Here is a 121,896-nt window from a genome sequence, read left to right on the forward strand (position 1 = left end):
CCAGCTTTCAATTTCTTTGATTTATGTGAATCTTCCTAACACACACATTCCTCCACACTGCAATATTGATGTTCAGCTGTGGACTGAGAATACCAAATCCCATGAAACAGTCATCTGGATGGGATTCTATGTGTTATTACAATCATTCCTTCAGTGTACATACTGTTTTTACTGATAGACGCATAATGCTCCTGTCCTGCACATTGGTAAAGCATGCTCAATAGTTTACAGTAATGATCTTGCATGGTTCCCATTCATTTCAATGGGCTCTTGCTGATTGTGTTCTGTGTTTTCAAGCATAGTATGGAACTTGTAAGGGACGCGGGTGGTGCTGTGGGTTAAACCACAGAGCCTAGGACTTGCCGATCAGAAGGTCAGCGGTTCGAATCCCCGCGACGGGGTGAGCTCCCATTGCTCGGTCCCTGCTCCTGCCAACCTAGCAGTTCGAAAGCACGTCAAAGTGCAAGTAGATAAATAGGTACCACTCCAGCAGGAAGGTAAACAGCGTTTCCGTGTGCTGCTCTGGTTCGCCAGAAGCGGCTTATTCATGCTGGCCACATGACCTGGAAGTTGTATGCCGGCTCCCTCGGCCAATAAAGCGAGATGAGCGCCGCAACCCCAGAGTCAGTCATGAGACAGTCAAATCCGCCATGATAAAGTGGGCGCAGGATTTGGGGCATAACATTATGTTTGAAGACTGGGAAAGGTTATGGAACACCGGAATGAAATTTACGGCATGTAGTGCCTTGAAGGAAAACATTATGAAAATGATATACCGGTGGTACATGACCCCAGTCAAGCTTGCTAAGATATATCACCTGTCTGATAATAAATGCTGGAAATGTAAAGAGGCGGAAGGGACATTCTTTCACCTCTGGTGGACCTGCCCGAAAGTGAAGGCCTTCTGGGAAATGATTCATAATGAACTAAAAAAGGTACTGAGATTTACCTTACCTAAGAAACCAGAGGCCTTCCTTCTGGGCATGGTGGACCGGAGAGTGTTTAAGAAGGACAGAACTTTTTTTATGTATGCTACTACAGAAGCAAGGATTCTGATTGCAAAATATTGGAAGACACAAGATTTACCCACACTGGAGGAATGGCACACGCAGTTGATGGACTATATGGAACTGGCCGAAATGACTGGCAGAATCCGAGACTTGGGAGAAGAAACATTCGAGGAGGATTGGAGAAAGTTTAAAGACTATTTGCAAAAACATTATAAGTTGTATGAATGTTAAAAAACGCACCCTCTAGGAAATTCTAGTTTCAGTAATGTTAAATTAAAGAAATGGAAATTAAGGCACAAGGAGTCAGAGATAGAATAATGAAACAACTTTATTGTGTTAAAATGAAGATGTACATGATTTGGGTTATATTACATTTGAAATTGGGTAACATGATAAAAAAGAAGATATAATAAGTATTGAAACAAGTTAACAAATTGCAGACGTTATGCATCACAGAGAATGCAGGGTTGGGAGGACGTGGGGAAGTCCAACAGATTTGGAAAAAGGAGTAAGAAAAATTTGTAACCTTCTTTATTTTTGCAATACGTTTTTTATTCTTTTTTCTGTATTATATAAAACTAATAAAAAAATATTATAAAAAAAAAAACAGAGTCAGTCATGACTGGACCTAATGGTCAGGGGTCCCTTTACCTTTACCTTTTATGGAACTTGTAGGAGATACTGGGAGATGGGGGTGGAGGTGCTTACCTGACCTCCTGACAGGTGAATCACTGCTACTTACAGGTGTGTGTGTGTGTTGGTGTGGGAAGGGATTGCAGTGCAAATGCACAAGCCAAGCAAATTTGGTGCTCCTGCTAGTAAGTTTGCACCATGCTGCCCTCCCTACTGCCTTCCCCTCCTGGGATGCAGGAGAGACTCTCAGGCTTGAAGGTGAGGTAAGTGCCTTCATGCCACCATGCAATCCATTGTTGTATAATAAGGCTGTGATATTTTTACACCAGATGTCATCTATGGGTGTGAGGAGCTCTAGCCAATGGAAAAAATGGGGTGTTCCCCCCTCTCTCCAGTACTGCATTATAATGAGACATTACAGAACATCTAAGAGTTCCTTTTCATCTCTTTTTATAGTTCTCATTCAGCTTGGTTTCCTAGTAATATAATTAGAAGCTGCTGAATGGAAGGGGGAAGCTTTAAAAGGGGATAATTTTCTAAATTTTGAGAGAAAAAGAACGATCTTTTCACAGAATTTAGAAAATTGTCGCTTTCAAAAGGTGGGTTATAAAACTGCTTTGATTGACTGACAGTCCTGAATTGTGTGATGTGGTCTTTGTGAACTTTATACTTGAAAAGGCTGCTGTGAACTTGAAACAATGACTATTTCTCAGAATCTTAAGCAGGTTTTCTCCCACCCAGGGGCGTAGCTAGCTGCTCCAGCACCCGGAGTGGCGGGGGCGGGGCGAGCTGCCCATGGGGGAGGCACAGAGAGTTGCCTGTGGGGGTGGCACATTGATCCGGCCACGGGGGCAGCATGGTGATCCATGCATGGGGGCGCACTGATGATCCGTGCATGGAGGCACCCTGGCGATCTGCGCACTAGAGTGCCATGGCGATCTACCCAGGGTGGTAGCGCAGCGAGCTACCCACAGAGCCCACCTGGCAGGTGCAAACCCCACGCTGCCATTTCGGGCAGCACAGGGCCTGAGCCACAGCTTCACTCCCAGGAGAGACATGTGGCTCTTGCGCGCTGCAGGCCAGGCCCTGCGGCAAGTCCCGCCCCCCACGGTGTGCCATTTTGCCACCCCTTCAGGGATGACACACGGGGTGGACTGCACCCCCACACCCCCATTCCTATGCCCCTGCTCCCACCCATGTTTCTTTCCAGGAGATAAATAATTTGCAAGTAAACATATTATTGTATGATTTGACCACTCCCCATATCCCATAATGTTAAATAACATTAAAAGGTCATTTGATGCTTCTGATTTCCTGAAAACCTTCACCTGGAGACATTAAGTGCTTCACAGAGAGATGATTTGGGCTAATTCCAGTGGCCTTTTACAGTCAATGTCATCAGATATAAAGCTTGTATATATGTGTCACGTGTACAGTTCCAGCCTCCTTGGTCCAAAGGTCTCAGGATGAGTAGCAACACTAGAGTCATGCGTCCCAGAGGTTTTTAGCCTTTTTGGTTCCATGGCTCCCTTGACCTTCTCCCAGACATTCTCTCTGTGGCACCCCTGTGGGGCTCAGAAGCCCAGTTATGTCACCCCTTACCTGCAGAGCTGGTAGCCCCTCACCCTTTCCTTGAGAAGGATTCTCTCAGCCTCTCTTCTCCCCTCTCCTTGGAAGTGCTCTGGGCAGCCGTAGCTACCACCCCTGGTCTTTGAGCTGCCACCCCTACCCTAAAGAGAGCTGCCTCCTCACACTGCCCCACAGGGGCCTGGGAAGCACCCCCTGGCCAGCCCCAGAGGCACCATTCACCTGGGGAGCTTGTAGCGAGGGCTGCTGCAACAAACAGCTGTGCAAGCCTTTGGGAGCCAGAGACATGAGAGGGCATTAGAGGAGGGAGGGAAGGAAAGAGGGACAGCACCTGTGACCATCATTCAAGGCACCCAGATACCCAGTGTGGTGTAGTGGTTAAGAGCGGTAGACTCGTAATCTGGTGAACCGGGTTCACGTCCCCGCTCTTCCACATGCAGCTGCTGGGTGAGCTTGAGCTAGTCACACTTCTTTGAAGTCTCTCAGCCCCAATCACCTCACAGAGTGTCTGTTGTGGGGGAGGAAGGGAAAGGAGAATGTTAGCCGCTTTGAGACTCCTTAAATGTAAAGGGACCCCTGATCATTAGGTCCCGTCGTGGCTGACGCTGGGGTTGCAGCACTCATCTCGCTTTACTGGCCGAGGGAGCCAGCGTACAGCTTCCGGGTCATGTGGCCAGCATGACTAAGCCGCTTCTGGCGAACCAGAGCAGCGCACAGAAATGCTGTTTACCTTCCCACTGGGGCAGTACCTATTTATCTACTTGCACTTTGTGCTTTCGAACTGCTAGGTGGGCAGGAGCAGGGACTGAGCAATGGGAGCTCACCCCATTGCGGGGATTCGAACCGCCAACCTTCTGATTGGCAAGTGCTAGTCTCTATTGTTTAGACCACAGTGCCACCTGCGTCCCTTCTTGAGACTCCTTAGGGTAGTGATAAAGCGGGATATCAAATCCTAACTCTCCTCCTCCTCCTCCTCCTCCTCCTCTTCTTCTTCTTCTTCACAACACACTGGTTGAAAACCACTAATGTATTATGCACAAAGTTTGTACAACAGAGAACATTACATGTGTGGCACAAGTGTGACATGATGTTTGCGAACAGGTGAGATACATTACTAATAAGGTACAGTTCCATGAGAGGACCATACCACATCAATATATTTACACTGGAATTAGCTGATATCTGCTATTTACATCTAACTCATGCCAGGTGTATAATGCTCCCTGGTGTGTGACCTTTTTATAAGCCACATGATTGAAGTATTGTTACCCTTGGCACTATGGCTGAGATGAGCTAGAAAACTCAAATAAATCAACAAACAAAAGCACCCAAGTAGAATATCAGACCTCTTGGAACCCAATGAAGTGGCTTCAACTATCACAACTGAAAATCCAAGAGAAAGTCTATTAAAAACACTGGAAATAATTCACAATTATGGTAATGTAGTGGGTTTCAAACTAAATAATACCAAAACAAATCTTTTGGTCAAAAACCTCACAGCCCAAGAAAAAGATGGACTAGAAATACAAAGAAATTTGAAAATCTATTGAAAGGTGAAATATCTCGGAATTTGGATAACAGCAAAAAATATTTATCTATATCAAGACAATTATATTAAGACCTGGTCTGAAATTAACAGAAATCTGGAGATCTGAGTAGTTTGAAATTACCCCTATGGGGGCAGGTATCAATGATTAAAATGAATGCCCTGCCAAAAATGCTCTTCCTTTTCCGATTCATCCCAATCTACGTAATTGGCAAAAGGACATATCCAAATTTATCTGGCAAGGACAAAGGCCTAGAATAGAACACACTTTGTTAATTGACATTAAAGAGGGGGGCGGGATTCAGACTACCAGATCTAAAACTTTACTATGCAGCAGCCTGTTTCACATGGATTAGGGAGTGGTGTTTACTCCAGAATACGGATTTGCTGGACATACCTCAATTATGAGAAGACTATGATACATAAGGGCTTCCTTAACCATATTGTAAGAAAAGCGTTATACATGATATGGGTTAAATATAAAGAATTAATTGAACCAAAAACACTGTGGTGAATATCCCCTTTGGAAGCAAAGGCAGTTAAGAAAAAGAATATGAAGGACGCACATGGAGCGGTGAGGGAGGAAGGGGACACCCACCTAGCCAGCCAGATCAGCCGAATCAACCCTGGCTATCAATGATCAAAGAATATGAGAGGAGGCTGGTTGATGTATAAATCACTGTTGAAAGAGGAAGGGAATCAATTAAAGTTAAAGAACTATGAGGATATTAAAGAACATCTCGCAGGATGGCTACAATACCATCAACTTAATGAGACCTTTAAAGAAGATTTTAAAAAATGGCTTTGCCACAGAGCCCTCAAAACTGGAAAGAGATTTGCTAAATAACAAAACCAAGCTACTTTCCAAAATTTACCAAGGTAAAATCAGTAATGATTAAGTGGGCCTAGGACTTTGGACACAGCATTCCGATGAGTGACTGGGAGAAGAACCTTTGGAAAGTAAATATGATATTTACTGCCTGTTATGCCATCAAGGAAAACCTAATGAAGATGCAGTATAGATGGTATTTCACACCGTCAGAGTTATCTAAGATGTACAAAAATATTTCAAACAAATGTTGGCAGTGCGGGGAATATGAAGGCAACATTCTCCACATGTGGTGGACATGGACATGTAAAAAAAATCAAAGAGTTTTGGAATGTTATATATGACGAACTGATTTTTTTTAAAAAAAAACATTTCCCAAAAAACTGAAGGCCTTTTTACTTAGAATCGTAGGCAGAGAGATACCAAAAAACCTAAAATATTTTTTTTTTGTATGCAACTGCGGCTACAAGAATTCTGATTGCAATGAACTGTAAGGGGGAGAGGGTTTCTACAAAAACAGATTGGCAGAATAAATTATTAGAGTTTGCTGAAATGGCTCATATGTCAAATAGGCTGAGAGGCAATATAAATAAAAAATTATTCAAAAATGGGACATGTTTAAGAAATATTTAATGAAATACAGTGGTGTGGCGTCTATGGTAGCTTTTGAAGGATTTCTGTGTATATGAATAATAAAAAGTCAAAAGGGTGCAAAACTTGTAAGAAATTATGAGATCTTATAAATAGAATAAAGTAATAGTTATTTGTATAATTGGAAAATAGAAATGGTAAATACATTGGGGGTGTCGGGAAGTTGTACATAGTCAAGTATGACTGTATGGTGAATTGTATTGTATACGAATGAATTGACTTTTATTTGTAATTTTTTGAAATACCATGTATAAGAATGTTTTGTTATCAATTAAATTCAAGCAAAAAAGAAAAAAAAAGAATGTGGCTTCAACTAAATGAAGTTAAAGGAGTTCAAGGTCACCAATATCCAGATAACTTCTTATTGCTTTGCTTATCCAAACTCATTTCTTTTTAGGAGCTTTGATTCTGTGTACATACTGTTCATCAATGAAATCCTAAAGATTTTATTGTCCCTGCAAATGGGACATGGAACCATATGGCTTCTAACTTAATGCTCCAAGCCACGCTCCATCAACCAAGCATTAATGGCTTCAAAGTTTGCCAAAAGTTTAATTTAGGTCAGTCTGTTCCAGTTGTGTTAATATACCTGAAAAATTCACCTCAGTGACATTGTGAAAGATTCAGCTCCAGTGGCATTTAGAAAATAAAAAATACCGTACCTTAAATAATAGCTGCTTCAGATTCATTCTTAGGTCATTATGTCACTGAAATTTCCTGCTCCAATTATAGCCTTATAATTATAGCCTGATAATATATGCTTACCATATATTCATTATTTTAAAATTCTCATTCAAATTATTAAAGTTCTAGTTCTTGAAGGCATCTAACATGACAGAGATATATGCAATGTTTAATGAGGCCTGTTTAGCTTGTCACTAGATAAGGTAAAGACTCCTCCTTTAGCTAGTCCATAACTATGGTATTCTTATACCTTATCTGAAACTACATCCCCAGTGAATGTAGTGGGTCTTGGAAGTGGCTTACAGATAGACCTCTTATGGAGTGGCTTACAGATTGTTTCAAACAAGACAGTCCTTGTCCCCAGGCTTACAACTGAAAAACACAAAATACAAATGGAGAACGGGCCAAGAAGGGGAGGAAATAAGCAACACAAGCTGGGATCGGGAGAAATCTGGTTCAGTTTCCATTGGAAGGAAGCCCACTAAGGGACTTCCACTAACACAATGGGGATTCCCCCCTCTCTTAGACTAGTGACCCCTTTCCTGAGTTCAGACATTTCTTGGGGTCCTGATTTCAAGGTCATTCAGATCCAGCTACTGGAGCTCATCAAGATCTGACCATCTCCCCCATGACATCTCCATGTAACTCATGCCATAGGCAGATGAGCCCAAAGCTGCTGATCTCTTAGCTGTGTTTTTCTTTCCCTCCTCTACCACAGGCTGATGGAATAGCTGTTGCCAGGTGACAGTTGGTGAAGAGAGGAGCCTGGATTCTGTTACTTCAGTTTCTGTTGCTTCAGTTTCTTAATCACTTCAGTGTTACAGCTTAATACTTTGGTTCTTTGGTACTTTGGTACTATCTGTCACTTGCCCAACCTTTTAACAATGACACTCCTGAGGTACTTCAAATCATGGAACAGACCCAGGGGATCACTACACCCCTCTTAACTGGTTTGGGGGTCTTCTCTATCTAGAAGAACAGTCTTCTCCTGACAGGAATGAGATGCAAGTAGATGGCATCCTCACACCTTCTACTTCTCCTTGCTCAAACTTGGCCCTCCAATTAACTCTTGTTTCAATACTCTCACAGTTCACTACACATTGTCCTCCCTACCTAAGCTCAGAGACTCCTTTCTCTAGCTTTAGATATTCTCCTCAGAATGGATGCTATACACACAAAACCAATTCCGTAACTCTCCTTCCCGAAACCATCTGTCCCCCTCAAACTCACTTAGACACTGCTCCTTTTATTCTCTCTCCCAAAGGGCTGGCTCCATCCCAACCTGTGATGAACTGTCTTGGTAGCCAATCAGAGAGAGGTTCCAGCCCTTTGGTGGAATTTTGAGGTACTACATCACCAGACTCTGGTGTGGCTCAGCTATTCATCAGAAATACACAATACATCTAGGATGTTTGTGGACTGCATCGAAAAATAAATATTCAGTCTCCACTGGTTCTAAATTAATATGTTGTATGTATGCAACCCATGCCTTTTGAACTGTGGTATTTGCAATGGCTCTGTGGCATAGCAGAATTAGTCTTGTAATATATCCAGGAGGAAGAAGAACCTGCTAAAAGCCTGGCAAGCTACCGAGTCACCATTTATAAAATGCAGGAAATTGTTGAAGCCTAACTTCCTCTAAGGAAGCAGTTTCAAGAGTAGGTCCTGTGCCCTATGCATGGATGCAGTACAGCCGACGATGGAGCCGGTGGATGACAGGGACTAGTAGGAGCTGTCTGGGCATAGCATGATATACTGCTGCTATTAAATATATTAATGCACTCTCCATCTGAGGAGCATAATAAAAAAGTTAATAAGAGCCGTACTTCTCTGGTCTCTTTTTCTTTAAAATCCAGCAAGCAACAATGCAGTTATTATTAAGCAGCTCTGCTGGGCCACACCAGAGACACTGATGGGATTACTACAAACATAGCAACATTGTCAGGGACGCGGGTGGCACTGTGGGTTAAACCACAGAGCCTAGGGCTTGCCGATCAGAAGGTCGGTGGTTTGAATCCCCGCGACGGGGTGAGCTCCCATTGCTCGGTCCCTGCTCCTGCCAACCTAGCAGTTCAAAAGCACGTCAAAGTGCAAGTAGATAAATAGGTACCGCTCCGGCGGGAAGGTAAACAGCGTTTCTGTGTGCTGCTCTGGTTCGCCAGAAGCGGCTTAGTCATGCTGGCCACATGACCCGGAAGCTGTATGCCAGCTCCCTTGGCCAGTAAAGCGAGATGAGCGCCACAACTCCAGAGTTGGCCACAACTGGACCTTTACCTTTTAGCAACATTGACAGTGACTGCAGCAGTCCTGGATGTATGGTCTCATTCAAGAACATGAGAACATGGTTCATCTAGCTCAGTATTGTCAGCAGCGACAGGTAGCAACTTCCCAGGGTTTCAGGCAGGGAAACTCTCCCAGCCCTCCCTGGAGATGCCAGGGTTTGAATCTAGGACTTTATGCATGGAAAGCAGATGTTCTACCTGAGCTATGGCCCTTCTAGTGCAACACTGTTAGAGCAGTGTGGCAGCTTGGGGCACAATGAAGGAGCAGTAGATGATCCTGTGAGACCTTTACCAATCCAAGAAGCTGTCTTCAGGAACTCTGTCTCCACACAGTTGACAATTCACTGAGCAAGAGAGGGAGTCTATCTGCTCACTCTGCCCCCAGGCCCTCTCTGATGCTTTCCATGCATTGAGTGAAGGCCCGGTGGTTGTGGTGAAACCTGAAGAATGTGTCTGCTTCCATGAGATCAACCCTCAAGCAGTGGCGTAGCATGGAGGGCTTGGTCCAGGGCATTTTTTTCTTTTAGGGGGCACGACCAGTGCTATGGCCCAATACTGCCAGCTGGCCATAGCTCCACTCCTGGATCAAGCCTGACCTGGGGGCGGAGAGAGGGGTGGTGGTAGCGTTGTCACCTCTCCCCTCCCCTGGGCTCCAGCACCTTTCAAAGCTGTGCAGGGCTTCCAGAGCAGCCTGAATGTATCTCTGAAGCAGCGGTGAGGGCTAGACTGGTGTGGCAAACAGGTCTTTGGTCAGCCAATGTGAGAACAGGATGCTGGACTAAATTAGCCTTTGACTTCCTCTATGTTCTTGGGAAGTGTGTGTGTGTTCACAACTAGAGCTACAACCCTATGCCGCAGAGTAAGTCTTATTGAACTCAATGGGGTTTACTTCTGAGTAGACATGTCCAAGTGTCCCTATTTTCCAGGGGCAGTCCCAGATTTACAGAAGCTGTCCCAGTTTCAGATTTATACCCTCCAACATTACTCTGATGAAAATAGGGACGTCTCATTCCATAACAATAATTTACTATTTATACCCCACACATATGACTGAGTTGCCTAAGCCACTCTGGGTGGTTTCCAACATACATAAAAAATCAAACATTTAAAAAACTTCACTATAAATAGCTGCCTTCAGATGTCTTCTAAAGGTTGTGTAGTTACTTATCTCCTTGGCTCAGGGGTTGGGCAACTCCATACCCGCCATTGTTTCTCTGATGGAGATAGGGATGTGCTAATGAAAAGTGGGACATTTCAGGATCAAATCAGAAACCCTGAATGGCTTCAGTAAATCTGAGACTGTCCCTAGAAAATAGGGGCACTTCGAGTGTCTACAAAAGGAGCTCCACAATATCCCAGGGGAGGCTAATGCACAACTTCACAGCCCCTTTGAACAGAGTTTGCCTTTTCACACATAACATGTGCAGTGGAAGAAGAAGAAGAGGAGTTTGGATTTGATAGCCCGCCTTTCACTCCCCTTGAAGAGTCTCAAAGCGGCTAACAATCTCCTTTCCCTTCCTCCCCCACAACAAACACTCTGTGAGGTGAGTGAGGCTGAGAGACTTCAGAGAAGTGTGACTGGCCCAAGGTCACCCAGCAGCTGCATGTGGAGGAGCGGGGAAGCGAACCCGGTCCACCAGATTACGAGTCCACTGCTCTTAACCACTACATCACCACAGTGGGCATGGGGCACACCAGACAGTTGAGAAAGCTCTCAAGAATAGAATGGGATAGGGCAAAGGTAAGAAACCCTTTACAGCCTGAGGGCTGCTTTCACTCCTGAGGGCCACAGGTCTGAGGGGTGTGGGGCCAGAGGCAAAAGTCTTTTATCTCTCTGAACAAGCAAGAGGTATGGTTGGAGATCAAGCACACATTCTGGCCAGGCCAAAGCACTCCAGGTGTGGGGCCAGATAGAGAGGGCCACATTCTGGCCCCCGGGTCTCAGGTTCTCTAGTCCAGGATTACAGTGGATAATTGTCTGTAATCCTATCCACCAGAGCCTGGACTTGCTGTATTCAAGCAATTATTTCAGTTCAGTTCAGTTCTATCTGGGCATTAGAACAAATTTCTCTTAAATGGAAGAATGCCTCCTTGCTTTGATGATTAAATAACCTTTATATTGTTGTTGTTATTATTATTATTATTATTATTATTATTATTATTATTATTATTCACTCCAGCTACTCAGGGCTTACGATCTCATTAGCAATTGGTATTTGATAAGTGTGGTGGCTATCAACAGCCTCTAAATTAAAACATTTCAGAAGAAGAACATCTTGTTAGGCAGTTCTCTTTTAATCAAAAGCAAAACAATTTCTCCTTCCATTCTTTACCATTTACCTTCTGGTTTATTGGTTAATGTTTAATGCTCAGATGAAAACTTAATGATCTCAGAATGTCATGTAGTGTGCTGTCCTGATATGCTCCCAGCCGGGTTCCTTCTGTCTGCCATGTGAAATTCCTGAGCAAAGGTTGATACCTTAAAATCTCTCCCTCGGCCATTGTTCAAAACTCCTCAGAGTGACTGGACAATAAATTTTGGAAGCCAATGTCTACCTGAATGAAAGTCATAATGATCAGTTGTTTCCGTGACCATAAGAGAAGATTGCTCAATAAAATGTTTCCCTTAATTCAACTTGTGGGGTGGGGTGGTTGGTATTTTTTTTAAAGAATCATTTGGCACTATAATTTTTATTGTCATCTGAGAAATCTGTCCCACTCCAGATCCTTTAATTGTTGTTAAAATGATGATGATAATTTGACTTAAATCCTGCCCTTTCTCCTGAAGGAGCCCTGGGTGGGAGATGCAACAAAAATTCTCAAAACTGTTTAAAACTTTTTCTCAACCAGTGATTGTCAAGAACATTGTCTTTTAGCCATCAAATGCTGGTGTAATAAAGAATATATGCCTTGATTTCAATAAATCAATAAACCAAACACTTCCTTCTCATTTCTGGAGCAGGTACCCCCCCCCCCCCCGGTTCAGACAAGAAAGCATACAAATGAGAATTGTTGTACGTAACATTGATGTAATCAAACAATCACATAATGCAAGGTCTGCTCCTGCGGACCTCACATTTGTTCCACTAAAGGAGACTACAGATGCCTTTACGACAGAAACTCTTTTTGGACAGCTTGAGCAAATGGGACTACCAGTTGAGAATCTGTGTGGTCAAGGTTATGATAATAGGAGTAACATGAAAGGCGAAGAAAACAGAGTACAGTGGTATCTCGGGTTACATATGCTTCAGGTTCCATTCGCTTCAGATTACAGACTCCACTAACCCAGAAATAGTATCTCAGGTTAAGAACTTTGCTTCAGGATGAGAACAGAAATCATGCTCTGGCGGTGCGACGGCAGCGGGAGGTGCCATTAGCTAACCTGTGGTTAAGAACAGTTTCAGATTAAGAATGGACCTCCGGAACGAATTAAGTTCCTAACCCGAGGTACCACTGTACAAAGAGAATCCTGGACATAAACCACATAGCTTTTTGTGCATTTCAGTGTACACTCTTTAAACTTGATAGTCAATGATGCTGCCAAGTATTGTCTGGAAGCAACTAGGTTTTCAGTTTGGCTCAACAGATCTATCATGATAATTTCTCTCTATAATTATTTCTCTGCATCCACTCAGCATTGGCAAATTCTAATTAGCCATGTATCAGACTTAGGCATGATTGTTAAACCCTTGAACGAAACAAGATGGGAGGCTTGGATCAATGCTTTGAAACCACTGAGATGTCATTTTGATGGTATGATGCTTTAATAGACACCATTGATGACACCAGCTGAAAAGGTTTATCTGGATATGTATGCTTTCCAGATTGAAGCTAAGGTACTTGCTAATACAATTTGTAAGTTCAGAATTGTGGTATCCATTGTTACACGGCACAACATCCTTGTCAATCATACAAGAAAGCTACTACAAAATAAGGAAGGGTTGTGAGGATGAACTGTGGAGGAGGAGAACTATGCACACCATATTGAATTCCTTGGAATAAAAGGTGCTATTAAAATCTACTAATACTAATACTAAATTCAGCTACAACCCTATTGCAAGTGACAAAGAAATAGCTTGTGGGCTGCAAATGTGATAAGGGTTTTCAACAAGTTTTGATAGTTGCTACTGAGATTGCAAAGGAGCTAGAAATACTACCAGACTTTGAGAAAGAAGAAATTAGAAAAAGGAGAACAAAATAGAAGTTTGAGTATGAGGCCCAAGAAGAGGTACTGCAAAATCCAAAACAGAAATTCAAAGTAGATTTCTAATATGCTGTCTTAGACATGGCCTTTCAATCTGTTGAAGACTAACAGCTACAACAATATTTGGCTTTCTTTGGTTGGTATACAGTATCAACCAAAAATCTACTGAAGAAAGTCCTGCAAAAATTTGGAAAAATCATTGATGCGCAATGGAAACAAAGATACTGATGCTGGAGTTGTGTGCTGTTAACTTGTGAGTTGAGGACCCGCCACCCGCTTGAGGATAAATAAGACACATGTATTTTAGGTTATGAAGGGACGTGGGTGGCGTGGTGGGTTAAACCACAGAGCCTAGGACTTGCCGATCGAAAGGTTGGTGGTTCGAATCCCCACGACGGGGTGAGCTCCCGTTGCTCGGTCCCTGCTCCTGCCAACCTAGCAATTCAAAAGCACGTCAAAATGCAAGTAGATAAATAGGCACTGCTCTGGCGCGAAGGTAAACAGCGTTTCTGTGCGCTGCTCTGGTTCACCAGAAGCGGCTTAGTCATGCTGGCCACATGATCCGGAAGCTGTACGCCAGCTCCCTCGGCCAATAAAGCGAGATGAGCGCCGCAACCCCAGAGTCGGCCATGACTGGACCTAATGTTCAGGGGTCCCTTTACCTTTACCTATTTTAGATTAATGGGCTAAATAAGGCCACAACTTTGTTGGTTACAGCATGTGAGAGGTATTGGCTTAGGCACTGGATCAAACAATCTATATATGACCCCACCCCGTGCAGCGGTGAGTCATTTGAAGGTTAACACCCAGCGGGAGGAACTTGTTGATGCAAATACAACTGGAAGCTTCCCCTGATGTCACCGGGGGTCGTGCCATGGCCCTAGCCACCAGCAGGACATTGGACAGGATCCACGACCGCCGGATTCCTTTAATGGAATACCCAACAAGGGGAGGGGTAGGTGATGGCCACAACCAGCCCTCCAACACACAACACATATTCCAATGCCTAACCAATACCTGGAAAGTTGTGACAATTTGCTATAAGGTAGGCAAAGGCACTAGGCAGGAGAGTGAGGACACGGGCCTGCTATGGCTGCTTGAATGTGGCTTGACCCTGCCCCCAAGCCAACCCTATTGGCTGGCCTGATGGGTGGGGCACGGCAGCCGGGACAGTGATGTAGGGGGCTGAATATGCCCCCCTGTTGACGCGGGACCAGCTCCTGCTCACAACACCTCCCCTCTGGAGGAGGAGAGGCCTTGTAGCAATAGCTCAAAGACTTCCAAAGTCTATTCCACCACAAGGAGTGCTTCTCTTTATATCCCTGGATAAACAAAAAACTCCTGGATAATGTGGCCAATGTTTCTGTTGCGCTGGTGGCATGTGATGGACACAGTTTCTCTCTTTCTGTTTTTTTAATTTTTTTTATTCAAAGTTATAACAAAACATATTTTCCAAAAACATATCCTTATTCCCTCCCCATTTTCCCTCCCCCCTCCCCCCACAAAACCCATCCCCCACCCCACCCCCCGACTTCCCTCAGTTCCAGTCTTTGGTTTCTCCAATAATGCTATTTTCTGCATGTTACAGAGTTGTATAGATCCTCCAACTGTTTAGCTAATTAATATCAGTAAAAAAAAAAATTAAATTGTGGATGTTTATTCAAAACCTGCCAAGGAGTCCAGTTCGCTTTGTTGCGTCTTCAAATACTTTGTGAAAGGTTCCCATTCATCCTTAAAGTCACAGTTATCCTTGTCCCGTAGCTTATGAGTCAATTTTGCCAGTTCTGCATAATCCATCAATTTTTCTTGCCATAATTCTTTAGTTGGGATCGGACACAGTTTCTCAAAGCTCAAACTTCTCAAAACTTGCATACGCTTGACAATGTTACAAAAGAGACTTGTTGGCTTGGCGGTTATATCAACTGAACATGCCCAAGCATCAGCACTAGGGCTGTGCGATAAATCACCATATGATTGACTACCATATTCAATCAGTCAACCTTTTTATTCGACCGTCAGTCAGAAAAAAACAAAAACAAATACATTTGTCAATACACAGTTAAAACATCCAGGAAGATTTTAGAGTTTAGGCAACACTAAAAGGGCTAAACAGATAGCCCCATGTCAATACAGTCAATTATGGTCTTGCGACGCTTAAAGGCTAAAAAAAGAAATTTGGCCACCAAGAAAGGTATAGCTCTAGTGACATTATTCAGCAAGTGTAAGACCTGGTTTTCTCCGGGTAGGAAGCTAAGTTGACATAGGAGTGGGTCTATAAAGTTTTGTCTAAGCTCTGCATAAGAAGTCAAGAGAATGTGTTCGGTGGACTCAACCACACCGATAGCACAATGACAGGTTCTCTGGGCGTATGGTACTCCCCTGTACCTTCCCCACAATATCACAGAGTCAAGGACTACCATATTGAAGTGACATCGTGATAAGTGATAACAAGGCAATATGCCAGTGAACAAAAGGTGGAGACTTAACAGCTTCCCAGGGGGTAGCTCAGCTAAATGGATACTTTGCAGATACGTTGCAGGCAGCATTTTAGCTTTCCCTCCTCCCTCCTAACCAATAAGAAATGACTGTAAGCCCACACACAAACCAGCAAACTCTTTCAGCTTTACTGGTATCTTTCCACTTAGGTAAAGGGACCCCTGACCATTAGGTCCAGCCATGGATGACTCTGGGGTTGTGGTGCTCATCTCGCTTTACTGGCCGAGGGAGCTGGTGTTTGTCTGCAGACAGCTTCCAGGTCATGTGTCCAGCATGACTAAGCCGCTTCTGGTGAACCAGAGCAGCACACAGAAACACTGTTTACCTCCCACTGGAGTGGTACCTATTTATCTACTTGCACTTTGATGTGCTTTTGAACTGCTTGGTTGTCAGGAGCAGGAACTGAGCAACGGGAGCTCACCCTGTCGCGGGGATTCGAACCACTGACCTTCTGATCAGCAAGCCCTAGGCTCTGTGGTTTAGACCACAGCACCACCCATGTCCCTATTTTTCTACTTAGAGCTCAGCTAATTTTGCAGAGCCTGCTAACAATCCAGGAGGGACCACCCACGGCTGGACAATCAAAGAGGCAAAGAAAACAAAGAATCAGAAAGCCCTTCTTGCTTCCCTCAGCAGTGGAAAAAAAGATGGGGAAGAGTTTTAAATTTTAATTTTAATTTTAATTTTAATTTTAATTTTAATTTTAATTTTAATTTTAATTTTAATTTTAATTTTAATTTTAATTTTAATTTTAATTTTAATTTTAATTTTATGTTGTGGGTTGCCCCTAAATAGCTTCCCTCCTTATTAAAAAAAAAGTGTTTTTTTTAGTTTTTTTAAATTTTTGCTTGCTTGCCGTCCCTCCCCCCCCTTTGATAAAAAGGGAGAGATTGGTGGGATGAGGGCTTTTTGGGTTGGGTTCTGTTCTGGGGTGGGGAATGGAGAGGAGAAGATTTAGCTGGCTGCCTTATGCGGAAATGGGAGGTTGGGTACTGTGTGAGAATGATGCAGCGGGTGTTTTTTAGTAAGCAGTGAAAGTGTGATGGCCTGGGAATCCGATTCAGAGGCTGAACCGGAGGAATCCCAGCCTGAACAGTAGTCCCTGCCTCCAGGGCCGCTGAGCTGGGGCAGGGCCTTGATTCTGAAGCGCCTACACCTGTGCCAGATCCTCAAGAGCAGGCACCAGGTGAATCCACTCTGGCTCCGGAGGTGGTTGAGGACTCAGTGCCTACAGGTGAGTCTCCCCCTGGGCCCAGTAACCCTTCAGCCTCTCCTGAACCGCAGAGGCTCAGGGCAGAGAGGCGAAGGGAACTGGTTTCTCCCAGGAGGAGTGCTCGCCTTAAGGCCAGGAGAGGCGGGTCTCCTGGGGGCTGGGACCGCCCGTGGCCTCAGAGAAGATAAAGGCCAGTCAGCCCGGTCCCAGGTTGCAGGAGCAACGTCGTTGAAGAGCTGTTTTGGCCAGCATCCAGTCCTGTTCCCCCAGAGTTCCTGTCCTTGCCCGGCTTCCCGCTGTGGACCCCACTTCGCCCATGTAGGATTGTCTGCCGACCCTCAACGCAGGTCCTGGACCTTGCCCCACGCTAACCTCCCCCCTGGACCAGCACAGAAAGCAAATGTGTGTCTACTCACGAGCAAGCCCTTCTGAATTAAATGGGGCTTGCTCCCCAGGAAGATAGAAGCAAGTTTAGTTAAACTCAGTGGTGCTTATGCATGCACAGATTCCACTTAGACCTCTGCGTGGGGAAGCAGATACAACTTGACTAGTAAATCACTTAAACTACACATAAATTAGTTTAAAATATACTAAATATAATATATGGAAGTTTAGTTCATATTTTTATTAAGCCTATTCTCTCCTTACATTTTAAGGCCCTCCACCACTGCACGGAGCCTCGCCAAGGCCCTCGGCTGCTGCAGGGAAGCATGGCACACCCTCCATCACTATGGGGAGGTACAGCAGATTCCTCTGCCTGGAGCCCGGAGGCCCGGCAAGGCCGTGTGCCACTGTGAGGAAGCACGGCACACCCTTTGCCACTACAGGGAGGTATGGTGGGACCCTCTGCCCCCATGGGGAGGCCCAGAAAAGCCCTCTGCCACCTCAGATGTATATCATGATATAGTGAGATATCGCAATATTTAGCTGGTGATACATCATGATGTTGAAAACCAGATATCGCCCAGCCCTAATCAGCACTTCGCCTGAAGGAAATGGTAGCAAACTTTGCAAAGGAAAAGGTAGGCAAAGTAAGATCTCCATGCGCCTGCAATGGAAACTTCAGAGACTTAAATTTTAACACCACAAATCATGAGATGATTCAAAATGGTTTGTGTGCTAAAACATTCTCTTTTGTATTTGAGAAAGATTAGCAAAGATTGTTGTGTTACTTAGTCTTGCCATTTAAAATACATTTAGCAGTTTTGAGCTTTTCATTTTTTCTACAAGACATCTGTTTCTGAAAATTGAAGTTAGCAATTTTTTTGTTTGTGTGGGGTGCATGTAGTTAGCCTTGCCTAGGGTGCAGAATAGCCTGGTACTGGCACTGCCCCACTGCCCCCCACCCCATAGAATGAGAGATACTTTGACAAATGGATCTCTTCTCAGGCCTTGCAGGGCTGTTCTTATGCTAATATCCTCTTATTTTCTTCTTCATATAAAGAAAGCTTGTTGTGACGGAAAAGCTAGCCATATTCTTTACAACTTAAATTATACATATTTAATCTGAGAAGAAAATAAAGACAAGCTGCTATTAAGATACTATGAGGGGGGAGGGAAATGGGCTGAAATTGTGTTTTATCTTTTTTGTGGTTTGTGTTCTTTTTGTCTTTTCCATGCATAGGGATAGCCAAGATGCATAACCATAAACCACAGAAAGAAATACTGGTACACAGGTGCAAGGCTGTTGCTGCTCTAACAGCGATGGTGTGGCTTTTGAGGCAGTTGCTATAGCAACAAGATCATTTATAGAACATGAGCCCATTAAGAGAGAAAAACCATATTTTTAAAACTAAACTAATTGTGCGGGGATATTTTCTGTGTAATCAAACTTGTGTCTGTTTTGTCAGGTTTTGTTTTTCTTCTTTTTCTTTTCTTTTTTGTTGTTGTTGCAAACAGGTGAACAGCTTGCCATACATCGTGACACACTGAAAGAAAGCAGGCATACTATTAGATGTATTGTTGTAGAGATTTACAGATTCCGCAGGCATGGCATTGTTAATTTAGGAGTGGAAATGCCACCAAATTACCTCCAATCAAAACTTAGTCCAGACTCTCTGTTCTTTGTTGCAACATACCAGTTTCCAGGAACAGGAACAGGCCTTGCTTAATTTTGTCAGATTCCAGGTATGTGAGGTGCCGATGCTGGTACTGATCCTGTACTGCAGGATGGAGAACATGTAGCTCTTCAAATGTTGGCCTACAACTACCAAACACTTGGATATACTGGAACAGAGATCGCCTTCAACTATGCACAGAAAGACCTACTGAAGGCCAGGGGCTTCACCATGTATGTTCAGATGAAGTTCCAGGCTCCAAAATTATGCACTCAAGAGTCCAGACTGTACCCCAGAATCTGATTGTGATTGGTGGATTGAAGCCAATTTGTTTGATGGTCTTCTAAAACAATCCAGAGGCGAAGTAGGAAGATCTGTTAATTCTTATTGAGAACCTCTGGCTAGCAATCTTCTATTTAACGACAGAGGGCTGATAGCACGGAAGCATAGTGCAAAATCAGCTACATAGTCTATATAAATGTAATCAGGTACATATTACATTTAAATAGCAGAAGTTATATGTTACTTATAACTGTCTCCTAGATGTCCACACAATGACATGGACATCTCCTGGTCAACTCAAACAAAACTTTGGTTTTCACACTCTTGTGAAAAGTCATGTTCTTGGATTGTTGTGAAACTTAACCATGAATTGCGATGTGGTCTCCATCTCATAACATAAACCCTATTTAATTATTGCTGGCACACGCTAAGCTGTTGTGAATATTCACAAACTCTATATAGATTCCATCCGGTAGGCATTTAAACTTTTGTGCAGTGTACAGATAACTTTGTACTGACTACAGGATGAAGGGCATTTCAAAACCTCTAGGTATCTTTTGTCTATGTATGGTACATCAGGGATCAAGGTCTTATTATTGTAAATCTGTATGTGCTATGAAAGTGTAGACTCACACCTGCCTTCTCAGCCCCCTCCCCTCTTCCCTACCTTTATGAAACCTAATCTGTGAACCCAGGGGATGCTCATTAAAAAGCAGGCACGAAACTGCATAGCTTGCAAAGAAAATCAGAATGGTTTCCCCTCCCTCCTTCTCTCTTTCTCTCCTTCCACGGAGTTTATTAAAGTACTCAGTTTTCATCTATTCATCTTGCGATGCACGTTCCCCTGCACAGTATTATACCTGCTTTATTAAACCATTAAAAGTTCCTTAAGCATAATCATTTTAATTTATAAACTTCCAGGATCATTAGTGATTAATTACTGACCACATTAAAAGAGAAGTCATTGTGCGTTGTGCTAGCATGGGAACTTTGGCAATGCAACAACCACAACAGGTCTGTTGAGAAAGGGGTTCTGGCTCATAGCCGTCTTGCCTGTGGTGGCTGGCTGGTTCCTTTGTTTTGGTTTTGTAGTGTAACAGTGGCAAGAGCTGCCTGCTCAGGGTAAACAGGTCACCTGATCCCACAAATGCACAAACTGTAGATGTGTCCAGTATATCTGAAGAAGCATCTCCACCCCCATTGTTCTGCCCGGATACTGAGGTCCAGCACCAAGGGCCTTCTGGCGGTTCTCTCATTGCGAGAAGCCAAGTTACAGGGAACCAGGCAGAGGGCCTTCTCGGTAGTGGCACCCACCCTGTGGAACCCCCTCCCACCAGATGTCAAAGAGAACAACTCCCAGACTTTTAGAAGACATCTGAAGGCAGCCCTGTTTAGGGAAGCTTTTAATGTTTGAAGCATTACGGTATTTTTATATTTTGTTGGAAGCTGCCCAGAATGGCTAGGGAAGCCCAGCCAGATGGGTGGGGTATAAATAATATATTATTACTATTATTACTATTACTATTAATATTATTATTATTATTATTTCAAGAGTTCAAATGCCAAAACGAAAAGAGAAAAATGGGAAGAAAAGAAAGCCCTAAGGGATAAAGGAAAAATCCCAAACAGTACAAACAGCATGCTCAGTGGACATAGGACGTTGATAGACCATTGGGGTCGGAAGACCAGGAACTAGAGTGGTAGACTCGTAATCTGATGAACCAGGTTCGCTTCCCCGCTCCTCCACATGCAGCTGCTGGGTGACCTTGGGCTAGTCACACTTCTTTGAAGTCTCTCAGCCCCACTCACCTCACAGAGTGTTTGTTGTGGGGGAGGAAGGGAAAGGAGAATGTTAGCTGCTTTGAGACTCCTTCGGGTAGTGATAAAGTGGGATATCAAATCCAACTTCTTCTTCTTCTTCTTCTTCTTCTTCTTCTTCTTCTTCTTCTTCTTCTTCTTCTTCTTCTTCTCTTCTTCTTCTTCTTCTGGAATGGAATGAAGTTGTTGGAACAGTCAGCACATCACACGACAACATTCCTCACTCCTGCCCAAAATTCACAATGTTCCAGTCTCAACCCCCTCTGGCACCTGCGGTTTAGGAAGAAAAATACTGTCCTTCTGGAGCCCCAATCCCTTAATCAGTATATGTGGAATGCGTTGAACTCTAGAAAGTGTCATACAGGTGCTAAGCATGAAAGATGAAACATCGCTGAGGAAAGCACAGGAGGATAAGGAGAAGCCTGGCTTTCGTTTTGCTCCCCTACTTTGCAGATAGCATCCATCTTTTCAATAAATATATTTGGTTGTGAACCACATATTTGTTTGTGATGATTTCTCAGGAAATGTAATCTAAGTGTGACTGACTGGAGATTTTTTTAAAAGAACTAATCTGATAATTATGGTATCTCAGCCTTTTCTTTTCTTTTTCCAATAAAAGAGAATTCACATTTTTGAACCTGTTAGGTGCATTCATCCACAGTTTCAAAATATTTCTGCCTTAAATAATTATACAATCTTTCTAGCTTATTTACTCCCTTGAAATTTATTTGCTTCCTCAAATAATCTAATCAGCCATATCCCTGGTCTGCTTCTGTTGCTACTCCCAAAGTCTTTATTTGATCTAAAAGCTGCTATTTTTTCTAACTTGGTTTTCTTTCTTATTTTCCTCCTTTAAAAATAAAATACAATAAAATAAAAATATTCCTGATAGATCATTTCACAGCTATTCTAGATTACTGGACAACTGACATTTTGCATCATGCCCATGGGGAAATATTCACTTAAGATTTGATGAATGACATTTACCACCTTTTCTGCAACACATACCAAAAATACAGCCAATGGCCTTTTTTGCTCAGAGGCAAAATATCTCTGAGTACCAGACACTGGGGACAAAGCAACAGGGAATGGGTAAGTTGGGCAGTATTCAACTAAGTTTTACTCAGAGGAGACCCATTGAAATTTGGCTATGGTCTATTATTTCAGCAGGTCTACTCTCATTAATACAGTTAGCTCAGTTGGTTGGAGCATGGTCCTCATAACACAAAGGTCACGAGTTTAATCTTCTGACAGGCTGTCTATATATTCCTGCATTGCAGGGGGTTGGACTAGATGACCCTCGAGGGCTCTTCCCACTCTACAATTCTGCTTGTGAGCTTCAAGGGTGTCTGATTGATTACTGTAAGCTGCTTGGGACACGACTGGGTGGAAAGCCAGAATATTGTTGTTGTTGTTGTTTAGTCGTTTAGTCGTGTCCGACTCTTCATGACTCCATGGACCAGAGCACGCCAGGCACTCCTGTCTTCCACTGCCTCCCGCAGTTTGGTCAAACTCATGCTGGTAGCTTCGAGAACATTGTGCAACCATCTCGTCCTCTGTTGTCCCCTTCTCCTTGTGCCCTCCATCTTTCCCACCATCAGGGTCTTTTCCAGGGAGTCTTCTCTTCTCATGAGGTGGCCAAAGTATTGGAGCCTCAGCTTCTAGATCTGGGATCACTGCCTTGCCGTGGCGAAGGGGCTTGAATAACTCAGAGAAGCTATGAACTATGCCGAGCAGGGCACCCAAGATGAATAGGTCATAGTGGAGAGTTTTGACCAAATGTGATCCACCTGGAGGAGGAACCGGCAAGCCACTCCAGTATCCCTGCCAAGAAAACTCAATGGACAAAGACAACAGGCATATAAAAGCCAGAATACAAATAAACAAAACAAAACAAGCAAAAGGTGACCTTGATATGATCCAGGAAGGTGAAATGAAGGAACACAAGAGGTTGTTTTCTACTGAGTCAGACCATTGATCCAACCAGCTCAGGGTTGTCTGCAATGATTGACAGTGGCTTTCCAGGGTAGCAGTCAGGAAGCATTCCCAGTCCTACCTGGAGATACAAAGGATTTAACCTGGAGTCATTTGCATACAAAGAATTGAACCTGGAATCAGTTGCATGCAATATACATGCACTATGGCCCTTCCCCATCATGTTCTTACCCAGGATGATCCAAATATGCATGCTGTTCTTTGTTAGTATGCAACAAATTAGCAACAATGTTTGAAGAATATCATCCTCACTGTGTATCTTGATGTAATATTTGCCACAGTAGGTCAAAGGACACCATGTTTGCTTGAGCATTAGCAAAGCCCATGGAGGCGATTCTTCCTTTCGTCTTTGGAAAGGCTGTATGAGCGTCTGACCCATGAGTGAATGTAGCTTGATCTCTCAGCCTTGACCACAGTTTTGAAATCTGACCTTCTCCAAAAGAACATTTAGGAGACAGGGGAACAGCTTTTCTTGATCATCTTTCCATGTCTATCATAATAACTGAATTGGTCTAAACGGATTACATATCCATTTATATCTCTTTGGAATGCAGTTATTCCCTGGCTAAATGAACATTGTCAGCTCATATTCTCCAGCCAGTGATTTGACAGGTTATGACAGCCAGCTGGATAGTCATTTTATTGTTGTTGTTATTGTTATTATAGGCTTACAACTTAGCTGCAAAAATGAAACCACAGTTACAATCCCGGTGAGGCTGCGTATGCGAATGTGCTGAACAATCGAAGAAGCAAACTTCAACGATTCTCTTCATCAAATAGCTTGAGAAATGGGGAGCTGGGAATTTTATGTACAGCTGTTGCGGGCTGGTTGTTTTTGATTTTGCCTCTGGCTTTTCTAAATGCAAACAAAATGGACACTTTCCTTCCCATTTTTGTCATCTACCTTTAAATTCTAGAGCTACCTCTTTTAAAGGAACAGAGGAAGCACTTCAGATTGTACAGCTGCCAGCCATCATTTCTCCGTGCTGTTTTCATTTGGAATTGCTAGCCTCTAAGAAACTTCAAGATAAAGGAGAGCAAAGAACCATTGGGGAAGGCAATGGCAGAATGAAGGGCATGCAGAGGTGGGTGAAGAACATTTAAGATACAACCCACTTATATTGAAGAGGGCAGCAACATTCCCTTGGAACTGAATAGCTTGTTATTGGGCCCCATGAAAGCAGAAGCTGGCAAAAATGTGAATTCTCTTTAAAGTTATCCTTCTGAAAATAGTTCAGTGCAGTGAAGAAAGCATACACACACTAACTGAACAGTATATACAAAAAAGAGAAAGACCAAACCCTGGGTAAAAATGCTTACAAATAATACGAATATTGCAAAACATCGATATCATATTGCAATCCAAACTATTGCAATATTTTGCATAAAATAACGGTATATTGCAACATTGGTGAAATCCAGAAACTTGTAAGGCTGACTTGTGATAATCAAGAGCCACTTCAGGGGAAACATCCTGCAATTTTCAGGATGACAGCAATTAAAGCTTCAAAGTTTCCAAGTCCATTACAAGTTATAAAAATCCTAGGAATACAGTGCTGGCCTATCTTTGTGCGATCCTGTTCCCTGGAAATTGAAGTAAGATGTGAGTTCAGTTGTCACTTGGGAAGTCTGAAAATCCTCAAAGATAACATCCTACTGACACAGAATCAATGAATCACAGAACCCTGCGATCACAGTCTGAGGCCCTTCTTCACGTGCCTCCTCTGTGAGAGGTCTGGAGGGTGAAAACATGAGAATGGGCCTTTTCTGCTGTGGCATCCTGTTTGTGGAATGCTTTCCCCCTTACATATCTTTAGGCAGCACGCAAAATATTCCTCTTCTTCCAGGCCTTAGATAATTAAACCATCTATGGCCCTTTAAACTCTCTCTGTGTGGGTGTTATTGTTTTTGCTTGTTACTATGTCATGTATTTTTGTGTTTTTATTTTGTTAACCATCTTGTGATCTTTGGATGAAGGGTGCTATCGAAAATTATTATTATTAATAGTCATACCTAGTCTGAGGAGGTCAGTATGTGCATGGAGGAATGGGCTGAGTATAACCACAGATCACGTGGAGCTGAGGGCAGACGCAGCTCATAAGTGCAATCTAGCCCAAGGTTAGCCAACGTGGTGTTCTGCAGTTCTTGCAGACTGCAGTTTCCATCCTTTCTGCCCATTGCCCATATTGGCTGGGAATGATGAGAGCTGCAGTCCAAAAAATATGGAGGGCACCATGTTGGCTACCCATAATGTAACCAATCATCTGGGAGATGAAGCCCCGAAGCAAGATTCGGGAACAGGAAGACTCAAGGCAGAGACAAGACTTTCAGGACCATGGACAGCTAACAGGTAGCATACAAATTAATAATTGTTCCCAAAGTCCCAGAAGCTTGTATATTTCTAACCTGTCTTACTGCATGCCACAAATTCCATAGCCACTCGAAGAAGTGGGAAGCCTGAAGTCCTGCAGTCATTGTTGTTTGGTGGTATCCTGATAGGTCCATTGGCATATTTGGGGGCATGGAATGAAAGACTGCAAAGTTTTGGATATAGTGCATGGCAGTTCCTCAAAGTGACTTTAATAGGTAGTGTATTACAGTGGTTTGAGCAGAAATTCAGACTAGGGCCTGGGCTCTTAGGTAAACTGATTTCTGAGGTCCATTTGAAAAGCAGTATAAAAATACTGCAAATAAATAAATAACTCTTTTGAGATGGTCTTTCATGAATGCTAGAAGCGTGTTTGGGCAAACCTTGCCAGAGGTATCAATCCTGATATCTCATCCTGGATGAAATTCCTTGTTGTTGTTTAGTCATGCCTGACTCTTCGTGACCCCCTGGACCAGAGCACACCAGGCACTCCTGTCTTCCACTGCCTCCAGCAGTTTGGTCAAACTCATGTTGGTAGCATTGAGATGAAATTCCTAGATGACCTTTTAAGTAGATTTCTTGTAGCCAATAAAAATACTTAACTTACTGAGGTTCTGCCCACCCCAACAGAAATCCTGGCTTCGCCCATCATAGAATAACAGAATTGTAGAGCTGGAAGAAATCTCAAGAGCTATCTACTCCAACCCCCTGCAGACCTCTGTTTAAAGATATCCAATCAAAGTCCATCAGCTTGTAAGGCGGTCTGTTCCACAGTCAAACAGCTCTAACCATCAGAAAACTTCTTCCTACTGTTTAGTTAGAATATTTGTTCTTGTCTTTTGAATCCAGTGTTTCAGGTTCTACCTTCTGGAGCACCAGAAAACAAACTCAGTCCCTTCCAATATTTGAAGCTGGCTATCCTATCACCTCTCTGTCTTCTCTTCTCTAAGCTAAACATACTCAAATTCCCTCAGTTGTTCCTCATAAAGCTTGCTTTCCAGACCCTTTGATCATCTTGGTCTCTGTCCTCTGCACATGTTCTAGGTTGTCAATATTCTTCTTAAACTGTAGTGTCTAGAACTAGACACAGGATTCCAGGTGGGGTCTGGCCAGTGCAGAATAGAGTGCTACTATTATTTCCTTTGATCTTGACACTCCCGTTGATGCTGTCAAATTGCATTAGCTTTTTTTGCTGCTGCATCACACTGTTGTCTCGTGTTAAGTTTGCAGTCTACTAAAACCCCTAGATTCTTTTCACATATACTGCTGGCCAGCCAGGTGTCCACCACCCTATGTTTGTGCATCTGATTTTTCCTGCCTAAATGCAGAATCTTGCATTTGTCCTTATTAAAATTCATTCTCTTAGTTTGGACTCAGGTCTGCATTTCGTTCAGGTTCAATCCCCACATAAGGCAAAAAGGTTCCTGCATTGCTGGGGGTTAGACTAGATGACCCCAACTCTATGATTCTATGATTGCATGCACGCTGTCACTGGGTTCTTATGACCCCTGAAGGTAACCAAGAATTATACCTTGGATCAGGACCCTGCTGATGTGTAGGTCAAAAGCAAATTTCTTTCCTTTTTAAAAAAAATTTATTGCAAAGTAAATACATCAATGCCAAACCATACATAAAGAATAATATAAAGAAAGAAAAAATAGAGAAGAAAAAGAAGAAATGCAAAGAAAAGTAGCCAGTAAAATAATAAGGAAAAGTATAATGTTTCAATACAATAAGCACTATTTTACAAAATAATAGTAATAATAGACTTCCATCACTCTCACAACACTTCCTTTCACATTTCATATTTTATCTGCATTTCAGTATTATTTTCATCTTAATATATAGATATGTATATATGTATATTTCCCCTTTTCCATTTACGAGGCAATTCTAGACACAGCCAAAGTTTTACATTAGAACCTTGTCTTTCTAAATAATCATTCGTGCACTTCCATTCCTTTTTGACTGTATCCATTGGCTTTAGTCTTATTATATCCGTCAATTTGGCCAGTTCCAAATATTCACATAATTTACATAACCATTCCTCTTTGGTCGGTACCTGGTTACCCTTCCAGTATTTATCCACCAGGATTCTCGCCACTGATGTTGCGTACAAAAGCAAATTTCATAACACACAGTTATGTGTTCTCTGGCCATTTATATCTTTTCCAAAACAAATCATGTTTAATTTTTGCACACAGCAAAGAAAGTCCTCTGCTCTTGGAGTTGTTGTTTTTTAAAAGTCTGATTGGGAGAGGTGACAATCATTCAGAAAATGTATCTGTGCACACCCTGAGGTCTACTAACGTCTGAAACAGTCCACTTGTTTCTGCTTGCCTTCGTTGCTGCCTCCATCCTAAAATCTGGGAAGAGAGAACCTCTCACAGAAGATTTCTCAAGTCTGGTGCAGATCTGAAAAGACAGGGTAACCTATGACTACATTCACGGCTGGGTCTCAAAAGGGCAGTGTCTGATGCTGTGCAAGCAGCCACTGAGCGGAACAATTGGTCATGACAGTCCCTGCACTACCAGGTGCATTCACCAGAGAAGATTCCAGACCTTAGCAGTCCAAAGACTACGGGGATGTGGAAGTTACTCTCCGACAAGCAATGATGCACTGATGTGGCATTCTGGGGGATTGCTGCAGGATGACTTATGCAGAAGCAGTTTTAAGGCTTCATTTGTTTGTTTAATGGCACTGTTCTGCCAATAACTACAAGGACAACAAAACAACAAGGGTGGCACTGTGGTCTAAACCACAGAGCCTAGGGCTTGCTGATCAGAAGGTTGGCAGTTCGAATCCCCACGATGGGGTGAGCTCCCATTGCTCGGTCCAGCTCCTGCCCACCTAGCAGTTCAAAAGCACGTCTAAGTGCAAGTAGATAAATAGGTACCACTCCGGCGGGAAGGTAAACAGTATTTCCTTGCACTGCTCTGGTTTGCCAGAAGTGGCATAGTCATGCTGGCCACATTACCCAGAAGCTGTCTGCGGAGAAATGTCGGATCCCTCAGCCTATAGAGCGAGATGAGCGCGCAACCCTAGAGTCGTCTGCGACTGGACCTAACGGTCAGGGGTACCTTTACCTTGTTTGCTTAATGGCACTGTTCTGCCAACAACAAAACAACAAGGAGACCACTTGAATACAAAGCCTCCTTTGCACCATATTCGCCTCGCGGAGCTACAATCCCAGAGTTCCCTTACGAAGAGGGATTGGTGGTTAAACTACTGAGAACTGTGGCTCTGTGAGGAAAACAGAGGTTTCCTAGTAACTCTTGGAACCCATAACAAACGACAGTTTCCCAGGATTCTTTGGGGCAGCCATGGCTGTTTAAAGTGGGTCATGCGGCCACTAGAAAAGAGTGAATGCAGTAACTAGAGAGATGGAGGTTACAATCCTATACATTCTTACCTTGGAGTAACTCCCACTGAATTGAACAGAATGTACTATTAGGTAGACATATGTAGAATTCTGCTGCTGCAATGCATGCCATGCTCTTTGGCTCCCAATATTATTGGGGATTTTGTTGATCTCTGTTCAGAATTGGGGTAGTAACATCCCCACCATGTCTGGGGCTACTTAAGAAAGACCCACATGCTTGGAGCAAAACCAGAAGGCAGATCCTGAAGTTGGCCTGAGAAGGTTTTGTACCACTTTGTGTTAATATTTTAAATTGTGAACTGCCCTGAGATCTATGGATGAAGGGTGGTATACAAATTTAAATAATTAATTTAATTAATAATATTATAAAGTGATTAATTAATTAATTAATATTATAAAGTGATAGGGTACTGCTTCACGTGTACAGTGCAGATGGGGCCTAAGATATAAAAACCAGAAAGCAATGTGTCTGCAACAATGAAAACAAAAGCCACTCACCCGCTCCCAAATTAAAACACTGGCTTAAAAGCAGAATGGCCCAGATTACATACAGCTGGGTGCATAGGATGGTCTCTTCACCTGGTTCCTCTGAATACCAGTTGCCAGTAATCACAAAGTCAGGCAAGTGCTGCTGTGCTGAGGTCATAATTGCAGGCATCCCATAGTCATCTAGTTCAGTATTTCCCAACCTTGGGCCTCCAGATGTTTTTGGCCTACAACTCCTATCATCCCTAGCTAGTAAGACCAGTGATCAGGGATGATGGGAATTGTAGTTCAAAAACAGCTGGAGGCCCAAGGGTGGGAAACACTGATCTAGTTGACCACTGTGAGAACAGGATTGTGGATTAGATCGGGCCACTGATCTGACCTGGTGGGATTCTTTTAATCTTCTTCATTGACACTGACGGCTCTGTATATCTACCATGTCAGTATGTGATGGATGGTGCTGGCTGGTTGAGACAGACTGGTGTCAATCCACGATATTTTTGGATTTGGGATATTTTTGGAGCGTATTTTCACTATAAATATCCAGTTCTCTATCTGCTCAACTCTGCCATCCATCTGATGCTGAGATAAATCTACAGTGGGTGTGTTCTTGATAGCTTGACAAGCTGTGGTGGAAATTGGGAGCCCAAGCAGCCTTTGTTCTTTAGTGGGCAGAGCATCTACTTGAACCAAGGATGTATGGATTCCAATCCCCACTTACAGTTCAATCCAAACTTTGTACACTCAGAAGTAAGTCCTACTGAATTCAAGGCGGCTTCCTCCGAGATAGCTAGGGTTAGGATTACAGCCTCAGTCATGAAGCTCTGGTGTGAGCACACAAGCACCCCCAGATTGCCGTTGATGGTCAGTGAATGCTGGTGCAGGGATTGGGTGGTAGGTGGTGGCAAAAAGAGCATGGAGATTGGGAAGGGTGGGTGGGTGGGAAGAGTGTGCAGATTGAATGGGGTGTGTGTGTGTGTCCCGCTTTCCCATCCTAAAATATTTTCTATCCTTAGATGTCATGGTATTGAAGGAGAATGACGGGAAGGAGGAGAGACAGGCAGAGGAAGGGGGCCAGGAAGTGGCGGTGGAGGAAAGAAGGGAAAGCCAGGAGGAGGGACAGCTCACAGATGTAGGAACAGAGCCTCAACACCGCACAGGAAGTTCTGGCACAGACAGTGAAGCAATGCCTATTCTGTCTGCCCAGGAAAGGAGTGTGTTAAAGAGGAGGGGACAGAGACATCACATGAAAATTCCATGTCTTTTCTGTTGGAGAAGGGGCACTCCAAGAATCTGAGCCAGAGGATTGGGATGCATGATTGTAACGCACTGCTTGTACATATGTAAAATAAAGGCTGTATATATGTATCTCAGAGTGAGCAGAGGCATTTCTTGTGGAGAGTGTTCATAAGCCATCACATTAGATGACACCCCTGACCCAGGCACCCACTGGATGATGCAAATACCTTTCCTGACTTTTTCAGGATTTCTGAATTCAAGCCCTTTATTGTTAATATCCATTTTCCTGGGGATTAAAATCCTAACTGTAGCCACTTAGAAAACACACACACACACACACACACACACACACACACTACTGATATATGAAGTAAAGGCAATCACTGTCATCTCTTAAGTACCCATTAATCTTTAAAGAGATGCCTTTTGTTTTATACATCGATTTTCTCAAAGTACACAAATGAAAAACACCAGCCACCGCAGTAACCTCAGCTGCAAGCCAACAGTTTCGGTAGGGATTGTGGCTGCTTAAACAAGAGTCAAAGAATTTCAGAACCAAAGTTGTGTCTCCTATGTGTGATACAGCAGCAGAATAAGATGAGTGGGTGGAGTCATTTTTTCTCCAGAAGTTGGAAGAACAGTAGACGTAATGCAAGAACTTCAGCTCAGCTCCTTGTCTCGTCATCCACCCAGGCCCTAAAGAGAGCTTGAATATTTTACAGAGGTTTGCTTAGCCTCCGTTGCATTTTGGTGCATGAGAGGGCTTGCCCGGTTTTAACCTGCTGTTCCCAGCTCCAAATATTTTTGATGTGAGTCACTGCAACTGAATCAATTGATCGATAAATGCAGAATTGCATCCTTCCCATCTCCTTCCCTCTGAATGTCCCTTCCCATTAGCTAAGGGGGTGGGCTAGCCACTGTACCTTTTGCTCCCCCCCCCCAATTCTTCTTTTCCTTTCAAATTGTGTCAATTCAATGATGAGTCTGTGACCAGGGGGTGCTTTATTTTTATTTTTTTAATACCACTACAGCACTTATAAGGGTTTAGGCTCTTCATAAGTGTTTCAAACAACAACTTACTGGCACAGCATGAATTCTATTGCCAGAAATTCTCTCAAGCCTCCTGCCTCTCACTCACTCACTCTTTTTCTCTCTTCCATTAAGCATTTCTATATTTGAGAGGCAACTGAGAAAGGATTTAAAGCCATATGTGAGTAGAATTCATTTTCATGGTTTCCAAATGTTAATATCGTCCACCCAAGTCACAGAGAGTTCATTTTAAGGATACGGCTTTACAATAAAGAAAAAAACAACCACCAGTTCAAAGCAAATAAACAGCAGAGCTGCATTTTTGAGACTAAATCGTCTATAGCAAACCCAGCCACGTGTAGTACTAAAGTATATGGAAGATGCATGCAGGGAATAACAGTTAGTGGGATCCTCTTCCTCCTTATCAGTGTCTAGATGTGGAATTCTTTTCAAAGGTCTACTATGGCAGTCTAGAAAGCCATTTCCGACTCGGAGGAGATGGGGTTGCGGGCTAACCCCTCCTACACGCGCGCGGGGGCTGTCCTTTGCCCCTCGCGCGAGCAGGGAATCCCCGGGCATGTCGCCGAGCCGGCCCGCCAATCAGCGGGCCGGGGAGGTGGAGCCTGTGCCTACTTAAGGCCAGGCACGCCCGGTGACCGCCCTCTTTCCACCTGGACAGCCCAGAGGTCTTTTCCCATCCCACCCACCCTTTAGGTTTAGCTAGCTTGACCTTGCTATGGACTTCGGTTGGTCGCCGTAAGGGGCCTGGTAGGAATTTTTCCACCTTGGCCTGCTTAGTGCCTTTTGGTTTTTTCGCCTACCTCGTAGCAAACATCACAACTTCTGCGGCATTGGCGGTTAGGCATTGGCAGGGGTATTGATATGCAAATGAAAGGGGGGGAAGGAAGCGCCATCACCTTCCCCCAATGAATGGGGTAGTCCGGTAGAGGACTCCGGGGAGCGTTGCCTTGTCCGAAACCAAGGGAGGTAAGGGCCGCCGGCACGCCCCCGAGCGGTGACACCCGTGGGATCCTAGTTGGTGTACTTCAACAGGACCCCCACGGTTTGTGGACAACCCTTCCCGGTCTCCATGCCGCGTAGTCGTTAGGAGCCAATGCCTAAAGCCAATACCTTTCTATTCTGTAATCAATAAAGTTGTGGCCTTTTCATGCCCATTAACCCAAATTACTGTGTCCGGTGTCTTCATTTCACGTGGGGGAGGGGTCTTGCCACGCAACCCAATGTTGAAAGTTGAGAAGCAGGGTCATTATCTGCATTGCTGAGAAGTCAGACTCCTCTCGCTGTGAACTGTCATCAGGTATAGCCATTCCAACAGGCTTTAAAAGATGGAGAAGAGGGAAGCAGTATTGCTCTAATGGTACCTCTAGGGTATCACTTCCATCGACCTTCTCCCTCTAACAGCTGACACACAGCATTCCTTCCATCAAGCTGCAACAGAGGGAAAGAGGGAAAGCAGTGCTCGTCTCTTTCAACTGTTTCCATCCAAGCTGGTTGTTCTGTAACTATTACTACTACTACTACAATTAATGTATTAATCACCTCCTAAACTGCCGTCTCAAGAACTAGGTTGCCTGAGGTCGCTCTTTTCCTCTTCCCCCCAGATGCCCTTTCCTTTTGTGACATGTCTCTCAGATTGTAAGCATGAGGACAGGGGCTGTCTCATCATTCATCTTTGTCAGCTGTATGAGTCAGAGACTGGGCATAGGAGGAATGGCGGAGACCGCCTCCCCACCCGGACCCTTCCAGGGAAGAGGAAGACAGTATAGATTTACAACAGGGGGTTGGGGGAGGTGGCAGCTCAGAGGCAGATGAGGGGGAAAGTTGGGAAACCATGGGAAACCCAGAACAACACCCAGCTGACATGTTGTCATTAGAAGGCATTCCAGACCCTCCATCTCAAAGAATCTGGCGAGCCTTGAAAGTAGGAGAGCAAAGAGCTTAAAGACAGAGGGCACGTAACAGCACCCGTAGAGGAGGTGATGAGAATGACAAATGAGGAAGTGGGGGAGGAGAGACTGGGGGTGGAGATTTACTTGGGACAACGCCATTATCCAAGAGGCTGGATTCTATACCCTCTCTCTGTAAAGATTGAAATAAAAAAGGACGGTAAGAAACTTTTCATTGTCTTTATAGCTTCCTGGGTAACCAGCTGGGAGCCGCTGACAGCATCCTGACAGTATGGGAACATTTTTGGCTAGGGTAAAAATGCTTCAAAAAATGCGCAGCACATCAGAATTCTCAGACAGTACAGTTGAATTTTAAAAAAAATCATATTTAAGGAAGATGGTCTACGTATAACAAAGGCACCGACCAAACTTTTTAGTTTTACTTTAGTCATTGTCAGGGCCTGTTTAAATATTTTCTCAGCAGTGAAGCTGTTCTGAAAATAACTTCCATGTCGTTGGGCTCCGTGTAGCTGTGAGAAGAGAACATTTGAATCTCTTCCCCCCATGGATCTGCCAGATTGTGTGGGAAGGTGTCCGTGCCAATGCAGCTTCTCCCTATGTGGGAAAGAGAATTCAAACATTCTTGTAGCCACATGGAGTCCTGACCGTGTCGAAGCCATTTTCAACAGCTGCCATGCTAGTGAGAGAAAGTTTGAATTGGGGGCTCAGTTAGATGTTGCCTCAGGTGTAGCTCAGAGCTACGCAGGGAAGCAAGGGGTGTCAGTTTTTAAAATAAACATTCCAACCTAACTAATTCATGAATTTATGAATATGGTTTCTACCAATATTCTAAATGCCACATGAAATGCTAGAGAAGGCACTTACTTCCAGGGTAGACCCTGTAACATACAATGCCAGCCAGTCAAGACTCCCCACAACAAGTCTGATCCAGGGGTATATAAAGGTCTTGCCTTTACCACAAGAGAGTTAAATTAATTCCTCCTCTGCATGATGCGCAAGAAGCACGTAAGGAGGAAATGGAAGCCACAGATGGTTTGAGGTCACTCCACACTGCACATTTAAAGCACCCCTGTACCACTTTAAGAGCCATGGCTCCCCTCAAAGGATCATGGGAACTGTAGGTTGTTAAGGGTGCTGAGATCCTTCACAAACGACCACTTCCAAGATTCTATGGGGAGGGGGCAACCGTGACTCATAAAGTGGCATAAGAGTGCTTTAAACATATGGTGTGGATGTGACTGGATGCCTGAAGGCATTAACAGAGGTGAACAAATCTACTGCCAGTCTGTATCACTTTGGCATGTTTTTACCCACAATTCTGTTCCATTCCATTTCTGCATTGATCTGATTTTTTTAAAAATCTAGATCAGGCAGTGGCAGCAGCCAGATTACCACCCCCTACAATTCTTCTGGGGTAAATTATGGGGTAGTAGTGTTCCAAATAGGGACACGGGTAGCGCTGTGGGTTAAACCACAGAGCCTAGGGCTTGCCAATCAGAAGGTCAGCAATTCAAATCCCCGTGACAGGGTGAGCTCCCGTTGCTTGGTCCCTGCTCTTGCCAACCTAGCAGTTTGAAAGCATGTCAAGGTGCAAGTAGATAAATAGGCACCGCTCCGGTGGGAAGGTAAACGGCGTTTCCATGCGCTGCTCTGGTTCGCCAGAAGCGGCTTAGTCATGCTGGCCACATGACCCGGAAGCTGTACGCCGGCTCCCTCGGCCAATAAAGCGAAATGAGCACCGCAACCCCAGAGTTGTCCGCGACTGGACCTAATGCTCAGGGGTCCCTTTACCTTTAGTGTTCCAAATGGGAAATTTTATAGTTAAAGAACAGGATGGGCTACGCACTGGAGGATTTTCTCCACTTGAGGCTGTTTGGGGGAAATGCTGTAGTTCAACTGCTTTGCATGCATCCTAGCTTCAAACCCCAGAATCTCCAGCTTGGGCTGGAAAAGACTCTTGCCTGAAACCTTGGAGATCTGTTGCTGATCAGTGGTGACGATGGTGAACCAGATGACCTGAACTGGCACAAGGCAGCTCCTCTGTTTCTAAGTGGCGGCGGCAAAGCTGTTTGCAAAAATGAAGGCGGGGGGGGAATGACTTAAACCCTCTGCTGCCTCATCTGTCCCCACTAAAAAATCACTATAAGTAACAAACACCACGATATCTACGAAAATGACTCTATAAAAGTGTGTGTGTATTTTCAGTGGAGCCTGATTACAAAGTCAGCCCAGAGCCACCCTATACATTTTAAGTGGTATGATGCCTCTTTAGAAATTCATGGCTTCCCCCAAAGAATTCTGAGAGCTGTAGTTTGTGAAACATGCTGAGGGTTTTCAGGAGACCCCCATTCCCGCCCCCCAACAGAGCTACAATTACCAAAACTCCCTGTGAAGAAGGATTGACTGTTAAACCACTGCAAACTGTTACTTGGTGAGTGGAATGGGGTCTCCTTGCAACTCTCAGAACTCACAACTACATCTCCCAGAATTCTTTGAGGGAAGCTATTACTGTTTAAAGTGGTGTCATAGGGTTTTAAATGTATGGTGGGAATGTGGCCATGTCTTCCGCACTCTCTCCTTCAGGAAATGTGCTATATACAAGTTGTCCTTAACTTCCCACTATTTTGAAAAAAGAGGAGTACGAAAGAAAGTAATGAGGGCCATTTAATTTGTTTGTTTGTTTGTTTTATATATGAAAAAAACCTATTACAAACCTTTTACAAATAGGTTCCCTGTAGCTGTTATATACAGTACTGGTATGCACATTTATTATATATTTGTATGTTTCTTTGGAATTTGTGTACCTATTATATTACAAAGTGCCTATGTTTATATGATTTAGAACTACGCACAGCTGATGAAGCCCCTTCCGGTGAAACAGGGGAATAGTCAGGAATCCTTGCCTTGTTTGCCTGTGCCGGCATCTACCAGTGCCAGTTTCTTTTGTCTACCAACGTTATCATCTTCATTAGACACTTATTATTATTTCATGTCACTCTTCTAAGGAATACATCATAGAGAAAAATACAGGAGAAGATGAAGAAATTAGAAATGAATGTATTATGGCACTGACAAATAGGATTTGTATACTGGATTTGGTTGTCAACTGAATAAGCTACATTTCAATATATTATGTCACGATGTTGATTTTGACGCTATGAGAAGCGGTATCTAATTTTCGAGAAGTAGTTTCTAGTAAATAACTTTGCAATTGTTATCATACAGCCTATTACATCTATGTGTTTTTTCAATTGGATTTGCGTAATATAGGCATTCTGGTAGCTTTGTTTTTCTTTGTTTTATATGGCAACATAGTGATCTGGCTCCCATGAAATTTGTTTCCATGACGGGGATTTTCATTCCAAACAGGCCAAGGTTGTTACTGAATTTAGCTTATAGTGACATTTGAAGTAAATTTGGGAGGGTCTTCTTTGAGCAGCACATCTGAGAGGTTTTGACAGGGGGGAAAGATTTCTTGAGGGGAAAGGGAGTGTTTGTTCACAACCAGCGGCTAACATCACAGGCCATCCATAATATGAGCAAAATAAACATCTCCAGTGACACTCTGGACTGTCACATTTTCCCCCGCAGAATAGCAATCCAACATGGCTGCTCTTCTACCTTTTGCTCAGAATGTTATCAGCAAGTTATTTTTGGATTGCTAGCGAGGTTACTCTGTCTGCATGACTTGTCCATGCAACATCGTTCAAAACAATATTTATTATTCATACGGCAAACATATCTCCCATGAAATGGACAGTTTTTGTTGCGATGGAAGCTTTTTAAGGGTTACAGAGAACGATAACAAAGAATGTCACTTGGAAATGCATGTGAGGAAGAGGAATGGACCTGACGCACGTTTCTCTCGCATTTTACATTTATGCATTTCTCCCTTCCCTTCTCTATCCTCATATGTTTTGCTTTGGCCTTCAGTGCCAGGAACTTAAGTTTCTCCTTGCCCATCCTAGAGATGAGTGAATCTGTCAATTTCAGTTTCTCTCATTTCCTCAGTCTTCCATTTGGTGCTGCACATTTCCACATCAGTTTGCTTTTTCTTTCTTTTTTTTAAAAAAGGAAAAAGTCATTGTGGAATATCTCTGGCATTTTAGTGCAAATCCCCCTAGTTGAGTGAAGTTTACACACTAAAAAAAACCAAAAACATGCCAAAACTTCAAATCAACAAACAGAGTTGAAAGCCACCCATATAATCAGTATACAGAAGCAAAATCAAGCACTTCAAAGTAATCCATGAACAGTGTCCCAAATGGCCATGCTGATTCACCAACCTCCCCCCAAGGCCTATGTGAACTGAAGGCTCTTTTGTATTTCCACTTCTGGAAGCTGTTTCATGCCCCAAATATTGAAAGTACAAAGCTGTAGCACGTGGACCTCACCTGCTAGCAAATTCCTACATGAGCATTGCTTCCAGCGGCTACGGATCTGAAAATGGGTGAGAGCCAAGGGCTAATCCTTCACTTGCTAGCCTTCCCCAGGGATATTGACGCATTAGTACTGTAGCTCCGATACTGAAGACCTGGGAAAAGAAAATACCGTGTGTGTTGGCTGTGAATCACTTGTGTTGGCGGCCAGCTTCAAAGCAGAACTGACAGCGATTCCTCAGTTTTTATAGCTGAAGCCTTGCTCATCGCAGTTCTGCAAGAAAGAGTCAGGCACCCAGTGAAGAACATGACCTGCAGCAATCCCAAAGGCTACAATTTCCCAAGCAGGTACATTCTGCAACTTGTCCTTAATGCAATAATGGTGTGTTAGTTCGACACCCCATTCCACTTTCTTAGTTGTTCCACGATGCTTCTCCAAAGTTAGGGTGCCTAGAAGGGCAGAAATGGCTGATTACACAGTCTGGGGTGGATGGTGGTTCATCATCATCATCATCACCATCATCATCATCATTTTATTTGTATTCCACCTTTCATAGTTAAAGCAATGCTCAAGGCGGTTTACAACATGACAAGATTTACATAATTACCAACATAACAAAAGTCATAAACAATAAAACACATCAAAAGGTACACAACCAAATGGAAAACAATTTCCACATAAATCATAAAACCTAAAACTAAAAATACAACATTATCAATTACAATAGACATAGATAAAAAATATAAACAATTTGAAAAAGAAGCCCTCTCTGTTGAGAAGCAGTCATTGTGGAGACTGGCAGGCCCCGCCCCAAGCTAGGTAGAAAGAGGCAGGGCAGGGCCCTTCAGGCTCCCAGCAAGTTGCGGCCCATCGCATTCTGCCCCACAACCCCTTGGAGCAAGTTATATTATGTGGCTGACAGTTGGAAATCCCCGGGTTGGCCCATAGCTGTCAACTTCTCCCTTTTCTTGCAAGGAATCCTATTCGGAATAAGGGAATTTCCCTTTTAAAAAGGGAAAAGTTGACATCTATGGGTTGGCCTCAAGGCACTGTGGGGGTTCCCACCAAACTCCCCTTCTGAATTTGTCCAATCTGGCTAGGCCTAGGCGGCAAGGCTTGGGAGCAGACTGGACTACAGCGGTTTTCACCCCAGCCCACACCCACACCATAAAAGACGGCCGGCTCTCTGCTCAGCACTGCATTCGGTCATGGAGCGACAGAAGAGGATCAACATTGAAGACAGAAAAATGTTTAAGATAACTTTTGTCAAAAACCCAGAAGCTTTCTTATTAGGAATAATAGGAGATGAAATACCAAAGGGCTTGAAAAGACTGTTTATGTATGCATCGACAGCCACAAGAATGCTTTTTGCCCAGAAATGGAAGGAAGAGAAAGTCCCAAGCAAGGAAAAATGGATGGCCAAGATGGTGGACTATCCCAAAATAGCAAAAATGACTGTGAAGATATGACACCAAGGGGATAAGAAATTTAGTAAGGAGTGGGGGAAATGTATAGAGTACCTTAAAGATCACTGTAGATATCTAAAAACATTAGCAGGATTGTTATAACACTTATAATGTAATAAGACTAAAGTTAAAAATGGATATACTGTAAAATGAATTTGATAAATGTAATTAGACGCAGTAAAAGAATAGATAAATATTGGAAACTGGGGTGGGGGTGGGGAGTCCAGGGATTCAAGGAATCTCAGATGTGTAAAAAATTGAAAATGATTTAAATGTATAAGAACACTGTTAAAAAAATGAAAAATATTTTTTTTTTTTAAAAAAAAGACAGAAGACAGGAAGAGTGCCAGGATAGAAGAGCAGAGCGAACAACACCAGTGCAGCAGAACAGAAAAAGACACCATGAGGGGCGCTCTTCCAAAAAGAGCTGAAAGCACCAGGACACAGAAATACACTATAGTGCAACAAAAGTGAGATGGCAAAACCAAGCAAAATGGAACATCTGAGGCAGAAGAAGTTGTAGGATTCCAGCAGTAAGTTTTGGGACAAGCACTGACTGGAAACTGGACAAGCACTATGTCTCTCCCCCCAAAAATTGCTGGGGTAAACTGTATTGAAAGCCAGCACCAACACAACCATGAGCACAAATAATTTTGAATGCACGATAAACAGGATATCTGGAGGAGACCTCATTTGCACCGAAGAGCATGGCCCCTGCTTCTCATCTTGCAGATTGATCTTTTGCCCGAACGTTCTCAATCTTTTTCTATGGAAACTGGTCAAAAAGCTCTTCCCTGTGAGAGAAACGTGATCATACCCTGAGCAAACATGACATACCAACCTAGCAGTGCACGCTGACAATGGAAAGGCCTGTCAGGCCAAGTTGAGGGAAGAGTTGCTCCACATGGTGTGTGAGGGAATTAAAGAGGGCTTGCAATATAAAATATTAAATAGTGGTTTTAATCAGCAGCGAGATACGTAAGTTAGCTTAATTAGAAGTACATATTATTATTTGACTTTAAGGCGGCCAATAAAATATTAAAGCAATCTTTGAGGATATGTAATCAGTGAGGAATAATATGTTGGAAAATGAGTCTGATGTTGTAATTGGTGTATGCAATTAAAATGAATTAATTGGAGTTGGGACGTATGCATACAAATACGAAATCAACCAATTTCCAATATTAAACTCATAATTATAGAGGCTCTAGTAGAAGAGCTTTAAGAGACAGCAGCACTGACTTTCAGAAGTAAGCTTGGTGTTCGAGTTGAAAGGTGTTTGCATGCAAAACCTGAGACTCTGTACCATGAGAATGAAGGCAGGGCTACACACTTTGCATGTAGAAGCTCCCAAGTCCAGCTTTTGATATCTTGAGTTATAAATCAACGAACTCAGATATGAAGCTGACACAACTTTGATGGCAGAAAGTGAGGAGCAATTAAAGAACCTTTTAATGAGGGTGCAAAATATGGTCTGAAGCTCAACATCAAAAAAACAAAGATCATGGCCACTGGGCCCATCACCTCCTGGCAAATAGAAGAGGAAGAAATGGAGGCAGTGAGAGATTTTACTTTATTGGGCTCCATGATCACTGCAGATGGTGACAGCAGCCACAAAATTAAAAGACGCCTGCTTCTTGGGAGAAAAGCAATGACAAACCTAGACAGCATCTTAAAAAGCAAAGACATCACCTTGCTGACAAAGGTCTGTATAGTTAAAGCTATTGTTTTCCCAGTAGTGAGGTATGGAAGTGAGAGCTGGACCATAAAGAAGGCTGATCGCCAAAGAATAGATGCTTTTGAATTATGGTGCTGGAGGAGACTCTTGATAGTCCCATGGACTGCAAGAAGATCAAACCTATCCATTCTTAAGGAAATCAGCCCTGAGTGCTCACTGGAAGGACAGATCCTGAAGCTGAGGCTCCAATACTTTGGCCACCTCATGAGAAGAGAAGACTCCCTGGAAAAGACCCTGATGCAGTTGGACAGTGTTCTTGAAGCTACCAGCATGAGTTTGACCAAACTGTGGGAGGCAGTGGAAGACAGGAGTGCCTCGCGTGCTCTGGTCCATGGGGTCACGAAGAGTCAGACATGACTAAACGACTAAACAACAACAACAAAGGAAGCAGAGGTGAGAAAGAATGCCTCCTTAATTGCTGAAGAACGGTTGCTAGCCGGAGTAGATCATTGATTCCTAAAAAGAGGACATTAAGTTCCCTAGGTCAACTCTACTATTAGTCAGAGTGAGGTCTCTGAATGTCAGGGACTGGCTGGATGAGGAAGAGTGGTAGAAGCCTCCTGACCAAGACCCTCCTCACTGGAAAGCACAGAGGGAGAGGGTTTGGATGCTGGCTCCTGGTGGTGAGAAACCGGACACACCCCAGAGTAGTGGAAGAGCTGGGAAGTACTGGAGGATGGGAGCTTAGAGGATGGTGGAGGAAACAGGCAGGTGCCCCAGCACAGAGCAAAGACAGGAATCGGACTTAGCAGCTTCAGAGCCACCCGGACAGCTTCTCTGCGGACAGCCTACAGTTGCAGGCGCCCCACCCCCGCTTCCAGAACAAGGAGTCTATTGCATGTCACAAAACAGAGAGCCAGGCAAAAACAGTGAGGGTGTAAGAATGTAAGAATGGGGCCGGGGGGGATTTTTGTCAAAATGCCAGGGGAAACCCAGATGTGATGGGGAAAGCAATGGAAACAGCTCCAAAAGTTTAAAAATCACAATTTTGGTGGGTTTCTTAAAAAAACAACACAAAAACTCAACAATTTTTGGGTCTTCCTAAATATGACAAGGGACGTGGGTGGCGCTGTGGGTTAAACCACAGAGCCTAGGACTTGCCGATCAGAAGGTGGGCGGTTCGAATCCCCATGCTCCCATTGCTCAGTCCCTGCTCCTGCCAACCTAGCAGTTCGAAAGCACATCAAAGTGCAAGTAGATAAATAGGTACCGCTCCAGCGGGAAGGTAAACGGTGTTTCCGTGCGCTGCTCTGCTTTGCCAGAAGCGGCTTAGTCATGCTGGCCACATGAACTGGAAGCTGTACGCCGACTTCCTCGGCCAATAAAGTGAGATGAGTGCCGCAACCCCAGAGTCGGTCACGACGGGACCTAATGGTCACGGGTCCCTTCACCTTTACCTTTAAATATGGCAACCCTACTTGGGGCTCACCGTAGACAGATGGAGGGGTCTGACACAGAGGGCTAGGGAGTGAAGGGGGAGGTATAAACCAGTCCAAGCAACAGCTTCATCTAGACAGGAGCAAACCTTAGATGTCTCTGTGTGTTCTCTGTTCTGCCTCTTTGATGAAGAAACTAGCTGCAAGTCGCCAGTGTTTCCCTGTCTTTCTCTGATCTGTGAACACCCTGTTCTCCTTGTCAGCTCCCTCGTGTCCTGGGGGGAGGGGCTTCCCATGGACACCTGGTTGGTCACTGTGAGAGCAGAATGCTGGATTAGGCAGGACTTTGATCTGATGCACCAAGACTCTTCCTATGTTCTTGTTAAACCAAATCCCTCTGCCCCTTGGAAAGGATTTCTTGGTCCATATGAGGCTACAGGTATTTTTTTTGGCAATGTCTGAACAGCACAGATGAATGAGAGTTTCAAAGTTTCGTGCATGACATTAGCCCCCAAAGAATGGTGTGTGGCCAGACACCATGAAATATATATCGGGTTCTGCTTTTCACAGCTCCCACTTCAACACAATATGTACTTGTCTCAGTTCGATGCAAGATTTTCAATAATTCCATATTTTAAACAAATCAATAACAATTACTCATCCCACATTTGAAACAAAAACAGCTGGAAATGGAATGGCAATTCTGCAACTAAAATGCACATCTCAGCAGTCCATTGAAATCAGGTCAAAGTTTTCTGCAGCTCTCCTCAAGGCACAGACATCCTGGCTTGCTTCTATGATTCTCCAAATATATGCTAGTTAGTACATCTCTTCCATTCTGATGGATTGTGGAGAGCAATTTTCATTGGCACAGAAGGCTATTATTGAATTAATTCAGGACATATTTTTATTTTTTGCCTATTATGTAGTACACCCACACCTAGAAATAAAGAAGTGATGAACTAGAGTTAACTAGAGCTACAGCTTGATTAACTTTCACTGTAGATCTACAATGGATCTAACTGCACTGGTATTTGTCAATGCAAATAACCTCCCCTTAATGACTAAACGAGCCTGATCCAATCTGCATGGTGTTGGAAGTGCAACAGCAGGGCTCATCCTGTTTGTAGCATAAGGGTTAATCCTGCTATCGGTAAGTCAGCTGACCAAAAGAGGAGGAGGAGGTGTGGCAGAATGCCATGATGTTCACAGAGATAGCTGGTGCTCTGATTGGTTGTGTAGTTCTGAGGGAGTTTTCCTCAGAATAGGGCCATCCAAACTTCCGCTTGCTCCACAACTTTCCCATAGGAAAACTATCTGTTTACCACTGAATTGGAGGAAATGTCATTCAGGTTTCCTTCAGATTGGCATTTCTTCCAATTTCACTCTAGAAAGTGAGTATTTCCAGGGGAAAGGAGAAAGGCAAAACTGCTTTGATCGTGTGTTAGAAAGCATGGGACAAGCAGAAACCTTCTTGGACTCATGCTTTCTAAGTATGGAACAACTGGAAGTATGGTGAAATCTATGTTTGATTGACTGTCTCCCTGCTATGTACAAGGTCTCAAGTAAGAAAGACAAAATCTCGGGGGGGGGGGGTGTTCTCCTAAAATTATATGGTTTTGTCCAGTTTTCCCTCAAGTAAAGTGTTATCAGGATTTCTTTTCTCCCTGGACCACATCTGTGTTATCCTACAAATCTGAGCTTGGAGACTATTGGTTGCTGAAGATTCCAAGAGGAGACCAGACCCAATGGGACATCTATTGGAGCCCTTTGCTTTGCTGTTTTACCCACCTGCTCAGCTGTGTTACTCATCAAAATCTATATATCATAAGCACTAAAGCTTTATTCATGAACAGGGTTGCCATGTTCACATTTGAAAAAGAGGCCCTATGTCTTTAAGAGCCTGGCTGTGTGGCTGCTCCTCCCATCTTCGACTACTCCTGAACAGCTGTTGAGGAAGGAGATACAGGAGCTGGGTTCATGCTGTAGTGGCCTGGTTAACTGCACACTTGATTTATTTATATCACTGATATCTCTTACATTTCCTCCAGGAGTTCAGGGCAGAACACATTGTGGTTCTCTCTTTCACCCCATTTTATCATCGCAACAACCCTACAAAGTAGGATTTGCAGAGAGGTAGTGACATGTCCAAGGTTGCTCAAGGAGAATGTGCAGTGGAGGATGTCTTGTTGAAGTATGATGCAAGTGTGGTGTAGCAAGAGTCTGTGTGATGGAGTGGTAAGAATGTCCTACTAATAATAATATAATAATAATTTTTTATTTATACCCCGCCCTCCCCAGCCAAGGCCGGGCTCAGGGCGGCTTACAAGCAATAATAAAAACAAGATGAATGATTACAACTTAAAAACAAAAATAAAATACAACATTAAAATAATGGAACATTAAAATATTAAAATGTAGCCTCATCGCAGGAGGAGAAGGAAAAGAAAAAAGAGAGGGAGGGAGGGAATCAAATTGGCTCCAAGCCAAAGGCCAGGTGGAACAACTCTGTCTTACAGGCCCTGTGGAAAGAAATCAGATCCTGCAGGGCCCTGGTCTCATGAGGCAGAGAGCAGGACCTGGCAGGCCAGGGTTCAAATCCCAGTTAGCCATGGACCATTTGCTGTCTCTCAGTCTAACCTACCTCCCAAGGTTGTTGTGAGGGTAAACCAACTTGAGCTCCTTGGAGGCAAGTAGGATATAAATGCAACAAATGAATAAATAAGTGCTAGACCAGTGGGCTCTACATGGAATAATGGGGCGCCATTTTGTCTTTGCAGTGAAATGCCCTGGCACGGGTACAGCATCTGGGCAGGATGAACCAGGCTCCTTCTTTCGCCCAACCTCCTCTCCCACTCTGAGGAAGGGCCTTCAAGGTATGGAGGTTCATTTGCATCAAAAGGTGGCATGGCAGAGAGGTGGAGGCATACATACCGTACGCTGTTTTGAAAACATTGTCTCAGATTACCTCGGGGCCTAACCTATTCCTGATTAGCTCATTCATTACCCAGGCAGGGCTTGTCAAGACACAAAGGTCAGGAGGGAAAGGGGCTCCAATTGCTTGCTTCAATCCCGTCTTCTTCTCCCTTTGTAGCTGCAAATGTCTTTGACATTTATGGTTTACTCTGCTGACATTCATTTTGCCTTGTTAACATGTATTCTGCATTATGGATTAAATGCAAATGAACATCATCATTGAGAGAGAGAGAGAGAGAGCGTGTCTGGGGGTGAGAGAAGAGAAATGCTTGTTAAATACCATCCCGACACAATTTTGATTCAATGTATGCTGGTTTCAAAATGGCAGCGTCCTTTGATGCCAGGCCATGAAACACAACCCGTTTGTCTGAGCCTTGCAACTTTTATCCACCCTGTGCACAACAGCACCGGGGATCAAAGCCGCTAACTTTCCCATCATCTCCAGGACAAAGATGGCTATTCAGACTTCAAGGGCTGTGTGCACACAATCACACCCCTGGCGGCAGCAAAGGCACCAGAAAGAAGCTTCCACAAAGAACAGAGAGAGGCGTCAGCCTGCAAAGAAGAAAAAAGCAGACCGAGAAGGTGAAAGGGAAATAGGAGTGAGGGGAGAAGAACAGGGATGCGGGCTGGAGAGGTAATTCAAAGGTCTGTAAGTGGAAGGACAAATTCAGTGAGACACTTGAAATGAAGGCAAGAGGAACTCTGAAACATTTCAAAAGCAAAGGGGGCTATCACATAGGTCCAGAGAAAAAGCCCAAATTTAATTAAGAGGACATGAAAGAAGCAAAGGGAAATGGCAATCTCTGCCATGATGCTGTTTCGCACAATGGGACTGCAGAGACCCCTTTGGTTTTCGTGCTAATTCATCAATGGGGGGAAAAGACGTCAGAATTCATACAAATCTTGGCCACCCTAGCATTTTGGAACATGTCATTGTGTCATTGCAGGGAATCAGGTGATTGATGCAGGTAGATTGGCAGGCACATTTCAGCACTTAATACTACTGTTATGGAATTATATCTTCAACAGCCAACCAATGGCCGTTTGGTAGAGCCTGGAGCGGTCCTCACTGGATAGCGAAGGCAAAGCTGGGATATTCTGTACCTAATTTTGTCACTGCATTAATGAAGATTCTTCCCTTCTCCAACCGCTCCTCCCCAGGGACCAAATTAGGAGAAAATCCATATTAATTTTTGCAAACAAATCCAACTATAGGTAGACTCTGAAAAGGATACTGTTCGCTTAATGATTGCATTAATGCCATAGACGTACTTAACCGTTTGCCTGAGCACACACAGGGTTAAAGCGGCATTGGCAGAAGGCAGGCAGGCAGGCTCCACCCCCAGCGTCGCCAGGCACAATTAACGAGGAGATCTGAAGAGTTTTTAAATGTATTCAATTAAACACTCATAGAAATTATTCCTATGAATGGAAACTCTAGCAAGCCAGGGTTGCCACTCATAAGGAAGTGTCTAAGTACATTTAGTTTTAATGTGATTTAAAACTCTCTTCGGAACTTCGCACTCATTGAAAATTTTAAGAGCAGATGGCGTGCCTGGTGACACTGGGGGTATGGCATGCATCCTGCCCCCAGTTTAAGCCTTTGCATATTTATGTTGTTGTTGTTTGTTGTTTAGTCGTTTAGTCGTGTCCGACTCTTCGTGACGCCATGGACCAGAGAACGCCAGGCACCTCTGTCCTCCACTGCCTCCCGCAGTTTGGTCAAACTCATGCTGGTAACCTCGAAAACACTATCCAACCATCTCGTCCTCTGTCGCCCCCTTCTCCTTGTGCCCTCAATCTTTCCCAACATCAGGGTCTTTTCCAGGGAGTCTTCTCTTCTCATGAGGTGGCCAAAGTACTGGAGCCTCAGCTTCACGATCTGTCCTTCCAGTGAGCACTGAGGGCTGATTTCCTTCAGAATGGAGAGGTTTGATCTTCTTGCATATTCATACAAATGCCTAAACGCAGCTCATCAGGACCTGAGATCTGAGTTTTTCATCACCTGGCAACTTAGTTTAATTTCTGTGAGAAGAGATCCTCTGAACCGACTTGTAGGATAATTTGCTTTGAAATGCACACCCCAAACTCCACCATATACAAATCCCTTCTTGTTTAGAGATGCTTCAAAGCAAACCCTAGCATCTGAAGCCTTGTCGGTTTTGTAACTAAGGTTAGCAAAAACATGTTTGATATCCAACTGAGGGAGGAGGAAAACTTGAAAAGGTACCCATATACATCTGCAGAGGATTAAATCCTATAAAATGTGATGTGTCTCACTGCAATGCAAAGTTACACAGAATCAGGCAGCTAGTGTGCCAGTGTGCTATAATGGTTAAGAGTGGTGGACTCGTAATCTGGTGAACCGGGTTCGCTTCCCCGCTCCTCCACATGCAGCTGCTGGGTGACCTTGGGTTAGTCACATTTCTTTGAAGTCTCTCAGCCCCACTCACCTCACAGAGTGTTTGTTGTGGGGGATTGTTAGCTCCTTCGGGTAGTGATAAAGCAGGATATAAAATCCAAACTCCTCTTCTTCTTCTTTTAATATTGGCTATAGAGTTGCCAATTTTTCCACTGGCTCCTGCTCCTGTTTCTCTCTCACAGCAGATTGAGGGGCAGACATTAGCAGTTGATAACCTAGTTAGCTCAGGTCAAAAAGCTTCAGCTACTAATTTCTTCTGATCAGGTTGTGTCAAAGGCCACCAAGGCAGTTAACCACCACAAGATGAAGCAATAGTCACTAGGATAGAACCGAACTGGATATTATATCAGCAGATGAATCAGCCCAAGCTATTAGGTGCCTAGAGGCAGAGGAGCTCTTCTGAGGAAGAATTGTTGGTGGTGGGGTGGGGGAGAGAGAAGAGGAAGTATGCATAACCCCTAGTGTGCCCCCATATTGTCTCACACAAATCCATGTTCAGTTCTGGAGCTGAACTGGGGAGAAAAAGCAAGAACTTCCCAGAGTGTCATTGGCAGAGCAGAGGCAGAGTTAGGGCAATGCGACCAGTTCCACCACACTGCCTAAGCCTCCTCTTTCCCTAGGTCCTTTCCAAGCAATCTGAGACTATGCCAGCGTGCCTGTCTTTTCTCTTCCCACTTCATTCCTCTTCTGGCCCTGGGAGATCAGGGAGGGAGGGGAGCTGGTTGTAGCAGAAGGGGGAAACACTTTGGTTTCTTCACCATCTTGCCTCTTGGCCTCCTTCCTCCCCAGCTTCCAGATCAGCTTCTGATTCTGGACTTCTCTCTGCCACAGACTCTCCCTGCTCACTAAACCCTGTTACCTCTTCAGCTTCTGATATTTTCTTTTCCCAATCTTCTCCTTCTGACCACTCATCGTTGTCCCACCACCAATCCCCGGGCTCTGAGCTTTCTTCCCCTTGGGGTTCTCCACCTGGTGTCTACCAAGATTCCTCTGTGTCCAGCCAGTCTATGACATTGCACCTCTAAAATTCTTTGAAAATGGACTGGACAAATCCATGGAAGATGGATCTATCAAGGGTACTAGATGTGAAAGCTAAATGGAGCCTGCTTGTTCAGAATCAATCTATTGCTGAATAATAGGTGTTTGGGGGACTACCACATTTCTTTCCTGGGTGTTATCCTTCCAGTGAGAAACATAATACCAGACTACATAGACCTTTGGTCTGATCCAGTGGGCTTCTCCTTATGCAATTCCTGATAGCTGGTTTGACTCTCATAGCTTGTATGGATGTGTTTGTTTAGAACCCACAATCTTGGTCCAGTCATACTATCCAGTTTTATACCATTTCTTCTCAATCAAGGATGCTTTGCAATTCACCTTAATCTCCCCTTTTAGTCAACAACTGTTGTTGGTAACTGTAGTAAAAACAAATCCCAAAGTGTGAAAATAACATGCTCTGTTTGTTGTTCAACATGGGGCGATTAAAGAAGCAAGTGTGATAATTATTTAATTTTGCTCATTTTAAGCAAATCAGTAATTACTTCATCTGTCCCTTCTCCCTATTGCTCTAAGGAACACTTCTTGGAAAATTTATATTTGTTTAAGAAGTAGTATGTTCTGGAGAATACCTACACAGGGCTGGGGGGGGGGTGAGGAGGCATGGTTTTAAGGTTTCTAAAGCAAAAGAGAAGCTTAGACCATCTACACAGTTAAACATGATAACATTAGAAGAACCAACTATGCAAAAAGCCACAAAGAAGAATAACATACATGTTAGTTTCATAGCTAGTTGGCTTCCATCTCCGGACAAGGGTCAGTAACTGACACTCTAAGAACAGGAGAAAAATGTGATTCAGTTCACATTTGAAGGTTGAATTTATAAAATTCAGAGTTTCTGAAACAGGATGAGCACTGAAACACAGTCATCATTTGAAATATGCACATCTCAAAATTTTGCAATGTTTACACAAATGCATATATATGGGGTAAAGTATGCTGAATATATTAGTGAAAATAGCATACAAAATGCTTGGAAAAATTACTGCATGCACAAATATGCTTATTTGGAGAAATTTGCTCCAACATGTCAGTGAATAGTTTTGGTGAAGTGAGCAAAAGAGCTTTCTGTTGTATCCAGTGTTTGAAACTCCCATTGTTCTAGGCGCATTTTGCGACAGAGAATTTCATTAGTGAGAGCTGTTTCTGAGCTCTGGGCGCCATACTGCGCCTAAGATTTCAGATTAAAACTGCAGAGTGGGAGGAAAAGAGGACCTTTTTCTGCCTCCCCACTTCCAGCCACTCTCTGAAGACTGGAGAAGAGACCCTTAAGAATATTAGAGAGGTGGGCAGGGGAAGGTCTAGACCATGTGGGAAATGAACATAATATTTTAGCTGCAGTTCACTCATTTTCAGCTTTGTATTCTTGCTATAAAAAGCACACCTAGGCATTCTGTTGTTGCACCCATAACCTAGGCCTAAGGTACCATTTAGAAGCTCCTAGCTTTCATATCTCAGTTTCTAACACTGGTTGCATCTCCATCTCTCATCTGTGCTCCCCGATGTGCTGCTGATGCTGATTCCCTTCCAAAGTTGACAGGATCACATGCTTGTGTGCAGGATACATGAGGCGAGGAGCTCAGCTGGCCCTTTAAACCCATCATGGCATATTGTTCCGTTCAACAAAAACACATCGTTTCCTCCCCTTCCGATTTAGTCTGAAAGCACTTTTCAAAGATGGCCGGGTGTGGATGTGTTCCTGATCTCAGAGTCAATGTTAATTGACTTTTAACAAGTGAAACAAAAACAGGAAGAACAACCTGCCTTCCCTCCTGCATTCGGTTGCATCCTCTACTGTCTGTGCTCAGCGATTGCTTACCAAAAGTGAATGAGAGGCTCCTTTCAATGAAGCCTGTGTGGAACGTGTTATATTCATTCAGTTATAGATTGTGTACGTGCGGCTATTATCCTGATGAATGGGTCTCCCCATTTCAGACTTGTACAAAGGACCCATCTCCACAGGTGGTGCTGAATGGCGCTCTCATTAGCAGCCCCCTCAACAGAATCCGATCTTCGAGAAACAAGTAAATATAACCAGCCCCCTCGCTCATTCAAACGCTGTTGCCGGGTCAAGGTTGAGACCACAATGGAGCGCCAAATCTACAGAAAGCGCACATATTATACCAGTGTGTGTTTTTAAACAGTGAAACGAGCCACTGATGGATTACCTCCTTCAGACATGATGTTTCCTGGAAATGGGAACAAATTGTATTAATGTAGCAGTATTTAGCCTTTCCTTAATCATGCTCCCTTGAAGCTGAAATGCCCTTTTGCAAGGAACACTTCCAGAGAGTGAATTGGAAGAGATGGTGGGGGTGGGAAGGGGGGGAGGTGGAACGCAGGAGGGCAGATTACTGTAAGAGGAGGGATTAGCCATTGTTAGGAGAATTGCATTCACAGTGCCTGTAGCCTTTTAAGAGCTTTATGCTACGCCTGCTGCTCCAAAGCTCTTGTTGCACAGAGACGCCAGGGCCCTAAATATATCGAGCTGATTTTCTAAATTCAGCCTCGAAGGGGACAGGCATTGTTCCAATGTGTCTCTGTGCACAGAGTGGGGCAATAATTCTTTCTGCTGGAGAGAGAGAGAGAGAGAGAGAGAGAGAGAGAGAGAGAGAGAGAGAGAGCTTAGTTTGATACTCAGAGACTGGAGGGAGAAAGGGGGCTCTCTCTGGAGCGCTCATCTATTCATTTGGTTGGCACAGTTTGAGACCTGCTTTCAGAGACATTTCCTGCGGGTACTGAATGAATCACCAGAGATCAGCAGCATTCCGGCCTGTCCCCATTCGGAAAGGTATACTGTACGCTCATCTGTGAAAACCACCTTCCTCTTCCCAGTCTCATATACGAAATACCAGTTTTCTGGTGGTTCCAGAATTGAAATGGTTAAACTCAGTATAGATTTCATTGGTTAATGGTGTAAGCTTAAGCTGAAATGAGTAAGAGAGTATGTTGCAGCAATCTATAGCCAAAGTCTCCTGTCTGTATACGTATAAGCCAGGGGTTCCCAATCTATGGTCTATGGACCACCAGTGGTTCACAAGGTTCAGTCAGGTAGTCTACAGTGTGTCTGTGGATTTCTGGTTGATGACAGGAGATGGGACTTCCATTCCATTAAATACTGATACTGATTTTAATAGTATTTCACTGCTCCTTTCCTTTCTTATACTGTATTACAATTTTAATTCCATTGGATACAATAAAATGCAGCCCACTAGAAATAAGATAAGCAATTAAAATGCAATTAAAATCATACCACATCTAGGGCAGTGCAACAGGCAGAAAAATCATTAAGTGGTCTGCCAAGAACCTTAGCAATTTTCAAGTGGTCTTCTGGGGGGGGGGGTTGGGGAACAATGCTCTATGCAACTGTTCTGGAAGATCCTACACCCATAGAAATCACGCAAATGTTCTTTGCAGATTTTTTGACCAAACATTTAGGTTCTACATATTGCGTAATAAATGGATGCATTTCTGAACCTATTTTATCCCAAAGCATTCATTTTGGTACATTTTTTCAGCTGGCAACTCTCACACTATTTGGAGAAGGGGAAAAATCTGAAGAATATGTATGTTCTGACCTGCATATTAGCCTGGTATATGTGAATTAGGTTGACTGATTTAAAAATACAAAATTATCTTCCATCCCCAAGTGACACATGTGTGTTATGGTTTTTATAGGCATGACGCAGGTGGCGCTGTGGGTTAAACCACAGAGCCTAGGACTTGCTGATCAGAAGGTCAGCGGTTCGAATCCCCGTGATGGGGTGAGCTCCCGTTGCTCGGTCCCTGCTCCTGCCAACCTAGCAGTTCAAAAGCACGTCAAAGTGCAAGTAGATAAATAGGTACTGCTCCAGTGGGAAGGTAAACGGTGTTTCCGTGTGCTGCTCTGGTTCGCCAGAAGAGGCTTAGTCATGCTGGCCACATGACCCGGAAGCTGTACGCCGGCTCCCTCGGCCTGTAAAGCGAGATAAGTGCCGCAACTCCAGAGTCGGTCATGACTGGACCTAATGGTCAGGGGTCCCTTTACCTTTGTAGGCTCTTTCAAAAGTTTTGGAGGGTGGATGGTGACTAACAGATTGAGGTTGAATCCTGACAAGACAGAAGTACTGCTTTTGGGGCACAGGAGGCAGGCAGGTGTGGAGGACTCCCTGGTCCTGAATGGGGTAACTGTGCCCCTGAAGGACCAGGTGCGTAGCCTGGGAGTCATTCTGGACTCACAGCTGTCCATGGAGGCACAGGTTAATTCTGTGTCCAGGGCAGCTGTTTATCAGCTCCATCTGGTACGTAAGCTGAGACCCTACCTGCCCACAGACTGTCTTGCCAGAGTGGTGCATGCTCTAGTTATCTCCCACTTGGACTACTGCAATGCAGTCTACGGGGGCTACCTTTGAAGGTGACCTGGAAACTACAAGTAATCCAGAGTGTGGCAGCTAGCCTGGTGACTGGGAGCAGCCGTTAAGACCATATAACACTGGTCTTGAAAGACCTACACTGGCTCCCAGTACGTTTCCGAGCACAATTCAAAGTGTTGGTGCAGGCCTTTAAAGACTTAAATGGCCTCGGTCCAGTATACCTGAAGGAGCGTCTCCACCTCCATCATTCTGCCCAGACACTGAGGTCCAGTGCCAAGGGCCTTCTGGTGGTTCCCTCGCTACGAGAAGCCAAGTTACAGGGAACCAGGCAGAGGGCCTTCTCGGTAGTGGCACCTGCCCTGTGGAACACCCTCCTATCAGATGTCAAAGAGAAAAATAACTACCAAACTTTTAGAAGACATCTGAAGGCAGCCCTGTTTAGGGAAGCTTTTAATGTTTAATAGGTTATTGTATTTTAGTGTTCTGTTGGAAGCCGCCCAGAGTGGCTGGGGAAACCACTATTATTATTATTATTATTATTATTATTATTATTATTATTATATGGAGGCAAGTGTCTGCTCCAATCTTTTGATGCAGATTATATGACATCTGCATGTCTGAAACCTCTTTGTTTGCATGACAGTATGATGATTTGGTGCAGGAAGCCTCAAATATGCACTGTGGCCCACCATGTAACTGAAGTCTCAGGAGGTACCATAACTTAGCAGAATTCAGCCCGCCACTGAAATGAGAGCCTCTTGATTTAGGAGGGTAGTTGAAGTTTGGTGGACACCCAGGTAGAAAAGTCAATCTTCCTGGAAATTTTTGCAGCAGAATTTGAACAAAAGATTGCTTGCCTCTAAAAAAGGCTTAGGAGCCCATTCCCTGAAGACATTTAAACTGACAGAGAAGCCAAACATTTTATTATAGATTGACGGTTCTTCTGGTATAATGTTTCCCAGGCCTTTGGATTGGGGAGATAATTAATATGTGGCAATATTTCAGCTGCGGAAATAGAGCTAGTACAAACCCAAGGACAGGTGGCCCCTAATAGATGCCAGAGATATTTCCACCTTTGCATCCTTAATTTGCTACATTCAAGGGTGTTGGTTAGAATGTGATTGTTGAACGTATCTGTCAGGGGTTCAGAAGGAGAGACACAGGAGGGGGAGCAAACTGAGAGTGAGGAGGAGGAGTACGAGGGGGGCGCAGGCAGTGACAGTGGCCAGAGTTATTCCACAAGCCTCTCTAGCGAATCGGAGGACTCACAGAAGGGAGCGCTGGTGGCCAGAGCGAAGGGGGCTCCAGGGGGGAAGCCCCAGGAGGAAGGGGCTAGCGGGGAGTCCCTGAGCAGCAGTTGGAAATCAGGACCAGCTTCTCCACCAGAGCGCAGTGGGGAGGGGGAGTCCCAGGAGTCGGGACCAGTGTCCTCACCACCAGAGGGAGGAGAGGAGTCAGGTTTGGCAACGCCCACATCAGGAAGCGGGGAAACGGTCAGAAGGAAAGTCACCGGCTGGGCGCGCGCGCCAAGTTCAAATGTACAGGAGCGCGGCACAGCAGGGAGCCCAGAAAGGGAGCCAGGTCCTAAAGCCCGCCGGAGGGAGGGGCAAGACTCAGGAGGCTCAGCGTCAGAGGAGTCCAGGAAGGAGGGAACCCCAGAGGGCAGAAAGACCCAGCGAAGGAAAGAGCAGCGTAGGAGGTGGAGCCGGGCTAGAATCTTAAACTGGTGTGGGTGGAGCAGTGAGTCAGAGGGGACTTAGCCGGTCTAGCGTCGAGACGTGGGTCTGCGCGCCCAGAGCTTGGAAATGGAAACTAAACTTTAATAAAGACTTTTGTATATAACATCCACTGGGCGTTGGTCCTCTGTGAGCTGGGACCTAGCGGCAGTCCTGACAGTAAGTCCCCTCTGACTCATTTTCCACCAATTTTAAAACCTCGTGGAGTGTGGGAAAGCAGCGAGGGGTGAAGATTGGTGCTTCGCGAGCTCACGAAAACCAGGGAAATGACTACCGAAGAGAAGATAGCGAGTCTGCAAAACGCAGTGACGCAGCTGACTGCAGAAATTGCGGCGTCCAGAAGGAAGGAGCAGGAAGCAGCTGTTACCTGCCAGGATCTGCGAACCAGGTTAGAAGTGCTAACTACACAGAGGCTACCGGCCACCAGACCAGAAGGGATTGGGCTGGGGAACAGAGGAGGGAGCCTTGTGTCTCACTTCAATGGGGACCTGCAGGAGTATCCTAACTTCAGAGCAGATGTACTATATGCACTGCAGCTGCTTGACAAGGACTTTAAAAATGAGGAAGAAAGAGTGGGATTTATTGTTTCGCATTTACGGGGAGAGGCGAAAACGTGGCTGCGCAATCTCTGGAGAGATAAGGATCCAGCCCTCCAAGATGTGGGTGCCTTCCTTAAAGTGATGGATGCGTGTTTTTTGTCTGAGATTGATGTGGATATCGCTAGGAAACAGATTCATGGACTAAGACAAGGTAGAGCCACTGTAAGGCAATATCATTCACGTTTTTTCGCATTGGTGAACGCATTGGGGTGGGAGAGAGAATCGCCTGCCGTCAGAGATCTGTTCTGGGAGGGGCTGAACGGAGCTGTGAAAGACGAAATTGCAAGGGGGGAGAGACCCCAAACCACCAAGGACATTGTGGAGAGGGCACTCACCATTGGGGTTAGGCTGGAAGGACGCTCTTGGGACAAAGAGGAAGTGCATTGGGGCCGCACGCCAACGAAAGCACCACCCCCCTTTCCCAAGGAAGCGGCGCGTGCTCGATCCATGCCTCCGCTGGGAGGAGGAGAGGAGCCGATGGAGATAGGTGGTGCTAAGGCTCAGTCCACAGCCGGAGCCCTAACGCCGGGAGCAGTCAAAATGAAGCCTCCTAGAGGGACCAGGAAGAGCTACATCTGCGACAGTGCTCAGCACATGGCGAAAGAGTGTCCCCAGCGGTTTCACAAGCACACTGCAGCCGCAGCGACAGTAACAGAAACAGTTCAGCAGAGTGAATCACAGCAGGAAAACTCCACTGTCTGGCTGGAAATGGAGTCACTGGGGGCCAGCCAGACAAGTCAGTGAAGCAATCCCCAGTAATGTTACAGCCCACAGACCCCCTCCCACCCAAACCAGTAGTGCAGCTCACCGCATCCCTTCAACTTCCCAATGGGCTCACTGTGGAAATCCCCATTACGATTGACTCTGGGAGCAATGCAGATTTTATAGGCATGGACTTCATCCAGCAACATGGCATAGCCCTTCTGCCAGCGACGGTACCTCTGAACGTCATCACGGTGGACGGCAGGGAGCTACTGGGAGGGCAAGTGCTGCAGCAGACGCCGCCAATGGTGATGCGCATTGGTAATCACCGCGAAGTCATCAGCTTCAACGTCACCCGCCTGTCAGACACGCCCATTGTGTTGGGCATGAGTTGGCTGGATAGGCACAGCCCGGCATTAGCTTGGTACCAGTGGCAACTGACCTTCGGCTCCTCCTACTGCGCAGAACACTGCATCCTGGCTGACTTGGACGATGAGGGGCACGAGGATGGACCACAGCTGAACTTGGGCATGTTGCAAGCGGTACCTAACAAGTACAAAGAGTTTTTGGAGGTCTTCTGCGAGAAAGAAGCGGACAAGCTGCCTCCCCACAGACCCTACGACTGCAAGATTGACCTCCTGCCGGGGGCGACGCTCCCGACGGGGAAGCTGTATTCCATGTCTGAGGATGAATTGCAGGAGCTCAGGGAGTTCATAGATCACAACTTGAAGCGGGGATTCATCCGAGAGTCCAAGGCGGTGGGGGGCAGCCCTGTATTCTTTGTAAAGAAGCGGGACACGCCCCAAAAGAGGCTTGTAGTTGATTGCCACGTCTTAAATGCGAAAACCAAGCCCTCAGCCTTCCCCATGCCCAAGATCGATGACCTGCTGGCGACGGTGCGGAAGGGGCGCATCTTTACCAAGTTGGATCTACGCGGAGCGTACAATCTCATACGAGTGAGGGAGGGTGACGAGTGGAAGACGGCCATGTTTATGCCGCTGGGCACCTATGAATATAGAGTTATGCCTTTTGGATTACAAAATGGCTCCCACTGTTTTCAAGCATTCATGCATCATGTCTTGGCGGGTCTTCTCTACAAGAAGTGCGTCTGCTTCCTGGACGACATCCTCATCTTCTCGGAGTCGCTGGAGGCTCATGAGAGAGATGTCAGGGAAGTACTGCAGCGGCTGCGGGAGCACCGGCTTTACGCCAAGCTGGAGAAGTGCCAGTTCGACAAGACGGAGGTGGACTTCCTGGGCTACAAACTGTCCGACAAGGGACTCGCCATGGACAGTACCAAGGTACGGGCAGTGCTGGACTGGAAGAGCCCACGCAATCGAAAGGAAGTCCAGAGGTTTGTCGGCTTTGCCAACTTTTATCGCAAGTTCATCAAAGGTTTCGCCATGCAGACAGCGGCCATCACTGACACCCTCAGTTCCAAGAAGAAGAAGTTCATCTGGACGGAGCAGGCAGAGCAGTCCTTTCGGAAGCTCAAGCACCTCTTCGCGTCCGAGGAACACCTGCTACACGTGAACCCCAGCAGGCCCATGAGAGTGGAGACGGACGCGTCAGACAGGGCCGTGGGGGCCGTCCTGTTGCAGCAAGACCACCAGGGGGACTGGAGGCCGTGCACTTTCTACTCCAGGAAACTCAGCAAGTCGGAGCAGAACTACACCATCTGGGACAGGGAGTTACTGGCCATACATGCAGCCTTCAAGGCGTGGCGGCATTTCCTTGTCGGGGCCAAACACACGGTGCAGGTCCGTACGGACCATAAGAACTTGGAGTACTGGCGCACGGCGAGGTTCCTGAACCAGAGACACATCCTCTGGGCGGAGTTCTTTGCAGATTTCGACTTCAGAATAGAATACATTCCGGGAAACAACAACATCATGGCGGACGCGCTGTCCAGGAAACCGCAGTATCTCGAAGAAGAGGCGCCGGCGGCGGCCAAGCATATTTTCGCACCAAAGGCGTGGGCATGCGCGTCAGCCACGGTGGACCTGGACGCGGTGCGTCGCGCGCTGCAGACGGACTCCTTCGCGCGAGCCAAGATGGAGGAGGTGCGTAGCGGCACGGCGAGGGACGACGACTTCCAAATACGTGACGGCCTGCTCATCCGCAAAGGAGCCCTCTACGTGCCGGGAGACAACCTCCGCGCGAGGGTCCTGCAACAGCTGCACGACGCGCCCAGTGCGGGACACTTCGGCAAGGAGAAGACGGTGGACCTAGTAGCCAGAGACTTTTGGTGGCCCAAGATGAGGGGGGATGTCGCGGAATACGTCAAGAGGTGCGACACCTGCCAAAGGGCCAAACCAGTACACCAGCCGCCGGCGGGCCTGTTGGAACCGCTACAGACACCGTTCGAACCGTGGGAGAGGGTGGCCCTGGACTTTGTCACGGATCTGCCCAGCTCGAGAGGCAAGACGGCAGTACTCGTGGTAGTAGACTTGTTCACCAAGATGGCCCACTTCATTCCTTGCGCGAAGGTGGCCACAGCCGAGCAGACCGCCAAGCTGTTTATAGACCAAGTGTTCAAGGTGCACGGCCTACCACGGTCCATCCTGTCCGACAGGGGGCGCCAGTTCATATCCAACTTCTGGCAAAAGCTGATGGGTTTCCTGAACGTCAAGGTCAGCCTGGCGTCGGCGCGACACCCACAGACTAACGGACAGGCGGAGAGAGTCAACGCCATCATGCAGCAGTACCTGAGATGCTACGCGAACCAGCAGCCCTCGACCTGGGTGGACTACCTACCGCTAGCCGAGTTTGCCTACAACAACACGAAACACGTGTCCACGGGGGTGACACCGTTTTTCGCCAACAATGGGCGGCATCCCAGAACCTTCCCGGGTTTAGAGAAAGGGAGGGAGGGGGAGCCGCAGGGAGCAGAGGCCGTGGCAGCGGAGTTGCAGGAGATCCACGAGCAGCTCAGGAGGCAGTTAGAGATGACGAAACAGGCTTACAAAGTGCAGGCAGACCGACACAGGAGGGTTGGGGAAGATATCCGGGTAGGAGACTGGGTCTGGTTAGCAGCCCAGGCAGTTCCGGCCAGATCGTTGGCCAAGAAGAAGCTCGGGCACAAGCAGCTAGGGCCTTACCAAGTAGAGGCGCAGATCAACCCAGTGGCCTTCCGGTTAACACTCCCGGAGGGGTCCAGAATGCACCCGGTCTTTCATAGATCAGTGCTCACACCCTACAAAGAGCCCCACAGGTTTCAGGCACCAGGGACAGCGCCAGACCCGCTCAGGGAAGCGCCCAAAAAGGGGGGGTCGCCGAGAAGGGGGCCACTCAACGAAGCCACAGAGATTTTGGACTCAAGGTGGGGGGAGGACGGGATTGAATATCTTCTCGCCACAGAGGACACCCCGGCCAGCGCCAACAGGTGGGTGCCGGATTACGCATTGGAGGAGCAGTTGCTCAAGGAAGAATTCCATACACTTTTCCCGCACAAGCCTATGCCGGCGGGCTTTTTCGATGATTGTCTGTTCACACCCACACTCTCGGCCAGCACTTTCCGGGGTTTCTCGTCAGCGGAGGACTCGGCTCCGGGAGGCAGCTCCCCAGAGGGCTCGCTCTCAGGTTTTGGCACGGGGGGATCTTATTGGTGGGAGGACCAACCCGAAGTGGGATGGTGCAGAGACATGCCGGAGGGACCCTGGGAAGTGGCGTCACCTCAGGCGACAGGGGGAGAAGAGGTCGTGAGTGATGTGGGGGCGGCCTCAGATTTCGAACACACCACCCAGGAGATGGAAGCGGAGGGAATCGCAGTCGACGAGCCCATGGAGGACTTTCCGGACTTATCACGATGGCTGCACGCCTCGGGGGACGAACTGTATCCTGAACTCACCCCGACAACTCTAGAGCGCCCGGAACCCGCATCTGAAGAGGGGGAGGGGGAAGGGGGGGCTTCGAGGGGGGGATGGATGTCAGGGGTTCAGAAGGAGAGACACAGGAGGGGGAGCAAATGGAGAGTGAGGAGGAGGAGTACGCGGGAGGCGCAGGCAGTGACAGTGGCCAGAGTTATTCCACAAGCCTCTCTAGCGAATCGGAGGACTCACAGAAGGGAGCGCCGGTGGCCAGAGCGAAGGGGGCTCCAGGGGGGAAGCCCCAGGAGGAAGGGGCTAGCGGGGAGTCCCTGAGCAGCAGTTGGAAATCAGGACCAGCTTCTCCACCAGAGCGCAGTGGGGAGGGGGAGTCCCAGGAGTCGGGACCAGTGTCCTCACCACCAGAGGGAGGAGAGGAGTCAGGTTTGGCAACGCCCACATCAGGAAGCGGGGAAACGGTCAGAAGGAAAGTCACCGGCTGGGCGCGCGCGCCAAGTTCAAATGTACAGGAGCGCGGCACAGCAGGGAGCCCAGAAAGGGAGCCAGGTCCTAAAGCCCGCCGGAGGGAGGGGCAAGACTCAGGAGGCTCAGCGTCAGAGGAGTCCAGGAAGGAGGGAACCCCAGAGGGCAGAAAGACCCAGCGAAGGAAAGAGCAGCGTAGGAGGTGGAGCCGGGCTAGAATCTTAAACTGGTGTGGGTGGAGCAGTGAGTCAGAGGGGACTTAGCCGGTCTAGCGTTGAGACGTGGGTCTGCGCGCCCAGAGCTTGGAAATGGAAACTAAACTTTAATAAAGACTTTTGTATATAACATCCACTGGGCGTTGGTCCTCTGTGAGCTGGGACCTAGCGGCAGTCCTGACAGTATCAGTTAACATTTTAATAGGGAGAGGGCAGGACAGGCACAGAGGCTTGCAGAAATGGGTCAGCATTTTGGAAACAGCCCAAAGTGTTTGTACCTCTGTTGAATAAATGCCACCAGCGTCTCCACTCTGCAATCGGCTTCCTTTGCTCCAATGTCTCCATTCCCACCCACAGACTGCTACCATCACCTTGCCTGGTGCTTCTGAACTATCATGGCCAGACTCTCGGGCACTCAGATACAAATTCCTGTCAAATGCCTGGAGCAGACAGGTGGCAGATTGGACAAGGCAGAAGGTTAGCCTGGTGCTCCTCCTTCAGTGAAGGGATGCCCAGAAAGAGTGCAGCAGGTATGTAGGAAGCTGCTTTTTACTAGTGCTTTGCTGAGAATTTATTCTATGTTTTGACCACTCTCTGTCAATTAATGACAAAAGGAATTACATTCAAAAATGATCAAAGAAGAGGGAATAAATCAGCAAAATTCTCATTGGTGGGGTGTGAGAGTTTCGTTATGCTGACCTTATTTTGAAGTGACCAAGGGGTTTTGTAGGTGTCCTTTCTTCTGGTCTTCAATTCATCTCTCTGGTCACCTTCTGCAGCCTCCCTGGGTGCCATGCTTCCTGACATTCTCCGTTATACTTTCCTGTAATCGAAGGACAGCAGGGAATCTGCCTACCATGCACCCAGCAGCTGTTCATTGTTAAAATTAAAAAGTGAAGTCTTTTGGCTTTGAAAGAAATTAACAGTTTTTTAAAAAGAGGGAAAAGGAAAAGCTTTCTTCAAAAACAGAACCGGCAAGCATGTAGATCTCAGCCTCCCAAGCTTCAGTTAAAGCCCAGGAGAGACATTTTGAAGGAACTCTTTCCATGGTACTTTTTCAGATGCAGGGAGGGTGTGGGGCACTGGAGAAATGTTTAAAGGAAAGAGAAAATCGCATACTGTCCTCAGCCATCTCACAGCGATAAAATAAACTGAACCCTACGCCCACTAAAACCACTATGAAATTCTAAAGAAATTCTTAAGCGCCTTGTGAAAGAGGTAGGGGAGAAAAACCCAGAAACCTCATGCGCCAAAGAAGCAAACTTTCAAGAAATTGGAGAACAGGTGTTGGCATAGCACTACCTTGTACTGAGTCAGATAATTGCTCCACCTAGCTCATTATTGTTGTTGTTTAGTTGTTTAGTTGTGTCCGACTCTTCGTGACCCCATGGACCAGAGCACACCAGGCACTCCTGTCTTCCACGGCCTCCCACAGTTTGGTCAAACTCATGCTGGTAGCTTTGAGAACATGTCCAACCATCTCATCTTCGTCCCCTTCTCCTTGTGTCCTCCATCTTTCCCAACATCAGGGTCTTTTCCAGGGAGTCTTCTCTTCTCATGAGGTGGCCAAAGTATTGGAGCCTCAGCTTCACGATCTGTCCTCCCAGTGAGCACTCAGGGCCTTAAGAATGGATCGCTTTGATCTTCTTGCAGTCCATGGGACTCTCAAGAGTCTCCTCCAGCACCATAATTCAAAAGCATCAATTCTTCAGCGATCAGCCTTCTTTATGGTCCAGCTCTCACTTCCATACATCACTACTGGGAAAACCATAGCTTTAACTATACGGACCTTTGTTGGCAAGGTGATGTCTCTGCTCTTTATTAGCCGCACTAAATTGCATATGCTCTCTGGGGTTTCAGACAGGAGTCTCTTCTACCCTATCTGGAAATGCAATGAATTGAAATTGCTTACAAAGCACTGACTTCTAGATTACTTGGATCACCAGGGCAGGTTTTACTGTTCCCGACAAAATGGCCTGCAGTTATTAATAATGCTATAATTCATAATAATATCTTGTTATGCCATCCTTTCTCAAAGGGTGACATATATGAATCCTCCATTTTAAGCTTTACAACAATCCTGCAAGTTATGTGCACCTAACTGCTAGTGACTGGCCCAAGGTCATCACTGGGGATGAACAGGGCAGATGATCAGGGATTTTAAACCAATGTTTTCCCCAGCTAAGTCCCATCATGCATGGTGTGCAGGTCAGTTCTGGGTTCAAGCCCCACTGTGCCCAATAAAGCCTTGTTTCTTCTTGACAACGCCGGCTATGAAAGGGTCTTTTTCTGCCTTGAAAGCTCAGAGGGCTCATAGCTGCAGCATTCTCTGGACTAGAAATATGAGGCAGAAGTTGGCACTGGCATAGCCACACCCATTCAAAGTGTGTTTTGTGGGAATGTTAAGGATACAGTGGTACCTCAGGTTAAGTACTTAATTCGTTCCGGAGGTCCGTACTTAACCTGAAACTGTTCTTAACCTGAAGCACCACTTTAGTTAATGGGGCCTCCCGCTGCTGCCATGCCGCCGGAGCACGATTTCTGTTCTCATCCTGAAGCAAAGTTCTTAACCCTAGGTATTATTTCTGGGATAGCAGTGTCTGTAACCTGAAGTGTATGTAACCTGAAGCGTATGTAACCCGAGGTACCACTGTAGTAGGAAAATATATATTGAATAAATATTATCCTTCCTTCACTCGTGCTAGTAAGTGATGTAGCAGAGAAGATTCCCCTCAATATAGCTGGAAGATAGTTTGCAGATTCATTTGAATCTCTTAATTAAGATTATTTCCTGGTGTCCCTTTTATTCCCTCTTAAAAAAACAAAATGCTTACTCACATTTCAGTTTACGGTTTGATCCCTGAAAGGCAGGCTTTACTTAGTATTTACACAGTAAACAGTGAGTTCATCTCATGTGGAGAATGAACTCATGTGCTGCTGGCTGAGAACCAGCAGACAGCAAAATTTACATTAAGACAAAAATGGCTGTAGGAGAGCAGCAACAAGACAGCAAGAATCAAGACAAGTGAAGACAGAACGAGAGACTGCGACTTGAAAATGGCTGCATGACTCGGCTCTTTGATGGAGTCAGCCAGAGCCATGCCCATCTCCCAGATCACATGCAGAGAGAGGGGAAGCTCCAGACCAGTGGAACAGGAAGTTACACTGACTAGATGTCCCCCTGCTTGTGCCCATTCTAGGGAAATAAGGAATGTTGCATTTGACTGAACCAATGGATTACATCCCACATATTTGGTCAAACAGGGAACACAAACTCCAATACAACTTCAGGGAGTATATTGTTGTCATTGCTGTGGAGAATAACAGTCCAAAAAGGAACTTAGTAGTGATTACTCTAAGTGTGTAGAGCAGGTATACCCAACCTGTGGCCCTCCAGATGTTTTGGCCTACAATTCCCATGATCCCTAGCTAACCGGACCAGTGGTCAGGGATGAAGGGAATTGTAGTCCAAAACATCTGGAGGGCCTAAGGTTGTGGATGCATGGTATAGAGGATTGTAGCCTTAGCAGGACCAGTTCCAAGGAGGAGAAGGAGGAGGCCTGGAGCAAAGTCCTCTTCAATGGACCTCCTCCCCTATTGGTAGGTCTTACTAGGCTTATGTGGTACTGGCAGGGAAAAAACATGCACCAAGCAGTGCCAGAACACTGGGCCAAATAGCCATTTTGATTCCCCCAAATCTTCCAAATCATCATTAGGTAGGGGCATTGTGGGAAAATTAAATGGTGACTAAACCCAGCTGCCTGGTGATGCTCAGAGATCCAGGATGGAGATAACATGTTCAAAGGGGGACTCAGAGTGACCATCAGTGGTGGACCCTGCCTCAGAATGCCCCAGCATGCTGAGCCCTGAGCCTTCATCTTAAAGCTTTATTTAATCTGGATCTACTTGCCTGGGTCTCATTTGGAATGGAATCCAGGATTGATCTTGGGATGTTCAAGAGTAAGGTACTGTTTCTCCCCCTATTTATCTGTAGCTTGGAGAGCTGAGCTACATACTATGTTTTTAGGTGTGCAGCTATGTTTTTTCAATGTGCACCTCAGAGGCAATCTTTGACTAAGACAGTTGTGTGCTTGAAAGCACAGGTATGCGCCAGAGAATGAAGATTCGCTGAAACCACTTGTTGAGTTGATACTCTGGCAAACCCTGGATTCCTGCCATGGAATGTGTGGAATGACTTTGGGACACAGAGAAATTGTAAAAAGAAGGGGTGAAATCAAACCCGGGGGGGGGGGGAGCAACAGAAAGGGTTTGCATTTTTCCTCAAGCTGCTTTTTACTAGTGCTTTGCTGAGAATTATGGGACGTGGGTGGCGCTGTGGGCTAAACCACAGATTATAGGACTTGCCAATCAGAAGGTCGGCGGTTCGAATCCCCGCAACGGGGTGAGCTCCCAGCTCCTGCCAACCTAGCAGTTCGAAAGCACATCAAAGTGCAAGTAGATAAATAGGTACCACTCCGGCTGGAAGGTAAACGGCGTTTCTGTGCGCTGCTCTGGTTCGCCAGAAGCAACTTAGTCATGCTGGCCACATGACCCGGAAGCTGTATGCCGGCTCCCTTGGCCAATAAAGCGAGATGAGCGCCGCAACCCCAGAGTTGTCCGCGACTGGACCTAATGGTCAGGGGTCCCTTTACCTTTACCTTAGAGGGAAGAGGAGACAGGAGGATAGCCTGATGTTTTGACAGGTGGTTCCTCTGTGTTTTTGTGTGTGTGATTTTGTTTTTTAAAAGATTTAGTATTTCCACCTACAGACATATAAAGGGAATGGCTACCTCAGCAAGAGAGCAGTGTCAATAATCCTCCTAAGAACATGGCTTTAGGTTTGAGAGGCAGGAGGCAAGGAGCAAGCAGCCCACACTATTGTGCCTTGCAGCTTGAGGATATAAATAGCTGGATGCTTTTGTTGAGATTTCTGCATTGCAGGGGGTTGGACTAGATGACCCCCGGGGTCCCTTCCAGCTCTTCAATTCTATGAACCTTTGTGAGCAGGCACTCCTGATATGCCTTTGTAGCTTGCAGAGTGTAGAATAATCCTCGATCGATAGAAAATAACAGCCAACATACGTACAAAAACTTGCCTCAAACCTGCCTGGTGTTGTTGCTCTTTTGTTAATCTGTCCTGATGCTTAGGCCTTGATTCTATTCAGCGGGACTGCTGATTTATTTTAATAGCACTCACCAAAGCACATATAGTTTTCTGTCATCAAAAGGATGTGCCCCGCTTTTAATGCTGTGAACAGTTTTTCTCTCTCTCTCTCTCTCTCTGTCTCTCTCTCTCTCTCTCACACACACACACTGCTTTGTTCATTTGAAAAGAAAAGAAACTGGATGATTTAAGTGTCTTATTGTCAGCTGAAGGTTAATTGGGGTTTTCTACAGGGCATTCATCCTAAGGCAGCAGTGCCAGGTGAGAATATGAAAAGGCACCACTTTGAAGACACTGACCTGGTAAAACAATGGCCTTTGATTGGGCTGAGGATCTCAGCCTCATTTTCATACTCCTTTGGAACAAAGGGAGACAGGTCCATCCCCCCCAACCAACTGCAATGCAGATTTCCTTCCCATGTCTCAGCCTGAGCTCAGAGCTCTCCCTTTGCACCACTGTGTCCATTTATCACCACAGATCGGATCACTGCAGGCACTGTGGGTCTTAAATCTGATAGAACTGACACAAGATGCTTCTGCATATACCATCAGAAAGGCATATGCTCTCTAATTGCTCTGAATTTATCCTATTATTTCAACATTTAAAATGTTGCGGAATGTAATTTAGATGTGTCAGACTCATAAAGTGCGGGCCCTAGTGGGAGTTCATTATTGAAAAAAGATACGTCCACCAAGGCTTCCATTGGCAGGATGCCCAAAGCCTCTTCATTTTGCTTACCTCACGCCTGGCTTTTATGGGTTAGCAATACTCCCACTCCTACACCAGCCTCCTCTCGGTTACGTTACTTTTGTTTCCAATCAGTCCTTTATTATTTCCCCCCATTCGGATTATGCAGATGTTTTCCCCCTTAAAAAGAAAGAAAGAAAGAAAAAGATCTCCCAAAAATATAAAAACAGCGATCGGGTTAAGAGAAACGAAACCCCCGACGTGAAGATTTCTGGAAGGCAGAGTGGTTTGTTGGAAGCTGATCATTCTGTTGCCTGGCTGGATAACATAACAAAACCCAATAATTAGTCTTCTCCTAACAGAATGGCCTTGGCAGCGCCAAAACTAATAGAGGCTTACAAGAGACAAGCAGCCCTCCCATTAGAACAGTTGATCTTGGGTTTTCCAAAGGGATGAAAGCTTTTCTTTTACTTACATTTTGGCCTTTATTGTGCTGGTTGTGGGAGTTTTAAAATGGTCAAGCCTGTTCCATGGCACATTAATGCTGTGTGTTTGTGTGTACATACCGTATTTTTTGCTCATAAGACTCACTTTTTCCCTCCTAAAAAGTAAGGGGAAATGTGTGTGCGTCTTATGGAGCGAATGCAGGCTGCACAGCTATCCCAGAAGCCAGAACAGCAAGAGGGATTGCTGCTTTCACTGCATAGCGATCCCTTTTGCTGTTCTGGCTTCTGAGATTCAGAATTTTTTTTCTCTTGTTTTCCTCCTCCAAAAACTAGGTGCGTCTTGTGGTCTGGTGCGTCTTATAGAGCGAAAAATACGGTACATGCATGCATACAGACAGACAAACACACACCTCATTAGAATGCTCAGTGCACCTCAGCATTCGTTGTCCATCTCACAATTCTTAAGGGTAGGTGAGTGATGCTATCCCTATGCTATAGATACGGCTTTCCTAAATTCACCTAGCTAAATTATGGCCGTCATTTGAAACGCAAAGGACCAAATTAAGCCATTAGTTCATCTACCCAGTTGCATAGCGTGGGTTGCCATTGCCCAGGGCTGCGTGGAGAGAAACAGACGGAGTACACATGTGCATTTGACTGTCTAACACTGTCTGCTTCACACAGGAGATTGCAGCTGCAGGGATAAGGAAAGAAGCTGTCATTCTGTTGTCTGGAGAGGTCCCTTCCTGGTTTGCCTGGAAATGCTGTTTTCAACTGAGCCCAGTGACAGAAGTGCACAGCTGTATTGAGGCAGCAGTGGGAGCTGAGATTTTACGTCCCCTAACAATCTTGCACCCGGGGCAACCACCCCGTCCCCCCTCCAATGCTTCACCACTGCATCTACCCAATCCAAGCAGTGCTGGAGAAAACTTGAGGCTGAAATTCAGAAGAACTGTTGCCAGTCAGTGCACACCAGCACTGGTTCCCCTCTAATTAGAGGTTTAGAATGGGTGACACCTGGCTTGAGAGCAGTACATGTGAAAAGGATCTAGGAGTCTTGGTTGACCACAAACTCGACATGAGCCAACAGTGTGACGCGGCAGCTAAAAAAGCCAATGCAATTCTGGGCTGCATCAATAGGAGTATAGCATCTAGATCAAGGGAAGTAATAGTGCCACTGTATTCTGCTCTGGTCAGACCTCACCTGGAGTACTGTGTCCAGTTCTGGGCACCACAGTTCAAGAAGGACACTGACAAACTGGAACAGGTCCAGAGGAGGGCAACCAAAATGGTCAAAGGCCTGGAAACGATGCCTTATGAGGAACGGCTAAGGGAGCTGGGCATGTTTAGCCTGGAGAAGAGGAGGTTAAGGGGTGATATGATAGCCATGTTCAAATATATAAAAGGATGTCACATAGAGTAGAGAGAAAGGTTGTTTTCTGCTGCTCCAGAGAAGCGGACATGGAGCAATGGATCCAAACTACAAGAAAGAAGATTCCACCTAAACATTAGGAAGAACTTCCTGACAGTAAGAGCTGTTTGACAGTGGAATTTGCTGCCAAGAAGTGTGGTGGAGTCTCCTTCTTTGGAGGTCTTTAAGCAGAGGCTTGACAACCATATGTCAGGAGTGCTCTGATGGTGCTTCCTGCTTGGCAGGGGGTTGGACTCGATGGCCCTTGTGGTCTCTTCCAACTCTATGATTCTATGATTCTATTCTAGAATATTGTACAAGCAGTCAGGATATCAAGGTTCAAATGTCCGCTCAGTTAGGAAGCTTACCTTGGGCCAGCCGTTAGCACTTATCCTAACCTGCAACACAAGGTTGTTGTGAAGATAAAATCTGGAGGGGGTGCATGTCATGGGCATGGCCTTAATTTTCTGGGAGGAAAGGGGGAATATAAATGTAAAATGGTTCAAGGAGTCCTACTCAGGTAGGGCGGATGGGAGTTGCACCTGGAGGGCATCAGGAAGGCTCATGTAGACAGTGCTTGTGGGATATTTAAAATGCAGTCCAACCAACAATTCATGATTTGCTAGATAGGCACATGATAGGAGCTGAAGCTCACAGAGTTCGCCTGTAAGGTTGCTAGAGAGAACTCTGTGGGAGACACTCCCACTATTCCCTGACAGGGGGAGGGCGTAGCTATATACAGTGGTACCTCAGGTTAAGTACTTAATTCGTTCCGGAGGTCCGTTCTTAACCTGAAACTATTCTTAACCTGAAGCACCACTTTAGCTAATGGGGCCTCCTGCTGCTGCCGCGCCACTGGCGCGCGATTTCTGTTCGCATCCTGAAGCAAAGTTCTTAACCTGAGGTACTATTTCTGGGTTAGCGGAGTCTGTAACCTGAAGCATATGTAACCTGAGGTACCACTGTATTCCCCTACCTGCCTGGGCACACCCTGTCTTCCTTTCTCCATCTCTTTCCACTCTCACAGCAATGTGACAACTGAGCTTAGACTACATGTTAAGCTAGACTTAAGCATGTCTTTGCAACTGAATTACCACTTTAAGCCTGAACAAAGCTGCTGTACAGTTGCAATTATTCAAACCCCATTGCAAATCAGGTTTATTATCGAAATTTACAGACTTCCAGATGTTTTCAATGAGCAAATCAAACAAAAGCAATTGAAATAGCTCAACACAATGGATGCTTCAAGCGGTTCCCCCAAATTCAGCTGAAATGGCAAGGTCACTTCCGCCTTAAGGAGGAGGTGTGTTGCGGGCTCTCACAACCCCTCCATGTGCACAGGGGGTGGGTGGCCAGCCCTGCGCGACTGGGGGATTCCTAGCTGCATCACTGGCCAGGCCGACCAATCTGGTTGGTCTGGGGGTGTGGCCTTCCCTATAAACGCAGGACGCAGCCAGGAGATCTCTCTCTTTCCAGCTTCCAGCTGCTCCAGTTTTCCCACCCTCCCACCCTTTAAGGTTTGCATCTCTTTTGACCTTGCTATGGACTTCAGTTGGTCACCGTTGAGGGGCCTGGTAGGAATTCTTCCGCTTGGCAAATTGGCACCAGCCACTTGGTTTTCGCCTACCTCTTAGCAAATTGGCACAACTTTTTAAGCTTTGGCAGTTAGGCATTGGAATATTTCTGGAGAAGAGAAGAGGGGCGGTAGCGCCATCACTTGTCCTGCATATTGAAGGGTATTCCGTTAAAGCAGCCTTTCTCAACCTGTGGGTCCCCAGATGTTGTTGAACTACAACACCCATCACCCCTAGTTAGCAAGGCCAGAGCTCAGGGATGATGGGAATTGTAGTCCAACAACATCTGGGGACCCACAGGTTGAGAACTGCTGCGTTAAAGGATTCTGGGGGTGTGGCCTTGACCGAAGCCTAGGGAGGTTAGGGCCTAAGGCACGACCCCTATCAGTCACCCCCGGGGGAACTCCTATTTGATGTGCATCAGCAGGACTCCCCCTACTGGTGGCTAACCCTTCCCGGACTCCCTGCAGATGGGCTGGAGTCAGATATAATCAGTTAGATACAATGCCTAAGCCAATACCACTCATCATCTGTAACCAATAAAGTTTTGACCTTTTTAAGCCCATTAACCTTAAATATTTGAGTCATGTGTCTTTATTCAACCAAGGGGGGGGGGGGTAAGGACCTTGCCACACAATTTCTATACTGGGGTGGGGAGAGTTCTGTGGCACCCCTTGACACAAGTAGGGGAAGGGGGCTCTTCAGCTTGATAATAAATAAATAAATAAATAAATATTTTTTTTTATTTATACCCTGCCCTCCCCGGCCAGAGCCTGGCTCAGGGTGACCAACACCAATAAAATTACAATAAAACATAATGGGGGGAGGGGACAAACAAACAAACAAAAACCAGTTTATTAAAATACGGGTTAAAATACAATTTAAAATGCAGCCTCATTTTAATAGTAGCCCATAAATTAAAACCATAAGGGGAGGGAAACATAAGGGTCAGACTGAGTCCAAACCAAAGGCCAGGTGGAACAGCTCTGTCTTGCAGGCCCTGTGGACCACAGCATCTATTTTATTAGGACACGTGATTTACATTTCAGTACACTGTAGATCTGAGCTCCTGGCTGTCTTGCCTTGCCCTCAGAAATGAAAACTGGAGTTTCATTTCCATACAAACTCTGCATTTCCCCCCCTTCTGTCTGCAGTCATACCCTCCGAAGCTTCAAAAACAAAGCAGAAAGATTATGGCAACAACCCAACACTCCTGCCAAGCCAACCACCCTGCTCTTGCACATCGTTGCACATTATTGACTAATTTATGTACTTTGTAAAAGTCAATTGTTCACCAATTTAAAAGAGATTGACTGGTGTTACTACTTTCTCTATCCTAGACAGTAGAAACAAAACTAATTGACTTCCTGGATTAGTGAAACGTAAATGTAAACATTTTAAGTAAATGTAGGAGAAATATTTTTTAAAAACAGTTAAGTATCTTGGCACATATTATATTTGATTTATCAGAGGTTTTGAAGCCTTTATGAACAATCATGGGATTTTTATTTATTTAAAGTTCATGCTAGAAGATAGGAAATCAATTAAATTATTGTGGACTGAGAGGATTGCTTTGGTTAAAATGAATATTCTAAAATTATTATTGGATTTAACGCCATTTCAATTTATTTATTTAGTTTCCTAAATAAAGATTAGGAACAAATTAACAAAAGATCAAAAATTACTGTATAAGAGAGGGGGAAAGAAAATCTACAGCAAGTGTCAAATACTTTATTAGAGGGGGAAATATGATGGTATGAGGCTGTACAATTCTCAAAGAATGTCATGGATAAAGATTATCTGAATTTTGATTTAGAGCATGATTCTGTTTCAACTTCTTTAAATAATTCCTTATGGACTATTACAAGATATTGGAAAATGGCAGAGAAAGTGAAGGTAGTAACACCAGGACAATTTTTGATAAGCTGGGAGAAATATCAAAGAAACATTAGTCTTGATGTGTTGAATTATAACCTATCCAGCTTTGTCACACTAAGAGCAGACCCATTTAAGTCCATAGACTTATGTTAACAGACTGTACTTAAGTCCATTGATTTCAGTGGGCCTACCATGAATATGGGGACGCGGGTGGTGCTGTGGGTTAAACCACAGAGCCTAGGACTTGCCAATCAGAAGGTCAGTGGTTCGAATCCCCACGATGGGGTGAGCTCCTGTTGCTCGGTCCCTGCTCCTGCCAACCTAGCAGTTCGAAAGCACATCAAAGCGCAAGTAGATAAATAGGCACCACTCTGGTGGGAAGGTAAACGGCGTTTCCGTGCGCAGTTCTGGTTCACTAGAAGTGGCTTAGTCATGCTGGCCACATGATCCGAAAGCTGTACGCTGGCTCCCTTGGCAAGTAAAGCGAGGTGAGCGCTACAAACCCAGAGTTGGCCATGACTGGACCTAATGGTCGGGGACCCTTTACCTTTACCAAGAATATGACTGAAGTCCCACCAGGACGATACATTTAAAGCAGTATCATACCACTTCAAACAGTCATGGCTTCCCCCAAAGGATCCTGGGATCCTCTATTCCTCTCACAGCTATGAATTACGTGTCCAGTGGTACCTCTGGATACGAACGGAATCTGTTCCGGAGCCCCGTTCATATCCTGAAGCGAACGCAACCTGCTTCTGCGTGGATCGCGATTCACTGCTTCTGTGCATGTGCGTGACATCATTTTGACCGTCTGTGCATGCACGAGTGGCAAACACAGAAGTAACGCATTCCGTTACTTCCGGGTCGCCACGGAGTGCAACCCGAAAATGCTCCACCTGAAGCAACCTGAAGCAACTTCAACCCGAGGTATGACTGTAGTGGCTTAAAAGCAATTTCCTCTTTCAAGGGAACACTGGAAATTATAGTTCTGTGAGGGGAATAATAACTCAGCCCACTTAACCTACAGTTCCCAGGATACATTGGGGGAAGGTGTGCTTGCTTACAGTGGTATGATACGCCTTTAAATATATTGCGTCAATGCGGTCTTAGTTGGACAACACCCATCTAAAAACGTAGTATAAACACCGACAACTGAGAAACGCTGGCCTGCGAGCACTCCAATTGGAGAGCCTTTACCAAAGGTGCCATGGGCTTTGAAGATGCTCAGGACAGAAGAGAGAAATGTACTAATAGGAAGGCGCATTTGGCAAACCCTCACCGTGATCAGCTCCTGCCCAGAAACCTATGTCCCCAATGTGGAAGGACGTATGGATCCAGAATTGGCCTCCACAGTCACTTACGGACTCACTGTTAAAACCATGTTTATGGAAGACAATCTTACTCGGCTACGAGAGATCGCCAAATAAGAAGAGTTGGACAACACCCATAGAGTTGGAGGAGACCTGGTAGACCAACCAGTATAATCCACTGCTTAATGCAGGAAACTCAGAGACAGAGATCCCAGACAGATGACATTGAAAATGAAGATCAGCCTAAACTCTACAGTGACTTCTGCCTCTTTTTACTTGAACCCAGTCATCCTCACAATGTGGCTGTCCACGACAGACAGAAGATTTCTCAGAAACCTTTGTGCTTTGGTTTGGCTAGGGGACTCCTCAGCATGAGAAGCAGGAAAAGAAAAGAGGTCCTACTTGCATGGTTCCTCTCCATGGTCATGCACACAACACATTTAAAGCATTCTCATACCACTTTGTGCTTCCCCACAAAGAATCCTGGGAAACTGCAATCTGTTGATGGTCTCCTAACAACTCCCAGACCCTTAACAAGCCACAGTTCCCAGGATTCTTTGGGGGAAAACAAGTGTGTTAAAGTGGTATGAGAGTGCTTTAAATCTATGGTATGGATGTGACTCCTGTAGCCAACAGTGGATACACAGAGTCCTTTTTTAAATACAGTGGTACCTCAGGTTAAGAACTTAATTTGTTCTGGAGGTCCATTCTTAACCTGAAACTGTACTTAACCTGAGGTACCACTTTAGCTAATGGGGCCTCCCGCTGCCGCCACACAATTTCTGTTCTCATCCTGAAGCAAAGTTCTTAACCCAAGGTACCATTTCTGGGTTAGCGAAGTCTGTAACCTGAAGCATCTGCAACCCGAGGTACCACTGTAGTGAAAATGATGTTTTGGGAAAAGGAAGTTGGTGGCTGGATTTAGTTCCCTTTGTGCTTTGTGACATGCACCTCTGTCTCCTGTAGACACACTCTGTGAAATGGGAGCCTTTAAGAAAAAGTGTAGGTAATAAGAACAGTGGCTCCATCCCTTTAAGTCTTTAAGCCAAAAAAATTGCCCACATCTCTGCATATCTTTTCTTTTAAAATAGCAAGCAGATTTGTTTCTAAAGACTATAATGTAGGTGGCAACATCAAACACTTGCAAATTTGGAAATGTCATATTTATAATTGTATGTGCGTCTATATTCAGTTGAGCGTACATGTTATGAAACAGAGAGCGCTTAGAATGTTTGATTACTTATATAGCTATAAATTCCGACTACTTTTTCTTGTGTTTCTATCTATGAGCAAACTTCATGTCGTCATACAGATTTTATTTTTACTCTCTATACCGCACTGCATATTTATTTATTTATTGAGCAGCAAAACAAGAAAGAGGAAAGTGGTGTCCTCCTAGCCCATAACCTGAGGACAGTGGTGAGTTTGCTCCAACCCTTAATGAGGGATGGATCCTGAAGTATCAAAACCAAGAAGGATGATGATGTGGGCTGCCTTAAAAGGCAAGTCTTGTCTCTTCTCACCAAGGTTTCTTTCCTCAGCTACATACCTGCCCAATGTGTCATTCTCGCTCGCCCCCCTACCCAGATGCTAATACAACAGTGGCGAAGTACCATTATTTTAGGGATGTCTTTATAATTAGCAAATCAAAGTACCATTTTCCTACCTACTACACGCTGTAGTCAGGAGTGAGGAGAGATGGAGCGAGCAGTACAGTAATTTAGCAGCTTAGCAGAGGACACTGATTCATCGCAGCTTTGAGGCTCAGCATGGTGACGAAGGTATGTGGATGTGACCCTGAGGCATCTTCATTCAACCAGCCTCTCAGCCGGCCAACGTGAAGAGCTCTGGAAAGGGAACCCCACTTGGGCCTGGCAGTTTCACACCGAAGCTGCCCAAGTCAATGTGATACAGGGTGGTTGGAGGCCTCCACAGTACACCTTTAAGGTGAGCAGGTGTGAGCAAGCATGGATCACTTGACAGGCTGATCTGGTGCTTGGAGCCAGGATGAAGTCACACAGGAAAGGTAGACTGTGTGTGAGAGAGTCTCAGGCACAAGGCCTTCCTGGTCCTACCTGGAGAACGAACATGGAGCAGAGCATGGGTGCCACCACTGTTCTTACTATTCCCACTGAGTGGGGAGATATATTCATATACAAACAACACCCAAGTTGCATTTTGAGTCATCGTGTGAAACAGCACAGTGCACATAAGCCTGTCTTGCCTCGGCCCGTTAAGCCACTGCCCCACCCCTGCTCTGTCCTATTGCGCCCCCTTTTCCTGCCACTCCTGGGTTTGAAATTGAAATATTTTATTGTCACTTGTAAACTTGTATACAGTCAGATTACACAAGTACCCCCCACTTAGCTCTTAGTCTTAATTACCCTTGTTTACTGACGCACACCCACCAAACCCGAAAGTCAGTTGCCCTGTTGTTATCTTTTCGTTCAGCAGCCTAACAGCCCACGGATAGAAGCTGTTCTTTACCCTGTTGGTGCGACTAATCATGCTTCTATATCTTCTGCCCAAGGGTGTGAATCATCCCTGAGAATTTTCCTCACTCTCCTGAGGCAACATTCTTCTGCGATGTAACCCATAATATCTTGTGCTGTATTCACCACCCTCTATAGGCACTTCCTATCAGTTGATGTCAAACCAGCGTACCACATTGTGATGCAGTATGAAAGGACACTTTCTATTGTGGACCAGTAGAAGGATTTGCGGCAGTGTGCAGCGCTTGCATGGTTGCAAATGCTTTGAGCAAGTGCAAAAATGGTTGTTGCCTGTATGCATAAAAATAGAAGAATGTTGTCATGTTGCAGTTCACGTGACCACAAATAAGCGAGGCAGTGTAGCAGCAGAACAGCAGGGAGGCAAGTGAGCAGGTGGGAATCTTGGACAAGCCACAGACCAATGACCAGGATGGGCTGAGGGAATTCTTCGGCAACCATCTTTCTTTGTTGTCACTGCAGCACACGACACATTGTTTCAACCTCAGCTGCATCAGAGGCTGTAGAGGAGGGAAGCTGCAATGGAGCGAGATGGTTGCTGGGGAGTTAGTTCCCTGTTCCTCTGTGGATGACCTGGGTCTTGTTTTCGGTTCATGCAAATTGTAAGCGAAGGAGGGCACAATTTGGGCAAGCTGTAAGGATGGTTTGGGCAAGGTTAAGAGGAGGGAGTTAGTGAAAGGGTGTGGATGTGGTTGGCAAGGTGTAAAACAAGAGGGGGGAGAGTTTGGTGAGGGGTAAAGGGGAGATGTATTTCTGGGTTATTTGTGGGGCCTGCCTGGTGTTTTTACATGAGTGCTTTTATTTAAAATGCATCTCTGGGTTTTTTGTGGGGCATAGGAATTCATTCGTGCTTTCCCCCCCAAAAAATATAGTCCGGCCCCCCACAAGATCTGAGGGACAGTGAACCGGTCCCCTGTTGAAAAAGTTTGCTGACCCCTGATCTAATTGCTCCTTCCTCTTCTCAGTTTTTCACAGCATGTTCTTTTCATGGACATCCAAAACTATAGAGCAGGGATAGTAATATTCTCCCAATGTGGTGGACTACAATTCCCATAATATTGATAATTGGCCATGCTGGCTGGGGCTGATGGGAATTGTGCTCCAACAACATCAGGAGGGCCCCATATTTTCTGCTCCTGTCATCAAGTATTCTGGAAGAGTCTTAAGTTGCAGTCTTCAAGTACATCCCTATGTAGAATGAATTGTCATGTTGGGGCTTATGCCAAGGAAAATCGCAGTTTCTTGGCAAGCCATAAGTAGGCCAAGGTGAACCGCAGACATAATTGTGATGGGGACACAAGTACTGTTTAAAGTTCCCATAACTCTAATATGATTCTGAATGTTTGTCCTAAAGATAGTGTCATAAGCATTGCCCCTTTTAGAAATAAATCAAGCAAGGGAAGAGTCTGTTGTTATGTGGCTATAAATGAACAGATGAATTAAACATGGATCAGAGATGAAGGTTTTGCATTCCTTCATTTTACACTCATGTCAATAAGCTGCGGTTCCCAAATCATAACGCTTTTGACTAAGGAATTCACGTATACATTAATGAGGTCTCCAGAGAGTGATCATTATATTGAGGAGCCTTTTCTGCCTGGAAGGAGCTTGACACAAGGTTACATCCCTGGTTGGTGTAAATCAATGCATCTCTGCTGGCTTGAATGTTTTGCCTACTCCCTGATCACAGGCCTGAGGCTCTGCTTAACATCACATTGGCTGTGATAGAGCTAAATCCATTGCACACCAACAATGGCAGACATAACCTTTAGTTGAAGATCAGTAACGAAACTGATTTGGTCAAGAGTTAACAGTCCACTGAAAAGTGTGGGACACAGTGATTTCCATTGGAAGAGAGAGAGAGAGAGAGAGAGAGAGAGAGAGAGAGAGAGCGTTATGCATTATGAATTATTGCCTGGTAATGATGTGACGCTACCAAATTACCTAACCAAGCCATCATATATTGCAACAAAGCTGGTGCTCAACTAACTCTGACTGCTAACACCCTACTGTTATAAGATAGCCTCTTCCCTAAGTGCACCGACATGTTTGTTAGCGTCCACAGCAGAATGGACTCTTAGCTGCCTGACATTTGTCTCCTCAGTCTGCCCGGCGGGCTTGTGTAATTGAACACAAAGAGTGGTGAAGTGGATTTTGCGCAGCCAACTGACCCTTGGCCAGTGCCACTCACTACCTGATACTTGCTTAACTAGAGGGCTGTCTGAGAGGTCAGGCCGGCTCCCTTCAGAAAGTCTGCTGATGAGCTGGCACCAATTAAACTGGCTGGAGTTCTCCTGCCACTTCTGGATTGACAGTCGAGGAAGCCCTTGCTTCTTTCAGCCAAGCGTCAATCTGTTCGCTCTCCCAGTCCCTACGACTGGAGCAGCGTGGTCCCTTTCTGTCCCATACCAGGGCTCTGTCTCTTTGCTTTCTAGCCTTTCTCCCCACGGTAGTGACATTTGGAAAGCACTGGCTCTCTCGCACCATCTGGCTCCTCGAGCTCTGCTGCTGTCTGTGACAGCAGGGTATGCGCATGAATACAGATTTCCTCTGAAACTGCTGCGGCTGCTACTTTTCACCCAGCACTGCCCTTCTCAGAAACAGAAATCAGAGTTGCAGGTGACTTTTCAAGAACAGTGATGGTTGATGCCGATGTTTCTAAGGATGAGCGCTGGGGATAGATTATTTCCATTCTGTGGCAGTTTTGCACATGTTCATTCCTAAGTCCCATTGCTGCATAAATCTGTGATTTATTTTAATTTACCGTATTTTTTGCTCTATAAGACTCACTTTTTCCCTCCTAAAAAGTAAGGGGAAATGTCTGTGCGTCTTATGGAGTGAATGCAGGCTGCACAGCTATCCCAGAAGCCAGAACAGCAAGAGGGATTTCTGCTTTCACTGCACAGCGATCCCTCTTGCTGTTCTGGCTTCTGAGATTCAGAATATTTTTTTTCTTGTTTTCCTCCTCCAAAAACTAGGTGCGTCTTGTGGTCTGGTGCATCTTATAGAGCCAAAAATAAAGTATTTAAAATTCCATTACAGACGCTTCAGGTTACAGACGCTTCAGGTTACAGACTCTGCTAACCCAGAAATAGGACCTCGGGTTAAGAACTTTGCTTCAGGATGAGAACAGAAATTGTGCGGAGGTGGCATCGGGAAACCCCATTAGCTAAAGTGGCACCTCAAGTTAAGAACAGTTTCAGGTTAAGAACGGACCTCTAGAACGAATTAAGTTCTTAACCCGACGTACCACTGTATTTAAATTTTAATAATAATAATAATAATAATAATAATAATAATAATAATAATAATAATAATAATTTATTTGTACCCCGCCCATCTGGCTGGGCTTCCCCAGCCACTCTGGGCGGCTTCCAACAGAGATGAGAAATACACTAAAATGTCACATATTAAAAACTTCCCTGAACAGGGCTGCCTTCAGATGTCTTCTGAATGTCAGGTAGTTGTTTATCGCTTTGACATCTGATGGGAGGGCATTCCACAGGGCGGGCGCCACTACCGAGAAGGCCCTCTGCCTGGTTCCCTGTAACTTGGCTTCTCGCAGCGAGGGAACCGCCAGAAGGCCCTCGGAGCTGGACCTCAGTGTCCGGGCAGAACGATGGGGGAGGAGACGCTCCTTCAGATATACTGGACCGAGGCCATTTAGGGCTTTAAAGGTCAGCACCAACACTTTGAATTGTGCTCGGAAACGTACTGGGAGCCAATGTAGGTCTTTCAAGACCGGTGTTATATGGTCTCGGCGGCCGCTCCCAGTCACCAGTCTAGCTGCCGCATTCTGGATTAGTTGTAGTTTCCGAGTCACCTTCAAAGGTAGCCCCACGTAGAGCGCATTGCAGTAGTCCAAGCGGGAGATAACCAGAGCATGTACCACTCTGGCGAGACAGTCTGCAGGCAGATAGGGTCTTAGCCTACGTACCAGATGGAGCTGGTAAACAGCTACCCTGGATACAGATTTGACCTGTGCCTCCATGGACAGCTGTGAGTCCAAAATGACTCCCAGGCTGCGCACCTGGTCCTTCAGGGGCACAGTTACCCCATTCAGGACCAGGGAATCCTCCACACCTGCCCGCCTCCTGTCCCCCAAAAACAGTACTTCTGTCTTGTCAGGATTCAACCTCAATCTGTTAGCCGCCATCCATCCTCCAACCGCTTCCAGACACTCACACAGGACCTTCACTGGTTCTGATTTAAAAGAGAGGTAGAGCTGGGTATCATCTGCATACTGATGAACACCCAGCCCAAACCTCCTGATGATCTCTCCCAGAGGCTGCATGTAAATGTTGAAAAGCATGGGGGAGAGGACAGAACCCTGGGGCACCCCACAAGTGAGAGCCCAGGGGTCTGAACACTCATCCCCCACCACCACTTTCTGAACACGGCCCAGGAGGAAGGAGCGGAACCACTGTATGACAGTGCCCCCAGCTCCCAGCCCCTCAAGACGGTCCAGAAGGATGTCATGGTCGATGGTATCAAACGCCGCTGAGAGATCCAGCAGAACTAGGAAACAGCTCTCACCTTTGTCCCTAGCCCGCCGGAGATCATCAACCAGTGCGACCAAGGCAGTTTCAGTCCCATGATGAGGCCTGAATCCTGACTGGAAGGGATCCAGATGGTCCGCTTCTTCCAGGCGTGCCTGGAGTTGTTCAGCAACCACTCGCTCAATCACCTTGCCCAAGAATGGAAGGTTTGAGACTGGGCGATAATTGGCCATCGTGGCCGCATCTAAAGATGGTTTTTTAAGAAGCGGTTTAATAACCGCCTCTTTCAGCGGGTCTGGGAAGGCTCCCTCACGGAGGGAAGCATTCACCACCCCACGAAGCCCATCGCCCAGTCCTTCCCGGCTAGCTTTTATAAGCCAGGATGGGCAAGGATCCAGGAGACAGGTGGTTGGCTTCACTCGTCCAAGCAGCCTGTCCACATCCTCGGAGGTAACAGATTGGAATTGATCCCACACAACTTGACCAGACAGGACTCTAGCACTCTCCCGCCCCGGCCCTGCTCCCACGGTGGAGTCTACTTCTTCCCGAATCTGAGCGATTTTATCTGCAAAAAAAAATTGCAAAATCATTGCAGGAGAACATGTGGCCCGTACTGGGCCCCGATGTTACAGGTGGTTCCGCTAAATTGTGAACCACCTGAAAGAGTCTCCTGCTGCTGTTTTCTGCAGATGCAATAGAGGCGGTGAAGAAAATCTTCTTCGCCGTCGCTATCGCCACTTGGTAGGCTCGACGTTGAGCTCTAACCTGTGTCCGGTCAGATTCGGAATGAGTTATCCGCCACCGGCGCTCTAGCCGTCTCAACGATTGTTTCATTGCCCTCAGATCCGTGGAAAACCACGGGGCTCTCCGGGCTCCATGCAATCGGAGAGGGCGCTTCGGAGCCAAACAGTCAATAGCCCTGGTTAACTCCACATTCCAGCGGGCCACCAGGGAATCGGCTGAAAGGCCATCAACATGGGATAAAGCATCCCCTACCACTCTCTGGAAACCATTTGGATCCATTAAGTGGCGGGGGCGGACCATCCGAATCGGTCCCACCTCCCTGAAGAGGGGATGGGTCGCAGAGAAGTCCAGTTGCACCAGGAAGTGGTCTGACCATGGCACTTCTTTCGTTTCACTTTTACTTAGTGTCAGATCACCAACATCCGTAGAGGTAAACACCAGGTCCAAGGCATGTCCGCGGCTATGGGTTGGGCCAGACTTATTCAGGGACAGCCCCATGGAGGCCATGCTTTCCACGAAGTCCCGAACGGCCCCTTGTAAGGTCGTGTCGGCATGGATGTTAAAATCCCCTAGGACAACCAAGCTAGGTGTCTCCAGGAGAACATCCGCCACAACCTGAAGCAGCTCGGGCAGGGAATCCTTGGTGCAGCGGGGAGGTTGGTACACCAAAAGGAATCCTGTACTGCCCCTATTGCCCAACTTCCAGAACATGCACTCAGAAAACTGGGTCTTCCCAATAGGACGCCTGGTGCAAACTAATGACTTCCGAAAAATCACTCCCCGCCCACATGACCTGGGTTGCTGTGCGTAAGAGAAACCTGGTGGACAAGCAGCGGCAAGGACAGGCCCATCTGCTTCATCCAACCAAGTCTCTGTTACACATGCCAGGTCAAGTCCTCCATCCATGATCAAGTCATGGATGGCAGTGGTCTTATGAATCATTGACCTGGCATTGCACAGCAACACTTTCAGGTCATGTGGGTATCCCTTGCTGATTCTAGTATTCATCCGGTCAGGACCAGACCCGGAGGCAGGGATAGTCCTCAGACAACGACTAAACCTGCCTCCTCTGTAATGACTAAACCTGCCTCCTCTGTAATGACAGAGTTCTTTACCACAAAACACTTTCTTAATGCATGCTTTTCCAAATGTATTTGATCCCAATATACACATCTGAATGCATTTGCAGTTTGCTTGCTTTTTAGCTGATAATTACATTCCAATCTATGTATTAGAGGTGTGAAATAAATTGGCTTTGCTTAAAAATCTGGACTGGATAAAACTTTAGCAGTACAAATCAGGCAAAACAGAGGGAGAGAGGCTCTCGAAGCTTCACACAGCAGCAAACCTGTCCGGGAGAGTCGTGAGGGTGTCAGAGCAGAAAGGAAGAACATAGAAGCTGGGATTGCTCCATCTTGCTCATTACTGTCCACACTAAGAGCCATTAGCTCTCCAGAGTTTCAAACAATGGCTCACTATTCTGGTTCAGCACCAGATTTAGGGCCGTGCAAGCGGTTCCCTCACATAGGGCGCCAAGCCGCGGCGTCGTCAAATTGAGAAGATCCATAATTGAGAAGTTTCATTTGGGAGCAGAAAGTTTTGGGCCAGCACAGCGCGCAACATTATGAAAGATTACGAAAGCCTACCCTGAGAGGTTCCTCAGCCCCGTAATAAATAAACATGAAAGAATATTCATTTGTTAAAAATTGGGGAAGCTATTAAAAATTATTTGGAAAAGAAAGAAAATAGCTCTCATTTGCCGGTCACATACAGAGTGGTTTTCAGCTAAGTTTTACTCAGAGTAGACTGGATTTAGCTATGTTCATTAATTTCAGTGGGTCCACATTGAATAAATTTTAGTTGACTACTACCCATAGGGCCTGGAAGGAATTGTGTTCAAAGCACCCTATGTGTTCTTTATATACCTTCAGTACAGAAAACTGAAATTGAGCTCTGCATTAACAAGTGAACATAGATAACATTGTGGATTAAGCATGGATTAAGTTACCTCCATGCCCTAAAGGAAGAACTGCAAGTTTCGTCGGCTACTCAATTTCCTCATGATTGAATTTCCTTGTACCATTAGGCACAGCGAGAGCTGATTTACGCAGCATGGCTGTGTGGTGGTTCAGTATTACTCATTAATGAATTAATTATTCAGTCCCTTAAATATTTCTCAAGACTTTGGGATGAGTTCCAGAGATTCGGGCCTCTTAGTCAACCAGCAGGTTATGAGAAACATTACCATGTGGCTGCTCATCTGGTGGCATTGTTAGGCAAATTGTGAAGTACTGGAATGTGTGAGGCATCTCAGATAACCCATAATGATGGGCACGATCCATCGCTTGCTCTGCATGCAGTTCTGGAAGGAACCTCATAGAGCTGAGGGGAGTCATGCCTCTGCCCCTTCTTCATCCCACTGTCTGCAGAAGGACACATATCATGCCAGACTCACTTCAATTCATCTGGTAATTACCATTTTGGCCTGAATATAAGCATCACTTTCTTTCCAAATTCTGACCGTGAAAAGTTAAGGTAAAGGTAAAGGGACTCCTCACCATAGGTCCAGTCTGACCGACTCTGGGGTTGCGGCGCTCATCTCGCTTTATTGGCCGAGGGGGCCGGCGTATAGCTTCTGGGTCATGTGGCCAGCATGACTAAGCCGCTTCTGGCGAACCAGAGCAGCGCACGGAAATGCCATTTACTTTCCCGCCGGAGCGGTACCTATTTATCTACTTGCACTTTGACATGCTTTAGAACTGCTAGGTTGGCAGGAGCAAGGACCGAGCAACGGGAGCTCACCCCGTCATGGGGATTTGAACCGCTGACCTTCTAATTGGCAAGTCCTAGGCTCTGTGGTTTAACCCACAGCGCCACCCACATCCCTGTGAAAAGTTAAAGTGCGGCTTAAATTTGCAACCTTTCAAAAATTGGCTGTAACGATATGGCTGCTGAAACAGACATATGGTAAAACTGAACAGGTGTGAGTGCTTGCAGAATTTTAAGGGAGCAACTTATATTTGGGTATTGTCTTTCTCTCCCCCCCCCCCCCAATTTTAAAAGTGCGGTTTATATTTGGGTGCAGCTCATATTCGGGCCAATACTGTACTGTCAAAATGAGGCCCACATGAACCCCCATAATTAGATTCCGATTCTCCTTGTTGTTGTTGTTTAGTCATTTAGTCGTGTCCAACTCTACGTGACCCCCATGGAGCAGAGCCCGCCAGGCACTCCTGTCTTCCACTGCCTCAGCTTCAGGATTTGTCCTTCCAGTGAGCACTCAGGGCTGATTTCCTCTTGAGAGTCCCACGAACTGCAAGAGGATCAAACCGATTCTCCTTAGACATGCTTTATCTCCAGGACTGCAGTTTCACTGGGCATACAAAGAATAAGTCCCTGTTCGCTGGTTAGTTTTTGTAACAGAGTAAGGATAGATTGACGCGGGTGGCACTGTGGGTTTAACCACAGAGCCTAGGACTTGCCAATCAGAAGGTCGGCGGTTCGAATCCCTGTGACACGGTGAGCTCCCATTGCTCGGTCCCTGCTCCTGCCAACCTAGCAGTTCGAAAGCACATCAAAGTGCAAGTAGATAAATAGGTACCACTCCGGCTGGAAGGTAAACGGCGTTTCCGTGCGCTGCTCTGGTTCGCCAGAAGCAGCTTAGTCATACTGGCAACATGACCCGGAAGCTGTACGCAGGCTCCCTCGGCCAGTAAAGCGAGATGAGCGCCGCAACCCCAGAGTTGGTCACGACTGGACCTAATGGTCAGGGGTCCCTTTACCTTTACCTAAGGATAGATTAAGCAGTCCAATTCAGTCCCATTTCATTCTCACTGGTCTTCAATCACAAGCCCATTCCACCCCATTTTACACTGTTGTTTTTTTTAAGAGTGCACATAAAGCATTTAAATTGTGCCATTTTGTGCACCGATGCTTCACTGCAAAATATGAAGCATGTGATCTGATAGAGAGTTGCATTCTAACATGCAGGCAAGTTTGAGAGCATCCGATGGCACTGATCCACTGTGAAAAGTGGATCAGACAAATTCCTCCTCCATCCCCAGCTCAGATGTTCTGGACTGACTCCATCATTTCTGAAATCTCATCATCGTAATAAATCCCAAGAGCTTGTTGATGGCAACCAGAGACTCACTGGCTCTGAAGAAATATATGAAGCTATGGCCTGGGATGAAAAAGAGTATCTGTTCCACATTAATGTCAGGGATACAGCCTCAGGATATTTGGTTTTCTGCTAGAAAACCTTGGAGGTTTTTGCGTAACACAGTACCTCTAGGTCCTTTGATGGAATTGGTGCTGATTAATAAACTATAAACCAACTAGGGACATTAAATGAGAGGCTTTATTTGAACAGCACTGCCTCAAGGAAGAGAAATACATGTACCTCAGGATTTGACATCTGCCATTCTTCAATTATCAAATTATTTCTTTTGGAGCTTTTGGGGAGAACAGTGTCTTATTCATCTTCCTCCTTTCTTTAATTCTCTGCTCCCGACAGTAGCTTGAAAAGAGTTGGTTTTTTTAAATTGCTTGCAGGAAAGGTAGGCACTGTGCGGGCCAGATATTGCTAAATTACTACAACTCTTCTAATTTCTGACCTTGCTGTCTGGAGCTAATTGTCAGGGATCATGCTGAGGATCCTGAATATTCCCAGGAGCAGTGGGACAGTATAGATTTGGAACAGTGGTTTGAAGAGGGACATAGTTTGGAAGACAGAAGTTGGGAAGAACTGGGTGGTGAGCAGCTAAGAGAAGAAGAACTGGAAGAGAGAGAGTTAACAGACTCTCTCTCACTGGAAAGTGTCCATCCACTCAGCCCAAGGTCAACAAGAGCAGACAAGGTGGCAGCGCAGAAAGCAAAGTGGTTGCGAGATCAGGTTGCAAGACACAGAAGTGACGTGGATGACGAGGGAGGAAGTGAGTGGGATCCTTAATTGAGAGCGCCTTCGTCCTAGGCCTCGGCCCAGTATACTCGAAGGAGCGTTTCCACCCCCATCGTTCTGCCCAGATGCTGAGGTCCAGCGCCGAGGGCCTTCTGGCGGTTCCCTCATTGCGAGAAGCAAAGCTACAGGGAACCAGGCAGAGGGCCTTCTTGGTAGTGGCACCCGCCCTGTGGAATGCCCTCCCATCATATGTCAAAGAGATAAACAACTACCTGACATTCAGAAGACATCTGAAGGCAGCCCTGTTCAGGGAAGTTTTTTATGTGTGACATATTAGTGTATTTTTGGTCTTTGTTGGAAGCTGCCCAGAGTGGCTGGGAGGCGGAGCCAGATGGGCGGGGTACTACTAATAATAATAATAATAATAGGAATGGATCCTTGGTTCTCTCTCTGTGATCATTAAAATCTCTAAATGGTAAGAGACTCCTTTCACTTTGTTCTGCTTATCTACTGCCAAAGGGAGGGGGGTAAGCCAAGTCCCTGAAGCCTGACACTAATGGGAGTTGGGGTTCAACAAGATCTGGAGGTACCATGCCCTCTAACCTTTATTTGCATCCTCCATGAAGTTCGTGCAAAGCAGGCAGGGATGATGCCATTTTGCTGAGAGCCTGACTCCTGACAAGGAAAATAGCACAGCCTACCTGCTGTGTAACTAGTGAGGAGGTGTAGCTTCTTCATAATCTCCAGCTGGGGGTGCAGCTGGTAGCCAGTCCCCAGTGAGGGACCATAACAACTTGTAGTAGACTACATGTTGTGTCTGCAGGAGGTCCTGAGTTCAAGACCTCCCATTGGGTTGCACGTAACCGGAAATACCTTGGAGAGCCACTGCCCTTCACAGCAGATAATATTGGGTTAGGTAAGGAAAGAGGAGAGCGCAAAATATGATTTGAAGCTCAAGATAAAAAAAACGAACATCATGGCCACTGGTCCCATCACCTCCTGGCAAATAGAAGGGGAAGAAATGCAGGTAGTGAGAGATTTTACTTTCTTGGGCTCCATGATCACTGCAGATGGTGACAGCAGTCAATAAATTAAAAGACGCCTGCTCCTTGGGAGAAAGGCGATGGCAAACCTAGACAGCATCTTAAAAAGCAGAGACCTTGCTGACAAAGGTCCGTATAGTTAAAGCTATGGTTTTCCCAGTAGTGATGTATGGAAGTGAGAGCTGGACCATAAAGAAGGCTGACCACCAAAAAATTGATGCTTTTGAATTATGGTGCTGGAGAGTCCCATGGACTTGAGAGTCCCATGGACTGCAAGAAGATCAAACCTATCCATTCTGAAGGAAATCAGCCCTGAGTGCTCACTGGAGGGGCAGATCCTGAAGCTGAGGCTTCAATACTTTGGCCACCTCATGAGAAGAGAAGACTCCCTGGAAAAGACCCTGATGTTGGGAAAGATGGAGGGCACAAGGAGAAGAGGATGGCAGAGGACGAGATGGTTGGACAGTGTTCTCGAAGCTACCAGCATGAGTTTGTCCAAACTGTGGGAGGCAGTGGAAGACAGGAGTGCCTGGCGTGCTCTGGTCCATGGGGTCACGAAGAGTCGGACATGACTAAATGACTAAACAACAACAAAGTGTTAGGCAGGGTAAGTTGGGACCTGAAAGCCCATGGGCCAGCTGGCTATCTGGCTTTTGGGAACACCAAGCAAAGTATTTTGACAGATGAGTGAAGCAGAGAGATCTGGACGGCTGGATTCAGACCCCAGGCCTTTCATCTTGCTGGATCTCCCTTGTGATTTCTCTGTTTTCCTTCGTCATTTCATGTATCCCTTACTATTTCATTTCTGTCCTTCAGCCTCTCTTTAAAAAAACAAAAATCCACCGAAACAACAAGAACAAAACTGGGTGAGCTATCTTAGATGAACGATGAACATGTGGGTCTTCTTGGCTAGGAACAGGGGTTGGATTCAATTCAGTTGACATTTAATGGTGAACCTGCCTAATTCTCACTTGCCACAAGGCTATGCAAAGTGAAACACAGATATACTTCAAAATTTGCAACTCTCTGAATTTTGTGATGCAGCGCTCCAACCAGGTACTGTATAGTAAAATGCACACAAAGGTCCTCATATAAATGCACATGTTATTGAAAATACCATGAAAAAATGTGTTAAATTAAAGGAAATTGCTTTGCAAAAATGTGTGCATTAGGCAGAATTTCATGATAGCATATTGGGAGAAATTTGCACTAAAATGCTGATACGTTTTCATGAGGGCTCACTTTTTTTAAAGTCACAAACTGATGTGGAAATGTGTAAAACTGAATTTGAGACTCGATAAATGAGGAACTGAGAGAAATTGATATATTTGACATATAGACATATTTGTCTGTATACCGTTGGTGCACCAGTTGAAGGGCAATCATTTCAATGGGGGAGGCAGCTGCACAGAACCAAAACACCACTAAAGGTAAAAGGACCCCTGACCATTAGGTTCAGTTGCAGACGACTCTGGGGTTGTGGCGCTCATCTCTCTCTATAGGCTGAGGGAGCCGGCGTTTGTCCACAGACAGCTTCCAGGTCATGTGGCCAGCATGACTAAGTGGCTTCTGGGGAACCAGAGCAGCGCACGGAAACGCCATTTACCTTTCTGCCAGAGTGGTACCTATTTATCTACTTGCACTTTGATGTGCTTTAGAACTGCTAGGTTGGCAGGAGCAGGGACCAAGCAATGGGAGCTCACCCTGGATTTGAACCGCCGACCTTCTGATCGGCAAGCCCTAGGCTCTGTTTTTTTTGCATCTCAGATTCCTCATTTGCATTTTAGGGCTGCAACATAAAGAAAGCACTCAGGAGCACCAAAAGCAAATAACTGATCTCCAGAGAAACACAAACCACCGACCTTCTAAAGTGCCACAGGTGGCTGTAAACAACTTCAACCCCCTCAAGAACTGAGTACTGGGATGCAGAACACATTTGCTGAACTGGCACTGATTTGGTAGGGATTGCGAGAACTTCTGCTAACCTATTTTTCTTAAGATGGTGAATATGAAGCCGGAAAAGCTTTGGGGTTATTTTTATTTTCCAAAATGGGGAAATGATCAGAACTTCCTGATGTGAAAGCTTGAGAAAAGGCGACCTGGGGAGCTAATTCTCTTGCACTTAAAAAAAGAAGAAGTAAAAAAATCAAAAGCCATCCCAACAACTTTGCGAGCTTTCACTTCCCTTTGTGAGCACAGCAGGTAAAGGAGGTTAATTGTCGCTGCTAAATGTACAGCCTTGGCCTCCGAAACACCGCAAGAGTGAGCATAGAGGCTCTGCTCTGACATGTGCTTTTGAAAGTAGGTTTCAGCAATTAATACTGATTGTTGGAAGTCAAGGGTTCTGGGAGGTAAATAGAGGCCTGCTGGAAAAGTAACGGCTGAAACAATTGCGTGCTGAGGTCCCCAAGACACCCCAAACCCAATAACTCAAACTTCACACATTATTTTTGTTTAAGGTTTTTGGCATAATTTTGGCCACAACTTTATTATCAATACAAATTGTGAGTGGTTGCTTAGGCATTGGTTAGACTATCTGTCCTCCCCGCCTTGGGGACAGCCCTGACTCCGTAGTCAGTGCGGAAGAGCAAGATCAGGGTCAACTGGAGCTGCGAAACAGACCCTCAGCTAATCCCCGCATGCTCCTTGGAACTTACACGGCCCGCACCCTGCACCAAGGGTTTGGACGAAGGGGATGGTAAGTTCCAGAATTCCTTTAACGGAATACCCGTGCAGCATTGGAGGGGCAGGCCCAGCCTATCCATACCCCTCCACCAACCAATTTTAACCAATGCCTAACCGCCAACCTTACAAGTTGTGACGATTTGCTACGCAGTAGGCAAAACCCAATTGGCACACACTAATCAGCCAAGAGGTAAATTCCTACTGGGCCCCCGCACCAAGGCGAACGACCCCATGACAGGCATAGCAAGGTCAAGCGAAGCCCAACAAGGGAGGGCGGGCGGGAGATCCGATGTCCACAGCAAAAGAGAAAGAGAAAGCTGTGGACCTTGCTTAAATAGCCACTGACCCCACCCCTAAGTTTGCAACATCAACTTTCCCCAGATAACCAGATCCTCCCATCTAAACAAGCCCTGGCTTTAACTTGCCTAGCAATCATGGGGTGCCTTGTATAGCCCCATCCGCAACCCGTGCTCTCCTTTTAGTGAGAACACGCTTTGCGTGCTGAGGTCCCCAAGACACCCCAAACCCAATAACTCAAACTTCACACATTATTTTTGTTTAAGGTTTTTGGCATAATTTTGGCCACAACTTTATTATCAATACAAATTGTGAGTGGTTGCTTAGGCATTGGTTAGACTATCTGTCCTCCCCGCCTTGGGGACAGCCCTGACTCCGTAGTCAGTGCGGAAGAGCAAGATCAGGGTCAACTGGAGCTGCGAAACAGACCCTCAGCTAATCCCCGCATGCTCCTTGGAACTTACACGGCCCGCACCCTGCACCAAGGGTTTGGACGAAGGGGATGGTAAGTTCCAGAATTCCTTTAACGGAATACCCGTGCAGCATTGGAGGGGCAGGCCCAGCCTATCCATACCCCTCCACCAACCAATTTTAACCAATGCCTAACCGCCACCCGAGCCCTTTACGCTCGCCGCCAACCACTCACAGACTAAACCACACCCTCAACTTGGACACCACTGCATCCAACCAGACATCATTCCCCAACGGGGAAAGATGCACCCCATCATCCCTGAATAATTCAGAGGCCTTGAACGAAATCAGAGGGTGAGGAATCACAAATCCGCCCAAACCAACCACCAATTTGCTTGCCGCGGAATTAATCCGCTTCCTAACTCTTTCGGTGGCCGCCGGGCAAGGGCTACCCCTCCAAATGCGGCGTTTCAGCAGCTGCGACCAAATTAGTGTGGTTGAAGGCACCAAGGCCGCCAAATCCCTCAAGTCCAGTAATATGGCAGCACGCAGCCCAAAGCAGGAAGAGGAAACCATATCATTCTCCCCCAGCTGCACCACTATCGCTGTAGGGGGGCCAGCGTGGAGGACCCGTCTGTGCATGAGAGGCAATAATTCTCTCCACTGCATCCCTCGTCTGGAAATCCAGGACACCTGCACGTGCTGCGGAAGGCCCAAGCCAGCTCCCAGACCAGATTGACGAGCTCTGACAGCGGCCCAGTGCACAATGCTGTGTCCCACTATCCAAATACGGATAGCGGCCAGACCTAGGGTTAAAACACAAAAATGTCAGTACACACACCACCATTATTTCTTCACATATACTTTGAATGCATCCGATCTCCAACGACCCAGGTCCTTTATCCTCCTTGCAGACAAACCCCAATGGGCAGCTGTCGTTGCGGCACCAATACGGAAGGAGTGAGGAGCAAATTCCGATGCTTTGCGGCCGCAGGCCACTACCACCTTGCGCATCACCTTAGTGAACTGATGCCGGACTAAAGGGTGCCCATTTTCATGAATAAACAAAGGCCCCTCGCCTGCCGGCCGCAAGGACAAGTATCTCTTAAGATCCTTTACGGGGCAAGGACCCTTCTCTCCCGTTGCCGAGAGCCGAATGACGGCTCCCCTACCCACCTGGTCGGTCTTCGAATTCCTGATATGCACCCTCAGGTCCGACTGTGACATGCTCACGTCCTGCAACAGCAAACCCCTGGAACCTCCATCCCGTTTTTGCTCCAGGACCACCTCGCCTACCCTCAGTGCCCCAAAGAATGCCAAGGAAAAGGCTGCTGAAAATAGACGGGCCTCAAACTTGGACCAACAGATGCTCCGCAGTTTACTGCGCATCTGTATCAGCAACTCAAAAGTGATGGGACTTCTGGGAACAGTCCTCGATGGGGTGAGCCGTCCCCATCCCTCCAATGCCCGGCGCACCACAAACTTCCTACATGGGTCCTTGTCAAAAGTGGCCCTGCTAAAGAAAGAAATTGCTGCCGAGTGAAGTCGCAGGGTCCTAGCCGCCCGGCGCATCTGGAACAAATGTGCCAGATACTTAAGCACCTGGGCAGTAGAATGAGGGGTGATGACCGCCCCCGCCGATTGGCCATTAAAGGACAGAAAATCAGCCCAGGCCTTCTTATAGGACCTTAGCGTGGAAGGGGCGACTGATGCTGCTACTCCCTGTGAAACTAAGTGTTGCCAAGGTTCCAGAGATGATCCGGGAAAATCTCCGGACGGTCTCGAGCCTCTGGCGCCAATGACCTGAATCGTTCCATCTGAAAACGGGACAGAGCATCAGCAATCTCGTTAGAAATACCCGGAACGAAGCGAGCAGAAAATACAATATTAAAACGCAGACAGTGCAAAACAAACACCCGAAGCAAGGCCGAAACCCTAGACGACCGGGATGACTGCTTAGCTAAAACAGTCACTACTGCCTGGTTATCGGACCAAAAACAAACCCGATGGTCCTTAAAATGCTCGACCCACAAGTGTACCGCAACAACTATGGGGAAAAACTCAAGAAATGTCAGGTCTCGAGTTATCGCTTCCCCACACCAAGCCTGGGGCCAAGGTTCAGCACACCACCTGCCGTCCCAAAACAAACCAAACCCCAGTGACCCTGCCGCGTCCGAATGCACTTGAAAATCATTGTGGAGGTTCAAAGTGTCCTGCCACAGTGATACGCCATTAAATTCTTCCAGGAATTCCAGCCACACACGGAGGTCGGCTTGCACTTGGGCGGACAAACGAACCCTATGATGCGGTGCCTGCAGCCCCGAGGTAAGTTTGGCCAGGCGAGAGCAGAACGGGCGCCCCGGCGCCACCACCCTGCAAGCAAAGTTTAAATGACCTAGCAACGACTGAAGCTGTCTCAAGGTAACCTTCCTCAATGGGAGCAGTTCTTCAATGACCTTCCTTAAAGCAACTAACTTATCTGGCGGCAAACTAGAGGTTTGGGCCACGGTATCCAACAAGATACCCAAATAGGTAAGTTGCGTAGTGGGACCCTCAGTTTTCTCTGCCGCTAATGGAACCCCCAGGTCTTCAGCCAGGGACGCAAAGGCACGCAGCAGAACCACGCAATTCCCCGTGTCCCTCGCGGAGGCCAGTAAAAAGTCATCCAAATAATGCGTAACCCCGCCCAAACCGGTTCTGTCGCGCAAGGCCCATTCCAGGAATGAGCTGAAACACTCAAAAGCCGCACAAGCTACCGAGCAGCCCATGGGCATAGCCTTATCAAAATAGAATCCCCCGTCAAACTGAAAACCCAGCAGCCAGAAATCCTCAGGATGAATTGGCAACAAACGAAAAGCCGACTCAATGTCGCACTTGGCCAATAGGGCACCAGGCCCAAACTTCCTTATCATCTTGATCGCATGATCAAGAGAGGCATACTTCACCGAACAGAGCTCCGGGGGAATTACGTCGTTAACCGACGTACCATTAGGATGAGAGAGGTTATGAATTAGGCGAAACTCCCCCGGGGCCTTCTTGGGAACTATTCCCAAGGGTGAAATGTGCAAATTAGGAAAGGGGGGGGGGCGGCGAAAGGACCAGCCATACGACGTAAAGCCAGCTCCTTTTCAATTTTCTTACGCGCCACACCAGGCATGTCCTTAACGGATTTCTGGTTCCTAGGATTCTGGGCTACAGGGGCCACGACCACTGGGATCCTAAATCCCAGCAAAAAACCATTACTCAAATACGACGCTGACTCTCTGTCTGGGTAAGATTCCAGTAACGCCAGTAACGGCTGTAGCCGAACCGGAGTATAGGCCAAAGAAAAGATATCACTTTCCTGCTCCGGGAACAGGAGGCTGGGCAGGGACCTTGGGGGGCTGCTGGGAGCCCCCTCCCCTGCGAAAGGGCCGCCTGGCCGCGGAGCAAGCAGAAGCCGAGTGGCTCCCAGAGCATTTGTCACAAAGGTGTGCGAATTTACAGGCTTGACGTTGGCAAATGCCCTTATTAAAGTCCCAGCAGAACCACTTGCGCCCAACTTTTTGGGTGGCAGGCTTGAATTTTTGCAACTCAGAAGCCTTCTTCTCAATACGTGGTGCCACATAAGTGGTCCACACATCCAAGTCCTTCCTGTCCCAGCGGGCCGTCGGTATCTTGGCCGCCCTACGCCTAAAGTTCTGGTCATATGATAATGCAGCAGTCTCGCCAGCCATCGTAAAAGCTGAACGGACAATAGACAGATAAACCCAGAGGTGCAGAGACCTCTTGGGATACGCTGCAGAAATCACACCAGCAAAAACCTGGAAACTATCCATCCAACGTTCAAAAGTCCTGTCAGCCTTTGCTACAATTGTCCGTCTTTTGGGAACGGAAAGGCCCTTGTCCAGCGGCTCCCGACCATCAAGCGGAGGAGCCAAGCTGAAAATATCCACGTAGCGGCCATCCAGAATCCTAGACCGCAATTTGGAAGACAAGTGGGCACCAGGAATAATATCCCTAGCAGAATTGGTGGAGACTCTTACGTCAGGCACCAGGACCCCTTCTCGACACTCCTGTACGGCGCCATACCTGGCCCTATGAGAATTTGCCCTACGCTCCCAAACCCACTTTGGCAGCCCCGACGACTCCCCGTAGCCCCAGTAAAGCTTAAGGGGGGCCCCCTCATCACTGCTAGAGCTGATGGAGGAAGTACCTGAAGTGGAGGACGATGTGTCCCTCCGTCTCTTCTTAGAGTGCCTCCTGGAGCCCCTTTTTCGGCGACGATGCCCACCGGAAGAGGACCTTGGAGGAAGAGGAAGACTGTCTTCAATCGAAGAATCTGACGCTTCACCCTGTTGCACTGCACCTGGGGCTGACTGAACAGAGACAACTTGTGAATGAACTGGATTAGAATGCCCCAGCGCTGGGGGCCGTACAGGTGAGCCCCGTACAGCGCGGCCCCGGGTCGATGCGCTTCTTCTGGCGCCGACCCTGGCACGACCACGGCCCCTAGGCACTGCATCCTGCGATACAGGCAGCACCGAAGGTTGGACCTGCGGAGCATCAGGTAAGCCAACTCCGGCTAACAGTGGCTCCCCTTCTTCACTAGATGATGATGCAGGAGAGGAAACATCCACCGGGGGAGGCGGGAATGCTGATGACGTTGACGGGGTCGAGCAACGGTGTAGCAGGCCATCCATCTCCGCCTCTACCCTTGCCAGTGTCACCGGGTCGCCAGACAAACTTGAAACCATAGCCTGGATGCGTTTCAAGGACTGACCAGGCTGCGGAGATCGCAAGGCCTGGGATGGGCCTTTTATAGGCCGCTTCGAGGAGCGGGCTGGAACAGGCCTTCCTGCTGCCTTCTTAGGAGCCATTCCTACTACTGGTGAGAAAAGAAAAGAAAATAAAATTAAGTAGGAGAAAAAAAAAAAAAAAAAACCAACTAAGTTCTTTAAGACGCTAGAATCTGCAAGAAAATGAAGCAGAATGAATTAAATAGTTAATTAAAACTAAGACCTAGACTATAAAATGATGCACCAGTAGACAGGAGGCAACCCCTTGCCTACAGATTATGCAACAGATCGGTAACCCAGGAGCAGCTGGGAAGAGCACCAGCCACCAAATCAGAAGCTGTCCAATACGGAAACAAACCACAACCTTGTGCTCTTTACCAGCACACACACCTACACTAGCCGTCCAGGCTGCGTGCAGTTGAAGAAATTAATTGCCTGCAAACATATCAACTGCCACAAGAGGTCGCAGTAGTACCAATTATACTCAGCCTAGGATAAAGCAACCACCAGGCCCTGCAATTACTAGGCCTGAACGCTAGAGGCCGCCACGTGGCCGAGAGGAATCAAAATGGCGCTCCCGCCTAATGAGGCTGCAAAATGGAGGCCTCACAGCTCTCCGCTCAAATCAATGCACCTCTGGGGACAACCAGCGGCACCCAGCCCCCCAGCAACACCAGGCCGGCCTCCCAGGGCCTGCTACAGGGCAAGGTAAGCCACCCCTAGCCAGGCAGCCAGCCGCAGGGAAGCAAAGGCCCTGAATAGCGTTTTCACGGGGGGGGGGAGGGGGGGAGGAAAAAAGGCCCGAAAACACAGGCCGCGGCACGTCGCGGCGCGAGCGCGCCCACCCCCCCACAAAGCGCGCACCCCCGGCTCTCACGGGGAATCGGGGCCCCGCTTGCCTTCGGAGGCCGATGCAGGCCTCTCCGGAGCCTCCGGAGGCCCAGGGAGCGCCAAATCGCAGGGAGGCCCCCGGCACCTGCAGGCCCAGGCGGCGGGGGGGGGGGGGGGATCGCGCGAAAGCCGCCCAGGAGGCCTACTCCGGCACCAACAGAAGCCTGTGGGGAAGGGAGAAGCAAGGACAAACTGAGAAGAAATGTTCCCTTGACTGGGGATCGACCCTGCAAGAGGGCAGGGGAATTGAGGGAAGCCCTCCCCACACGGCCCCTGGGCCCAGGCCGAGCACCCCCCCCCCGACTAAATTAAAGGGAATTAAAACAAACAGGAAAATTAAATAAAGTGGGGAAGGATCTTTCAGCAACAAATTAAAGAAAGAGGAGAAAATGGAGGAAGAAAAACAAAGGGAAAAGGTATACGACCCAAACTTCTGCTGTAGTCACTCAGAGATCCGATGAGATCCGATGTCCACAGCAAAAGAGAAAGAGAAAGCTGTGGACCTTGCTTAAATAGCCACTGACCCCACCCCTAAGTTTGCAACATCAACTTTCCCCAGATAACCAGATCCTCCCATCTAAACAAGCCCTGGCTTTAACTTGCCTAGCAATCATGGGGTGCCTTGTATAGCCCCATCCGCAACCCGTGCTCTCCTTTTAGTGAGAACACGCTTTGCGCACTTGGTAAGCAATGCACTACTTAATGCACTACTGCAAAATGACTGGCGGTACAATACAAATACGTCAGTTTCAGGTAATGTTAGAAATACATTTCAGGAAGCAATTGTGTTTCAGGTATAAGGCAGGGGTGGGCAACTCCAGATAGAATGATCCTCTCTCTCCTCCGCCGCACACTGTGTATATATATATATATATATATATATATATATATATATATATATTATTTTATTAAGTTTTTTTTTTAAGAAAAATAACAGCATACAGAAAAAAGAAAGAAAATAAAAGGGAAAAAAATACACACAAAGAAGCACAGAGAATACACAAAAAGAAAACACAAAAATCCCTCTCTTTAGTTTCTCATCTTTGATAACTTATTTTTCCGACTTCCTCACGCCTCCCTTTTTTGTATCCCTTTTTAACAATTGGTTCAGCAAATTCAAATCCCATTACTTTATCCTTAGTTATATTAAATTCCAAATTTATAATTTCAAATTTTTATCTATCTTATTACTAGAACCCCTTCGTTTCATTTCAATGTCATCAGCATTCATACATTTTACAATATTTCTGTAACTAAGTTTTAAATTTCTTCCAATCTTCTTCCACCGACTCTTCTCCCTGGTCTTGGATTCTGCCAGTCATCTCCGCCATTTCCATATAGTCGATTATTTGCATCTGCCATTCTTCCAAGGTGGGTAGGTCTTGTGTCTTCCAATGCTTTGCGTGTTTTGAAGGTTCTCCAGACCCTACAGAGAAGATTGCGGGAAGCCTTTGCGCTGACTTCTGCTAGCACACCAGGTTAGTTGAATCCAGACTTTATAGTGGGGTAGGAGAGCTGGGGTGTGTGGAAATCACATCTGTCCAGAGGCCTTTCTCTTGGGCATTGTCGGCCAGAGTGTGCAAAAGAAGGATCAAATCTTTTTTATGTATGCTACAACAGCAGCAAGGATACTCATTGCTAAATGCTGGAAAACTCAAGATTTGCCCACACTGGAAGAGTGGCAGATGCAACTGATGGACTATATGGAACTGGCTGAGATGACTGGCAGAATCCGAGACCTGGGAGAAGAACTGGTGGAGGAGGACTGGAAGAAATTTAAGGACTATTTGCAAAAACATTGTAAATTGTATGAATGCTAAGAAAGATGTAATATTTGTAATAACATGGCCCCAATAAATTAGTAATAAGGAATACAAATTTGAATGTAATTGAAAGAAAAGACAAATTTTGGATAAACAATATTTAACAATTAAGTCTTAACAAAAGAGTTGCTAAATTTCAAAATTTGAGATTTTAATAGTAGGAAATTTTATTATATAAACTAAATTAAGTTAATAATTTGCTGTCAAAATTTATGAGTTTAGAAAGCAGGAACAAGAGGTGCGAGGAAGTCCAAGGAAGTGTATGAAATGTGGATATTGGAAAATGTTATGTTATTATGTGTTCTCTATTGTTAAACAAAAACCTAATAAACATTATTTTTTTAAAAAAAGGAAATCACATCTGTCAACCAATGCATCCCTTTGGTTTCAGATAGTACATGGGTTGACGATTCCATTTTCATGGCCTTCTAGCAGCTATGGTGGCTCATTTACCAGAAGTAATGTATTTACAGTGGTACCTGGGGTTACATACGCTTCAGGTTACATATGCTTCAGGTTACAGACTCCGCTAAGCCAGAAATAGTGCTTCAGGTTAAGAACTTTGCTTCAGGATCAGAACAGAAATCGTGCTCTGGGGGTGCAGTGGCAGCAGGAGGCCCCATTGTGTTGCTTCAGGTTAAGAAGAGTTTCAGGTTAAGAACGGACCTCCGGAATGAATTAAGTACTTAACCCAAGGTACCACTGTACTGTTAACTCTGGAAGTGTATATTCAATTCTGACCAAACTCAGCCTCCTAGAGGGTAAGTGCTTGTAGAAACAAGCATTCTTCATCATCATCATTTTATTTGTATGCAGCCATGCTCAAGGCGGCTTACAGCATGATTACATAATTACCAACATAACAAATGTCATAAGCAATAAATAAAAGACATCAAAAAGTACACAACCAAATGGAAAACAATTTCCACATAAATCATAAAATCTAAAACTAAGAATACAGCATTAATATCAATTACAATTTAAAATGACATAGATAAAAATATAAACAATTTTAAAAAGGAGCCCTCTATGTTGAGCGGCAGCCACAGCAGTCCTTCATGGAGCCTGTCAGGCCCCGCCCCAAGCTAGGTGGATAGAGGAAGGGCAGGGCCCTCCAGGCTCCCAGCAGGTTGTGGCCCATCGCTTCCAGCCCCACAACCCCTTGGAGCAAGCTATATTATGTGGCTGACAGTTGGAAATCCCCGGGTTGGCCTCAAGGCACTGTGGGGGTTCCCACTGAACTTCCCTTCTGAATTTGTCCAACCTGGCTAGGCCTAGGCAGCAAGGCTTGGGAACAGAGCCTGCAGTTTTCACCCCAGCCCACACCCACACCATAAAAGATGGCTGGCCCTCTGCTCAGCACTGCATTTGGCCATGGAGCGACAGAAGAGGATCGACAGAAGAGGCAGCTCCACCCACCTTTGTCTCTGGTCCCTCCCACTGGCATGTGGCCCGCAGAAGGTTGCCCAGAGGGGAATGCAGCCCTCCTATAACCAACATACTTAAGTCTAATTAGTGCATGAAGGGGTTAAGACCATAGAGTAAGCTGTCCTGCAAGGCTTAGCTCACTTTGAGAGGGACTAGGTAATCAAGCCATTGTTTCCTTCCATTCTACCTGAGAAGCTCAAACCGCATGACTCTTACAATCCTCTATTGAATTCCTGTACTATACCTATACTAAAAATTTAGGAATGCTCACCACTGTAATGAAGCCAAGTTATACTGCTTGTGCAACTTTTTATAAATGCACATGAAAAAGCACATGAACCTGACCTTTGGAGAGTTTGAAAGTAAACCATTTTAACTTACCATATTTGTGGTCTTTCTCTGTGCTAGAGGAAGTGGGGAACTTTGGAAGGAACTTGGAAGGGTATATTTTAAAGGTCCAAAAGCCTATATTTCCACACTTAACTTTGCTGCATATTTTGTGGTTTTAAGTCTCTGCTGGTGTTCTCTCACCAAAGAGTACTTGCCCCAAACCTGGATCTCGGCATCCAAGGAATTCTCTTTCATATACCTACTTTTTCCTTGCCACCAACATGGTTTACCAAGGTCCCTCATCCCTGGTTTGTGGCATAAGAAAAAGGCAGGTTTGCAAGCAAACCCCTTGGATTTCTTAACCTTTAGAGTCCTGGGGAACTCAAAAGCTTGCACACTATTTTATGACATTTTGTTTGGCTAATAAAGGGGTTGCCCTAATATGGATTCTATGTAGAATGTCAGAATAAATTTCATTTATTTACTTTATTTACATTTTATTGATTCTTTTATTTATATTTTATACATTTATTTACATTTTAAACATTCTACATTATATATATTTATGTACATGGTTCTCTCCCTTCCCATTTTGTCCCCAGAACCACTCTGTGAGCTAGATTAGGCTAAGAAGCAGTGGCTGATTGAAGGTCACCCGATAAGCTTCATAGCAGAATGGGGATTTGGATGCTGGTCTCCTGGGTCCTGGGACGCGGGTGACCCAGTGGGTGAAACCACGGAGCCTAGGGCTTGCCGATCAGAAGGTTGGCAATTCGAATCCCCGCGACGGGGTGAGCTCCCGTTGCTTGGTCCCATCTCCTGCCAACCTAGCAGTTCAAAAGCATGTCAAAGTGCAAGCAGATAAATAGGTACCGCTCCGGCGGGAAGGTAAACAGCGTTTCCGTGCGCTGCTCTGGTTCGCCAGAAGCGGCTTAGTCATGCTGGCCACATGACCCGGAAGCTGTACGCCAGCTCCCTTGGCCAATAAAGCGAGATGAGCGCCGCAACCCCAGAGTCAGTCACGACTGGACCTAATGGTCAGGGGTCCCTTTACCCCTTTACCTCCTGGGTCCTAGTCTGATACTCCAACCCCTACACAGCAAAAATGCATTTTTTGCACACATTTTCTCCAAAATATACATTCTTAGTATATTTTTCTTGCTGTTGGAGAATTGCATAAATGAGAAAAAGAGAACTTTGATTGTGAAGGAGAGCTATGTTTCCATTTATCCATTGTTATGGGAACATTAGGTAGGTTTGCCCTTCCTTGGACAGGGACAGCACTATATAAAGGAAACAGTACAATATGGGTATGTCTTTAAGTTAACATCTTACATTAAAAATCTGACAGTACCAAACTATCGAAGGCTTTTCACCAAAGCCAGACTAAACGTCTTTCCTTCTGCAGTGTTGGATGGCAGGTGGAGAGGAGTTCCCTACCAGGACAGACTTTGCTCGTGTGCTCAAGACATCGATTCCATAAAACACATTTTGTTGCATTGTGCAAAATATGAGCAAGCCAGGGCTGAACTGATATTACCCTTGCTGGTACCTTTCCCAGGAAAATAAGAGGCTCACTATGTCAGGTTCCTATTGGAAGACCGGACAAATGCTAGAACATTAGCAGTGGCAAAGTTTTTATCGGTGGTTGCAAGAACAAATAATCCCTATATTCTGAACAAAATGCTTGTTTAACCTGGAGGTAGGCTGTATGAATTGTGTATTGCTTTGTAATGATTTGTTGGGTCTCTGGGCTGTAATAAAGATTGATAATGATGATAAAGGAAACATGGAGGAGTGAAAATATGAGTTATGCACAGATAATGTGATGGCCACAATGTCAGTGTTGGTAGAAGCTTCCTTAACTTCAGTACCCATCATGCGTGAGTTGTGGAATGTATGTATTCATGAAGCACATAAATGGAATCTGAGTGATCAATTGTGTTCTGTATAAGCCACCAAGACATGTGCTCCTTTCACTCCCTTTTGGCGCAGCCAGCATGCTAGATGTGTTCCTTGAGACTCGATTAACATTTGTTCGAAGCGCCTATAGACCTTGTTGCATTTAGTAACGGCATCACTTTTTCTATACAGAGCATTTGGGCTGCTTGCATCATATGCCAGATTTAGCATTTGCTGCCCTGTTTCCATGGTAACAGATTGTGCTTAAGTATAGGTGAGAATGGGGAGTTAATTTTAAATGTGGGGGGGGAGGGGAAAAACATTACAAAAGCATCCATGGAAATGTACTTTACGGAACTGGGAAGGTAGTGCCAAGTGGGCTTTTGTAAGCAAACTAAAGCAAATCTATCACCTTGAGGCCCAGGTCCCGCTGAAACAGAAATAACACTGTGGTTCTTGCAGGAGTAGCGTCAAGCCTGATGATGCATTGACTTTTCCTGCATACACGTCAGAGCCAATCCAGACATGACATTTCTTAAGGATGCTTCAAGTTCCTTCGCATTCTCTCACCCTCTCCTTTTTTGCAACCCCCATTGTACCCTCATTTTCACCTTGGCTCCCCCTTCTCTTCCACCTTCCTCCTTGCTTTTCTCAACGCTCCCTTGCTCTCAGATCACTCCCATTCCTATGCCTTCTCCTCTCTCCTATTCTGCAGCCCCCTTTGCACCCACGTTCAGGGCTGATATATGCTACAAGTATTATTAAGATGGCAAAATGGGAGGCTTCTTTCAGTCCATCAGAAGCATGCTTAATAATTAAATCTTTATTGTGGTCCAATATAATAATAATAATATTTTATTATTTATACCCCACCCACTCTGGGCAGCTCCCAATTGAGTGTTAAAAACAATACAGCATTAAATCTTAAAAACTTCCCTAAACAGGGCTGCCTTCAGATGTCTTTTAAAAATAGGATAGCTGTTTATTTCCTTGACATCTAATGGGAGGGTGTTCCACAGGGCGGGTGCCACTACCGAGAAGGCCCTTTGTCTAGTTCCCTGTAACCTCACTTCTCACAATGAGGGAACCGCCAGAAGGCCCTAGGTGCTGGATCTCAGTGTCCAGGCTGAACAATGGGCGTGGAGACGCTCCTTCAGGTATACAGGACTGAGACCACTTAGAGCACCAAGACTTTGAATTGTGCTCGGAAACGTACTGGGAGCCAATGCAGATCTCTCAGAACCGGTGTTAAATGGTCTCAGTGGCCGCTCCCAGTCACCAGTCTCACTGCCGCATTCTGGATTAATTGCACTTTCCGGGTCACCTTCAAAGGTAGCCCCACGTAGAGCACATTGCAGTAGTCCAAGCAGGTCCAAGTCCAAAGACCCATCAAACAATTTCAGAACAAAATACAGTTAAGACAGCCAACCACCAAAGAGAGAAAAACCGAGGCGGTCATTTTGTTTTGTCTCAAGCATGATGATCCTTGTTTCTTTTAACTTCCAAGAGATACTTTGCCGCGGCCAGTGTAATATCATTAGACCCGTCATCCAAAGGATATTTAATATGGGAGGCTCCAGATTGAAAATGGAAACCATGGAAGGGTGGAGTGGAGTCTAAGGATTTTAATGTTTAATGTTAGAATTTAAATGTGCAATGTAAAACTGAACAAAAAAGATTGTACAGATTTGAAAAAAAGGGGGGGATCCAATCTATAAACCAGAGACATGCAGACTTGCAGATCTATTTAAAAAGCAAAAAAACAAAACTAGAACTCTAAGGAACATTAACTGGAGCCTGGTGCAAAGCAGACACACTTAAAATTAAAGAATTCTAAGTTGGAGAATTTGTTCTGATCAACAGAACCGAATGGAGCCCACAGTCCTTCCACACAAAAACCCATTCCTGGTTACTGCTCTCTCTTCACACTTAGGGATGGGTGACTCTGTCGATTTATGATTCTTGTCTTTCCAATCTGAAGTTCAGTTCTATGCATTTCCATATCAGTTTGCGATTCCTCCCCCCCCCCCCCATGAAAATCCATCAGTGCTTTAGTGCAAATTTCTCCTTATTAAAAAATGTTAGTATGTATTTTTGCCCAATATACACATTTTTGCAATTTGCCCTAATATAATGCAGTTTTGCATGTTATTTTCATGAATATGTGCATTTTTATGTGCACTTTACTCCAGTATCTGCATACCTGTACACATTATGTGGCTGGAGAAGGGTGGCAGTATTTCAGTTTTTGTATAGGTTTGGAAAATGCAAATCAGGAGGCTATACTTAAATGCAAGCTAAATCTAAATTCTACCCCACCTCTATTCCTTCCCCCCATTGCTCCCCCCCCTTTTACAATTTAGCAATATATATTTGGGGGTAGAGATTTTGTTACCACTTTTTGTTAAACAACTGGGAGTCAGACATCCTTGCATAGATTCTTCAAAACACCCAGATATCCACGGGTAGCTCCCATTTTAACTTCTGCTCACCCTTCTTGTATCCTCTTCCATTTCCCTACTATCATCTGTATTAAGGTGCCAACTAGCACTTCTTAGCTGTGCTGAATTTACATAACCATTCGTTGACACTTGGAAACTTTTTCGTGAACTTCTTAAATGTCTGATCGCAGACTCATTGTTTTAAAATAGACATCCCACTGTAATGAAGCTTCCAGTGCTGGAAGCCAAAAATATCTGCTAAAAAAGACAATATTTATTAGAAGCCGTTTCAACAGTTTGCACATAGCCGATTTTCTAAGAATAGGCTCTATATAGTATAAGAAGGCCATTATCCTCTTCAAGATTTGAACCTGAAATCTGAGAGAAGCTCCCCAGAGTTTCTTTCCCAGGAGAATAAAAAAACCTCAGTCTGAGTTCTCCTCAACCATCCATCTGAGAATTGAACCTAGAAACTGTTGTATGTAAACTAGAGATGTGTACAAGCAGTGACAGGCCTTGGTATCTCAATTTTCAGTGGCACCCTCTTCAACCCCAAAATCTGGCACCACTCACTTCATGCCTTCTGTTGTATGTCATAGTTGTGATGCCTGCTGTGTGTGGCAGCCCAGAAGCGCCGTGCCTGGGGCCACTGCACAGGTTGTGCCCTCATTTGGTACAAGCCCCACAAATCCCCCAAGTGAGTGTCAGGAGTTCAGCCTACACTTGAGTAGAACCCTGGTAGAGACACATGCCCAACTGGCATGTTCTCTTCCTCCTGCTCAATCGTTCGGGAGCTTCAAAAGCTTTCTTCAGCCCAAACATCACAGTGACCGATGCCAACAGACACCGGCACACTTAGGGATCCACAGAGTTTGCGCATCATGCGTGACAGATCTCAGCAACTCAGCATTTTGGCTAATCTACTCTATTTACATATAAACACACATGGAGCACTGCAACATGGCTCCCTCTCTCTCTAGCATCAGACAGCAAAGAGAAAAAGAACAAAGGACAATAGTCCCACTTCACGGAACACAGTGACACAAGCATCCTGTTTCTGTCACTGCTCACTCTGTGGAGTCAAAATATATACCATCATGTGAAAGACAACAATCCTATGACTGCAGTCATGGAGCAGGAATTCTAACAGTTAGGGCCTGACCTGACCTGACTTGACCTGGGGATGACCAGGCCCAGGCTCTGCATTTGTTCAAGCGAGAGAGAGCAGGTAAATAAATCACCGCATCTTCTTCACCCATCTTTCTTCCAACCGCATGTCTCATCATGGTTATAAACCCCTGATTAAACCTACAGCTAGGATAGGGGCAGAGGTTGTGCCAGTTTCAAACAATTAGCAATTGGGGTCCTGTATAATATTTTATATCGTGAAGCTGAGGCTCCAATACTTTGGCCACCTCATGAGAAGAGAAGATTCCCTGGAAAAGACCCTGATGTTGGGAAAGATGGAGGGCACAAGGAGAAGAGGACGGCAGAGGACAAGATGGTTGGACAGTGTTCTCGAAGCTACAAACATGAGTCTGACCAAACTGCGGGAGGCAGCGGAAGACAGAAGTGCCTTGTGTGCTCTGGTCCATGGGGTCACGAAGAGTCGGACATGACTAAACGACTAAACAACAACAACAAATAATATTTTTCTCAGACAAGCTGAAGGCAGCTTTATGCAGGAGATCGTCTACAGCTCAAGGTCATCCTCATATTTCAGGTGACTGACATCTTGGAATCTGGAATCTAAAAATGCTCTGCCAATTCCAACTTCTTGGAACTTCGTTTCACAAGCCAACTTCCAGGCAATCTGAAACTGTATCCTCAGCTGCTGCAGCAAAAAGCTTAGTCACCCCTGTTCATTTTTATTTTTTTAAATTGTCTACAACTGCACAATCAATAGGTTGCTGCTTGACTCAGGAATGGCATGTAGAGCTTTTAAGCCAGTACTATTGAACAACTGTTTTGTACTTAACTGGCTTCCTGCATTTCTCAGAATTGCATCCATGTTTTCTTTTGATGGGTGAAAATGAATTGATACATGAAGGCTTTACTGGGGACAAGGCATGAAAGATTGTGTAAAGTAAACACAAAAGCACAGGGAAATTTCCATTTGCAAACATTTACTGGGCAGCTTCCTTATGCCAAGTCCATACCCTCCAACATCCTGCTGATGAAAATCAGGTCACAACCAACTTAAAACGGCCCCCTGCCAACCTCCCTGTCCCCTCCAGTGTGGTGTTTGCCCTCCTAGGTGTGTGACATCATACTGGGTTCATAAGGAAAGGGTTAACTAATTGTAAAATGACTAACCAATAGGGGAGGAGTTAGAGTTAGGGTGGTTGAGAAGTCAGTCTGGAGTTAGAAGAGACAGAGAGGATAAGTCTGTGGGTTGGGCTAGTCTGATGTGAGAGAGTGAGAAAATTTGTTAAGAGGAGTCAGTCAAACAGTTGAGATAATCAGTCAGAAGGTATTAGGAAGGTATAGGCCGGTAAAGAAACTAAAGATACTGACAAGAATTTTATCCGAGAAACCATAAGCTTGTTAATGTTTATAAAATAAACTTGTTTATTTGGTTCACTTTTAACAACTGTCTGGACTCAGTGTTTTACCCGAGAGTAACGGGTTGGTGGCAGCGGGTAAGCGAGCACAGTGGTGGCACAGGGATCAATAGACAGTTAAACATCCGGGGACCCCGTGTGATCGCCACATCCACAGATACATGCATGCCCCTCTGTGACCCCAAATCGCACCGGACACCTTGGCAGAGCCCCTGCCCCTGTTCACTTGAGCCCCCTCCCTCCCTTGGGGCCCATCACTTAACTCAACTTTTTGCCGCCACTTCGCCTCTCCACCCCAATAGTTGCTCGCCAACTCCCTATCCCACCCTGCCCACAAAACACCCACACACGGGCCACAGTGGCTGCCCCAACCAAAGTTCTGAGCTGGGGTACTCAGGATGCATTTCCAGAAGCCAGCACCACTTGAGCCACATGTTGCAGAGGAGAAGAGGAGGGGTGTGGCATTTGCCCGTTCATTTGAAAATGTCTGTACAGTGGGAGAGAAAGAGTTAATAGGTAGACCAATAGAAAAGCCAGAGGCAGAGCCTACCTGTTTATAAAAGGGCTTAGCCCGAGGTTGGTTTTAGTTGGTTGGTTGGTTGGTTGGTTGGTTGGTTGGGAAAAGGCAGTTGGGAAAGCAGTTGGAATTAGAGAGACAATTAGTGCAGTTGGTTCTTGTGTGAGGCGAGGTAGAAGAGTTAGAGACAGGATAAAAATAAGACTAAGAAGGTAAAGAGTAACAACGTTTTGAATGCAGTTAAAGTTTATTTATGTCCGCAATAAACTGCATTCTTCTTTGTTAACTTAAGAACCTGGCTGAGACTAAGTGATTTACCGGGGAGGACCTGGTTGGTGGCAGCAGATTAGTGGTGTACGGGTCAATAGTCCATGAGATGACCGGGGGCTCCGTACGAACGCCACAAGGGGGAACATGTGGGAGCAAGGCAAGAGCGTGCTACCAAAAGACTTTCATCTTTTGGTCCCACACTTTGGTGGGAGCCAGCTAACTCATGCCAGAGCGTGGGAGCCAAAGTGAGACATCCCAGGATCCAATCAGAAGCCAGGGTGGCTTCTGTAATTCCGGGATGTCCCGGTCAAATCGGGACTGTTGAGGAGTATGCATGTCAGACTGTTGGTCATGTATTCTCTACAGAGATGTGGATTGATGTTTTGCTGTGTTTATATTATGTGGGAAGCCGCCCAGAGTGGCTGGGACAACCCAAAAAAATGCTACCAACTATTCATGTTTTTGTGGTAGCTGCCTAACGTTTGCGCCTAATGTAGCCATATGCTTCAGAAAAAACTTTAAGATTCCTGGTTGCTTTTATTTGAAGCTGGAGAGAGGAATTGAGGAAGCCATCCATCATTCCAGTTATACCAAATGTTCTTCTTATCCAGGAATTGCTTATTGCTCTTCTCCATTTGACCGCGATGTCTCCTTGAGCATAGTTTTGACAGTAGATGTGTAGATTGTAAATAAGTAAGGATGCATTCCTAACCCCTCATCAATGCTGGAAGTAGTAGGGCCTTACGATTCAGCAGGTGGCACTGTCCACTGGCCTCTGTTAATCTGGGCCCACCAAGAGCTGCATAGCAAGCAATTACGGTAAATTTAATGCATATGGTAGAGCAGTTATGGTTGATTAAGATGGATGACAGTATGTTGTGTCTGTGTTGTTTTTGTGTAAGCTGCTCCCCTGCCATGGCCACTGCCTTGCCTTTTGCTCCCTTATCCCATGCATATCCAGGACGGTGATGCAGCTCTCCAAATCCTTCAATGGGGGCTGAATAATGACTTCTTGCATTTTTATTATATAGAGAGACCATCGTTCACTAAGCTTTCTCTTCCAAAAGACCTCATATAAGCGTTTCTTGAAAATCAATGAAAATTAAAGTTAAAAGAAGAAAGAAAATAAAATTAAGTAGGACTCCTTCTAGCAGAGATGTATCACCATAAAAAAAAACCTAACTTGTATTGGTTCTACTGTAATCCTCCGTGCTCTATTAAGTGCAAAGCGCTTTGCATGTATTATCTGGTGATACTATTCTGATTATAGTTAAGGATATGACTGATGCTAGTTTAAAGATGCTTGAAACTTAAGAAATTAGTTTAATGCTTGTAACTTAAGCAATTACTTTTAATTTAAAATATTCCCTGATGCACAATAGAGATATTGTGTTAAATATAAACTGCTCTATTTTCAATCATATGCATTTCAAATGGTACAATATCTCCCATTATGCCCCATTTGGGAGGAACTTATTTCCTTTGAAAATCATGACGCTATTACTACTAATGTAAAATTCCATATTTTTCCCTTTCTCTTATACTCACTCTTGATAGTAGTGACACAGTCCTCCTAGCAAATCACAGAATTATAAACCATCCAAATTTCAGAAAGTTAAACTCTATGTCTGAGAATCTGAAGCTCTCTGTCTCAGGTAGGGATGTTGGCATCATAGGTTTTTATTATCTCTAGCACTGAGCATTGGTAAAGCAGATTTGAAATCTTCTGCTAAACTGCCTGATCAGTGTGAGAGGTAAATATATCAAAGAAGTATCTAGAAAGGCATGCAGTGCTGAGGAGAGGAAGCTGCTCCACATTACACTGTAGTTTGGTGCTCTGCAGTTAACACATCCATGCCCAAAGGATGGATATAATATACGAGTCCCTGCTATTAGGAGCTATTATTATTATTATTATTAGGGCAGTGGGTGGCACTGTTGTCTAAACCATTGAGCTTCTTGGGCTTGCTGATCAGAAGGTCGACAACAGGGTGAGCTCCCGTTGCTCTGTCCCAGCTCCTGACAACCTAGCAGTTCGAAAACACACCAGTGCAAGTAGATAAATAGGTACCGCTGTGGCAGGAAGGTAAACAGTGTTTCCATGTACTCCAGTTTGCGTCACAGTGTTCCATTGCACCAGACGTGGTTTAGTCCTGCTGGCCACATGACCCGGAAAGCTGTCTGTGGACAAACGGTATCTCGCTTAAAAAGCAAGATAAGCATCGCAACCTCATAGGTTTTTGACTGCACTTATCCACCCAGGCGTTTACCTTTACCTATTATTATTATTATTATTATTATTATTATTATTATTATTAGACACTTTTTCTTGCCGGGGAACTCAGCACAATTCACAAAAAGCAAAATAACTACCACCACCCAAAAACACCCACATACATTAAAACTGTGTGTGTGTGTGTGTGTGTGTTGATGCATTAAAAACATTCAGCACATATTAACAGATTGACAAACACAACAAAAATATTAAAACCTATTAAAACTTGGGGCAGTTGTCCATAGAAGAGCCTTTCCTTTTTGAATAAAGTCATGCAGGAACTAAGTATCATTTTGCAAGAGATGGAACAGGCCTACAAGTATGCATGGGTATGTACTTCTTTGTGGAATGCTCTCCCCATGGAGGTTTGGCTGGCCCCTTCATTATACACCTTTAGGCACCGGGCAAAATTGTTCCTCTTCAACTAGGCCTTCATCATTGAGTCCTTCACTCACCAGCAGAGGGTTCAATCCTGCAGGCCCAAGGGAAGGTGCTTGTGTAAAAGCATGCAGCAGGAGCCCACCCTTGGTCAGGGTAGGGGTTGACACAGCTTTTTCTTCTTCCCCCATTTCCTCCCCAACTGCATGTTTAATTAAGATTTAAACTGTGTTTTTAATGAGGTGCACAGCCCTATTGTTTATAGGTGCACAGCCCTATTGTTTATAGATCATATTTGTATGGCAATGTCTGCCCTTTCTTATGCCCGTGAGTCATTTCAAATGTATGGTAAAAAGGTAAAGGTAAAGGTACCCCTGCCTGTACGGGCCAGTCTTGACAGACTCTGGGGTTGTGCGCCCATCTCACTCAAGAGGCCAGGGGCCAGCGCTGTCCGGAGACACCTCCGGGTCACGTGGCCAGCGTGACAAAGCTGCATCTGGCGAGCCAGAGCCGCACACGGAAACGCCGTTTACCTTCCCGCTGGTAAGCGGTCCCTATTTATCTACTTGCACCCGGAGGTGCTTTCGAACTGCTAGGTTGGCAGGCGCTGGGACTGAGCAGCGGGAGCGCACCCCGCCGCAGGGATTCGAACCGCTGACCTTTCGATCGGCAAGTCCTAGGCGCTGAGGCTTTAACCCACAGCGCCATCTGCGTCCCAAATGTATGGTACTCACATTCACAATTTAATTATTTTAATACTTTGGAATTCGTACATTTGGTTCCTGACCTTGGATCAGTGGCGTAGCGTGGGGGGTGCAGGGGGGCCGGCCGCACCGGGCGCAACATCTGGGGGTTTGGGTTAGGGGGCGCAAATCCACAGGTTAGGGGGCGCAAATTACTTGCCTTGCCCCGGGTGCTGACAACCCACGCTACGCCACTGCCTTGGATCACCCCCACTCTTTTGCATTGCACTGAGCTGATCTGCAAGACACACTAAGCCAAAGCTTGGCTTAGCGGGATTGCACAAATGTGTGGACTCCTATAAAAGGAGCTCCCAGCTGCTTTGCTGCTCACTGGACATTTTTGCTGATATGCTAAGCTAAGCCAAACTTTAGTGCAGTGTGTCATCAAAGCAGGACTCGTGGTTAAGCTCTCTCTTCATTGGAGGTGCCCACAACCCTTGGCAACAGCTCATGGTTAGTTTAGGGAGAGCTTAATCAGGGTCCTTGAAATATACTTGGAGTCCTGCAGTTATTTCATGCTCTTTATTGCAACTTGTAAAACAGTGAATGAACCCCCCCCCCCCAATCCTCAGGCTTTTATATGCATTATTTACAAAATAAGTCCCATCTGATTGGCTGATTCTGCTTCCCTCCTGGAGCCTGATTGGTCTTCTCCTGCAGGCCAATCAGTTGTTGCATTCTAGGATCCTACAAGCCTAATAGGCTGGTTAACTTCCTCCTGGAGCCTGATTGGTCTTCTCCTGCAAGCCAATCAGTTGTTGCATTCTAGGATCCTACAAGCCTAATAGGCTGGTTAACTTCCTCCTGGAGCCTGATTGGTCTTCTCCTGCAGGCCAATCAGTTGTTGCATTCTATGATCCTACAAGCCTAATAGGCTGGTTAACTTCCTCCTGGAGCCTGATTGGTCTTCTCCTGCAAGCCAATCAGTTGTTGCATTCTAGGATCCTACAAGCCTAATAGGCTGGTTAACTTCCTCCTGGAGCCTGATTGGTCTTCTCCTGCAAGCCAATCAGTTGTTGCATTCTAGGATCCTACCTGCCTTTTGTTCTAGGATTCAAGCTTAGTACATAACAGTCCTTGTTTTGGATGACACATGGCAGCAAAAGGGAGCAGGGGAAATCTGGGAGTCCATACATTTTTGTAGCCTTGCTAAGCCAAGCTTTGGCTTAGCATGTCTCATAAACCAGGACATTGTTTGTAACTTCTTATTCTTTTAGAAGCTTGGCAACCTACTCACACTCAGTGCTATTTTTTCTAGAAAAAGAGTGCTGGAACTCACCATGAATGCCTCCCTTGTTATCTTATAAAGGCAATGGTGGCCACCTGAGAGGTGCCAGAACTGAGTCCCGGTGAGTTCTGGCTGAAAAAGGCCCTGCCCACACTGTAGGGCTTTGTCAACCGCCAGAGGGTCCAGTGCTCAGAATATCTGCAACCTAACGTTGCTATAAATTGTGCTTGGGAACTAGTGGTCAATGAGCCAGCTACCTTGTAAACAAACATGTTATCAACATTCAATAGCTTGAGAGGGAGAGAGAGAGAGAGAGAGAGAGAGAGAGAGAGAGAGAGAGAGAGAAATTCTAGCTTCAGATAAAAAGTCTTTATTTACATTGATCCTTCCGGCTGTTTGACGTGAGGATACCTCATTCTGCAGCTTAATTGATATCTGACCTTTTCTCCATCTGTTCTGTACCACAGGGCACATTGTCTCTCATGTAATTACATTTGTGCCATAAAAGATCTAAATAGTTATTGACAATAGAATGTGATCTTTACAACTTCTTAATCCATCAGCCCAAGATGGTTAGCCGATGCTTTAAGCCTAACAGTTTAATGCACCGACAGGCCATAAAGAGTGAGGAGACAAGTCACTGAGGAGTTTTTCTTCTTGTGCTCCACTAAAATGAATGAGAACAGCACAAGAGAATGACTACAGCACAGTGGCATTTTTGCTCAGCTCCCATTTATTTCAGTGGGCTTAGGAAGGATAATAGCCTGGTAGATTGTGCCCTGAAAGAATAATGGCTGGGAAGTTATTACTCAGTTAAGGAGTGGTCCCTGGGATTGGTGACTGTTTGCTTCCTATTTTGTACCTCTAATTTAAAAGAGAAAGGGTGTCTTAAGCAAGTGGTAAAACCATTGTGACCAGATGATCAGGATGCCAGTGCTTTAGAGCGGCCTGAGGATTTGTTGGATTTCAGAAAAGGATAGTTGATCCCAGTGCTAAACTATCTTTACTAACATAAAGTGGTTGTCCATGGAGTGGTGCTGGTCCCCAAGCCATCGACTTCTGGTCCAGGGCATCTCCACCACAGCCTGGGATGGGTAAGATGCTCAAGGACCAAATATGCTACTGGTCCTTGACACATGAGGAGGGGGCTGGGGGTTGCCAATCCACCGCATTAGATAGTTTGAGAAGCACTGGTCTAACCAACAGGACAATGCAAGCCGAATATGGACTTGTGTTTGTGTGTTTATGTGCATTAATCTTATTTATGTTATTTCCTAACCTGAAGTAGGACTGGGTTTTCATAACTCTTTAAGGAAACAGAATGAAATATTTGCACCCGTGTTTCACAAAGTATGTGAAATGAAGAGTGCATGAAGTGTATCTGGAAAGCTTAGATAAGGCACTAGAAGGTAGGTGGGTTTAAGCTGATCCACATTGTACAGTCAGGCAGTGCAGGATGAGACAATGAATTTCCATGCTGGGTTGAGACATGACTAACATGGAGGGAACAGAATGGGTAACCTTAGGCAAATCAATATCTGAACAAACGTTTTGTCCAACAGCATACAACAAATATCTAGAAATTATGAGATCATGATGACCTTTAGAGTCAAGGAGTCAAGAATGTCTAATGTTGACAGCAATGATCCTCAGTGCTGAGATACTTAATCAAAATAAAGTTCCACTGGGTAGCATCCAGGTCAAATTATCTGAACTTGGATCCCATTGAAAATCAATGGGGCAAGTCTGTCATGACTTAAGTCCCACTGGTTTCATTGGGAACTCAATGCAACTAACGTAGCCCACTTGAGTTCCCACCTGACGAAAAGTTTGTGTAAAGAAGCATTGTGCTTGTGAAGTCTAATGCTTAAAAGTTATGGGATACTAAAATTTAGGTTGCCTATACCAAACCCACTCCAGTCTGGTGTATCTGATGCAGAGGAAATTTCATCTTGAATACTGGTTTAATCAAATAAAGTTATTTAAAGAGAAACCTATCCACAAAAGGTCCAAACGTAGGCTTTGTATTAGGACATCTTTCTTATGACAAGACAAGTGAGATCTTAGTTCAAGAATGACTTGGAGATTCTTTCCTTTTGGGCTGGGATCATTAAGGATGGTTCATTTATTCCTGAGGGACAGTCGAGCTAAAGCAGACTGGATGTAAAATGGCAGAATAGACTCACAGGAGGCTGCTTGACCTGACTGAACTAATAGATGTGCATTCATATCTGCAATGCACGAAGCTGCTGTTAAAAATGACTCTGAGAATTTTCAAGAGGAAAATAGGTTGGCTGCGAACCAAAGATTAATGTGACTCCAAAGAACTTGGAATAAATTTCCCTTGACGACAGTCTTGGAGCCGTGCAATTTTTCATATATTGAACATGTCTGCTATTGTTTGAGTTTGTTTTTGTCAGAAAGCAACAGCAAAAGATCTATATTCTGCTTGGAGCTATTTTCATTGTAAGCATGGGATGGCAAAGCTCTGCTCAGGTATTCAGGAGCAGAGATCTGGAATCGTGCCATAAAGCTTCTTGAGCAGAAGGCAGGTGAAGATGAATTGGAAGCTAATGACAGGATAGCAGTAAGCCACATGTAATTGCTATGAGACAATTTTGAAATATACAAATAAATGCTTGCTGAGCTCAGTTGTAAGGCTTTGAGCCTATAGAGTCTAAAGGGCAAGAAAGCTTCAAGGGGTCTGGGAATTTGCGGGGGGAGGGAGGGAAATCCATTGGACTAATGAAAGTGCTCATTATAGAGTTGCAGCCAGAAGGCAAGGTTGATGCAGTTAAGTCCAAGTAGTAAACCAATTTACACTGATTTAGGTCCATCCATTTGTGGATAAAGCTGGCGTAGTCGACTGTGCTAATAAACAGGTCTGCAAAATCCACATTCTGTTTCAAAGTACCCCCAATGGCTGTGGTTTGTGGGGATGAGGAGCAAGGTGGCAGCAATGTCCTTCCAGCTATGGTGGCACTGTGCTCACCAGGGTAAGGATGGAGCAAGGGGACAGCAAAATCCGGGGAGCTCCAGGTTGACGGCAGTGACATCCTGCAGCCTAGAGATCCCCTAAGGCAGGCATAGGCAAACTCGGCCCTCCAGATGTTTTGGGACTACAACTCCCATCATCCCTAGCTAACAGGACCAGTGGCCAGGGATGATGGGAGTTGTAGTTCCAAAACATTTGGAGGGCCGAGTTTGCCTATGCCTGGCCTAAGGTCACCACCACCTCATCCTGCCCCATCCTTGTCCCAGTGAGTCCCTGCAAGGGCACTACTGGATCTGACCCCACTGATCATTCTGGGTTGTTACTTGGATACAACAGAGAAGCAGATATTCTCAGCGATGTTGCCTTCTGAAATGCCCTCCTTTGGGTATTGGTGAGGCAGAGACAGTAATGGTGTTTTAAACACATTTTAAGAACGTACAAGTTTTCCCAAGCTGTGCTGAACTCCCCCTTTTAAATGTCTAATTTGTTTGTTTCATACACTGCTCAGCTTTATTTGTGAGATATAGTGTTGTGTGTGTTTTAACAGAGAATTTTAATGAATGTTATTGTTTATATTTCTTATTATTGTTAATATAAACCGCTCGGAGCTTCTATTAAGTGGTATAGTTTTGTGATAAACAAAAACGAGCTATTGATTTTCAGAGGATCTACATTTGCTAGCTCAGACTGAACCCAACGCAAGGCAATTACCTGCAGAGGTCTGAGTAGCAAGGTGCCTCAAACTAGGATATCGGTGGCATCAAGATGCTGTTAAGGCAGACAAAAATGAAAGAGGATTCAAAAATGTTTGCTCTATTTTTGAGAAATTGCATAGAAAGAAGGAGAAAAGACACACACACACATGGGGTTTAGCCATCTGCTGATTTCCAAATTCTGCTGTTTTAACAAAGCGTGTTCTCCTTCATGGAGAGCACGTGTTGCGGTGGGGGCCGCCAGGACACTCCAAAGTTGTGGGGCGGGCTAATTGACCGTTGGCCACTAATGCGATTGGGCTTCCCTTGTCGTTGGGATGAAGTTAATGTTGCCATTTGTTGATTGACAGCCAGAAATACTAAAACTCCTTGCAAGAGGCTAGGGCTTCCTCTTTTCGCCCGTGCATTGGATTGCCCGTCCCTCCCTCCCTAGAATAGGGTTGTTCACTTGACCTTGCTATGCCTGTCATGGGGTCATCTGCTCTTGAAGCAGGGGCCTGGTAGGAATTTTGTCCATCTGGCTGATTGGCTGGGGCCATTTGGTTTTTGCCTACTGCGTAGCAAATGGTCACAACTTGTAAGGTTGCGGTTAGGCATTGGTTTATGGTTTGGTTGGTTGAGGGGCATGGATTGGCTGTGCCTGCCCCTCTAATGCTGCTGCTGCAAGGGATTCCGTTAAAGGAATTGGGGGCTAACTATTGCTTGTCCACTCTGTCAAGGGGGCTCGGGCCATAGCAATGAGCTCCTGGTTGCATTTGGGGTGAGGGCAGGTTCCCTGCTCCGCATAACCCCCAAGTGTATTCCCCCATTCTGACTTTCGCATCGTGCGGAATGTCAGTCTGTCCCCCATGGTGGGGGCAGATAGTCGCAACCAATGCCTAAGCAACCACTTACAAATTTGTATTTTAATAAAGTTGTGGCCAAAATTATGCCAAAAATCTTAAACAAAAAATTCTGTGTGATGTGTGAGTTATTGGGGTGGACCTGGGGACCTCGACACGGAAACTGCACAAGACATATTGGGGGTTGTTAGAGGTGCCCCCTTTCTTTGATGAATTTTAGACAGGTGCTCAAGACATTTTTATTCTGCCAAGCTTTGACCTTGCCTTTTGTCAACTCATCTTCATTTGCTTTATCTTGCCTTGTTTTAATGCTCTCCAGTTTTAGTTGTAATGAGCTTTTAATTCTTGTCACCTGTCTTGGAGGTAGGTCTGGACAAATCTGTCCAGGTCAGTTTCCCCTGGTTTCTTATTTTTCCAACCTTAAATTCAATTCTCCACATATCAGCATCAGTTGTGAATTTTGGGTTTTTTTAGTTCTCATGGAAATTTTATTGCAGTTTTGTAATGTGCACACATTTGTAAAAAGCAGTTTTGTCTGATCTAATGCATTTTTTCATGTTGTTTTGGCAAATATATTCATTTATGTGCACACTTTAGCCTAGTATATGTGTTTTTTGTATGCATTACCTGGTTGGAAAACTGCACTGCAAAATTCAGAGAAGTATAAATTTCGCTGAATGTCTATGTTTAGGTTCACACATTGTTTTTGAAAGTGCAAATTAGGTAGGTTCATCTTTAATTGTGAACTGAATTGAGCTCTGCCCCACCCATCCCTACTTGGGAGATCCATTTTAGGGGCATGAGGTAGTTTTGAAATCTTTCTGTAAACTTTGCTACAAAGGCTGACCAAGTTGTTGGTCCTCATGGAGTTAACATTTGCAGCATTGCCGTCAGAGAGCGTTCAGAATCAAAGTGCAAAAGCTGATCAATAATAATTCATTTTAATGTTTAAGTGCCAAGACATTTGTCGCAAGACTAGGAGATACACTGCAGTTGCTCCTTCTGGTTTTTTCTGCAGTGATCTATACCAGAAGTGACTTAAGCACACACACATTTTCATAAATACATATGGAAGGACTGGCAACCCCCCCCAACACCCACCCACACATCCCTACCTTCTAAGGTTCTTGTTTTACTTATGCTGACATACACAGAGGAATGACGGAATTATTCCAAAGCCTTTCCTATTGTAAGATATTTCATAAAAGTGTTTGGGCAAGATACTACTTGCTTATTAAACAGGTTTCATCTTCCAGCTGAATCATATACAGCAGACCGATTAAATGCTATCAGGTGGGAAAAGATATAATAAAATACCCCAGCACTATTCACATACAGTGGTACCTCGGGTTAAGTACTTAATTCATTCCAGAGGTCCGTACTTAACCTGAAACTGTTCTTAAAGCACCACTTTAGCTAATGGAGCCTCCTGCTGCTGCCGTGCTGCCAGAACACAAATTCTGTTCTCATCCTGAAGCAAAGTTCTTAACCTGAAGCAATATTTCTGGGTTAGCGGAGTCTGTAACCTGAAGCATATGTAACCTGAAGCGTATGTAACCCGAGGTACCACTGTACTGTTGCATCCAGTGCTGTTCTTGCACAAACAAAACAGACTTTCACTAGCACAAGAGGACTCCTCCTTCCTCTCCCCCTGCTTCACAGACCCCCCCACTGCACCCTCAAAATCTTCTGCAGAGGTTTGGGGCTGCAGGGACGAGGAGAGGAACAAGAAGTCCCACTGTTTGAGCAGAAGTCCATTTACACAGCATTGGATACAGCCCATAGATTTTACCAGTCGACTGCGGACAAAATACTCATGCATTTGATTGCATCACATCCTTAATCACGGAGGCTAGCAATCACCCATTTTTGTAAAGCAACTGAAATGAAGGTGGTCTTTTCTTCAAAACACACACACACACACACAAAAAAAAAACAAACAAACAGATAACTAGAGCAAGTGAAATTGTTTTGTCAGCAGAATGATGGATGGAAGGACAGAGGTGAATGCCGGAAATTCAGGAGATGATCCAGTAATTGCAACAAGCACCCCTGCTAGCTAGGGGTGATGGGAATTGTAGTCCAACAACAGCTGGGCTTGAGGAATGCTGCCCTAGGCAGTGAAATGTCTTGGGATGGCATCAACCTTTATTGCGTACTGATGTCTTTGTTGTAAGTAACCGAAGGGTGACAGACAAATGAACCAGAATCATAGCGCTGAATGTGTCGTGACAGTTCTGGGGTGTGCATTTTCCTTAGATGAGCCACAGTGGGCACAGACGGTCTGAGCTCTACGTAGCCTGGACCTCACTTGAGCTCCCTGTCCCAATCTGAACTATTGTGCTATCCCAATCCCAGCTGGGCAGTGGTGAGGATGAATGAAGTGGTGAGGCCACTGTTGTATCTGCAGCCTTGCTAGTCATGATGACTAGGGTGGAGGGCAAGAGCAGGGAAACCGCTGAGCAAGCCTTGCCCATTGCCATTGTGTGACAGCAGTGGGGACAACACAGGAGCCCATAGATTTTACCAGTCACCCGGGGACAAAATGTTCATGCATTTGATTGCATTGCATCCTTAATCACGGAGGTTAACATCACCCATTTTGTAAAGCAAGTGAAATGAAGATGGCTTTTTCTTCAGGAACAAAAAAAAGATAACTAGAGCAAATGAAATTGTTTTGCCAGCAGAATGATGAATGGAAGGACAGAGGTGAATGCCGGAAATTCAGGAGATGATCCAGTAATTGCAACAAGCACTCCTGAGGTTAGAGTCACCGGCACTCTTTTGCTTTCTCTGCCTTCCTTCAAACAAAAAAAGAGAGCAGGAGCTACACCCGCATGAACATCTGCTGAGTGAGTTATGCCACCTCTCTCTCCATTTATAAATTCATCACCTCCCCAGGATCCCAGATGAGTTTTGCTGCTAGATGCGCACACACACACACACACACACACACACACTTCTTCCTTTTTTCAAAAGTGAACTTTTGGGAGCTTAACAAATCTCGATTGTCTGTCAGAGTTTCCCTGCTGGTAAACAACACATTTTAGTAAGTGAAAATGTCTTCAAATATTTATATGAGGGGGAAATAAAGCTGGTTTTTGTTCTGCTAAAAAGGGGGCTTGAAAGGCATGGTGTGACTCATGCATCATGGGCTTCAGATGCTATTAAAGCAACGCTAGAGAACCTGTGGTCCTCCAGATACTGATGGTTGGCAGTTCCCATCATCCCAAATCATTGGTCATGCTGGCCAAGGCTCAAGGCCAACCTCATCTCGAGGTCCACTTGGTTCCCATTCCCATTTCAAAGTTTAGAGTCCAGATCCAAACTAGACATTGATGGCGTGAACGCATTTGACATACATGTTTTGTGTTACGGAAATAGCAGCCGTGAAGAAGCTTAAGCAACACCAGGACCATGGAGGGAGGAAATTTTTAACACTCTCTCTCCTGCTGCCCTGTCCTAACTGAAGCTACTAGCTGCGTTTCTAAGGAATCTCTCAGCTGGGTCTTCCCTTGAAATGCAAATAGCAGCTTCAGTTGGGACAGGGCAGCAGGAAAGAAAGAGTTAAAATTTGGGTTAGGTGGAGCTACATACTGGGGGGTGATGGGTAGAAGAGGAAGGGACCTGCATGAGAGGCCGGCCAGAGAGATTTCCTCGGAGTGTGAGGCTGAGAGAAGAGGGGAAAGCTGGGAGGGTTCACTCTTCTGTATGTGGAATAAGGATCAATAAAAATTTGTGATAGAGGGCTTGGTACTATATATATACATTTTCTTTCTTTCTTTCTTTCTTTCTTTCTTTCTTTCTTTCTTTCTTTCTTTCTTTCTTTCTTTCTTTCTTTCTTATTTTTCTCTTCTTTCTTCCTGTCTTGTTTTTATTATTTTTCTTTAGTTTGGTTTTTACTGTATCTTTTGTTGAAACCTCTCAATAAAATTTATTATATATATAAAAATACAAATAGCAGCTTCGGAGAGGTGATTATTGTCTCTATCATGGCAGAGAGAGACCATCATGCCCCGAGGCTGCTCAGGATTCCTTGCAGCTATCTGCAGAACAAAAAACTTACAAGCCATTGATGTTGCTTCCTAGTTTGGCCCTCTGAGGGGCATTCCTGATCTCAGGATCATGATGTGCAGAAATGTCCGGAGCTTATTTAAGGTTGAACAGGGTTTTCTGGGCTGCTTGGCATAAGCATGCCTAGGTACACCAGATGTGAAAACCTTCCCTCAGTCATTTGCTGTGAGCAGGTGTTGTTGTTGTTGCTGCTAAGCCTGTGATGAGCTATGCCAAGACATGGTCAATCATGGCAGAGAAGCCTGATTGAACTGGAAACTGTAAGCCTCCAAACTGATTGCATGATACAGCCCTTGGCAAAGGTTATATAATCACCAGTGTCTCCAGAATACATCTAAATATTTTCATTGCTACAGTTTCCTGAGGGGCAGCTGCATGCATTAATCTGCTGCAGCAAAAAATGATATCAGAATTCACGAAGATCAAATACCTCAAGAGTCTTGTGACCTGTCTGATGACCAACTAAATCATTATGGAGCAAGCTTTCACAAAAGGTGATCGGATTTGCATGGTCTATGCCGTTTGGGAATTAGCAAACATGGTTCAGAAATGGATGCTGAATGACGTTGAACTGTTTGGTGTATCCTAAACATCAGAAATCCAGCTTCTTCCCTTTTAAAAAAGGTCCATAAATACTGCAATGCAGAACATTTTAGGAACGACAAAATTGGCCGTAGAGAGGATTTCTCTTTCCCAGTGTGATGATAAAGTTTCTCTAACATTCTTGGATAAAGATTATCATTTCATCACAGAGGTCTTTATAGTCCTCATTATATCATTTATGATATGTAGAGAAAAGTTGGTAATAGAACACCTGTGGAACACCTGCCCCGATGAAGCTCACAAAAGTCTAAAGGTATGTGTTTGAGGACTCATGCTCCAAGACTGTTATTTATTTCAATGGGAATATTCATATATGCATGTGGTTTGTGTGTTTTTTTTTTTGTTTTTTTTTTTAAACTATGATTATCTAACACTAACCTTCGGGGTGGAGACAGGCTATACTTTTAGATACTTTTAGATATTTGGGGCATAAGGAATCTCTTCCAGAAACTAAAATGGACAAGTTTATAATACTGCTGTTTATAATAAATATGAGGAAGTCATATATCTGA

General features: G+C 45.5%; 3 long non-coding RNA genes across 5 annotated transcripts; 1 reads left to right on the forward strand and 2 right to left on the reverse strand.

Moving 5' to 3' along the window:
* Positions 1 to 27,444: 27,444 nt before the first annotated feature.
* LOC310828501 lies at positions 27,445 to 29,706 on the reverse strand. The gene is made up of 2 exons (XR_014556976.1): positions 29,618 to 29,706; positions 27,445 to 28,094 (listed from the first exon to the last, which is right to left on the reverse strand). It is a non-coding gene; the product is annotated as an uncharacterized lncRNA (long non-coding RNA).
* On the forward strand, positions 28,778 to 36,938 carry LOC310828482. Its single transcript, XR_014556950.1, has 3 exons — positions 28,778 to 29,299; positions 31,928 to 31,973; positions 36,563 to 36,938. It is a non-coding gene; the product is annotated as an uncharacterized lncRNA (long non-coding RNA).
* On the reverse strand, positions 33,027 to 107,665 carry LOC310828465. Of its 3 annotated transcripts, none has more exons than XR_014556912.1 (5): positions 107,297 to 107,665; positions 61,730 to 61,853; positions 38,115 to 38,254; positions 35,567 to 35,785; positions 33,027 to 33,129 (listed from the first exon to the last, which is right to left on the reverse strand). It is a non-coding gene; the product is annotated as an uncharacterized lncRNA (long non-coding RNA). The 3 variants fall into 3 exon arrangements; XR_014556913.1 differs by lacking the exon at positions 107,297 to 107,665 and adding an exon at positions 66,933 to 67,055; XR_014556914.1 differs by lacking the exons at positions 38,115 to 38,254; positions 61,730 to 61,853; positions 107,297 to 107,665 and adding an exon at positions 36,098 to 36,392.
* Between the last annotated feature and the right edge of the window lie 14,231 nt (positions 107,666 to 121,896).

Source organism: Podarcis gaigeae, assembly GCF_964106915.1.
Source record: "Podarcis gaigeae genome assembly, chromosome: 12".
Lineage (NCBI taxonomy): Eukaryota > Metazoa > Chordata > Lepidosauria > Squamata > Lacertidae > Podarcis > Podarcis gaigeae.